Genomic DNA, 144,179 nt, shown 5'->3' with positions numbered 1-144,179 from the left:
TACATTGATTTGAATATCTAGTAATTAATACCAAGGAAAAAAAATTAATTCGCTTGAACACATTTGACATCGAACGACACCAATAGTATTACAACATTATGCATCCCAATTGATCAACTTCATAAGCAACTCTATGTAACAGAATACTTATAAATTAGAATCCAAAATATTTCTTCCATCTCTATAAATTTACAACACGATAGAATGGTACCAATATCAAAAAAGTAACGTGTTACATCCATAAGCAACTTTTCTACTCGATATTTAAGAGTGTTGATTATTGAGTTACATTTTAACTGTACTTATAAGTTAGAATGCAAATATTTCTTCCGTCTCTATAAATTTATAACATGATAGAATGATACCAATATTAAAAAAGTAATGTGTTATATATATATATATATATATATATATATATATATATATATATTGTGAGGATATAGTATTAAAAAAGAAAAAATAATAGAGAAACGAATTAATGAAAATAATAGTAGTGAAAAAGTTAAGAAAAAGAACTAAAATAAAATATTATAAATTTATAGAGGACAACATTAATTAGTATTTAATTAGTGGCTATACGCCTTTAATCAACCTCGCTACAAACAAAAGCATACAAAAAAAAGTCATGCATGTTGCTTTACAAAATCCAATTATAGCTAAAGCAAATTAATAATTTAAGATTGTTGTTTATTGATAGAGACTTTGACGTTGACGTTGGATAAATGTCCCACCAATTTTAATTAGCCTAAAGACCATATGTGGATAAATTAAAAAAATAAAAATAAAATGGTATCTTACAGAAAAATGAAAGAAATATATAAAAGGGATAAAAAATATATAAATGAGATAAAACTATAAGTTAAATATGTATATGAAAATTTAGAAAAAAAATATAAATTATGATAAAAATAAAGTTAGCATTTCTTTCTACGACGATTTATTTTTTTGTTACATTTGGAAGTAAAGAAATATTTTTCTCGCTTTTTTATTTATTTTTATTTATTTTTATCATACTTGTTTTCTTTTAAATAATTATTTACATGTTTTGTGTGTTTAAATGTATAATTGCTAAATTAATTTTGTTAAATTTTTATTTATGGACATAAACTCATAATTTACTCTTTTTCCTTTGTCCCCAAGGTTTTCATCGTGTTATTATTTTCATGAGTCTTATTTTCTTTTTTAGTAATAGTCTGTATATTTCTTTTTATCTAATTTATAAACTCATTATTTGTTTTCATCTCATATATTTATTTATTTTTGTTTTATTAAATAATATCCTACGTTAATATCTAATGCAGTTTCATAAAAATTGATCGAGTAAAAATCAATATGAAAAACTCATCAAAATATAATCATCATAGGCTGTTATTTAAGAAACTTTATTAAATTCACCTCATTAAATTTAAGTGAATTTAATTCTCCTCTTTATTAGACTTGTATGTATGAGCCCAAGGTAGTTATAGGCTAATCCATAAGACCTTACGATGAATTCTCTATTAGAGTTAAATTTCTAGACACCACTCGAGCTCTTGAAAAATAATAGATTCACATATAAGGGGAGATAATAACTAATGTATAAATTTAATAGACTATTGTTATTACCATTACCAAATAATTTTAAAAATAAACTGTATTAAATTTATATGTAGTTAACTATCTTTTTACATGAATACGTACATATCAACATACTAGTTATTGTGAAATTTTCTATACGAAATATATTACGATTTGTAACGATCATGGCGATTGAAATTTAAAATCCAAAGAATTTATACAAGTTGAAAAAAAAAAGAGTAAGAATGAAACTACAAAGTTGAAAATCATGTGGGAGGAGTCTAATCACACTTACCTAACTTAATGTAGTGGTAATATTTAATTGAAGTAACTAATTATGATTAGACAAGATATAGTCAAGAGATGTGACAAGGTGGGGTCAACTATAAAATCTAGGGAGTTTAGTTGCTTGCTTCTATTTTATTTTTTTTGTAAGAGGATGGGTTGGTATATTTTTGGGTAGGATGTACAAAGATCTAGGGACATGTATATATTATTTATTTTTTTTTAAATTATTGTGGGCGACAAAATAAAGGGAATATCGAGTTCGTGGAGTAGATAATTTTGAAGATAACGCAAATTATGCTTTATACTGATACGATGTTGATGGTTTTGATTTGAGTTTAAAAGTCCAAATTTACTTAATATATTTATTTTTAAATATTTAATATTTTATCATTCAATTAAAATGTTAAAATAAACATATGAGTCTTACAAGCAAAATGGTGAAAATCAGAGTCATATCATATAGGTGAAAGAGAAAACTTTCAATTACTAGGCTAACACACATTTTCATCTTTGAATATTAAAATATTCATTTTAGCTGTCTAAAAGAATCACTTTGAATATTTTACTATAGATCAGTTTCATATAAGAGTTTCTCGATAGATAATAGGGTTTTATTTTATTTTGATAGTGCAAATATCAATCTATTAAGGTAGTCTCTCTGTCTCTCTTAATTTACACTACTTTTAATTTTAATTTGTCTCATTGATTTTGCAATATTTTCTTTTTTGGCAATAATTCAACCCTCCATCTTTTAATCTCATCTATAAATTTATATTCGTTTTTCATCTTAACCACTTATTTCTATAATTAAATTATTTTAGTTTCATTTTCCAATTTAATTTTCTTTTTCACTAAATTTTACCGCTTTTATAAGTTATGCTAAATAAAAAGGATGGAGAATAAAAAGTTAGCCTATATTTCAACTAATATGGTGTCTAGCTCCTTGGCATCTAATATAATGTAAAAAATAAATCCTCTTAATGCAACAATTCCATTACTTTGTGGCTTTGTGGCTTTGTGCCTTGTGGTATTGGATAATTAAAGAAATAAACCAATTGCAGTGCGTATGAGTGCGCATGCTAAGTGCGAACCAATGACGACGAAACTAATTTAAGGTTATTTGAGAAATAATTCTCATCATTTTTGCCACTCATTATTCGAGTTTATAGTGGAAGAAATAAATAATCCAATTTTCAATCCCATGCCATGCGAAACAACTCAAACGAGATAAATAAAATTAATTAATATTCACTTTAATTTTGTTTATAATTATATTACCTTTAACATGGTTTATAATTAATATTATATCACACATAAATTTAACATGGATTATTAATAATGTGTTAATTATATCTATGGGCAAAAAGAACGAATTTTATTAATATGTGAGAAGATATTCAAACATTAAATGCAATTAGTAGGTTAAAAAGGGTTTATATGAACACGCGTCTGAACATTTTGCAAAGCAGTTACATGAGGACATAACTCATATAGTCACATATCTCCATACTTTTACCTGCACTTTTATAAGCTTGAATGATTTAATTCAAATGATTTACGTAGTACATTGAAGATATGGGGCAGACGAGTTTGGGACATGTCGTGTGGGTATGGGGCAAAGTGAGTAAGATCTCAAATTCACTGCCTACTTACTACTTATGGTGCGTAAGTCTTTTCAATATACCCATATGCACCATTACTCATCAAATTTATATAAATAATTGCCATATCTGAGGGGAATATGGTGTGAAACTCATATAATTGCTAAATGTGCGTGGGTAAAAACGTACCTTCAGACAATAAAATAAATCTTGGGGCTCAACATCAAGTTAATTTTTTGGTTGAATTGATATCTTGACATGATATCAGAAGCCAAATAAATAAGAGATCTCAAGTTTAAATCTTATTCACCCCTTATTAATTCAATTGGAAAATTTAGTGTCATATAAGCAGAATATGTGCTGCATTCACACTTTGGTTTTTGTACATTTGCCAATACACATATTTAATCCTAAATATTCTAATTTTCTATAATTAAAAGTTATAAAAAATTGATATTAATAAAATTTACGTTGAGACGAATAAAAAAAACCCAATTAGCTATGTTTCAATTTAAAATTAAATACAAATTAAGACAATAATAGAGAATAGGCGTAATTAAAACACGTTCTATGCCCTCAAACAGAACTGTTTCGTTGACTTGACACCTTCCAAATGCCTAATGAAAATAAATTAAAACCCCATTTTAGTAGCCTACGTAAGTGTTGCCCATTGTTTTTCAGAACAAAATAATTTCTATTTTTAATGCATTAATCTCTTAGGTTATTTCAGCAAGCTATATTAATAATTGAGAGTATCTTAAAACATAATCATCAAATTTTCAAATTGATAAAATTGATTAAACTAAAACCCATGCCATTTATTAATACTAATCTGAAATTAATAAATTATGTTTTGGATAATTTGGTTCTATACCCGTCTAATAACGAAAATAAGAATATTTGATGAAAGGTGTCAAATTCTACTTAAGAACAAATAATTGAACGATAGAAGTATTTTTATTTTATTTATCAAACTAAATAATTATTTACTCATCAAAGTAATCGACTCTAAACCGTTCCTCGATCATAAAAAAATTATGCCGTGAATCAACCCTATCTCAAATTTTAAAAATGGTGAATCGGGTTCCCAACCCGTTCAAAGACCTATTAAGGACCTGTTCTCTTCGTCTGATCTGATTGGATCTGATCTGAATTTACTAAGGTCTGATCTGATCTGGTCTGATCTGGTCTAATTTGGTCTAATTCAGTCTGATCTGATCTGGTCTGGTCTGGTCTGATCTGATCTGATCTGGTCTGGTCTGATCTGATCTGATCTGATCTGGTCTGGTCTGATCTGATTTGATTTGGTTTCATTGAGTTTGTTATTAATAATAGTAGTTAAGGTATTATTATTATTATTATTATTATTATTATTATTATTATTATTATTATTATTATTATTATTATTATTATTATTATTTATTATTATTATTATTATTATTATTATTATTATTATTATTATTAATATTATTATTATTACTATTGTTATTGTTGTTATTATTATTATTATTATTATTATTATTATTATTATTATTATTATTATTTATTTTTACTATTATTATTATTATTATTATTATTATTATTATTATTAGATTATTATTATTTATTTTTACTACTATTATTATTATTATTATTATTATTATTATTATTATTATTATTATTATTGTTATTATTATTATTATTATTATTATTATTATTATTATTATTTATGTCTTAACCTCATTAATGTATATGTGTCGATGATTAATAATAATAATTATAATAATAATAATAATAATAATAATAATAATAATAATAATAATAATAATAATAATAATAATGGTATGGTTTCATCTGATCTGATCTGATCTGGTCTGATCTGGTCTGGTCTGGTCTGATCTGATCTGGTCTGATCTGATTTGAAACTTTCGGATCTGATCTGAATATGGTGTGATCTGATCTGATTCTAATAAGAATAAGTAATAAGTCAAAAAAATAAGTTGAAGAGAACACCTTCTAAGTACAATTAATCATTATTGGATACCCTAATTATTTTGTCTCATATTTCTCTTCTAATCAAGTCATAGATATAGAATCGATTATAATTTGTCAGTAATCTTGCGCTTAATGTTCTTGAACTTCTTATCAGATATTATATGAAAATTTCATTAGTATTTGTCAATATATTCTTTCAATGTTACAATTATCAGTCATTTTGAATTTTAAATTCGCGACTAAAAATATGTAATATAATCGATCAACTTCGCTTTCCATCATTATTCCAATAAGGAAACAATCTACATACATGCATGTTGACATGAACCGATTGAGCATTATGTGAGCAAGGTATTATCTGCGGGAGGGCCAGCCTTTGGAGTTCAGCAAGATTCATGTTTTGGGCCCACTCAAATTTTTTTTACATAAACTTCAATCTTTTATATTTCGATCTTCAATTTCAATTGAACATTTATTAATCTTCTATACTTAAGTAAAATTAATCTTCTATATATGAAGATGCTTGCGTATGAGAAATTTATTTTTTTAATTTAATATTATGTAATAATTGATATGTACAATTTCTTTAAGCAGTATAAATATATATTTTTAATCCGTATTTTGGACAAATAAAAGGTATGGTTTTCAACTTGTTGAAAATAATTCAATCTTTTATTTGTTGCGAATAATTTTATATTTAAATTATTAAATCCAACATTTGTGTGCTATATATTTGATCCTAACATACTAACTTCGGCCCTGAATCATTACAATCTCTCCCATCTACGCAGAATATGTTGAAAGAAAATACATATTAAAAATAAAATTATTAAAAAATAATTAATGTGTACAATTTTTCATAATAGATGATGAAAATTTAGCTTATTTTTGATAATTTTTCGTTCCACAGTTATGGCTCTCATCGTTTGAAATGTCCAACCCACCCTGTACCGAGCACTTAAATATTGGAAAGTGATAGCTAGTGGCCATAACTAGACACATTACGGTGATGTGGGGTAACTACCCATTGTTTCATGGGTTTTCAAGGAAGATTGAAATAAACATGTTTTTAAATTAAAAAAAAAGGTTTGGTTTCCAAGATATAATCAAAGAAATTGTTGCAAATTAAGGTCCACCAATATTTCAAAATTAAGAGGTGAAAACGATGATATATTAGAGTTCGAACAATGTGTTTCAAACTCCAATATTGCCAAGATCGAATGTATGAAATTTAATGACAAACAAATTACGTTATCAATGATATTGATGTTTGTAGAAGATTGTAAACCAATAAAACGACACAAAAGTTTAACGAGGTTCACCCAACTTAGGCTACATCCTCCGGTGTGTAGTATCTCTTATATTATCAAAGGAGTTCAAAGAACTCTCAAATATGGAGAATTACAATAGAGAAGAGATATAGGCTAGTGTTTGGCTTGGGGTGTATTTTGTGGATGTTGATTATTACAATGAGAGCTCTCTATTTATAGGAGAGATTACACTAAGTAACATTAAGTATATTAAAGCTATGAATAAATGATAATGAAACATCCCCAAGAACTTGAAGAGTCAAAAACAGCATCCTAGGAGCATCAGAGATATTGCTCGACCAAAGCAGAGGCTCGCTCGGTCGAGCGGGATGTAGGAAGTTTCTGGTTACATTCTGTCTGCTTGCTCGACCGAACGAGCTTCAGAATGGGTCCCATTCTGAAGCTCGTTCGGTCGAGCAAGCTGGTCGAGCGGCACTTCAGAGGGCTTCTGACAGTATTGCTCGACTTGCAAAGTAGAGCATCTTGAATTAAACCTTTGAACTTCTTCATTTAGGTCTCATAACTCCCATGATTAACTCATTAATTCATACTTTAATCGTCATCATAAACCACAAATATTAAGACAAAATTTAATACACCCATTCATGACATACTTATGGGATTCAATCCCAAAAGTCACCACATGAATGCACACACCAAATGTGCACTCAAGTCACACCATTCATAACCAGAGGAAATTTTATTTATAACTTGTTTTATCCAAACACATCAACAACATTATACAAGGGCAGCTTTCGTGTGGATTATATCAAACTATCACTCAATCTTATTTGCAATGTTCATCCTCAACAATGTTGGCATGGGCGCACCTTTCTCACCCAACAAGCAATCTTTCAATCCACCATTCGAAGACCATTTCTAATTTAAGTCTTTATCTAGCTATTAATTTTATTTACTAGCTTTAACTTTGTTTATGTTTGAGTCAAACTTTCTATGTTTAAGTTGGATGTTTGGTTTGAAGTCAAGCACTTTTAATCTTCATTTTACTTCAAGTATTTTAGAAGTCATTAGGAATGCAGTAAAGCACAAGATATCGAAAGCAAACAAAGTCAAAGCTCAAGTAAAGGCGTGCAATCACACGAAGAAATTCAGTCCAAAATGTGATCCATTTATGGCGCCAAAGCAGCTCATCATCTAGGAAGAATTAATTGTTCTAATCATGCACGGAAAAGGGTTGAAAATTCAAGTCAAATATTCAAGCATCTTGGCCTGTGGAATACTTGCTCAAATTGTCATCATCAAAGTCTTATTTTAGTCCAATTTAGCTAAGGTAGTTATTTGTAGTAGTAGTGATAGTTACTAGAAGTAAGAGTTAGTTTCTAGTAGTTATTTTCATTTATTTGTAAGTTTCTCTTAATTATTTTCGGTTTTTGTAAGTAGGAAATCATGGGACGGAAGTTACGTGAGGAGTTACTCATTGTGGGAAGTTATTTCCCACAAATGGAGCACATGGGAGGCGCTTACCAAGTGGTTACCAACCGGCCACTTTTGGTAACCACCAAACGGTTGTGGCCGGCTTCTCCCTTACAGTTTCCTTAGTTATTTTTAGTAGTTATTTTTTGTTTTTTCTTTCCTCTATATATATCTTAGCTTGTACTCCGTTTTAAGTCAGGGAATTAATGATAAAGAAAAACCCGAAACAACTTTGTTTCAAAAACCTCGTTGTTTGTATGATTCTTGGATTAGAGTCGTATTTGCAAAAGTTCTTATTCTTAGTGTAAGTGGCAAATATACTTGTGCCTTAAGAGCCTCCTTACTTGCTATATAGATTTATAGTGAGTATTGAGTTAGTCATTTACCGTTTCCGTTGCTTTTTGTTTCGAAACTAATACAAAAACAACAAAAATCTACTCCTTTCTATACGACATTCCTTCCCATTCACTGACGTCCATTGTTCTTTCCTTTGTTCATTGTTAAGAGCTTGTAAGAACTCCTAAGTTATAGGCGAAATTACAACAAAAATGAGAGAAGGAGATCATATCGTCTCATTGGTTTGGGTAGTTCGCAACTTAAACTATTTAAAATCATTACAATTACAATAAACATATTTAAAATCCAAATAAAGTATCGATTTTCACCAATAAATAGGAATATTGAATAATCAAAATTTATACTTATTGAACAAGAAAAAAAGAAATCTAATAATTGAGAATTGCTCTTCAATCACGAAATTTCTCTTTTGGTTGAGGTGAATTCAAAATTGGTCGAATTGTGTAATCATCAGTTATTGAACATAAGCCAAGGAGATAATATCCCCAAATCATATGTCAATGAGAGAAGGAACTTCAATGACTTATAAAATGTGCACTCGACATAGAATAAACCATTCCAATAATATTAGTTTTTTAAAAAGCGTTCGAACTTTGAACCTAAATGGGTTTGTCCTTGTTATTTAACAATGAACAAGTGAAGACCAAAATTTAGATTTTGTCACTGGTACCTGTTAGTAAAAATGAACAAGTGAAAGACAATATGATATTTTTAAAAAAATATACGATGTTAGCGATAGTGAACAAGTATCAATTACTAATTTTTTCTTCTTGAAAATTGGTGGTGACATATGGCACTTGTTTATTCTTCTTGCAAAATTCAATGCGGCAAATATATAACACACATCCAACATGTTAAGTGAATATTTGTATATTATTCTTACCCACGTTATCATATCACCTTCCTGCTATCTGATTCATTCCCATTATACATTATCTTGTTTCCTTAATTTATAATTAGTGCCTTGTATAGAATATATAGTGATTGTAATAATTGATTCTCTTGTAATCAAAAGCTTTGGTTTAGTCTGTATATATACCATAACATTTGTATTAATAAAATCATTCAATTCTCAAAGCTTTCATATGGTATCACTGTATCAGTAGTCTAACAGATCCCATTTCTTCTTCTTTCTTCTTCTTCTTCCTGTATTACTTTATCATGGCTCAAGGTGCTACTAATACTCATCAAATTCCTATATCCCATTCTGCTTCTTCCATCACTTTGGTCTATTTTCCTACCAACTTGACTCTCACCCCCTCCACATACATTGGTTGGCGAACCCAAATTGAAGCTATCCTCGATGTGTTGTCTCTACGCCCTTACATTGATGGTTCCCAGACTGCTCCACCCACCACTATTACTAACGATTCCGTCACTTCGTCAAAACCCAGCTTATGAACTATGGTTTTGTCAGGACCGTCTTCTTTACGGTGCCCTTGTAGGTACTCTCTCACTTTCTGTTTTACCTTTATTTACTACTGCCAAAACTTCACTAGATGCTTGGACCAATCTCGCATCTACTTTTGCCATCCGGCACGTGGCCATATCAAACAATTACAATATCGCCTTCGCCATACTGTTGAAACTTCTAATCAAACTGTTACTAAGTATATTCACTCCCTTAAATCATTATTTATGAGTTAGCCCTTCTTTGTAAACCCGTTGAATTAGAGGACATCACTGATGTCATTCTAGCAAGTATTGATCCCCTTACTTATAAACATGTTATAGATGGAGTTAATGCTAAAGACTCTCCCATCTCTCTTCCCGAACTTCATGAAACATTGATCCATCATGAATTACTCCTTGCTCAACTAACCCAAATCAACACCCTTCATACCCCTGCTAGTGCCCATGCTGTCACCACATGTCCTCACAACAAACACCAACCCAAATCAAGTCAAGGTCTGCTTCCTACTCCTCAAACTACACAATTGATCTCTACTTTCAAAGGCTTTAGTCAATGGTGTCGGCAAAAGGGTCATTATCTCTCCCAATGCTCTAAGTTAAAAACCCAGTTTCCTGCAGGCAACTTTCCCACAACGGCACGTGGACAGAACGTTTCCACCCGCCCACCTCAAGCCCACACTGCAACTTTTCTACCCGTTGTTTCTCCGGATTGGTTGCTTGATAGTGGTGCCTCTCACCACGTTACGAAGGATCTCAATACTCTTTCTCTTCATACTCCATATGACGGAAACGACGAGCTCCTCATAGGTGATGGTATTACTCTTCCTATCACACATTGGTTCCATGAGTTTAAATATATCTTTCATTTCCTTTAAACTTAATAATGTTCTTTGTGTCCCACACATCTTTCGTAACATCTTATCCCTCTCCCAATTATGTTTAGATAATCCCATTCTAATAAATTTCTTTTCATCTTCTTTTCTTATCAAGGACCTCTCCACACAAGCAATCCTACTCCAAGGGAGCACTAAAAATGGTGTCTACAACTGTTTATTTTCATCTCCTACAACTTTTTCAGTTGGCAAGACTTCTACTGCATCTTGGCATCACAAACTTGGTCACGATTATGAATTTATTATCTTTTTATTTCTCCTTCTTGTCTTAACAATTTTGATTATTGTAACTCTTGCCAAATTAATAAAAGTCACAAGTTACCTTTTTATGATTCCATGCTTATCTCTAATGCTCCTCTTGATTTAATTTTTTTCGGATGAGTAGTTCTCTCCTATTATTTCTTATGATAATATGCACTGCTACATTATTTTCGTGGACCATTATACTAAATATGTATGGCTTTATCTCTTAAAAATAAATCTGACTCTCTTTCAACCTTTCGCCACTTTCAAACCTTGATTGAAAAGTTTTTTAATCGTCCTATCAAACAATTTAACATTGACAATGGAGGTGAATTTATTAAATTAAAACCTCACTTTTCAGCTTGTGGCATTTCTCATTTAACATCACCACCCCATACTCCAGAACATAATGGTTATGTTGAACGTTGTCATCGACATATTGTTGAAATGGGTTTGACCTTACTCTCTCATGCTAACCTTCCTGTCTCATTTTGGCCCCTTGCTTTCACTACTGCAGTTTACTTGATCAATCGCCTTCCCACTCCTACACTTAATAATAATTCACCGTATTTTGTCTTTTTAACTTGTCTCCTAATTATAATAAATTATGGTCTTTTGGTTGTCTATGCTACCTTGGTTACGTCCCTACACAAAACACAAACTATAACCCAAATCCACCCCATACATATTTGTTGGTTATTCTTCTTCTCAAAGTGCATACCATTGTTTGGATCTTCTCACTCTCAAAATTTACACCTCTCGATATGTACGTTTTGTTGAACATGAATTTCCATACTCCTCTCTCACAAAATCTTCAATTGTTTCTGCTTCCCAATATAATATACATAAATGGCTCCCTCTATCGGTCTCCCTCATTCCTATCCCAAATTCAACTGAAGTTCCACAAAATTCAACTACACCTCCTCTCTCATCTATGTCTTCCATGTCCAACTCCCCCCATACTCCTGTTTCACTATCGAAAACATCTCACCCACTTACTCCTTCCTCTCACACTTCTTCCCATTCGCCACACCAACTTGTCTCATGCTTATCCACCATATAGGAGACCCCTTCCTTACCCCCTCGTTCTTGTAAACCCAATACAAAATATTTTAATCCAAATTTTGTTCTCCACACCGCCATTCAAACCCCTAATTCTGATCCAACAAACATCTTAGCAGCTCTCAAACACCCTCAATGGCGCAAGGCTATGTAATCTGAATTTGAAGCACTGACTAATAATTCTACTTGGTCCCTTGTACCACCTTCTCATGCACAAAATATTGTTGGATGCAAATGGGTGTTTCACATCAAATATAACAAGAACAGCTCCATTGAAAGGCTTAAGACCCGTTTAGTCGCAAAGGGATTCCATCAAAGACTAGGGGTTGACTACTTTGAAACATTTACTCCTGTTATCAAACCTGCCACTCTCTGGCTTATTCTTTCTCTTGTCGTCTCCCAAGGATAGAACCTCCGCCAACTTGACATCAACAACGCCTTTCTCCAAGGTTCCTTCACTGAGGAAGTTTTCATGGCACAACCTCCTGGGTTCATTGATCCTGCTTTTTCTAACCACATTTGTAAGCTTCAAAAGGCAATTTATGGTCTTAAACAAGCGAGTAGGGCATGGTATGATGAGTTGCGCCACTACCTTCTATCTCAAGGATTTTCACCAACAGTCTCTGACCCCTCCTTATTTTATCTACGTGTGTCTTCACACCTATTTATATTATTGTCTATGTTGACGATATTATCGTCACTGGTCCTAGTCAACCACATCTCAATAAGTTCATTTCTACATTAGTTACAGGATTCTTTCTTAAAGATCTTGGCTACCTCTCTTACTTTCTTGACATGGAAGTTATCCGACATTCTCAAGGTATAGTTCTCTCTCAGAGCAAGTACATTCATCATATATTGACAAAGGATAATATGCTTAATAGTAAACCATCATCCACTCCAATTACTTCTCAACATCCCTTACAACTCCATTGTGGCCCATCATTATCAAACCCAACTCAATACCGTATACTCATTAGAGCTCTCCAATACTTATCACTAACCAGACCTGATATTTCGTTCACTGTCAACAAGCTTTCATAATTCATGCAACGTGCTGGTGAATATCATTGGTACGCCCTTAAACGTCTCCTTCGATACTTACATGGCACTATGCGTTATGGTATGCTTCTTCATCACTCCACTTCTGTTCACCTTCATGCCTTCACCGACGCCGATTGGGTTGGTGATAAGGACAATTTTCTAAGTACCACTGGTTACATTGTGTTTCTTGGTCCTAATCCAATTGCATGGAACTCCAAATGACAACAAACCATAGCTCGATCATCCACTGAGGCGGAATTTCGAACCGTTGCATCCACCACCATTGAGATTGATTGGATTACTTCACTCATGCTTGAACTTGGTTACTCATCTTCTATCACTCCACTATATTCTGTGATAATCTTAGTGCAACAAATTATTCAGCTAATCCAATTTTTCATTCAAGAATGAAGCATTTGGTTATTGACTTCCACTACGTTCGTGAAAAGGTTAAAAAGGGTTCGCTTCGTGTTACCCGTATTTTCGGTGATGATCAACTTGCTGATGCTCCCACAAAGCCACTGCTCAAGCCCCGTTTTCTTTCTCTAATATCTAAGATTGGACTAATACATGGACCGTCCATCTTGCAGGGGACTGTTAAGTGAATATTAGTATATTATTCTTACCCACGTTATCATATCACCTTGTAAGTATGAACAATAGTTCAATGCTTGAAGAAGAAAGAAGACTACTGCATTATTGATTATTTACGCACTTACCAAGTATTGCACGATGTAAAAGCTGAACTACTGAAAAATAGGGACTAGAGCAGTATATATACAAGGAGTACAAAACAAGAAAATCAAGAAAAGGACTACTGCCTTGTGTAAGACATTTGTTGCAGCTTTATTCTTGGTTGTTGTTAGCTGGCGAGATTAGTAGGAGGACTATTATCATATGTGTGGCAGGTAAAAGACTTATGGTGTTCCTTATCATGAGTATGCTTAACACCCACGTTATCATATCACCTTCCTGCTATAGATTCTGATTCATTCCCATTACATTATCTTGTTTGCTTAATTTATAATTAGTGCCTTGTATAGAATATATATTGATTGTAACAATTGATTCTCTTGTAATCAAAAGCTTTGGTTTAGTCTGTATATATGCCATAGCATTTGTATTAATAAATCATTCAATTCTCAAAACTTCCATACAACACACCAAGATGAGCAAATGAACCCAATAAAGCCATACTACTTAACTGTGATGAACGATGATGAAGCTTACATTTACATTTACGTTCATCGAACAATCATGATGAATTTAAATGTGATGAATGATACTTCCTCCGTTTCAATTTACTTGCAACGTTTGGTTTTTCACGCAATCCAATGCACTAATTCAATCTTTAGTATCTCTAATTATGTATAATAAAAAATTATAAAAATTTGATATTAATAATCTTTGCAATAAGATGAATCGAACATGATCTCACTTAAATATGTTTTAACCTATAAATTAAAAATTAATCACAAATTAAAAGTGATGAATGAATAATACCATTTTTCTAATGTTGCAACTAATTTGAAACGGAGGAAGTATATGATGATGATTGATGAAGCTTACATTTAAATTTACATTCATCTTGAATCATATACATTGATACGTATATTTGATTTACATTCCATTTTTCTCACAAATATAGCACATGATTAGGATGGAGTGAGTAATAGTTAACAGCTGGTATTGGCCGAGACCGTCTCAAATTAAGACCAAGAGTGGACCGACTCAATTCGCGCGTGTATCAACCTCACGTGCTTTCTCTCGTTTTTTCCATTTTCTGGGCATTTTTCAATTTTAATTTTAAAGGTATCAATTTTAACCTTAAAGGTTATCAATTTCAACTTAAAAAATTTCAATTTTGACCTATTTGTGATCAATTTTGATGTTAAACTGATCAATTTCTACCTAAATATGGTTCCATTTCATAATTTGAGAACGAAATTAATAAAATGGTATTATTTATCATTCTATGGATGAATTTTAAACAACAAATGAATGATCAACAACACTATCAATAATAGTGTTAAAACATTTTACAATATCATCATCATCCTACCCAGTGTATCCCGCTCATAGAAAACTATGGATAGGGTCTGGGGATGAAAGTACGGCGGCAACTCATACCCATAAAGGAGAGCGCGACCAAAGGAGTCCCCCAACTCTAGAAAGATATAGAGACATAACTACACGGGAAAGATAAATAAATGCCTATAAATAAAATAAAAAGTAGAACCAACTACAAAATAAAAGAAAACAAAAAAACTAGAAATAAAAGAAACGAGAAAAGTAAGAGGGCAAGAACACCAAAAGGTAATCTAAGAGGACATCATTAGTCTAAAACATGGATATGGCGCCTCCAACTACCCCTATCCCTAGTCAGGCCCTCAGAGAGGTTTAACTCATGCAAGTCAACCTTTATTTGCTCATCCCAAGTTTTCCTGGGTCCTCCTCGACTCCTTTTTACCCTTTAGTATAATGTTTTATACTCCTCACAAGGGCGTTGAAAGTCTTTTTCTGCACATGTCCAACCACCTCAATCTATTTTCGCGTATTTTTCCAGAAATAGGGGCTACCCCTAGTTTGTCCCTAAACTCTTGGTTCCTAATTCGATCCATTAATGTCTGCCCACATATCCACCTCAGCTCACACATTTTTGTAACTTCCATCTTATGTTCAAAAATCTTCTTTACAGGCCAACATTCGGTCCCATATAGCAGAGTAGGTCTGATTGCCGCATGGTAGAATTTTCCTTTTAACTTGCTTGGGAATTTCCTATCACATAGCACTACGGTGGCTGCTCGCCACTTGAGCTAACCCGCATGTATACGATGATTTACATCTCCGTCAATCTCCCTATCCCTTTGAATGATCGACCCCAAATACTTGTACTTGGTTGTACTTTTATTGAAGTACTTTTATTCAATGCAACATGATGGTTCTGATGGAACATAAGAAACTTGTACTCTTTAATTATTGATCAATAATAGTGATATTACTATTCTTTCAACACGTTTATATATATTTGTGAATAGTTCAAATTGAATATGTTAATAGTTAAATTATGACAAATAAACTGAGAATTGATGTTTTATGATCTAACTCAATTTTAAACGTATAAGCTTTAATTATCGTTTTCAAAATAAGTATTTCAAAGTCTATAAAGATATTGTATAGGTTTTAGTTCAAATTGAATATGTTAATAGTTAAATTATGACATATAATTTGACAATGATGTTTTATAATCTAACTCAATTTTGAACTTCTAATCCTCAATTATCATTTTAAAAATAAGTATTCAAATTGTATAGATATATTATATAGCATTTATTTTAAATTTAATATGTTAATAATTTTAACACTATTATTCATAGTTTTGTTGACCATTCATTTGTTGTTTGAAATTCATCCATAGAAAGATAGAATAATACCATGTTATATAATTTCGTTCTAAAATTGTGAAATAGAACTATATTTAGGTAGAAACTGATCAGTTTAACGTCGAAATTGATCACTTATAGGTTCAAATTGAAATTTTCTACTTTAATTGATATGTTTAAGTATTACTTTACGTTGAAATTGATACCTTTAAGGTCAAAATTGATAAATGTCCATAAAATGGAAAAAAAAGGAAAAACGTGTGATGTTGTTACACGCGCGAATTGGGCTGGCCCACTCTTGGTCTCAATTTGAGACGGTCTCGGCCAAGTTTTGGTGAATAGTTAATACTCAAATAAGATGGTTTCAGGTGAAACCTTTTATATTGGGTTGACTCAGTATATATTTACCGTCTTAAAGTGATCATTTTTCACCTTAAATTGATCGTTTATAAAGTTATAATCTTAAAGTGATCAATTATGATCTTAAAGTGATTAATATCACAGTTACAAATTAAAGTGATCAATATGTTATAGTCTTAACATAATCAATTATAATCGTATAGTGATCAATTAAAACACAAACTAATTGTATGGACTGATTTCATATTTAGACGGTCTCATGCAAAATTTCCTGAAAAATTATATGTTATACACATCATACATGTTATGTTCCATCTGCATTAACGTGCCAAGAAAAGTGGGCTGTCAAGGCCTCTCAAGCCTGAAACTTCCAAAATAGGCCCTCATTTTTAAAGTAGAAGGACTTAAGGCTCATATTAATTTGCCCCAATATTTGATATCTTTTTGAGCCTTTCTACGGAGAAAAATTAAATAAAATAAGCTTTTTAGAAAAATAATTTCAGAATAAGCTTTAGAAAATTTCAATTCTTAAAATAATTATCTTTGCATGACCGAGCCTAAGAGCAAGGTTTGTTAGCTGTTACTAACAACAAATAAAAGGAAGACAATGTCATAACGTTGAAAATGACAAAAAAAACAAAAAAAAAAAAAAATACATGTTAGTTTGCTATTATTGACAGCTAATCATCAAATGACTTATATTTATACTTTTAAATGTTATGAGATTGTTTTACTTTTCGTTCACTGTTGGTAAGAACGAAGAAAGAATTTTAATTTTTTTGACTAGTTTTTTTTGTTCGTTGTTAGTAACAGCGAATAAATATCTGACCTCAGCTTTGGCATGGAGACGCTTATTTTGATAATTAAAATTTTTCAAAACTTATTTTGGGAATTTTTTTCCCCCAAAAAGCTTATTTTTTCAATTTTCTTCTTGGGAGATGTAAATAGGCCGGGTTGATTGATGTATGGGCCAATGAAGTAAAGATTTAATAAGTCATAATCCATTAACTTTTAGAACCCAAAATCAATGGTTCCGAACTGCAAAACCGATACCCACATATATCCACGGAAATTGATTTGAATCCGAATGAATATTGACATGTGATCCGATGTTAAATTGATTGCATTATAGGCGAGAAAGATGCATACCCAAATATTAATTGACCAAAAACCAACTTCAACCCAATTTTGGTATATAACTTGACTCAATATCAAACCAATTGACTCGATCTAACATCAACATAACACGCAAATGGCTTGCCCTACTATATACATGATTCACACATTTGCAAACTTTATATCAAACAAATCCACTTAAAAATTGGTATAATATTTCCCCGGAACTTAACTCTAACTACTCACGCTATTTTTACGCATCTCTTTTTTGTTTCCATCATAACCTATGTAGTTTTATTTTTCACATTTAGTGGTACTTGCTCTCTTATCATAAGGTAAGAAAGACCAAGTCAAAAATATAGTGAACCGCGTACATGAGTTTAAAGTTTAAGGTCTCCCCGCCACACTCTTAATTTATTAAGGCATCTAAAATTAGAAAAAGAAAGAGATAAATGTGACCTTGAAGCCATAAGTTTAAGTTTTCTTTAATGTATTTCTTTAATTTACACAAAAAAATAAACATACTTAAGTGTGGTTTACAATAGGTATATAGTTTTCCTTCCATATGTGGTTGCTACTAATGTCTGATAATAATATTTTGTGAGGAAAATGCCATTACCAGTAACAATTTTGAAAAGACGAAAAGATAATTTGCAACTTAAAATTAATGTAAAATTACACAAAAAATAAATGTACTTTAGTATGGTTTACAACATGTACATACTTTTTCGTCATTTTAAAATTACTATTTAAGTCTGATAATGACATATTATGAGGAAAATATCACTATTTCAGAAACAATTTAACAATTTCAAAGAGACAAAAGGGTAATTTAGAACTTAAGATTTATGTATACATACTTATATGGCATACATAATGATATACGATACCTTTTAATCTAACTATGAAGACAATTAAGTATTAGTAAGCTAAAGGGAAAAAGAGAGCATGGAATGATTGAATAAATGTGTGAGGGGACTTCTCTACTCTAACTCCTTCAATAGAAGTGGCTTCTTACAGTATTATGACTTTGTGATAATCTTATTTTTCCATTTTTGTCTAAAGTTAAGATATAAATATATATACTTTATTTAGTGGTATAATAATACTTCTATTAATTTGGGTGTAAACAGAAAAACAGGAAGAAAAGTCATTTATAGCATTTTATCACCTTAGAGTAAACTTTTGGCGGTTGTAAAAATAATCAAGAATTGGGAAAAACCACAAGTAACTATTTGTCTAAATCAAAAATGATGCCGTTACAAGAAATGACTATTCATGAAATGTTTGATTTATCAAAGATTCACATTATCTAGATCTATATATGTCATACATTAACTTTTATGAAAAAGCAAGGGATTTTTCAAAAAGATTTCTTTATTTGAATGTTGAAACTGTTAACATATTATAAGGTCTCAACTATCAACTTAAGTTGATCCTTCAGGTTCTATAATATATTATATACTTAATAGTTAATAATTATGATTTTATTTATATTTTAAGTTTTTTGGTACAGAGTCAAACAGAGAAAAGAGGATGGTTAGGAGATAAGTGGTAAATTTGTTATTGAACTTGTATATAATAACTAATAAGACATACACAAGAGGAGAGTTAACTACACATAAACATGATAAGGTTTCATCCTTATACCAATTGGTAATAAGAGGAGAAGTTCATCAAAATTATATGTTAGTCAACCTTCCTCTGATTCAAACATATTAGATGTTTTTCAACAAGAGGGCCATCTAAATTGAATCTGAATTTGAAAAATATCTCAAACATTTTTTTTATATTCAACCTATTTTATATATATTAGTTAAATTTTTTTTATTTAGGTCGACTCATCGATTTTGCTACTTTTAATTATTAAATTAATATGATTATATATTTTTTTATATTAACCACATATTTTAATTTATTAGTTTTATTATCTCTAAAAATTAAATAAAATAATAAAAATGAAGTATATGTCATTCAAAGATTAAAGGAGTAGTAAGAAATCAACTACATTTCCTGATTTAGCAGTGAGTTAATGCATACTAACATAATTTCTTCAAATTTTTGGTATGCATATTTAATGAGTTCGAGTTTGTAATTCATTCCGGAAAAGTTGAGCATGGGATTATTAAAATAGGAACATGTTATCATATATCATTCATCCCCAACTTAATATAAGTAAAGCAATACTAATTTAATAATTATTAATGCATATGACATATATATTGAGAATTTAATTATCAGATTAAGCATTTGATTGAATATGTTTTATATTCTAACAATAATAGTAAAATATAAAGTTAAATATTCTACAGTTACTGATCAGAGACTTTAATTACACATAGTTTAAGTATATTATTAAATTATTGATATGCTTGTAAACAATACATGTATTTTGATCTATCATCAAATTATTGATATGCTTGTTGACGATTATTATTATTGTTTGAAAGTTTAATTATTTTGTCAACCATATTTCATCAATATTCAAACTAGAATAATGGGATTATATTTTTTTCATAGCTTTTTAACGTTCATATTTAAGATTTTTGCTTAAGACTCTACAACTCTTGTATAAGACTATCTCACTATGACATGAAACCATATAGTTAACCCATTTATCTGTTTGATTACTTTAAGATTATGATTAATTACTTAATCATTTTAAGATAATAAGTGTACAAGGCTAGCCCAATAGAGATGGTCTTTGAGACCGTCTCATTTGATCATTTGTGCAACTACAATACTTTGATCTGCGGTTAAAGTCTACCATCTTCCTAAAATTTAAACAGACATTGCTTCATGTACACACTGGGTGAATTTTCCCTTTTTAGTTAAGACTCCATATGATAAATTCAACACTATTCATATTTTATATCCGATTCTCATCACGTACACAAAAAACAACTAATTTTTTACTTTATCTTTACGAAATTCTCCAATCTTATTACAATCAAATTTTCCGAAAGTAAACATTAAAAGAATGCCAATTGACTATCTATAAGATGCAACTTGACGTTACATATATATTCAAAAAATCACAAGTAGGCATGAAAATGCTATATTGGAGAAAATGAGAAAGGACGTACATCCAATAATAATTAATGTTTGTGAGAACTTACTTCTTCAACACCCAAAACAAGGTCGTCTATAGAGTCAAATTTTGTAATATATTTTCTATTTGTTTAATAAATCAAGTTGCATAAATTAATTAATTTATTTTAAATTATTATATATTTGAATTATATGATATATGCATGTTTATATGGTGTAATCCTATCACTGTCTAGCTAGTATCATTGTCTCCTAAATGAATATGACTACGTTAAAATTACGTGAATATTTAATAAAGGATTAACTTATTGTATAAATATTACTTTGGTAGATATATAATTGACTTCTTTTTTATTACTTAATCCATATTATTCAAACCTTGCCTAATATTTATTTGACTACGGATCTTATTCATCAAAAAGCCAATACAACACCAAGTATAATTAGTGTATTATTAGATTATATAAAATGTTTGTAACAATATAATGACATTCTACAAAATTTTGAAATTAATTTTTAGATTAATCTTTCATTTTTAATGTATTAGAACTAGTATGATAAATCAGATTTAATTTAATCTTAATGTTAGAGTATATAATATATAAGTATTTTGAGGCCTCAACCATAAACTTAAACTCTTGGTTGAGCTGGTTTCTTAACATGATATAAAAACCAGTATGACAAGAGGTCACGAGTTGGAATCTCAACCATCCCTCGTTTAAAGTGGAATATTTAGCGTCAGGTATGAGGAGGACCCGTGCTGCATTCACACTTATAGCCTAAAGGGTTATCGACTGGATATGCTAGAGTATATATTATATTTTGGAGCCTCAACTATGAGTTTAATCTTTTAGTTGAGTTGATTCCTTGACATTTAAAGTTGCAAATTATATGTAATTGCCTAATTGGTAGCAATGTAGCATGCATCTATTGATAGTTTCCTGATAAATAACCTTTGTACATAATTTATTAGAGAAAAAAAATTTATCTTGTGATTTTTTGCTTCATGATTTTCGAGTAAACTATGTATTTAAATTTTTTTTTACAATTATTGACAAATGTAATAATATTAAAAGAATTATTATTTGAAGTCATTTTCGATAATACAATTATAAGTTTAAAATTATTAGACATTATCACTCACCTCAACACGAATAAAAGGTTTTATCAACATTCACAACATATACATTCCCGTTGAACACCTTCGTACTACCACTTAACATTGCAAGTATCATGAAAAAAATGAACGCTAGCTAACTTAAATAATATTTAGTACCATGTATAAGGAAAACATGTGTTATATTTACACTTTTATTTTAAAAGGCTTTTCTATTAAGGCACGTAATAATATATAACATATCTTGAAATCTCAACCATCAGCTTAAAAATTATTTTAGTTACATTTGTTCCCTAATAACACTAACACTGACACTAACACTAACATTAACATTGTTCAAATGTCATTCATCCCTCTTTTAAATGAAATACTTAATATTATATATGAGGAGGGTATTTGTTGCATACTTGCATCTACATTTCTAGTCTAAAGGGATTTCGTATAAGGGACGTAATTCTCGGAAATACTTCACATGTGAAGAAGATCCAGATCACTAAAAATAGTTGGTTGTAGACATGTATATAATGCTTGATGGGTAATCCTTCTAATAGATATGGTTTTAGGAAAGAGTGAAACTCATCAAGTGTTGTATGCAAGTCAATGCTCTTCATTCGTGGATTTGTAGGCTCGAGCCCACAAGTGCCCCGTGGGTGCGTCCATAAAAATGGGCCCACGGAGTGATCATGCGACGAATTATCACGGCCTTATAGTAATAAAGTATATATAAAACATGCTAAATTTTTCTATAATTTTTAAACTTTTGGTAAAATTGATTAATGAACAGTAATATTTATGACAATATGCAAAAAGTCAACTAGGTAGGCTGCGGTTCTCATACCATAAGAGTGCGTGAGTAGCACGACGGAAGAAAGCTTTAGAAATTCTGGTCTTTCCCTTGAAAACCAAACTTTTTGTTGTTGTTTTTCCTTCTTTGCGGTGCAGCTTGAAGAGTAAAACGTGACCAACTTGCAATTTGCAAATGTTTAATAATTTATTATTAGCGAACATAATGCAAATAATAGTAGTATATAATTGGGTCATTGTGTGTGTCTTGACTCTTGTACAATACTACTCCAATACAACAAATTAGACCAACACATTACAGACCCCAGTTCAAGGGAATAGGAAGAGATTTTGAATATTGTAGGGCTAATTACTTAACAATAAATATTAAAAAAAAAACACAATGACAATCACCAATCGAGTTTTGTTTCAGTTGGTGAATAAGTATCACATAGTATAAGATAAAAAATAATGAAAATGACCGAATTTGTCAATTAATTAGAGTAGTTTTTTAAGTAACTTACTTAATTACTACAATGATGATAATCAACTTTAATTTGAAGCTATAGCTCACTCTTGAGGTGATAATTCGAGTCTGACATGGTCTAAAATTCGGTTAAAATGAGACATATCATATAAGATAAAAATTAAGATAAAAGTTGAAAGACAATACCTAAATTAAATTACAAATCTAAATGATTTTATTTTTGTTGCATCTTTATTTCTAGAAATATTTACCATATTTGCTATTTCTCAAGTCGACTTTGTATTGTGAGTTTTTATGTCTTTGTACAAGCCATGAAACATTAATTTTCTTTTATATATTAGAAAAAGAAACAACAATTTAGGATCTAAATTTATCAATGAATTGTTAAATATATATATATATATATATATATATATATATATATATATATATATATATATATATAGTAATAATAATAATAATTTTTTTAGTTAGTACTTCCTTCGTTTCTTAATGTTATTTTCGTTTAGAATATTCTATTTTGGAGAGAGAAATTTGATTAAGATTTTTAAGCCATATATAGATGATAAAAATATATTTATGTGAGATCTCGTTAGTTTCGTCTTAATGTATATAGTTTTCTATAATTTTTAATGATGCGTATTTGGATATATTAAGGCTTAAAATTTACATTGAAAACTGTGCAAAAAGTAAATTGAAAAAACAAATGAAAACAAAGGGAGTAATATCTTTTGGAAGGACAAATAATTATAACGAATTAATGATGCAACAAATGTAGACTCAAAATATAAAAAATGACTAGAGATGTATTGCTTTTCGACTCAAAATGATAACGTGAAATTGAAAATGTTTAAAAACAAGAAGAAAACATATCAAAAGAATCCGGATGCAAATTAATTTTAACTCAATTATCCAATATTTTACGGTGAAGACAATTATAAATTATAAGTCAAAGTATTTGAATTATGATCTACTAATTTTCTTTCACATTCCGAATCAATTCAAAATTTAATAGTTTCTAGGAGTGACAAAAAGCAACCTCCACACCTCCCTCAGTTGGTTTCCTTAGGTAGGCCTTTTATAACAAGAAAAAAAAAGTGATCAATCCATGTGTTAAAATTGTTTGACTAGGTTTATCCTTTAAAGTATATACCAAGGGAAAAGTAAACAAACAAACACCAATAATACACAACAATAACTTTTAAATTTATTTAATAAAAAAATATTTATTAATTTATTTTAAAAAAAAACCAAAGTCATATTAAGTCAAGGGTCACTGTTACATTTATAAAAACCCAAAACCAAACAAGGACTGAAACTCAGCAATTGGATCCTTTAAATTTTGAGTCTCTATTTCTTGATTTGAAGTACTGATCTGTATTTCTGAACCAAATAAAAATCCTATTGTTTTAATAATTAAGGGGTTGTTTGTTAGTGGAATAAAAATGGGAAGAGCACCTTGTTGTGATAAAACAAATGTGAAAAGAGGGCCATGGTCTCCTGAAGAAGATGCTACTTTGAAGAATTATCTTCACAAATATGGAACTGGTGGCAACTGGATTTCTCTCCCTCAAAGAGCTGGTTTCATTTTTCTCCACATTCTTTTTCTTTTCTTTTTTTTTTTTTTATATCTTTACATAACTATTATTTTAAAAACAAATTTCCTTTTCATTTCTCATGCCCATTAATATTTTTTTCATCAAGATTGGATAAATGATATTTTATATGCAATTTAATCTTTGAAAACTTCTTTTTTGTCAAATTTTTATATTTACAAACCCACTTACATCTTCATTTTTAATTTTAATTTGTTAGTTTTCTTTATTTTGATCATCATCTAGATTAGATTGAACTAATCTATAATCTAATCAATGAAATAATAAGTGTAAAACAATCACTATAGTTATAACGTCTTGTCTTGTATGAAACTATCTTATCATGAAAGTGACTTATATAATTAGTTGATTTATTTAAAATGATCACTTTAAAATTATAAGTAATTACTTTATAAATTAACTGTATATAAATTAGCTCAATAGAGATAATCTCACCATAAGATTGTTTTATTTAAAAATTTTTGTAAGAATACGCTCAATAGAATTATTTTTTTTGCCTTTAATATAAGGGTATTAACATTTACTTTAAACATATGTCAAATATAATTTTTTTCATTTATTTGCTATTTTGAATAATTTATTTGTATATTATTAGTTTTTAATTTTGATGATAAAACAAAGGCTTTGTTTACAAAATAGAAAAATCAACGCTTAAAATTGCATGATCGTGGTGGAATTTGCTCGTACTATATTGTTTAGTTGTTCTTTATTTATTATTTTATACAAATATTTGATAAATTATTTTCATTGAATTAAAGGTTTAAAGAGGTGTGGGAAGAGTTGCAGATTAAGGTGGCTTAATTATCTAAGGCCAGACATAAAACATGGAGCTTTTTCCGAGGAAGAAGATAACATCATCATCTCACTCTATTACAAAATGGGTAGTAGGCAAGTTCATTTTCTCTTCTTTTTATTAATTAATAATAATTGTTTACTTTGAGTTTACTAATACAATTATTTTTCAATTTTTAATGATAGTACAATCAAGTTGAACTTTTTAAAACTTTTTTTATGGTTTATTTTATTGTATTAAGATATTAATTAAGATTTAAGAATGACCCTTAAGTTGTTTTCATGGCTATTCACAATTTAAGGGATTAATTAATTTAATAATTTATGACAAGAAAATCTTGGTTGATCAAATTTTCTGTCTGTTTATGGATGTTTTTTTTTTAAAAGATTATTTTTTTTTAATACAGATGGAGTGAAAAATGGCAAATAATTACAATCGTGTGTTGTGCAATTTTTATGTTTGAATCCCCTGTTGAATTATATCAAAACCTTTTACCCAATGTTTTACGATAAGTTTTGTATGAGACTATTTCAATATGAGACGAGTCTGTATAGTTAGCCTATTTTCTCTAATTGATCACCTTTAAATTGTAAGTAATAACTTAAAGGCTATAAAAAGTGGTCAATTTAAAACTGTAAGTGATCACTTTAAGGTTATAAGTGATCACTTTACAACTCGTCCAATAGAGATGGTTTCATCGTAATATTATCTCATTTATTCAAGACCATTTATTTTTTAGATTATGTACGGTCTAACATATTTTGCACATCCACTAAATTTTTTTAATTTTCAATTGTAATTTAGATAAAAATTAATTATTGTTAATTATGTGATTATGAGTAGGTGGTCAGTGATAGCTGCCAATCTACCAGGAAGGACAGATAATGATGTGAAGAATCATTGGAATACTAAGCTGAAGAAGAAGCTTTTTGGTGGAAGCAACAACAATAATAACAATGTTAACAAATTTAATCCTTCTATAATCCCAAAAATTGAAGTCCCTTTCAATTACACCAATATATTTAATCATAATAATTCATCCATTTTCAATGTTAATCCTCAATCTTCAATTCCTACTCCTTCAATTTCACCTAGTTATGTTGACAATAATGGCACTAATCATAACTTTAATCATGATCATGATCATGATCATCATAACCAAATCTATGTTCCTAATTTTCCTAGCTTTTCAAATTTGCTAGCTCAATGTAGTACACCTACTTCTAGTACTTCATTGTTGCCTAATTTTACCACCTTGGATCATTCATATAATGCTAATTATGACTCGAGTCATAGCATAAATTATTCTCGAAACCCGTTTTACCAATTGACTTCTTCTTTCACAGGCCCAGAGAATATAGGACCACCTGAAAAAGTTTCTAGTGTCTCTGATTCTTCGTTAATTGTTAATGAATCAAGTTTGGAGGATGATCCATTTTTGGCGGAGTTAGGATTTGGATCTATTCAAGAAGTTATGATTAACCCTACTTGTGGTTATGGTGATGGAGAAGATATTAAGCCCCAATTGCATGGACTTGGTCAAAGTGTTGCTAATTGATGATTATTATTAATATTATAACTAGCTAGGATTATTAAGTTTAATTTGCTTGTTTTAAATTATTGTTAATGTTAATTATTACTAGTAGTATATTTTAGTAGTGATTAGAATTGCTACATCACCCCTCACTTGGTTGTACTTTGTTCATAGAAAGGGGACAATGAAATGTGAATCAAATTGAAGAAGTAATTTACCAAAAGAAGTACTCTTGTTTGTTTACTACTTCTATCTCTATTATTGCAAAGAAAAGTAGTAGCATGACAAAAGGAACATACAAGCTAGTATACTTTAACATCAAAATTTCTAAGTTGTTTTTATTTATGATTATGATTTATCAGTTCAATGTATTCTATTTAGTTTTACTTTTTGATCTTATTTAAAATCGATTTTGTTTTGTTATCCGTCTTTTCATTCCATCTTTCTTTCATATATTTTGACTTTTTCCTCTTCTTCATTCCATTTTCTCTTTCTTTTCTCATAACTCTAATCAGTATTTCTCGCTCGTCAAATTAAATTACGCCACTAGCAACAAAGCCAATATTTGTTATCATTCTGATTCTAAATTCATTATCTCTGTTTTCTCCAACCAAGTTGTCCAAATAATAGGCGACTTGATTGAAAGAGTAGGTCGTAGAGAGGTGTTAATACAGTGTATGTGAAATTAAATTGAATGATGGGTAAATGAGAAAAAAAGAGTTGGATAAGAATAAAAAAAAATTAGAAAAAAGAAAAATAATAAAACAGAATTAAAATTATTTCTATCGCTTTAAATTTGTAATATTAATATACTTTTAAGATGATCTTTAAACTGATGTAAATTTAAAGAGTCAAATAAAATATAAAAAAAAATTATCGAAAAGAAATTGAAAAAAGAAAGATGTGAAAAGTGGGACCCACAGGAGTTGGGGTTTGTCATTTCATAAGAAGGAAGGGATGAGGAATGAATGAGCATGTCAGTGGTTTTCAAAATGGTGGTCAATGTCACGAAATGTGCATGGGATGTTGAAGGATGGCCAATTCAAAGGTTTCGTTTTGATATTCTCAGATAGGAATGAATTATAGGGAATGAGGAATACCATCTTAAAAGCTGCTTTTTGCTCAGCCATTATGATTATTACTGCACTTTACACAGTATCATTATATCACAATCAACTGTAAGTATCATATAATTCAAAAATATAAATTAATATTATCTAGATAATATTTTATTATATTGCGATGATAATAATAATAATAATAATAATAATAATAATTGTTTAGAATATATACTTCAATTTATTCCTCTATCCTAGTCAAATAGTAGTATTATGAGTTTTTGGCGCTAAATTAAAAAATTATCCATCGTATATTAAATTTAAATAGTAAGGTATTTCAAAATAAGAGAAAATATATAAAGTAAAAATAATTGCGTTATATACAAACATGGAAATACGCAATTTCATTAAAACAAACTAAAAAAAATTATACTTGTTATTGAGACATAGAACTATTGAAGTACTTAATTCTCATCTTCAACGCATGCATCTTGCATGAAGCCATGAACTACTCAAAATTATTCCATGACTGTGGGTATTACATATTGTGGAGGAGCACACTGGGGCATGATATTGGCATCATATAGAACTTGTATTAGGTACACCGTGAATATATATATATATATATATATATATATATATATATATATATATATATATATATATATATATATATATATATATATATATATATATATATATATATATATATATATACATAAATATATATATATACATATATATATATATATATACATAAATATATATATATACATATATATATATATATATATATATATATATACATATATATATATATATATAGGCAAAATGTTAAAAAACTATCTAGTATATACCCCATTTTGCAAAAAACTACCTTAAATAAAAATTTTTGCAAAAAACTATCTTATATAGTACAATTGTTTGCAAAACACTACCTTATAACGGATTGTGTCCTTTGACCGCTATCTTTAACCGTTGACCCGCATGTGAGACGCACGTGATGCATTACTGTATTTAATTTTTATTATTATTATTATTATTATTATTATTATTATTATTATTATTATTATTATTATTATTATTATTATATTTTTTAAAAAAATAAAAATAATAATAACAATAAAAATTTAAAATAAAAGAAAAATAAAAAAAAGTAAAATAATAATAATAATAATAATAATAATAAAATAAACAAAACAAAAATTTTTTAAAAAATTTAAAATAAAATTAATTATTTTTTTTACTTTTGTTTTTATTTTTATTTTAATTAAAATTTTTATTATTATTATTTTTTTTATTTTTAAAAAAATTAATAATAATAATAATAATAATAATAATAATAATAATAATAATAATAATAATAATAATAATAATAATAATAAATAAAAATAAAAACAAAAATTAAAAAAAAATAATAATTAAAATTAAAAAAAAAAAAAATAATAATAATAATAATAATAATAAAATTAAAATTAAAATTAAAAATAAAAATAAAAAAAAAATAATAATAATAATAAAAAAATTAGTTTTTTTAATTTTTTTTATTTTTATATTTATTATTATTTTTTTTATTTTTAATTTTCTTTATATTTTTATTTTATTATTATTATTTCTTTTTATTTTTAAATAAAAATAATAATAATAATAATAATAATAATAATAATAATAATAATAATAATAATAATAATAATAATAATAATAATAATAATAATAATAATAAAAATAAAAAATAATAATAATAATAATAAATATAAAATATAAAAAAAAATAATTTTATTTAAATTTTTTTAAAAATTTTTATTTTATTTATTTTTTATTATTATTATTATTATTATTATTATTATTATTTTGGTTTTATTTTTATTTTATTTTAAATTTTTATTATTATTATTTTTTTATTTTTTTTAAAAAAAATAATAATAATAAAAAAAATAAAAATAAAAATAAAAATAAAAACAAAAATTAAAAATAAAATAAAAATAAAAATTAAATACAGTAATGCATCACGTGCGTCTCACATGCGGGTCAACGGTTAAAGATAGCGGTCAAAGGCCACAATCCGTTATAAGATAGTGTTTTGCAAACAATTGTATTATATAAGGTAGTTTTTTGCAAAAAATTTTATTTAAGATAGTTTTTTGCAAAATGGGGCATATACTAGGTAGTTTTTTAACATTTTGCCATATATATACATATATATATATACATATATATATATATATATATATATATATATATATATATATATATATATATATATATATATATATACATATATATATATATATATATATATATATATATATATATATATATACATATATATATATATACATATATATATATATACATATATATATATATATATATATATATATACATATATATATGTATATATACACATATATATATATATATACATATATATATATATATATATATACATATATATATATATATATATATATATATATATATATATATATATATATATATATATATATATACATATATATATATATATATACATATATATATATATATATATACATATATATATATATATATATATATATATATATATATATATATATATATATATATATATATATATATATATATATATATATTCATACCCAATATCACACTCGAAAGCAGAGTCTAGGTGAGAGAAGGTGACGGACAATCCATACCCGTACTCCCTTCACAGGGAGAAATAGAGGAAAGCGGTCGGTTTTACCCCCAAACAGTTAGAGCCCTACAAAAAGAGGATATGAGTGGCAACGTTGTCTCAAGAATAAAACTATTAGCATAAATAGACAGCACAAGTAGAAACTAGATCTAACCAAAAAACAAAATAAAATAAGAAAAAAAGAAAATAAAAATAAAAATAAAGTCAAACCACGATAATCATACAAAGAAACAAAACAAAGCGTGTAAGAAGCAACAAGACCCTACGGCAGGGAGGTAACTAAAGAAACTATCAGTAGTCTAAAACATGGATCTGACGTCTCCAACTACTCCTATCCCTAGTCAAGTCCGTGGAGACGCGCAACTCATTTAAGTCGTTCTTGATCTGGTCCACCCATATTTTCTTAGATCTTCCTCGACTTCTCTTACCCTTCACTATGATGCTTTCTACTCTTCTAACGGGAGAGTCGAAATCCTTTATTTGCACATGCCCAAACCATCATTATATAGTCTCAGTGGTAGATCTCCCTAGCATGAAACCAAATTGATGTTCTCTAATCCCCGCCTAGGGATGGTCATGGGTCAAGAACCCGGTTGGACCTGCCCCAAAGCCGCCCTTTTTTTTAGGGTCTGGGTCTTTTTTTTGAGACCCACCGGATCCGGGTCGGATATAGATCTAAAAAATAATTAGGGGGTCCGGGTCTGGGTTCGAGTCCGAGTCCGAACCTAGACCCTACCTCTAGACTCGGACTCTAGACTCGCCCCTAGACCCCCACCCGGATCCAGACCCTTGAAATTATTAAATTGTCTTACACTATTTTGTGACTTTTGTCTATTAATTTGACTTCTACCCCACCCTAATATCCCATTTATTTTCCATTTATATCTATAATATATAAATATATGCTAATTAGTACAAAATTAATATTATGTTGTCTTACGTTCTTACTATCTTATGACTTTTCTATTTATATATATTTATATAATTAGTAGAGGTGTTCATTTGGTTGATCGGGTCGGTTTCGGACGGGTGTTATTCGGTTCGGTTATATTTCGGATCGGTTATTTTTCGGCTGTGTGTTACAACGGGTCGCACTCGGGTCGAGTCGGTTAGTCACGGTTCGGTTGGAGATCGGTTATTTAAGCTATCGGGTTTGCATCAGTTCGGTGTCGGTTGAAGTTCGTGTCGAGTGTCAATCGGTCTCGGGTTGTCATCGATTACTAAGTGGTTCGGTTTTTTCGGGTACAAATCGAGTTCGAGCTTTATTTTTCGAGTAGTTATCGGTTACGGACAACTATCGATCGGGTCAATATCGAAATAAGTTAATAGTCGGGTTTTTAATTGATGTATGCTCATTTTATGGCAGATCAATTTATTTCAATTAGTTTATATATAATATATATATATATATATATATATATATATATATATACATATATGTATATATATATATATATATATATATATATATATATATATATATATATATATATATATATATATATATATATATATATATATATATATATGTATATATATATATATGTATATATATATATATATATATATATATATATATATATATATATATATATATATGTATATATATATATATATATATATATATGTATATATATATATACATATATATATATATATATATATATATATATATATATATATATATATATATATGTATATATATATATATATATACATATATATATATATATATATATATGTATATATATATATATATATATATATATATATATATATATATGTATATATATATATATATATGTATATATATATATATATATGTATGTATATATATATATATATATATATATATATATATATATATATATATATATATATGTATATATATATATATATATGTATATATATATATATATATATATATATATATGTATATATATATATATATGTATATATATATATATATATGTATATATATATATATATATATATATATATATATATATATATATATATATATGTATATATATATATATATATGTATATATATATGTATATATATATATATATATGTATATATATATATATATATGTATATATATATATATATATATATATATATATATATATATATATATGTATATATATATGTATATATATATATATATGTATATATATATATATATGTATATATATATATATATATATATGTATATATATATATATATATGTATATATATATATATATGTATATATATATATATATATGTATATATATATATATATATATATATATATATATATGTATATATATATATATATGTATATATATATATATATATGTATATATATATATATATATATGTATATATATATATATATATGTATATATATATATATATATATATGTATATATATATATATATATGTATATATATATATATATATATATATATATATATATATATATATATATATATATATATATATATATATATATATATATATATATATATATATATATATATATATATATATATATATATATATATGACTTTTATTTAATAATGCATCATGTTGCTACTTTTGATAATTGGTTGAATATTAAAACTCAATAATCGAAACTCGATTTGTTTGAATGAATAAGAATAATCTAAACTATCTCGTAGACTATTAGTTGCGTACTTAGACTTATTAGCGTTATTGTCTTATTGAGTACTCTAAAGTATAAACTAATAGTCTCTCCAATTCAGAGTAATTATCTCGATTTCTTTTTAGGCTTGTAATTAACCTATTAGAAATTTAGAATATATTACTAGAGGAGAATTTATGCAAATTCCAAATGAGACATTTGTTTTTTAATTAGAGGGAGTTTAAGCTATTAGAATATACATTACTCTATTACACTAATAATCGATTGTATTTCTAAGTTTGATAATTGAAACTTATTATATATAATAAAGTGAATTAGATTAATCAAGTAATTATAACCATTTTATATGATATTATGTATTTATACTTATTAGTGACCATGAATACTTTAAAATAATAAATCTATTACACTAATAATTGATTGTATATTCGTATTTAATTTAAAGCTTAATAATGTTTGGAACTATATCTATTGGAGTAAATAAAACTAAATAACTAATACAAACTATCTTATAGAGTTATACTTATAGAGTTATAGTTATAGACTTATAGACTATCATTGACATTTGACTGTTAACTCAATGTTATTACTTATTACTATTAGTTATTAGTTATTATTGATCTTGAATACTCTAAACTCTAAAGTAATTTATAGGCTATTATTAATAATCGATCGTAATTCAAAGTTCACTTATCATAATTCGATCTATTATAGATTATAGTAAATGAAACTAGTTTAGTACTCCACCTTTTTTTTTACTTTGAATTAAATAGCCTAAATTATGTAATTTGACCAAATTCAATAATAAAAATATTTAATATTTGATATAAAATATTTATATTACTCAAATAAATTATTTTAGATATAATCATATAATTGTCCAATTTGATGATAAAATGTTATTGGTTATATTGATAGCACACGGATAACGGGTTTAAGCCGTTGGATTTATAATGGTAATATCATATCAGTGGTCAAGATTGTGCCACGTCGCCGGATGAAAAAGGGATTTGATGTATTTTCCTTATCCTGAAAGTGAATTTGATACAATACCTTATTTCCCAATTCCCGCTCGACTAAACCCTAACCCAACTCTCTCTTCTTCATCCTCTCACTGAAACCGGCGGCCCTCTTTCAATCCCATCCGTTCTCCTCCAATCCGGCTGGTAGAACACGTTCACACTTCACCGTTCTCCTCCAATTTACAATACACTTCACACTCTCACGGCCCAAATACCCAACAATCTTAAGGCAGTCGAAGAAACCCTAGTTTCTTCACCTTCACCGTCATAGCCGCACACACTGATTGAGTTTTTCTTTGAGTAAATTGCTTTGAGTAAATTGATGAGGAGGCTGTGAACTTGATTAAATTTGGTGAAGGAAGGTAAGGGCTTATGCTATTGTCTTTGAAAGTTATATTCATTGGGGTCATTTTTTACTTTCTTGGCATGCTTGAAGTCTGTATTTATGAAGATTTAGTTCAATTGTCTTCTGTATGCAACCTTATCTGCTTTGGAAGGAGCCCCATCGTGTAATTGAAGTCTGTATTTATGAAAGTTTAATTTCTGTATGCAATTCTCTTCTGTCATAGAAGTGCCTTTTTGTTTTGCAGTGTGAATTGTAGTTGTTATTCTTAATGGTAAGTACACACTTAGACATAGTTGATAGTTATGTATATCTTTATTGAGAATCATTTGTGTATAATGATGATGATGTTTGAGATTGGTTATATAGTTGGTTAGGTTCACATAAGGATATAAACACTCAAATAAAATCTTAGATAGTAATGGATACTTCTAATAAGGATAACTGTGAATCTGTGATATAAATTCATAGAAAGGGGATTTTAATTTAACCAGCCTTCAAGCTCTCAAGATGCAATAAGGATGCTTGAATTTTATGTTATCTTTGGTTTATCGCTGGATTAATTTCTTATCGTTGGTTTATCGCTAGATTATTTGATGTTGCACTTATTGTTTCGCACATTTCTTCAATTTCAGCGTCATGAAATCCAATCCATCTTATACCAAATGCCATTGATGTATTCAAAACTGACCTAAGGACTTGAAATTTACCCAACCAAATGTGTTCCTAATTATGAATAACATTGCAAGCTTCTTCCATGTACATGAACTTACTTTTTCCATATTATTACTTTTTAGGTTTTAGTCTGAATGTTTGATTAATGCTTATGGGTTTTGAATTTCTTCTGGGTTTCATCTTGATCGTCCCTATGTTTTATCCGTTGTGAAATACTTGCAATTGATATTCTGGTAGTGACTTGTAATTCAACTGTAAATCTCCAAATGATAGTGACTTTTGCATCTGTTTTCTTGTTTGGGTTGAAATTGTAAGTTTTTGTATAGAAAACGGCTGATATTCATGGTTAGCTTTATCAAATGGACCCCTGTAAGTTGTTCATATGTTGTTCCTATGTTGAAATGGTTGCAACTGTCAAGTTTTTGTAAGTTGTTCATCTGTTGAACCCTTGTTTTGGTGTTTTTAGTTAGCTTTATCAAATGGACCAAAATTGGCATCATTTTCTTTGTTATTGGTCATACCACTATGGTTTTTGCTTCAAAATTCACAATCATATATTGGATCTGAATATTCTAACGTAAATGTTTTTGCTTCTATCGGACACAATTTTCACAGTATCACGAAGAAACAAATTTGTTGATGATGGATCAAGGAGAGCTGTGATCTGCTCATTGTACTGAAAAAATATTCAAATATTGTTGGTGTCATTCCTCTATGGGAACTATGCGTAAACTCATCGGACCATACCCAGGATTCGGAGGCTTACTTGCACTCTTAGTTGGTGTAGTCTGAGTTGAAGTAGTCTCAGAATACCCGCTATAAGTCCTCCAAGCAGTTTTTCTTTGCCACTCATTTTTAATAGCTTATTATTCTGAGAAGTATAAGATAGTTTGTAATTGTATTAGTAATCTTGAATACATATTAATGTATAATTTTGTTCAAACAATGTTCAATACTTCTTTTGAAATTAGAAGATGGGATTAAATTTGTTCAATCTCTAATTCTTAATTGTAGGAAGATGAATTTTAATGAGGCAAATGAAGCTAATGGTTTTCAATTTGACAATATTTCGAACACGGGTAATTTGTTAATCTAATGGTTCAAGTACCTTATATGTTGTGTACTTTATCATTCTTTTGCATTGTGTTCAATATTGAGATAAATTACTAGCATGTATATTATTTTTGTTGAAATTAACAGCGTTTGAAGAGTTACAAACTAGTGTATCCACTCCAAGGAATGTGAACCCGAAACCTAGACAAGTTGTCCAACGTCCTATTCGTCCACCAAAGCGTGCAAAAACTAGTAGAGGAAGAGGTGGAATTTCTTTAGCTGGAGGTCGAAGGCGAACTAAAACTAAGTTTCAGGAGGATATTGAAGGACTTGGAAAGCGTACCTCACCAGTTTGGGATCATTTTACCATAGTGGCCGAGAAGGATGATAACAATGTTGTTATTTCATTACATGCTGTTTGTCGCCATTGTAAGAATACTGATTATAGAGCTGAAGGTCACTATGGAACCTCTAATTGTAGAAATCACCTCAAGACTTGTGAACCTTACCAAGAATGGCTTGCTAACAATGGTGATGTCATTGGTGATTTTAATCAGAGAAAATATTGTTCTCTTTTTGCCGAGGCCATTATGTACCATGGATACCCCTTAAGCATGGTTGAGCACAAATTCACAAGGAAATTGCATCGTTACTTGAATCCAAAGGTGAAGAATATATCTAGATCCACAATCACTAGATGGTGCATGAGGAAAAACTCTAAGTTAAGGAAAATGTTATTTGAAACTTTGAAGGATTTAGATAGCAAGGTGTCTTTGACATGTGACATTTGGACAGCTTGCACATCTCGTGGATACTTGACTTTAACGGCTCATTATATTGACAAGGATTGGTGTTTGAAGTCGAAAGTTCTTAATTTTCGTCATTTCCCTCCCCCACACACTGGTCATGCGATTTTTGAGCTTGTTTATGCAATGATCAAGGATTGGGGTCTTGAATCAAAGGTTATGTGCATGACTGTTGACAACGCAACCAATAATGATTCCATGATCCCCTTGTTACAAGAATGTTTAAATGGCCATTCGTCTTTTCCATGTGATGGTGCACATTTTCATATTCGTTGTGCGGCCCACATTTTAAATTTGATTGTTAAAGATGGATTAAAAGCAATTGATCCTGCTGTCAAACTTGTGCGCGATAATGTCAAGTACATTGATTCATCCGAGGCAAGGATGATTAGGTTTAGAGATTTTGTATCTCAATTGGAAAAACCTTCTTCGCTGAAATTGTGGTTGGATGTTGTAACGAGATGGAACTCTACATACTTAATGTTGAAGCGAGCTCTTGACTATAGAGTTGCGGTGAATCGCTTTGGTAGTACTGAGCCTGACTACACCTTAAAGCTCACTGATCGTGAGTGGGAATCTGTTGAAAACATGGCTTCTATTCTTCAACCTTTCTATGAAATGACCAATCTTTTTTCTGGGTCAGATTATCCCACTGCAAATCTGTATTTTGAACAAGTTTGTAAGGCAAAGTACCACCTACGACGTGCTTGTGAAAGTGAGGATACCTGCATTAGAGGGATGGGAAATGAGATGTTTGAGAAGTTAGAGAAATATTGGGGCGAGTCCTCTTTAATTTTGTCTATTGCTGCGGTGTTTGACCCTAGGCATAAGATTCCATTTCTAAAACATCATTTTAGAAAGGTTTATCAATCTGAGGATGAGGTTTATCAACAAATTGTGAGGGTTCGCTCTGGACTTGTCAATCTTTTCAATGATTACAAGTCTACAATTACTTTATCGACTAAAACTCATCAAGCTTCTACTTCTGAAAATGTCGCATCAGTTGGTTCATGCTCTCGTGATTCTGATGGCTATGAGGTATGTATTATTTAATTTTAAACTCCTTTTAACAATATATTTATTATTATTACTATTAATAAGTTTCATATGTTTTATTGTTTGTTTACAGAGTTTTGAAAGTTCTCAAGAACTACTTTTTTCTTCAAATATTTTATCGGAAGTGGAAAAATACCTTGAATCACCTTTGCACATGCATGGTGATTCGAAGTTTGATATTTTGTTGTATTGGAAAGACCAACAAACTACATACCCAATTATGTCTAAAATAGCTAAAGACATATTGGCTATTCCAATAACCACAGTTGCATCCGAATCAACTTTTTCTATGGGAGGAAGAATTTTGAATAGATGGAGAGCATCCCTTTTATCAGGACATGTTGAAGCCTTGATTTTAACTCGTAATTGGTTGTTTGGATATGAAGAAGAATCTGATGAAGTAGGATTAGTTGTTGGCAGTGACTTAGTCCCCGATGCAGAATCGCATGCTAAGGGAGATCAGGGTCCAAGTGGATCCTCATCTTCAGAATCTGGTACGTATTTTACTTTTTAAATAAATTTTAGTTAATTATCATTCTATTATAACTCCTGTTTCGTGTACTTTATGTACTCAGTTATGGTTTATTCACTTGATTGTTGCCATGCAAAAGATGTTGGTTCTTATGGATCTGATTGTGGCTCAAATTGAAACACGGAATCTGGACGCAAGTAATTTAACCTTACAAGTCACATGGAAACTTGATAATCGTTGGGTTGGGTGAATGTTATCCATGAGTCTTAGTCTTATAGGCAACTTTCTAATAGCCTTGTTTACTTGAGATTAGGCAATTAGAAATGTTTCCTTAGCTATGATTCATGTTGGTAGCTTGCTGAACATGCGGTGTTTGTTGACCTTGAGAGGCATTACAATGATCTTACCCGACATGTGATACATATTCTGGTAGCAAAATTTTAGGTGTTTCTTTTTTGTATCTTTCTTATAAGAATGAATTACTTTCTTTTAATACTTTTTTTGTTTGTTTTTTGTTCAAGATTGAAATATGGTACCACAAGCAAAGCAGCAGTACGTGAGAGATTTTATGGTGGATATGTAACTATATATAGTTGCTGATTGAAAATTAATTTTTGGGGTTAAAAACTTGATATTTGTATATTTACATTAGGTGGATTTATAAGTGATGGATGTAAATTTTTGGGGTAAAAAACTTGATATTTGTATATGTTAATTTGGTGGATGTATAAGTGATGGATGTAAATTTTTGGGGTTAAAAACTTAATATTTGTAAATTTATATTTGGTGGATGTATAAGTGATGAATGTAAATTTTTGGGGCTTAAAGCTTGAAGAATTGGTAAAATCTTATTGGTTTATAATTGATTTGCTAAAATATTTATATATAATCTTGTTTACAATCTTTCAATATTAGAAATTAGTTTCAAATATTCAAAAAATCATAATTAGAAAACTGAAATTGGACCTAATTTGCTAAAATTAGGTGAAAAATTGATTCGAATTTGTAACAGTTCGATTAACAATCGGTTCGGGTTGGTATCAGTTCGGGTAAAAAACAGTTCGATTAACAATCGGTTCGGGTTTGTATCAGTTCGGGTTAAAAACAGTTCGATCTTAATCGGTTTTAGTCAGGTTGCATTCGGTTACGTGCATAATTCGGGTCGGATTTGACTCGGGTCGATCACTGTTCAGTTCGGGTAACATCGGTTAAGGTTTATATGTCGGTTATAAAATTCGGTTGCAGTTCGAGTTCAATTTTGTCATTTTCGGTTATTAAACGGTTCGAGTGAAGTATCGGTTCGGGTAATTGCGGCTCGGTAAACCTAAAAAACTTACATTTTTTCGGGTCGGATAATTTTCGGTTCCGGGTCGGGTTTGTTTTGAACAACTCTAATAATTAGTATTTAATATTTGTAAAATAAGCTAATGACTTACAAAAAGTTCAAATGTGACAAATCAAATAGATTTTTTTAGACCCATCAGATTCGAAGGGTCTGGGTTTGGGTTTTAAAATTTTGGACCCTTAGGGTCCGAATCCGGGTTTGGATTTATAAAAAATAAAAGGATCTGGGTCAGGGTCTGTCCAGACCCGCCCCATGACCATCCCTATCCCCGCCTCTTGTCTGATTCTCTTCTCTATCACTCTTTCCCATAATTTCATTGTGTCTGAGGAGTTTTATCCCTTTATAATTCCCACAGACTTGTGCGTTGCCTTTGTTTTTATGTAAAGGGATAAATGTACTGCTCCTCTATTCTTCGGGCATTTTATGTGTCCTCCAGATAACATTGAAGAGGTTAGTTAACCATTAAATGCCTTCTTCTCTTAAACATCTCCATGCCTCAATCGGAATGTTGTCAGGACCGACTGTCTTGAGTCACCCCTTTTCTTTGAGAGCTTTACTAACTTTGTTTGTGGTTATGCCTTGATTTACCTCATATATATATATATATATATATATATATATATATATATATATATATATATATATATATATATATATATATATATATATATATATATATATATATATATATATATATATATATATATATATGTGTGTGTGTGTGTGTGTGTGTGTTAAACTTTGAATTCCGAATGACTAAACGAAAGAAATGATAAGCATACATATTTTGAAATTTACAACATTTCAAAGTAGTGATTTATTTCACTAATTTGTCAAATATCTCAACCTTGAATAATTTAAAGGAAAAATTACCCTGAATAATACGAACTTTCACTGATTTTCCTACAATAATATGAACTTCCAATTAACCATGAATAATACGAACTTTAATACATATTTCCCGCTAGCATACCTGACCGGTTCTTTACCTGGAGAAACGGTAAATTCCCCATTTCTTCATTATGCTAGCGGGAAATATGTATCAAAGTTCGTATTTTATTCATAGTTAATTGAAAGTTTGTATTATTGTAGGAAAATCAGTGAAAGTTCGTATTATTCAAGGTAATTTTTCTTACTTAGTTTTATCAGCCAAAAAATAATTTAAAAGGAAGGAGTAAGTTTACCGGTAACAGGTAAAATGGTATGCCAGCGGGAAATATGTATCAAAGTTCGTATTATTCATGGTTAATTGAAAGTTCGTATTATTGTAGGAAAATCAGTGAAAGTTCGTATTATTCAGGGTAATTTTTCCTAATTTAAATTCTTTATTATGTTTGTCAAAGTTTAAGCTTGTTCAATCAAATTAAATGAGAATAGCTTTGAAAACTAGACATGTTTTGGATCTTGGAACTTTTTGTTCATTATGAAACAAGAGATTTTTAGTGTGGGTATTTCTCTATTTAAGATCAACCAAATTACAATTCAGCCAATAAATAGGTAAATGGTTTTTTGGTTTAATGAAGGAAAAACCAAAACCCTTTTAAAATGATGGTAACTTAGTAAAACGGTTAGTAGGGCGGGTTCACTTTTAGATCGTGTTATTTTTAAGTTGAGTCGGATCGATTTTGATTTGGATCAGTTTTAAATAATTAGTTACCCAACATGTTAATGGTTTATGAAAATCATTAAAATTTCCCACGAAAATTATTTAAATATTTCTATTTTCATAAAAAATACCTCCTTATAAAAAAAAATCTATAATACACTGCCTTTGAGACTTCAATCAAGAAATTTTAACCCAAAAAATACAAAATTTGACGGAAAATATAATGAATTATTCCGACAATATAAAATGGAATGGAAAAATAAATAAAAGTGAACTAAAACTGTTGAGTTTAGGTTAAGGTTGAATTTAATCAGTTTTTACAATTACTTTTGGGACAAGTCATTTGCATATTACGAGTCACAATAACCGAATTTTGACCAAAACTGAATATTTCTTCTAGTTGGCTTTTTTGTTGACTTATAGCTTATTAGACAATTTTTTTTCTATTCAACAAGTAATTTTACTAAATATCTTCATTAACAACTAACTTATATAGTTTGGTAATGCTAAAATTACATTTCACATATTGATACGTATAATAAGGCATTTTGAAACAACTTTTGATGTTAATCCCTTGTATAACTTTGTGACTACGGTTCGTTTGGATTATTAATTGCAAATTGGTAAGTTTTTAGTTATGAATGAAATAATAAGTCGTTAACTTTGACCAATAATTAATGTTACCTGAAAAGAATCATTCTTTTTTTTATACCTTTCTTCCATTTACCACTACTCTAAAGATACTACTCCTCTATTTAGATAATATTGGTTATCTTTGAATATTTTATAGGAAAGAGAATTTTAAATTTTATTTTTTAATAAATTAAAAAAAATAAAATATATACAATTTTTTTGATACAATTTTTTAACTTTTTATCAAGAAATCATATAAATGCTTGAATTTTTCTTAAATAACTAACATAGAAAAGCGAAGAAAATAAAAGTAATTATTTTCTGTTAACAATCGTTCATTGAAGTCACCACACCAGTTAGCCAAACTAAGTGTAACCTTCGGTTGGAGTATGTTAAAAAAATTAAAGTATTATGTATGTGAAAAACCAAATTTTAGACGTAGGATCTATTTAATTCATCTGTTGATTTAATTGATTTTACTGATTAAAATTTATGTTTATTTACTAAATTGATATTTACTGATTAGAACCGATATTAACCGACTAAAACTAATTTTTACTGATGCAACTAATCAAATTTTACTTATTTAAACTAATTTTTAATTATAATTTATAATTGTCTTTTATTGATCAAATTGATTTTTGTTGATTTGAAACATTCATATCTAAGAATTTTATGGAAGAAGTGTTTTCACACCGTGGAAACATTGACTCCCTTGTTTATGTACTCGGCCTCATATTACTAATTCAGTTTCCACTGCTATATAAAAGATTATTTATCTCTTTTTTTTTTTTACCTCTCTGACTTTTACCTGAATAAAAAAGAATATGAAGAAAAATTAATAAAAGATGATAGATTGGTTGTTTGGCGTACTTACAAATCTTAAATTCAGTTTCCACTGCTCAAGGTGAATGCTAAAAGTACAAATCTTGATCCTCAATGAACTAAAATCTAAGTTTTTAAAGTGATGGTAATATTCATTTATGTAATGTAAAACTCATGAGTAAATTAGTTTTTTTTGTTATTATAGTTTTCAAAGTAAATTTTGTGCTTTGACATTTTTAAATACGAATTATAAAAAATTCTAAAAAAATGTATAATAAAAAATATACATTAAGATGAATTTAATGAGATCTCAAATAGATTAACATCTTCAACACATGTCTTAAAAACCTTAATCAAATTCCCCTCTCCTCAAAGTGGAATATTTCAAATGAAAAAAAACATTAGTAAACAGATGATGTATAATATTAAAATATATATTTTTTTGATAAATGAATAATTGTATAATTTGTATTCGTGAAACAAATAAATAAACAAATATTAAATTTAAAGGGACAAATTTGTTAGAAAGGACCTTAGAAACAAGGGGTTCTAACAAGAGTTACAAGATGGATATTCAACATTCCAAACAATTCAAACTAAACAAATCAACGACACAATGTTTAGTCAAACTAATTAATTATCATTCCTAGTTCCTCCTAAGCTTGAATCTTAAAGACATTACTTTCTAAATAATAAAGTCATAGAGACAATTTTCTAAAATAAAATTGTAGTTAAATCATAGTCAAATTATGATTTTGATAATTTAAATATATCATATCTTAAAAAAATACTGCTTATATTTACTTTAAATTTGCACCATATGACTTAAAAAGCTCTCATAAATTTTGATTATATGATGTTTTTCATAGGGACAGATTAAGTAATTATTAATGAATGAATGTTATGTCTATTTTCAGGCATATGACTTCAATTGATCACAAATAGATAATTTGAAAATTGGTGATTAAATCTAAGATTAGATGATATAATTCATAATTATGTACTAGATTCAAGAGGTATTTGTACAAAGCTCCAACAATATGTAGGTGCAACAACTAAAAACTCAATCAAGATCATCAGCAAATTGGTTGTACATTCCCACAAAGATAATGTATGTAATTAAGCTTCATGTTCCACCTAGAACTAGAACAACCACCACCTATATCTTTCACCCTTGCTCACATCACTTGGGAGTAAATGCCTGAAATGGGAACAATTGCACCAAGTAATTAGAGTTTGATAGTAATCAATTATTGAAAAAAAATCAAAGCATATGTCAAGTAACCAACTGAGCTTCGAGTATCAGTCCCATGGTATGTTATATACTTTATCAATGTAATTATTTATCCTTTTGAGTTTGTTGCTTTTTAGATCTTATATAGTAAATTTAAAGAGACGAATGAAATATTATATTCCTAATGAGGGGTGTTTGAGATTCAAATCCCTTTTAACTCTTATCACGCTAGCTCTGATACTACGTTAAAGAATCAACTCAATTAATAACTTAAACTGATAATTGAGGCCCTAAGATATGATATATACTCTAACACGTTATTGCTCAATAGAGAGTTTACTTACAGAAAAAATTGTGGCATGGCCAGGATCAGCAAGGTGGGCAAAGAGGTTATCAATAGGGCCAGTTCCAGTGTAAATGTGTTGGAACCAAGCACCAAAAACAGCCAACATAGCCAACCTTCCATTCTTGATCTCCTTAGTCCTTAACTCCTTAACCTTTTCGGGTGAGCCCGAACCCCAGCCCAACGGGTCAAACCAGAGCCCACCAGGGTAACCCACATCAGTTCCGGTGAGCTTGTTATTGGGGAAGATTGGGTCGGTATTTACACAACCGGGCTTGATGATATCAGCCCATCTTCGGCCCTCAGCCCAACCAATCAAAATCATTTCAATGACAAATAGGGTGGTAGTGTCAGTGAAGTACTCAAGCTCTCCAGCAGTGTACCAAGATGGGGTGTTTAGGATTCCAATTTTGGTTAGAAATTCTGGGATGAAAATACCTGCAGCTCCCAACATTGCCCACCTACAGTGGACTAATTCTGATTGTACCATCCATTTTAATGTCTCTGGGTCAGAACCTGTTCAAACATGTAGTATAATTTAAGCATTACAATTATACTCTAATAACTTTTTTTAGTTGGAAAAATTAACATTAATAATCTAACTTTTTGCTGGTCCGCTGTAAATAATCTCATCTTTAAATTATTTTTTAATAATCCAACCTTTGCTCTTAATTCGCTAAGAATAATCCAACCTTTGTTTTAGTTTGCTGACAGCATACCCTATTATTACCTAATATTAGTAATTTGGTATACTATGGGCAAATACATGACAAAGGTTAGATTATTAAAACATAATTCAAAGGTGGGATTATCACAGCAGATGTAAAAGATTGGATTATTATTGTCAATTTTTCCTGTTTAGTATTACAAGTAATATGTCCATATTTATAACTCTTTCAAATTATAATGGGTTATGGTAAAACAACTCGTTAAATCATAACTTGAACACGGGTTTGAATCATAAGCTTAAGCAATTTAGTATATACACCACATATATTTATGTTAGAGTATATAACATCTTCTCAACCATCAACTTTAGCTTTTGGTTGAGTTAATTCCTAACAGTTTATCCTATTTTTTGACTTTTTTTTGCGTCTACAAATACGTAGTTCAAAACTCCGCCTTTGAGTATTGATTCGGCATACATTGTTGGTTCCAAGCCCGGGTGAAGAAGGTAGGTTTTCATACATATTAGACACATTACATAACTAGCTTTAAATCAAGATTTCTTATCGGATGCCCTAGACACGAGTCTAGGACAAGAATATATCGAATAAAATGAAGAAGATTCGTGAAAATTGATAATATATTGTAGTAAATGTATTGAGTCTTTGGAAGTGTATACCGGCCTGTTTGGTAATTGGTTTAATTAAAGGGTGGAAATGGTAATGAAAAATTAGTGTAATTTGGATAGGAATGTCTCTTGACAAGTTTCATACTCATGTTTATTCTCCTTCAATAATCCTATTTCCATCGCAAAATTCAATCCATGGAAATGACATAATATATAATATGAAAATTTACACTACAAATTATTTTCATTATCACTAATTAGTAACAATAACCAAACGACCAATAATTCTTATTCTTCGTAAGTGTCTTGTTTACTTTATACACTCTATCCAATGCATTTATTCAATTCTAAATATCTCTAATTGTGCATAACAAAAAATTATAAAAAATTGATATGAATAAATCTTGCATTGAAACGAATCAAACAAGATCACTAAACTATATTTTAGCTTATAGATTAACAATAAAATCTAAATTAAGAATAAAAGATGAATAATGTTTAAAAAGCAAATAGGACACTTACGATGAATAAAAGAAAGTATAATTTTTTCAAATGTATAGGATCTGAAAACAAGTAATTAAACTAAAAAAACAAAAAAACATGTAATGTAGTTGAGGCTCTAAATTCAAGCGATTAGACATCTTGCACGCGCTTATAACCACCACGCACCCATGCTCGTTACTTTTAATTATAGTTTTTTAAATCAAAACACGCTACTAAACAGAAAAAATTACGAAGTAAGTGGAAGATCTAAGCTTACCAAATCCAAGAGGATCAAATCCAAAGTCTCCAGGAAGGCTGCAATTATACAAAGAAATGAAAATAAGAAAATGTCACCCAAAAGTAGTCAATAAAAACATTAATATTCATCATGCATAGAAATGAAATGAAGAAAAAAAAGACCTTCCATCAAGCCATGGAGGAGGAGTGCTGCCAGGGAACCAAATAGGTCTGTCAGGCTCAGCTGCTGCTGCTGAGACAGATAATGATTTTGAAGTAACTGGGGCCCTGTATTTTGTGTCTCTTAACTTTTTTCCTCCTAGGAATGATGCTCTTCCTGCCCCCAACACATTTCCTTTCTTCTGTGAACTGTATCATCATTAAGTTTATAGTTTAAGTTTGACATTAATGAGGCGTGTTTGACTATTGGTTGTTTTATTGTTGGTTTTATGCTATGTTACTTGGACTCGGGTATTGATGTCGGATACTGGTACGTGAATAAGTGCTAGATACGTCTAAATATTTAATTTTACGTCTAAAATGAAGTGTCTAAGTGTCATATTAATGTCCGAGTATCAAGGATCGGACACGAGTACGTAAAGCAAAATGAAGAATCCGATTAAGATAGGTTGTATGTCGTGTAAGCTTAAACCAAAAAGTTAGTATGATAAGTTTTTTTATTGACTATTGCCTTTTGACTTGTTTTTCTCTAATAAACAACAAACTCTTATAATATATAATATATATTGAGATTTTCATCATCAACTTAAGCTTTTAATTAAGTTGATTACTTAATATGGTATTAGAGCCCAACAACCAATGAGTTACTTTAACCAAATGTTTTCATACAATCGGTTGAACCAGTAAAAACTCCGACTAACAGCCATTCGCCGAAACGAGTTTAGCTCTACTTTTCTATATGATGAAGAGAGTATAGTATGTTTTTCATCATGATCATGACTAAAAAGTTTCATAGTTTAAAAGCCCACTATTCGCATTAGTAATGTTAATCAATATTTTATTTTTTGTACATATTTCAAAAATATAGAAGCATTTTAGAAAAAAAAAATTATTTTAAAGGATAATAAAGTGTGAAGAACTTGCCTGGCAGAAGAAGCACAAATAGCTGTTGTGGCAGAAGAAGCACACACAGAAGCCATATTGTTTGGTATGAATGCAATGCAATGTGTAATGTTTGGAGAGAAATTGGTTATAATTTGATGGTTGGAAGAAGTGTTTATTGAAAGGAAAAGGATCTGGGCTTATCTTAAAGGATAGATAAGTTTGATATCCAATTGGTTAATGGATTGCCATGTGGCATATAGAATCTTGTACCTTATTTCTTGCTTGTATTAATCATAACTTGTGGCTCTCTGTTCCTTTTGAGTTTTGTACTAATATCTCTGTCTCTGTCATTTTGTATATCTATGACTATTATCACTTAAAATGTTTTATTTATGATTATTTTGGTTCCTTTAATACTCCTTATGTCTCTAAAGAATTGTTTTAACTATAAAATGAGTATTTTTTTAAGAGTTGGGAGGAAAAAGTGTATATTATAGATAAACGAAAGAAATATGTGGATAAAATAAAAAAAGTTAATTTAATGTATGGATGGTAATAAAATATACGGCGAAATAAAATTATAGAAAATTCGGTAAAACGCAAATAATACCAAGGGAATAATAGTACATGCTTTTTCAATTTACTTGCTAATCACAACTATTTTATAAAAAGCTTAATTATAGAAGTAAATATGTTATTCTTCTATCATTTAAATGTTGTTATATGGGTACAATGTTTAAGACAAGAAAAACAAATGGATGAAAAAAATATGTAATAAATTTTCAAGAATAATTAAATAATCAAAACAAAAGTGATAATGTGAAACTACCAACTAAGACTTAGCACAATCAAAAATCAATTTAGTATGCAACAATATATCAAATATAAAATGGAGTAAGAAATTGGTTTTTCAATCTTTAAAAAAATATATCAAACCAAAAAATACACCAATTTGGTTCACTTGAATCTCAACTCTTTTTTCAGATCTACAGAAAAATAATTTAAACATTGACACAAGTAAACCACAATAAAGATACATTATTTTCCTCTATTCAAGTATCTCTACATACAACATTACATGCAGGTGCACTCAAAAACAAAGCTCCTTATCAGCAATATAGCCTCGAATTAATCTCATTTTGAAGATTTAATCACCGCGACGGCATTATATCAGGATAAACCCCAGATGGCCACACTAAAAATTGCTTAAAACTTAAGCCTCTCATTGAACAAACAATATATTGAGATCACCAAAACAATTTGAATAATGGTATTGAATTCAATTAATCATTTCTGGAAGCCTCCATATTGATACTGGCTGCTGCTTGTAAAGCTTGAAAAGAAATCATCTGCACCAGTTGTGGTTGGATTAGAACCGGTTCCACCAAATCCCGTACCCATACCCATGGCTGATCCCATGTAATAAGATGTCGGAGCTGCCTTCTGCTTGTCCTCTGATCCATCACTCAATCCACCGACTATTCCGATCTCTGTTAAATTCACCTTCTTGGCTGCATAGAGTTTGTTCATATGTGGTCATTTCATCAGTACAACTTTTCCAAAGAGAAGTTTGCAGATAGTACAACATGCAGTACTGAACAGCATTTTGATTAATTATGTTCCGGAATCATTTCATATTGTTTACCTCCCTCGTAACTAAAGATATCACACAAATTAAAAAAGACAAAGACGATCGAAGGTAGATGAATCTCACAATTTTCTCATACCCCTACTTTTAAAACTCTTAACAATATTTTGAAGACATTGAATCAGAAACCATTACTATTTTTTGATCATAAATGAAACATAAAATGGGGTGAGGGAAGAAACATAAACGAGAATTACATTACCTCAATACTACTAAGTGACTCTCCAAGGCCAGCTCTAGGAATCAAAATGTGAGCAACCTGGATCAAATATGCACAGCCTTACCCTTGTAAAACAAAGAGGTTGTTACTATTTGACCCTTAATTGCTTACAACATCTATAACTTCACATACATAAGAGTCAAATTAAAAAATTATCCACTAGAAAAGGAACGGAAAACCATCTTTGTTGGATCTTTCATCTAATTAGAGAAAAGAGAAGCTAATGATCAAGCAAAATAAAAAAAAATAAAATAAATAAAAAGAGATGGCAATAACAAAAATATCTTTGTTGTCTTCAACCAAATTTCAAGGTTTTCCCATTTTGTACATGAAACTTGCATAAAGAATAAACAAAGTGCATGTGGAAGAAGCTTTGAAGAAAAAGAAACAAAAGAAAGCAGTAGATCGTGATGGTATTCCTATTGGGATTTTCAAATGTTTGGGGTAGATGGGATTAGATTGGTAAACTAACTAGTATCTATGGAAAGGATAATTAACACTTCTGAGAAGATGCACAATCAATTGGGAAAACCAATTTGGTTCTATGCTTGGACGATCAACCATGGATAATAATTGTTAGAATATGCTATAGAAGTGATTTGATTTAATCGAGATTCATAGGAACATATGACTCGATAGGTTTGAATGAAGGAGGAGAATATATATGGATAATTATTTTATTTTATTTTCTTATTTTATGAATTAGTATTAGATAGAGCCCAGGAAAGTATAATCATTGTTACCGATGATCTCTTGTTTGATAGTCGAAGTCAACACCATATGTTAGGACTTAAATATTAAGGCTTTTGAATGGTTGGCGTTATTGTTGTCTCATTCTGCACACTCAACTACCAAACTAAAATCATCAATAAGAACATTTCTTTTGGTACTCTTGGAACATCTTAGCACTTCTCTGACTGTTATATGCAAAGCTTACATCCACCTTAAGACGTAAAATCACACTTTCGATTTGTACATGCTATCCTTAAATCCAATTTTCAATGCCATAACATACTTCAACTCCCAAGTAGCTAATAGCAGAGACAAAACCAGACTGCTTACTAATACTTTATGAAGGTAGAAGTGCTAGTACAGTGTTTGTATGATGGTGCCAATTCATGGAAGCATTAGTTACAATGACAGAGTGCAAAATGGGCATAGCAAGAACAAAACAGGCAGGTCTTAAAATGAAACCAACCATTCCACTATCAAAACTTAATATTAAAGTTGTCGCTTGTCCAGATTCATCTATATATTAAGCATAAGAAATCCAACCAAATTACATAGGATGCAAGAAAATAAGAAAAATGAATTCAAACGAAAAATAGCCATATTAAAAAGATTCCAAAGAATGAAAAACTTACGAGCAGATATATTAAGATCAATCAGCCCACGGCTTAGTGAATCAGCCCAAATTCCAGACTTGACTTGGAAATTGCCCTTCTGAGGTGCTTTTGATTCTGATAAGGATTTGCCATGTAAGTAAGTTACAGAATTATTCTTAAGCAGATTCTCTGTGGATTCCAAAGATGATTGATCTGTATGAGAGGTGAATGTTCCTAGAAGATTGGATCCTTCAAAGCTGTTCAATGGAATAGCAGCAAAAGGATCTACAAAATTTACATTTGATGACCCAATATTTTCAGTTTTAGTTGCAGTTGGTGCAACTTGATCAGATGCTGCAAAGAAGTCCATTGTTGAAGAAACTGCAGCTGATGGCAATGGCTGTGCATTTGCGGATACAGATTGTGCAGCAAATAGATCAACATTTGGCTGTATGATTATCAACAATTTATTTAGAAGTCACTACTTCAAGAGAAAGAATACAAACAAAAAAAGGCTTAAAAGTTTAAAATTTTAAGTTTTACTCCTTCCATCCAATACAATAGGTTCCTTGAACTTTGGCATAAGTTTTATGTTTCAATGAGTAGGAAGTGAAAAGAAAGTGAACGGTCAGATCGAGAAAAAAGTACAGATAAATCTTACCCAAAAGAGTGACTAACAACTAAAGTTAAAAAGTATATATCAAATAAATTGGATCGAAGGGAGAATGCTTCAAATATGAAAGCCTCCACAAGGCAGGAAAGTCTTCTTATGCCACCAACATCAAAAGCTTTTTTTAATATCTTTTCTCTTCTATACATGAGGCTCTTAAACTTAGAATCACCGATCACCACCATATATGTGATTTCGGAAAAACCTCAGGTAAAAGAGAGAAACAACTGGTGAATGAACTACTATTTTTCATAAGAAAATTAAAACATCCCAATCAAGCTCCAATTTTTCCTCAATGTTCATTTGATATCAATATGTTTACGATTACTAAAAACTATCAAAAAGCATTCAACCTGGGTTTGAAGGCTCCCCCCTGCTTCCACTTGAGGAGCTGCTGATACGAAATCAGCATCTCCAAAAAGATCAACATCAGATGACTTTTCACCCATGGCACTGCTCTGAGACGGAATAGTTGTAGGTGTATCCAAGAGGTCACCAATCAAACTTTCACCGAAGAGATCCATTTGTTGTGAGCTTGCAGCAGCAGGCTCTGCTAAGTAAAAACATACTAGTGAGGTTGGGGTTTTAAGTTTTACATGAGGATGAAAACATGAGATGACTAGTAAAACATTGTTTTATGAAAATGTTATTCATATCATTGATGCAACGAGTAAATGACATTCACTGCACACATGCTCCAAGTGAATTCAATGATATTTAGATGTATGAAAATGTTATCAGGCAAGCACTTTCATATTCAAGCCAGATAATCATTGAGTAAATTCACATTGAAGCCAGTGATCATTTTGAGTACTTTCAGTTGGTTAAAGTAACAGCAACAAAATGAAAGATCAGTTCAAAGATGTGGATGAATCAAATAGTTAGATTGGGACCAGAATCCCAGAACATACTTTTTGCTGCAGTTCCCCGTGGATCAAAATCATCATCATCATCTACCTGAGCAGTGGAAGGTAAATTTGCATTCTGATGTGAAATAGCAGCATACTCGTCAGTTTTTATCCCTGAGGATGATTTTTGACCTGTGGAAGGAAGATCGTGGTTCCTGCTGCACAAAGAACATCTATCAGCCAAAATTGCAACTAAATCCTTTGAGTCATAGGCTCATAGCATATTTCTAATGAGTCCAAAACATGGGTGGATAAAACCAGAAAATCAAGCACATGCCCACCTAAGGCAAACTAGGGCAAGCGAAACAGAAATCTACTCTAGCAAAGTAGCAATACATACAGATACATTACATAGTACATGCTCCCCTTATCTGTTGCACAATTGCACTTAAGAAGAAAATTAGTTATGTATGATTTACCCAGCAAACTGAATTTTCTAAGTACTGATAGAACTCAACACCTTAATTAATCATTAAGAGGGGAAAGAGCGAAAGGGTTAGAAAAAAGGTGTCCTCCAACAGAAAACTAAATAGCTGTAAATGAAGTGACCCCACTTTTACTTCAAACCCAAAAAAGTAGTTTTTAGAAGCTGCACAAGTGTGAACCCTAATAAAAGTATCCAAAATCTCAGGAAAATATTCTCAGGTTTAGACTTGCTAGAAAACATGGCAATTCCAATCAAGGGTCTTATTATAACGCCTTCCTTGAAATTTCAAGGAAAGGACACATCCTACGTATCTTGAGCTAAAAAAACAATTCCATAGGCAGGACGCAGGAGCCTAGTTAAAAACCTGGGCTTGTAATATGGCAGGTAAACTTATAAAATTATCCCAAATTCGGCTACGAATACCAATAGTCCAAATCCATGCTAAAAAGTAACATTCTGGAAGATCAATGTAGGTAGCTCTGCCACTATACCAATAGATACAACTTTATTGAGCATGTGATTTTAGGAAATGATTCAAATTACAAGGAAATATGAAAATTGAAATTTTTTTATATCACAAATATATCAATCAAGTGAAAGGTACAAGGAATAGAGTCCCAAGGGAATCATTAGTGAAATGAAAGCTTTAAGAGGTTCAACAATGGAAAAAAAAGATGAGAATAATAAGGAAAGATGAACACAAGTGTTTATGAGGTATCTTGAATACCTCCCCCTCAAATGTAGTTTTATTCATAAAGATTCAAAAATACAATATAAATAAACCTCCCCTATCTTGAGAACAATCCTCTCAAGATCACAATACTAATTCTATGAAGAACATTCTCAAGTTTCTTACAAAGAAAAAGCCCTCTCACAAGTTTGTGTGTTTTGTGATGTTTTGTTTTATGAATGATGTATCATTTTATAGGCAAGAAGTACATCATTCTAGAACCACACATTTAATCACCATTAAGCCACACAATTAACACCCACAATTAAGTATAGCAATAAACAACAATAAACATAGCAATTAACCAAGGAATACTATGCTCTATCAATGTCATACCGTAGCTCAAACATCCCAAAAAGAATCCTAGGCAAAGTGCTCGAACGAGCACTCAATTCAGAACCCACTGTTTGATGATGCAGCACAATGTGCTCGAACGAGCACTTGAATTGCCTTGAACGAGCACACCTCTTTAACCCACTTCTGACTTCGTTTTCGTGTTGCCTTGTTCGAGCAACCTTCATACCATGCCTTGCCTCATTCAAGACATAGCTTCACCCTTTAGTGAAGCCTCATTTGCCTCAATTAAGCCCCTCATCGATTGTTCCAAACCTCAATTCACTCACATATGACACATCCTCATGGTTCCTCTCCAAAGTACAAGCTAAGACATGTTCGATTAAATGATTAAGGTCAACGTCATTGTTAAGTGTTTTTTGGCACTTGCATCAACAATTAGAAAAATATAGATCCTCATCAGCAGATAAACAGAAAAAACTTCACCTAAATAAACCTATGAATAAAACCCCGTTATAGAATTCAAAACACTGCAGTCATTCAATAAGATCCCTGTCTTGAGGTAAAAACTTTTACATGACCAGTTTCTATTGCTCTACCAAGGTCCAAGCATATCTGCAGAATACAAAGAAATAAAAAGCACTGGTTGCAAGATGGATAGCGACACAATAACATTGCCAAAACCAAAGCCTTGATCCAAAAGATGGATGAACAAAATAGTGATTTTCCTAAGCAGCATCTCATCTTCCTCTCTTTAAAATCAAGGCCTGCCCTCTCTCTCTCCTTCATCCTTTCCACCCACCTTTACTCAAAGCTTCTCCCATCATAAACAAAACAGTTAACATAGAATCAACGACAGAAATATGGACCACATCAGCTTAATTGCAAGTAAATGAAAATTTTCCCACAGAATATAAGGTAAAGATAACAGAAAGAGAAACGAGAAGCAACATTAAGGTATGATAACCCTTAATCAGTTTACCTGCTATGATAAGATGTTTTTCTTTCTGCAGAAGCTCCTTGATGAGACTTAGGAACATATTTATCAAATTTGTCTTCACCAAAATGATCTTCGTCCTTGGTTTTGTAACTATCATCATCATATCTGCCACTAAAGCCTCCATACCTGTTGCTGTTCTGGAAACTGCTACCACTATAAGAAGCTGAACTTGACTTGTAGGAAATACCCGTTGATGAGAGACCAACATACCTTTAAACAAATGCAACAACTTCATTATTAATTAGAATCTACACAATGGGATATACATATAACATTAGAAATTCAAAGACACACTTTTCACGAGTAGAAGCAGCTTTTTTACGAGTTTCTTCTATTTTGTCCTTGTTATTTAGAAGGGTTACAATGTTTTCTGCCTTCTTGCGCACATTGATCCCCGCATCCTTCCCATTAGGTTCGACATATTCAAAGGAGGTGAGTGACTTCACCAATCCACAAAAAAGAAAATAAACATTAGAAAGTGTACTTTATGAACAATCATATTTTCACAACACTGAAAATTTTAGATGATTAAAATCTTACTGAGATCTGAAAAGTATGTTCTATTATCTCATCAACAGCTCGCTCAGATCCATTAGCAATGAGATACTCTATAACAGCCAGTGCCTGGATAAGAAACATTGCATAATAAGTGCGACGAGAAATCAAAATGAATCTATCTTGCGTTACAAAACTTTGCCAGATCAATAAGTTCCAATAATCGCAGAAAGAGATTATTATGTACCTTATAAACATAGCGCCAATCCTTGCCAGTTTCACCCAGTCTTGTCCACAGTACATTCATAATCATCTGACATTCAGTACTAGTGCATGACGAGATAAGAAGCCAGGCACATTAAGAAACCAAACGTCAGAATGCCCCTTTTAACTCAGAAAATTTAGTCAGATTCAGATTACTAGAAGTTACAATTTTTTGGTAGCTTGAGCTATTTCTGCCAGTGCGCTTCCATGAGGACCCCAAGGCTCATTATCAGTTGCATCCAGCACCTATCAATCATTTCATATTGAGAAAACCATCATTAAGTTATTATGAACCCACAAACTTGCCCACAAGTCACAACAGATGCGAAATACTCCGATGTTTTATAATGGGCAGGTCCAACCTACAATATTGTCATGGAAGGACGAATGAATAAACCAGAAATTAAATATACTTGTGTACGATGAGGGAAGAAAAAGGAATAATGCTGCGTTGTAATTAGTATAGCCGGTTATATTGTTTTTATTTTGTTGTCATTTTTTTGGTAGTTTTGGAAATAAAGCCTCAGCATATATAAAGGATTTGGGGGGGGGGGGGGGTCTTGTAATGGGGGGAATTAATATTTGGTGTATGACACTTGGGAGTATTGAGCCACTCTAAGTGCTCAAGAGAGAATTCCTCTCTAATAAACAAGCATTTCCTTCTCTTAAAATCTCTGATCTCATACACTAGATTCTGTCTTGTGTTTCCCATTCACTGAACAGCAAGACACTTTGGTTAGTGACAACCCAGAACAGTGGGGAAGCGTAAGGAGGGTCACGACAAATATCTGCAATTATTATTAATGTGGGTGACAGGATGAGTGAGTTTAGCGTGCCACTTAAGGTTCTGAAAAAAGATTAGAAGAGCTTCACCAAATAAATGGCGCAAAACCATGTAAAATGGGACCTGACTCAGCCATAGGGGCCTTGCATACTCAGCATTGAAAATAAAAAGGTCGTTATTGATTCCACTAAGAAACTAGAAACCTCGATCAAGGAGTTCACAGTTTACAGTACTGGGCCATGTAACAAACCAGATGTTGCTAGTAATGTCTAAAAGCACCAAACCTTGCAGTTCTGAAATTCAGCGGTGCCATCAGCATCTAAGTATTCTACAGCCATAATTTAACAGACTTTCCACGAGAACTCTACTTAAAAAGTAAACTAAGATTTTCATCAATTATTGAAAGATAGTATTCTTTCGGACTTCAAGTTGAGTACCAGATTTCAACTCACACATCAAAAATAAACCACAAATGCAATACTCAGATAAAGTTAAAAAGGAATACTTTTTGCTTCCTATAGAGAATAAGGATATGCAAGGAAAACATCCTGCATCAGAAATTGATGCCTAACAGGCATTGTGTCGATACCATAAATGATCATCTATCCAGTTACTTTGCTCAATGATTTGCGTAAAGCCATCAAGTGCTCAAGAATGCCAAATTTGGACTTTCCCCATATAATTTATCCTTTCACTTCTAGCTTGGCAACATCCAGTAGAAGATAAGCAAGATAACGAATTACAAGCTAAAAAGCCAAACTCACAGACCCATTCTAGTTCCTAAACTAAAATCTTAAACCTTCTTTGTAAATTGTGAAGTTAGATATCTACGAAATCTAGGCTGATTACTACTGTAGAAACAATTCACAAGAAATTACCATCATACAAATTGATTGAACACGGCTTTCTTCTAATCATTGCGTGCATATGGACCTTTCAAATACTTCATAAGATAGATACAACCATTGCAGTCAAGAAAAATTCAGAATGCTAGTGGCATCCACTACTTGGTAAAAATGGGAGGGTGAAATAGATGAGGCAAAAAGAACCAATTGAGATTCCAGCTGACTATCTAAACGGCTTATGCTATTCAACAATTACCTTAATAGCTTATGCAATTCAACAATTACCTGGCTTCACACTTCTTGAATATGTTCCCATTGTAATGATCGCGGGATAAAATAGCTGGCAATCCATACTCCTAGCATTAATATCTCCCCCACGACCAAATGACAGTACTTTTGTAAAAAAAAAATAAAGGATCGTTTTTCTTGAGGTGACATGAAAAGATTGTATGTCTATTCTCGATGGATCTGTCGATTTATAGCTCTTTGATTTCTAAATTATAATAGACTATAGTAAAATTGCTTATTAAAATCATTTGAAGTTACAGATTACATTTGCAATTAGTGATCAACTGGATGCAACCTCTTCGCTATTACAAAGGTAAGGTGGCATACATCTGATCCCTCAAATACTGCTAACGCGGAAGCCCCTTGGCATTGGAGTAATGGCATAAGATGAAAGGAACTAGGGGACCATATTCTATTCTCCATGATTCACCAAATATCTAAAAAACAAGACGTGGCTATTTAACAATCACAGGCCAATCAGAGCAGACCATAACAACTCGATTTAGCACAATAGTTTTAAAGAGCGATTACATATGTACCTTCTCCATAAACTAGCTACTAAAATTTAGAAATTTTATATTTCTTCCAAAAGGATGTAGAGCTATAGATAGTATTCACCAATGTTGAAGTACAGCTCAATTCCTAATGAAAGAAAAAAAAAAAACTAATGTCATCCAAGTTTCTAGTGGACAGAATGTTAAAATTGCGTAATGATTTCTAAAGGAAATTCTAAACTATATTTTAAAACTATTAAGTGAACATTGTTAGATACACAAATTAAGTTGTAAAATAGTTGTAAAATATCCATGGGACACATGAATTAAAACATGTTAGGTACTTAAGCAGGTCTTGACCATCCAAATTCGAAACAAATCGTTTTATGGTTTGCATAAATCCTACTATCAAAAACAATGCCACATAAGCGCATAGAATCAACTACATTCAAGAAATAATGTTTTCTCACTAAACTTACTTATAAATCTTAGTCAAACAAATATTACAAGGCATTGATCACACACTTGAAATAATAAAATCAATATAAAATCACCAATCTTCTAGATCAAACAAGCTACTGCCTAAACTAAGTTTTCCCGTTTTTAATCTAATACATCAAATTTTTTGTTTGATAAATCTCCTAGCATGATACAAACTTGAACAAGAAATAAAAAAAGATAAAAATTAAAAAAAAAAACAGTTGAATAAATCCGCAGATACTAACTGAATCCAAGCTCTTTGATACAAACTAGATAAAAACAACCAATGAGTTTGATTTCAATCCAAAAAAGAACTAACCTTTTGCTCAATCTCAGGTACCTTCAACACTTTCAAGTTCACCTCTCGTTTTCTACAACGAAAGTTTACAATTATACGAAAATTAGACGGGAAAAAATTCAAAACCCTAATGCGTCAAAAAAAATTACAAAATACAAGATTCGGATTCAAAATTATAAATAAACAATGAGAAACTGTTAAGAATTTACATTTCGCGAACAGCTTGATCGACAACCTTCATGAAATCCATCCTGATTAAGATCTGTTAAATACATTGGCCGAAATTCAAATCTGAGTAATATAATTTGCAATGATAGCGCATAGATCTGAGATTAATCGCGAAATTAAAGTTCAATTCAATAATTTCAATTCGATAATAGCAAAGAATGAACAAAACAAAATTAAATGAAGTAGCAATTACCAAATTGAGTAGCGAGAATCGGTGGTCTTGGAGATATGGCGGGAGAGAGAAAATGAAAGGGGATTTAGCTCTTGGAAATATAATGGAAGTATGAACGCTTCGCCACCCTTTTTCTCCTTTTTTTTCTTATTTTCTTTTTCTTAGCCACCAATCTAAAATTTCTCCCGGGACATAGATTGCATAAACAACTAGATTTACACCACCAACCAGAGATGGCACTGGCAAGGTGGGCACGGACCAGACTCGCCTTTGATACAATTGTGCATACACACAACACAACACAATACGACTTATGATAAAATACGACTTAATACTAAAGCACTACAATGTAAGCTAAAAATGTGTCACGTATAATAAATTTATAATTTGACATGAAACACAATGAGTTGAGCACAAAACCACAAAGCAATGCCGCGTGAAGGAAGAAGGCCCACAAATCATGAACTTTTGATTCCGAAAAAGAAGCAATGATAGAATCTGAGGAATAAGCATCGACTAACTATGTGCTAGTAGTCGCAGTAAGACATAAAATGCAAGCGTTATTCAAAATGATTGGGCATAAAGTATCTATAAAATATTTATTATTGTTATAATACAAATGTTCAAAATACATATTTCCAACTTTATTAACATTCACCTTAAAATTTTCAAACAAAAATACATGCTAACATGAGATACGACACGACAAATCAATAGGCCGAGGTCGTGTCATGCAGAATTTTTTAGTGCCCTAGATCTAATACAGACATAAAATTTTCCCAGGCACAACACGATATTGACACGAGCCCCTACCCTTGACATGCTTAAGCATGAGTTGTGCCGCCTCTACCACCAACCCTTTCTAGTCGAGTGAAGTTGAGCGAAACTTATGAAAATTAAACATACAACTCACCATGCCTCGATAGTGCAAGATCCGCACACACAACACTTTTATTCTCCATGACTCGCACTGAAGTTGGCTCATTGATTCATTTGTTTGTCCATGACTTAGGACCTAACTTGTGTCATTTTAAGCTTAGAGTTTTATTTATATGGATGCAATTGCAGAAAAATGAAGGAAAGGAATTTAGAAGAACATAGTTCTTTTATTTGGATACTAATTTTGAAGGACAAAGATTTGAATGAATTAAGTTCCATAATTTTGTTATTAATCAATCTCTTTAAAAGTTGAACGGTTTGAAAATAAAATGTTTATCCTCTCTTTTTTTTCCTCCTAAAAATATAATTCAAACTATCTTTAAATGCATTTCTTAAAAATTATAAAAGGTATATGATAAAATTATATGTAGACAAGTCTAATAAGATTTCATATCATATAGATATATTCACCTTTTAAATATACATGAACAATCATGTATGAATTTCTCTCCTTGAAGATTTCTCATAAAACAACAAATCCGAAAGGGATGTAGAAATTAATTATTTGGTCATAATTCAAATTTCCTTCCATTTTTTTAAGGAAAAGTTGATATTAATAATCTCACATTTACTAATCCGCCCTGTATAATCCCATTTTTTGATTAATTTCTAAGAACGCAACCTTTCGTCGAGAGACTCTTTGGTCACGTCCTCCTTTATGGGCATGAATTGTCGTCTTTCATTCCTCCTCAAACCCTGATCATAGTTCCAATGAGTGGGATACACTAAGTATGATGATGAAGAATATAACCATTCAAATTTATTCGCCCACAGCATACCCTTGAACTTCACAGGTTAACTTAGTTAAAAAAAAATAAAAAAATAAAAAAATCCATTCCCTCAATTCAAACCCTTACACCACCTTCAGCGGCCTCCTTCCCCTTCCCTCACCCCCTTCCACCACCAATGGTCCTCCATCTTCAAATTAAGCCCAGAACCACCACACGCAACACTGCTCACCACCACCTTTGAATTTAGCCAAGAACCCCTGCACACAACTCTAGCCACTACCCTTGAACTTACCCCAGAACCACCACCACCAACTTGGATTTCACCCCCACCCCTAAATTCACCAGAAAAACACCACTTGCAATCCTATAACTCACTACTTCACCCTAGAAACACCACACGCAACCCTAAATGGGAATGGTTGGTTCAGACACCGGTGGAGATAAGGTATGGCAAAAGAGTTAGGGTGGGCAATGCGCAGGGGTGGAGGAGGGGATGCTAAGACGTCGACGGAAGGGGAAGGCAGACAAACAAATGCAGTATCCCACTAATCAGGTTTATACCTTTATCCGTACAAAGCAATATCAGCAACTCAGCTTGTAAACATCTCATCTAAGCTAGAGGTCCCCCTCCAAAAAACCCCAATAGAAAACTAAAACTTACTTCCAAAAATGCACTAGAGTAGAACCCAGACAAACAAATGGTGGATGCATGCTCGGTCACAGCAAGCAAAGACGGTAAATGAACATGGCAAGAAAAGTACAGAACAAACAGTTAACAAACATAGAACATGGCAAGAAAAGCAAGCAACTTTAAGAGTTTTCCGGTAGAAATTGGGGAAATATCCAAGAAGGGCCTAAAAGACGATCTCAAATAAACTATCCCACTTTAAAAAACCGAGCGCAAAATTGTCTTAAAAAGTTTCAATTATTATTGTTGCAATGTATTATCACAAACCAAATTATTTGAGACAATTGTTTCAGTATATATCCATTATTCTTCCCCTTAGCAGTGCCTCCGCTTTCCTCACTTGCTTCACTGGGCCAATAACGAAAACCTACAAGAAATGCCACTGCATAAGTTATAAACTCTTGAAGATAAATGCAGTAATTTCATGATTAAATTGAACTTTGATATAGAACGGAGCATATTGTTATGTGACGGTCTAACATAAGTTGCAGCCCATTTGAGAAAGGACTCAACAGCGAGAGCTTATAAGGAAAATGTTGAGAGATAGTGAAATTCCATAACCATGACAACAAAACGATACCTTGAATTAAAATGTATGTAATTGTAAGGTATGTTAATTAGACTTGGGTACTGAAATGAGATACTGGTATGCGTCCAAGTTTCCAACACGTCTAAATATTCAATTTTACGCTTAAAATGAAGGGTCGAAGTGCCGTACCAATGTCCGAGCATCAAAGATCGGACAGATTGGACACGGGTACGTGAAGCAAAATGAAGAGTCTGAGTAACATAGATTGTATGTATACAACCTTACACAATAAATCATAAAAAGCCTATAGAAGAAAGTAAATGGTTAGTTGGTTACTCATGTCTCTTCGAGGCATGCTTGAAATGGGAGTACATGTTTTAAGAGGAAAAAAAGTCAAACTAAAGGTAGAAACAAGAAATTAAGATCAGTGTAACATGATTCGTCAATCAATTCGCTTTTTGAATCCGCGATACGCTCAAAATGACCTAAAATAGTCCAAAACCAACCATAATTCGTTTTTTCTGATTTGCGATTCGCTAGGAGATTAGTGAATCGTGTGACAGTGATTAAGGTTTGATGTTAGATAATGTCTTTAATGTAAGGAAATAAGGGATAAAGAGGAAAGAAAATATTACCCCAGTTTAGGGGGAAATATTTTGCCGTTGCCCACCTAGGGTGAATATCTCCCGCCCCAAAAAGACAGGGAAATATCTCCCTCCCTTTCCTTTACATCTCACAAAATTAGCAATATTTACGTCTTTGATAAAGATTCAAGGGAAAGATGGACATACTAAGGCCATCTTATCGTCTAATAAATCAAAAATCGAATAATAACAAAGGGGAACGTGAAGATAAATCATCAATGAAATACTACTGAATTAGCAATAAGGTACTTCATAGATCAACGGACTCACCTTATCAGGGGGACCTTTTGAGCCTCCCATGAGAATTTCAGCACTGCAGGTCAATTACATTTACAACTGTATAAGATGATATTCTGGCAACATATGAAGTACGGCAAGTATCTTTCGAATCTAATTAGCAATTCTAAATGTTAGGAAACATGAAAAAAAGTGAAACTTACTGGCATGATTCCTTGATTGACAGAATCGTAGCTCCGCGTTTGCCAATCACAAGCCCCATTTTCCCTGGTGGAATTTCAAGAACAGAAAGGATTTCTTCTTCCACAGCTTCTGTCTCCGGTGGCAGATCATCTGAACATTGAAACAATCCACATTAGCCAGGTTTCGAGGACTCAATGGAAGCCGGATTTTAGAACCAAATGCAAAAACAAGAAAAAATTTATTCACAAGCTTTGTATTCACTTCTGCAGTCTCTTGTGGTCAGTTAAGTAGCAATAGACCACAGGGCCATACCAACAGGACAGACACAGATTAGTACACATGATATCAGAAAACAATGAAGGTCAAGAAGAAAAAATGGACAACAGAAACGACGGAGATGTTAACTATATTTTACACTCAAGGATAGGCGTTCAAGCCCAAGACACACTCATGGACATAAATGCACCGAGGTATTTGTGCCTCACTTCAAAGAGGCACAAGGCACATAGGCTCGAGGACCACTACCACTTTTGTGCATGAACCTTTTCCAACATTATTGCCAGCTTAAAGCGTATAACTTCGGAACTGGATATGGTTATACTTTAAAATTTTATGAAGTTAAGAGTTTAAACTATATAGTTCGAAATCTCAAATTCAGTCGCGGTTAAGTTAACTGTTTCGAAGCCACTCACAGTCGATGTGGATGGTTTCATGGTTGTCGTGGCCTATATTGTGGTTGTGAATTTGCGACAACCTTAAAAACTTTACAATGAGGTTGTGATACGATGATGTGACCAATATGGCTTAGACACATCATAAAATAGATACAAAATTAACATTCACCGGAAAGATTGCTACATGTTATCGACCTTAATCATATATAACAAATTTTGTATTTGTAACAAACCTGGAATAGGAGGCAAAGCAGGCCAATCAGCAAAGTTATTGTCACTTAAGCAGAAACAGCGACAATAAAGTTCACCACGAACGGCAAGGTTCCACATGGATTGGACATTCAGCTTCTCTATCATTTTGTGATAGATGTAAAGCAGAAAACGGACATCATCAGCAGCTGCACGGATCATGAGTTCAGATAGAGGTCTGTACAGCCAGATCTGTCTATCCTAAAAATAAAAATCCAAAATCAAAAAAGTTAATACAGCAAAAACATGCATATAGCAAACCAAGTTACAATGTCATATACTGAAATAAAGGTTATTGTCCGTATTCCATCAAAAAGATAAACGGGTCCAACCTTAGAAATCACATTATAGTCTAGCAATTTCTCTTTACAATCTCAAAATAAAATTCAAGACATACAACTACCTTGCAATATACTTACGCTGCTCTAAGAAGCCCAATAACTTGCATTTGGGCTCATCAGTGACTTGCAAATTTGTGTTTACATCTCACTACTATTAGAGATTTACAGTACTAGAGAAAAGCCAAACTAAACATCACGCTTACAGAAACACAGACAAGTAAATTTTCTAACATAGACAAATAAACATACAAAAATCACTATCCACTAATCGCAAGGGGGGAGGAAGGCACAAAAATAAAGAAATATTTAGAATAAGTTAACGAATTACAGCTTTACAGTTTTGAATTTTTCCGAATTACAACCTTAATATTTATTTTTTGCGAATTACAACCACCAAAATATCAAAGTCTATAGCGTTCAGGCCAAATCACATAATTCCGACCACTTAACTTAAAATTCTGACCACAAAAATGGTCGGAATATTGTGATTTGGCCTGAACGCTGTAGACTTTGATACTTTGGTGGCTATAATTCGCAAAAGATAAACATTGAGGTTGTAATTTACAAAAGTGCTAAACTTTAAGGTTGCAATTCGCAAATTATTCTTTAATTAGTCTCTACCATAAAACATGTGAAATATTTTGATAAGAAAGAGCTGCACTTTGGTAACAACTTTAAACCAAAACTATAAACTATTTGGAACTCACCTTCCTCATGAGTTCGCGAACCTCCTCCTTCTCAAGATAAGATATTCCTGTAAGGAACCAATATGTTAAAACAAGTGTATAGAACAGCTCAGAAACTGGAGCTCGTTGCATCACACACCTCATATATATACACGTACACATGCACAAAGGCACAACACACGACAACAGACATTACACAGGATAATGAATTTCTAAATGATGATCTACATGGCCCTTGTAATGTTAGATACTACAATTGTGTAAAGCGGTTTGCCAATGTGACAAGCACCGTTCTTTATAAAATATTGAACAACCTACTTCAACTGCGTAAAACCCCTGATCTTTCCAGAGACCGCCACAGCAAACTAAATTGGTGATAGGTTAATAGTTGAAAAAAGCAACGCGTTAGCCATCGTGAAAGTACGCATCATATGTCATATGTGCACAGCTGTTTTCATGGTGGAAAAAAGACGATGCTTGATCAAGACAGATGAAGCATCCAAGATTTAAATGTCTAGTAAGTAAGAAGTAAATCACACATTTTCAGTGCTAAAGGTCAGTTTCCTACAGTTCACATGCAATAAACCCTCTACGAACACCCACAATGAGCTCTTCTAGAATGCAAGACGCAATCTTTAGTAACAGAAGGCCACAACAGATTTGAATACCATGACAAGTAAAATACCACAATAGCGTGGATCTGCCAAGAGAGCCACAAATGAGATGTAGTCATCAAGCGATCTATGTCGTCCTTCCTGCTCTTCAATCAAGGAATATGCAATCTGTGAATCATATAAATATTTGTCAATCCATCACGGTTTAAAAAATGCTAAATCCATATACAGAGCAATAAGTGAGTAATATCAAAGCCATAAAAGTTCCTAAACAAAAAGAAATGAATTAAAACAACATGCGTATTCATAGTTCTCGGAATAGATCAAGAGAAGAATGATTGCATCCCTCAAGTTCAAACAAATAGATCCCTCTTTAGCACTAGTTTATTACATACATGTAGCATAGAGAAAAGCGGTTGAGTACAACCATGATTGGCTCAGAGCTAATTGCATCTAGGTGTGCAGTAACTATCTACAATTGAAGAGAGTAAAAATGGAAGAAGTTCATGAAGAGTGTGGGTGGGGAAACCCTTCCTAGAAGGTATGCCCCACTCCCATGCTGATGCAAGTTATGAGTTATGGGTTCTCTTAATCCTATCCATACTTTGTATGTGTTTGTTCTGGATTAATGAAACAACTTTCATTTTACAAAGAAAAAACAGATGAATTTCAAAACAGCTCGTAAAAAAAACTCAGCATAACGATTCATCAGTTAGGTCTAAAGACTCTATAGGTCATAAAATTGATCCTGAACTCCTAATTCTACAAAATCCTATATTTCTGGGTTCTGGAAAATCCTCAATTGAATAAACAAAATTCTTTACTTTCCGGTAAATTTACAAACATCATGATCCAAAAAACCTAAAAATCGTAATCATCCAGCACTAATCATATTGGACTAAGGAAAAAGTCATTGGATACCACCAAGTAGAAAATGGAGAAAATTAATTGGTTTTAAACTTTATATCACTTACACATTAGGCTACAATATCAAATATGACCTAAGGACATTAGCAAAACAAAGGGAATTGAATTAAGCACTATAATAAGTAGAAATAGAGTAATTGACCTGAGTGTCCATCACATTGTGCAACTTGATTCCAAACTGGTAGTACAATGCCTAAAAAATGGCACGTCAACAGATATATTTAGTACAAAGCAAAGCAAAAATTATTATAAACAGTAAATAGACCAATTAGAGACCTCACTGTCACGCTTGCAATCATGTATAACTTTAGTGATATATCCAGATTCAAGACCAGGCTTACACGCTTGTATAAGCACGTCTCCACCTTCTATTGCATCCACCAAATATATGGCATCGGGAAAAGCCAGCTGCAAATACAGAGATAAGTAAGGTGTCCATCTGCTTGAAAACAATCTCAGACATATGACTTTCAAAAGATACGCATCACTCTTCAACTACTTCATAGTAACTCAAATCTACAAGCCCCACGAAAAGATGAACCTAGATGTCAACTACATGTATGGATGTGCCTCGCATAGAACAAAACGCAGGAACGGTCGAAATTGCATAACGGACACATTGAGGCAGTAACGGGAGTGATGTAGTAAATATCAAATTTGAAACTTATTTTTGTGTTATTACCTTAATATTATTAAGGAGTTCCCACCTAGGTAAAATTTGAGGGTCGGATGTATACAACGTTAATATAAATAAAAAGTGCACATGATGTGACAAGTCATACTATAGTCCATTATAATCAGAAATAAAGAAATATAAATCTTTGGCTTTATCGAGAATACAACTAAAGGGCCCAAGAAATTATATAATCAACAAAAAATAACATTCCCCCTTAGAATTGCAATCGTCTTAGAAAGGAAATATTGCCAGTATAATGGCTCATATATCACCAAAGAAGCAAAGCATATCAAGAGCATTCAAGGTTAGAAGAAAATAGCCAACCTGCATGATACAAAGAGTTCCATTACGACAGAGATCAACGCCCTCACAATCAAAACCAATTACCAGCTTTGTTTCTGGGGAAGGTTCCAGGAAATCCACTGGAAGTTGAGAGGCTTCAGTAACAATATGAACCGGAACCAGCGGAGCATCATCTAAACCACCTAAACAAAAAAAAATTCATGTCAACTTACAAAGTGTAAGACCAGTAATTTTGATTTGTATTTCTATGACAACATGGACTACATAAAAATGGTGTAAGGAAAAACTAAATAAATGCAAGAAATTGTACTTTTTTCCCTTGATTCAGGCAATGATTTCTCGAATTGGGTTTCATGTCTAATCCCCTTCAAATCATGGACTACATGGACACAAAAAACACATTACATCATCAATTTCAACCAAAAACACTTGTGTTATGAATCCATTTATCCACATTTAAGTTTTATAATTACAAGTTTTATCAATTTAGAATATCCCAAACTTCAAAAGAGAGCACAAGAAATCTTATACACATTCCTTACTCCTAAACTAGAACAAACATAACAATTGGTCGCAAAACGATCAGCAGTTAATAGTTCAACATAAAAAATTCAATTAGTTCAACATAGCCAAGAACTCATACACTCCATAATGACCACATACAACAAAAACAACATTAAAATCACTCAGTATCCAGTTCTACAGATTGAATCAACAATTTAAGAATCCAAATGAGGAAAACTTCAATTAGGGGATAATCCTGCAAAACACCATGTTCAATTCATGATTGGTTATGGGAAAAACATCCATTCCCAAACAAAAACAAACAGAAATGATATTCCAGGCTTGCATAGAAAAACAAAAATTCCAAGAAACACCAAGAAGAGGTTAACATCTTTGCATCCAAGTTTAATTTTCCTTCACACCATAAACCTTGCAATAACATTCAGTCATTCAGTCAAATATTAAAAACTCAAAACAAGGGGAGAAAACAGACAAAACATTTCGAAAAGGCTAGAAATACAACAATGAGAGGAACAAATTGACAAAATAACAAAATCCCCATTCAAAAAACCTATAAATTTCCATCAAAGAGTGGAGTTTATTGACATGCCCATTAAAATTTTCATGATTATAGAAAAACTTCATTAGTATTACTGGTAACCAAAGTATAATCGAGAAATTTGAAAGAGGATGAAGAAATTCTTTTTGGAATCAATTAAGAAGAAACTTAATTGGAAGAAAATGGTACCTGGGTTTGAAGGTAAAGGGACATGGGCATGGTGAGAAAGGGGATTGTCCGCCATCTGATCAGAGTCAGACCATAACAAGACTGATCGGACTTTTGGCTTAAGCACCAAGGTGTATTTATAGGCTAGTGATTTTGAAATTTCTCTAGTTTTCTCTTATTTCCCTATTTGTTTATATTTTATTTATCTTGGAATTAAAATATTATAAAAAATAAGATGCACAAACAATGACCAATAACATAACATTGTTAGTTGTCGAGAATCTTGGATTAGTTTAGTGATTATAGTTATACGTATCACACGAGATTCTCTCCTACTCTTACATAAAAATGTTTAACTATTTTATTTTATTATGGAGTATTATATTATAAAGTATGATTATCATGTCTTTATAAATATAATGGTTCATAGTTTGAATTTTAAAAGATAATTTTATTGTCAAATTAATATCTTCAGATTGAGTACTTTCTTTGTCCCACTAATTTTTGCTATATACTTCATCTTATTAATAGCTTTTACATTGAAAAATAAAATAAAATGTTACAAAGTCAATAGAAAAGGAGTAATAGTAACTTCTTTTATTGGTCTATTAGAATATCAATCTACGCTGGTATTTAGTTGGATAAATCTTTTCAAGTTGGTAATTGTTGATTCGAATTTTTTGTCTGAGACCAAACCTTATTGATACGTATCTTTAGAGATTTTTTATAACGTAATAGTTATCTTAATTGTTATCAATGATGATCATTTTCCAATTTTTTGTGATTCAGATCTGAAAAGATTTTAAATTATGTAACTGGGTTGGTCACTCTATCTTTTCTACAGAGGATTATTTACCAATTTGCTTTGATACAGATCAGTATATACTCCTATTATCTACCAAATTTTCGTGATTCGAATCTGAAAATATTTCAAATTAAGTATATACATTGGTCAATTTTTTCTTGGGTTGAGCAAATTAAGAACTACTTGAGTGAGTTGCACCTTTTCGCGGACTTGGCTAGGGATAGGAATAGTTGGAGATGCTAAATTCATATTTCACACTATAATAATTTCTTTAGTTGTCTTTCTTACCCTAGTGTCTAGTTGCTTTTTATCTGCTCTTTTTTACTATTTATTTTCTCGTTGTATTTACTATATTGTTTAAGTCCTAGTTTTGTTTATGTTGTTTTTCTACAAGTAGTTTTACTCTTAAGAAAACACAAGGCAGTCTTGGACATATTTGGGGCTATGAGCGAAAGCAAAACAATAAGTTCTTAAAATACTAACGTTATACCTTTTTAAGTGACAATTAATAAACTAATAATTTTATCAATTAGACAAAACACTAATATGCTCAAATAACATCTTAGCCTATAAAATACAAAAAAAATTAAAATATAATTACTTAGTTGCTTAAACACAATGACTATCGATGTAAAAATACACCAAATTATACCCACCAACTAATAAGCCAAAAACAAAGAACTAGTCATAATCAAAGTCTGGAATGAACATTAATTATGGAAAATTATTGTCATTTATCATATTATCACTTTTTTATCTATGAAAAGTATTATAATTCTTTTTCAATATATAAATAATTATTAAATTATCAAATAATTTAGGACCCTTAAAATAATGAAGCCCGTTGCTCATGGTACTCCTGTAAATGAACCGGCTTTGAGAAAACAATGTAACTCTTATTCTTCTTTACGCAGAGCTCTTACTTTTTGGGGATAAATTGACTATATTTGTTTAGTCCACTCTTTAAAGAGAGTAAAGGTATGAAATGTCTTTTATATTCCCTCATCCAGATCTTGTTATCGAGCAGGATATTAAATTGGTGATGATGATCTTATTTGCAGACGATTATTTACCAATCTACTTTGATATATGTTGGCGTATATTATTATTATTTACCAATTTATAGTGCTAACCAACTTCTTAGTTCATCTGAAGGACTTTTTTTTTACCAATATGCACTTATATCAATCCGAGGATATCTAAATTTATAATTTTATAGTAGGTCTTTTGAGTAATCGCCTCTTTAAGACAGCTCTCAAACTCCAACTCAATTCATTTAAACAAAAAGAAAAAAATGTATAACAAACTTTCTTCATGATACGTGCACGCATTTTAAATAACTTTCTTTCTTAATCACGCAAAAATTGATCCCTAAAACTATTCAAACCATTTTTTTCGTCATTCGTCTTAAATCAAATCATCAATCACAGTAGATATGGAAGATATTGATGATTTTATACTCAAACTCGATAATTTTGCATCTTAAAATCAATCCAAAAACAACATTCAAGCAAAAAGCAACATTCAAGTAAGCATATTAATTAGTTGAATTAGGCATTTGAAATGGTTAAGTAGGTGTTTTTGCATATAAAAATAGATGTTTTTGTATATAGAAGTAGATGTTTTCGCATACTAAAGTAAATGTTTTACATACAAAAGTAGGTAGACTTTTAAACACTTTGTATTTGACATTTGAAATAGACAACTAGTTATAGTAGACATTTGAAGTAGTTTTATTAGGTATTGTGCATACTGAAGTAGACATTTAAACAATTTTTAGTGCAAATTTGAAATAGTTATAGTATGCATTTTTTTCATTTTAAAGCAGGTGTTCTACATTTCTTATTAAGCTATGCATTTTGAATAGTTAAGGTATTTGCATTTTAAACTAGTTATCGTAAGTATTTTTGCATATTGAAGTAGACATATTTAATAATTATAATAGGTGTTTTTGTATATTGAAGTATATGTATTTGCATACCAGATCGTAGGTGAATCTGCATACTAAAGTAGGTATTTTTTATATGAAAGTATGCATTTTAAATAGTTCAAGTGAACATTTGAAATGATTATCACTTAAAAAAGTAGGTGCTTATATTATGCAAATTAAGTGTTTTAAGATATGCAAAGTATGATGTTATCTTATAACAACTAGGTGATTAATGTATATGAAGTAGTTGTTTAATGTATGCAAAGTGGGTATTTTATGAAAAATTTTAAAGCCACCTCAAAGTAATACTAAGTATCACCGCAATTTAACATTTAGTTAATAGGAATTCTATAATTTACCAAACTAAGAAGGTAAACAATGATAGTATATTTAACACCAATATCATGAAATCAATTTTGATCATCTTTGATGATACTTACGTGAAAAGCAATAACACCGATGGTAGTTTTCTACTTTATTATCTCAAAACATCTACTTTTTTTGAAAGAATTAAAACATCTACTTTTAGATTTAAAACTTCTACTTTAATTTGATACTATTAAACACCTACTATAAGCAGATAAAATGTTTACTTATTATCTTGCAAAATAAAGAAACTAAATACTTCTACTATATAAATAAATAACACCTATTGCAAACAACTACTTCAAATATCAAAAACATCTACATTACATACTAAAAATCCCCACTTCATATATCACAAACATCTACTACACATACAAAAAATTCCTACTTTATACATTATAAACACATATACTCACATATAAAAACTTCTACTTTACATTAGACATACACCCGCTTCATATTAGTAAAAGTTGAAATACATGCTATACAACTTCACCTTATTGTGAAATCTTCGAAACTTAAGCATATTATCCATCTTAACTTTAGTCAACCTAATCTCAATCTTAATTGAATCATTATTCAGAATTTCTATATAATTTTAATAGTGAAAATTAAATTGGAGGATAGACAAGAATGACTTGATGGAGAAATTGATTTAATGGTGAAAATTAAATTGGAGAAGAGGGAGAGTAGACATAAATAACTTGATGGACAAGAAGGAAAAGAGCTATGGATGAAGAAGAAGGAAGATATCCATGAAAATCAAAAAGGTCGAAATAAGAGGTGCTTCATTTGTATTTTTTATTTTTTCTTTTTTAAAATTAGGTCAATCCAATTAAAAATAGTCTTTTTAAAAGAGTGTTTCCCCACACAATTGGGATAATTTTGTAGCTTATGTAGATGGATGCTTACCTACTCTAACGAAAAGTCGACTAACGAAAAGTTGAAGTGTTTTCCTTTGGGTTATATTTCATATTCGAACAAGAGAAATTTACTTGAAGTAAGTTCTGGACAAGTTTCTTGACCAGGTTATTCAACCATTGCCCAATAGTCGTCAAATGCAAGGCGAATGGTGGATTCAGCGAGATGTCACTGAGATTAATTGACATCACTTAAAAAGTCAAATATTACATGTAAATATACTCTAGATGAGTTGATTAGTATATTATCTTCCACATATGTGACCAAGATCAAAATCTGATAGGAGCATTTTACTTAAATTGACATTTGCTTCTGTGCAATTTCAATCCATATTTATATGAACCAGAATTAAATAAAAGTCATGATGTATGCATTGCACTTGGAAAGATTTGGAGTTGTTTCTACAGCTAGAAGTCACCATGCATCTAGTTGAGTTGCCCAAGATATTGTGGAGTAAACCCTAAGGGCCAACAGTTTAGTCATGGATATTTTTACCTACTTGATTGAGAAGCTCTTTCCATGTTTTGAATATACACTGTGTTTATTATACTCTTTATTCTATTATAGTTTTGTCTTCGCATAAATCTTCTTACTCATTTCAGTACGATGAAAAAAGTAAATATTAAACTAAAATTTGGCATAAATTTACACAAATCCAAAAAATGTAAAGTGAATAATAAAAGTAAATATAGACCCAAATCTAAATTATATTACAATTTTACGAATAAGACCTTAAAAAGGACTCAAAAGTGCAAAAAATAACACTAATCAAATTCTCTACTGCTTAAACCTTACCACACATATAGAAAGACTAAATATGACAATGAAGCAAAGGTTTAAGACATGATACCACAACAAATAAAAATAAGAAACTCTAACGTGAGTTGGTTAGTGGTACTAAATGACTGTAAAGAAAATAATATATAGTGTAAAATTTCATCAAAAGTTTCATATCATTCCCATGGTGATGAAACTTTGATCACAAAAAAGTTTTTTTGTTGACAAATTTCCATTAACACCTAATACCACCTCTATTAATGGTAATGCATTAGAATGAATTTTATAAAGAAAATAAAATGATAAAGTTGGATAAGTATGGCCATCAAGATAACTAGGAGATTTTTCAACTAAAATTATACTAATTTTCATTTCCATTACCGCTCCTTATTACCACCTACCAAATAAACCGTAAGAATCCTCTGGTACTCTTAAACACAACACACTTTTAAGAATGAACAAGGTGAAGATTAAGGGAAGCTGAGATTTTAGGGTTTTAATGAATACTAGTTTGTATTGATTTTCATTATAATTACAATCCTAATATATACAAACTCTTATGAACTAATTAGGGAAATACAAGACTTGGACAATCAGAAATTCCCTAAATATATTAAGCTAATTAAAGTAATCAAATATTTACTGAATAATATCCCCAAATCAAATAATATATTTCCACACTCCCCCTCAAGTTAGGTTATGGGATTCCCAATACCTAACTTGGTTAAAGTAGTTTCGAAGACCTCACCGGAAACGACTTTTGTGAGAATGTCAGCTAACTGATCCTCTGATCTCACGTGTGGAATGCTGATGATTTGCTTCTCCAATTTTTCTTTTATGAAGTGTCTGTCGAACTACACATGCTTTGTTCGATCATGTTGCACCAGATTTTCTGAGATATCAATAGCTGCTTTATTATCACAGAATAACTTGCAAGCTCCTGTTGGTGGAAAGTCAAGTTCGTATAAGAGTTTCCTTAAACATAGGATCTCTGTTATTCCTTTAACTACCCCTCTGAACTCTGCTTCTGCACTTGATAATGCGACTACTTTCTGTTTCTTACTCCTCCAAGTAACCAAGTTACCCCCTACAAGGGTGAAGTATCCAGACGTTGATTTCCTGCTGTCTTGATCACCTGCCCAGTCAGCATCCGTGCAAGCTACAAGGTCAAGATGATGGTTTTTACCGAAGAAGACTCCTCTATCACTTGTGCCTTTCAAGTATCTCAATATTCTTATCACTGCTTCCATATGTGGAGTTTGTGGTAAGTGCATGAATCGACTAACAACCCCAACTGCATATGATATGTCTGGTCTAGTGTGAGATAGATAGATCAATTTGCCCACCAGTTTCCGATACTTCTCCTTGTCAGTTGGTTCTCCTCCAGGTCTCTTCTGCAGTCTATGATTAGCAACAATTGGTGTTTCTGCTGGTTTGCAGTTAAGCATGCCTACTTCTGCTAACAGATCTAAGACATATTTCTTTTGATTGATGAAGATTCTCTTCTTAGATTGCAAAACTTCTATACCAAGGAAGTACTTTAAGTTCCCCAAATCCTTCATCTCGAACTCCATGAATAGTTTTCTTTTGAGCTCTTTTATCTCCCTTTCATTGTTCCCGGTTATTACCATATTATCTACATAAATGATAAGACATGTGATCTGACCACCGCCCTTCTTTAGGAATAGAGTATGGTCGGAATGGCTTTGTTCATACCCAAATTTCTTCATTGCTGAGGTGAACTTCCCAAACCAAGCTCTTAGAGACTGTTTCAAGCCATACAACGCCTTTTTAAGTTTACATTAAAAAACCTGGCGGAGCATGCATATACACTTCCTCTTCGATCTCGCCATGCAGGAAAGCGTTCTTTACATCGAACTGGTAGAGAGGCCAATCTTTATTTGCAACTATGGAGAATATGACCCTGATGGTATCTATTTTGGCAACCGGAGAGAAGGTTTCAGAGTAATCAATCCTGTAAGTTTGTGTATATCCCTTTGCCACAAGACGAGCTTTGTATCTCTCAATGGTTCCATCTGCATGATACTTTATTGTAAAAACCCATTTGCATCCTAGTGGTTTCTTTCCTTTAGGTAGCATACACTTTTTCCATGTGCTATTTTTCTTTAAAGCTGAGATCTCATCTACCATTGCCTCTTTCTACCTCGGATTTTGGAGAGCTTCTTCAGTATTCTTAGGCAGGGAGCTTGAGTATAGTCTGGTCTGGAATGCCACAACTATTTGTGCCAAGTTACTTACCTCTCGGTTGATAGGATACCGAGATCTCTGTGATTCGAACTCTAGATCATACCTTCTTGAAGGAATACCCCTTTTGCTTCTTGGAGGTAATTGATATCTGCAGGGTGAATCAACAATACCAGATCTGTCATCATTAGTTTCATGTTCAGTTAATACCTCTTGAGGCTCACAGACAACCTCTTGATCATGAGATGCTTCAGACAAGGTAGAAAGGGTCTGAGGAGAAAGTAAAACTATGTTTTCCGTAGCAATGTCTGTGGGATTACCTACTTGCTCTTTGGGGTTCAAATCATCAGTTACATAATATGTAAGCCAGCTCAAGTCATCACATGTAGTCTCCCCTGAGGACGAAGCTGGGAGTAAAAATAGGAATGTTCAAAGAAGTCACAATCCATTGTGGTATACATCTTATTCTGAGTTGGATCAAAGCAGCGGTATCCCTTCTGATTAGTACCATAGCCCACAAAGATACACTTAACAGCCCGGGGTTCAAGTTTGGTTCGAGCAAGTTTGGATAGATGGACATACACAACACACCCAAAAACCCGAGGGGGTAAAGAGTGGAAAGATGGGATAGTAGTGTGAGTACGAAGGACTTCCAGGGGGATTCAGAAGTTAAGAATTTTGGAGGGTAGTCGATTGGTGAGATAGGTAGCAGAGGCAATGGCTTCAGGCCAAAAATAAGGTGGGACATGGGCTTCAAACATAAGGGCTCGACTTATTTCAAGAAGAGTACGATTTTTCCTTTCAGCTATGCCATTTTGTTGGGGTGTGTGGGGACAAGAAGTTTGGTGAAGGAGACCATGGGTGGTAAAGAAATTTTTCATGTGTTAGTTCATGTATTCCCCCCATTATCAGATCGAAGTATTTTAGGCTTAGCATTAAATTGTGTGACAATCATATTATAGAACTTGACAAAGACATCAAATACCTCAGATTTGTGTTTCAAGAAATATATCCAACACATTCTAGTACAATCATCAATAAATGAAACAAAATACGAGTAGCTGTGTTTTCTAAACTCAAGAGCAGGTCCCTAAACATCAGAATGTATCAAAACAAACGGTTCACGACTATGATTAAAACTAGGAGAATAAGAATGTTTGTGACTTTTTTGCAAGAACACATGCTTCACAGTCCAAGACTACAGTACTTTTAGCTAATGACGGAAAAAGACGTTTCAGATACCCCAAAGATGGATGACCTAAACGTCGATGCCAGGTCCATAACTGATGATTAGGGAACCCATGAGCAAGCAAAGTGTGACCCGTTTGAATCGCCTCGTCCACATAGTACAAGCCGTCTCGTTCAGTACCACGACCAATAATCCTCCCTGTCTGGGCATCCTGCACAACACAACCAGAATAAGACATAAGCACAGTACAATTTAATTCCCGAGTCAACTGGCAAATTGATAATAATTTATGAGATAGACTAGGAATTAAAAGGCAATTTTTAATTTTGAGAGACGGAGAAATGGTAATGAGCCCAGATTGATCAACACTCACACACTCCCCATTGGCTGTTTGGATATAGGTTCGGGTTTTCGGGTTAGTGAGTAGAAGGTCGCAGGGGTCAAAAGTCATGGTATCAGTGGCCCAATCAAATATCCATTGGGAGGAAGCACTTGGTTTACATAAGAGGCCTAATTTATGTGGGTTACATGGGTTGTTGGGCTTTGTGGGTTTATAAATGGGCCGGGGAGTGTTTGAGATATTAGTGTTTTTGGGTTGTGGTATATATAAGCAGGTTTGGGAGTGTTTTGTTGTGGACTTTGGGTCTTTCTGGGTCCTTTCTAGATCTTTCCCTTCTCCTCTCTCTTCTGGGTCGTTTCCTTTTCTTTGTGCTGTTTCACCTTCGACACCATTGTTGTCTTCTCTTGCTTCTGTACAGTGGGTTGGTGTGCTGGGAATGGGTGGTAAGCCGGTGACCAAGTGAGCCTTGCCGCCGGTCTTGTTCAACTAGGCCTTGGTGATGGCTTTACGTTGTCGGTGCTCCTCCCACCACTCCGGGTAGCCTTTTAACTTGAAACAGCCATCCTTTGTGTGATGGCTTCCTCCATAGTAGCTACACTTAAGGTGAGTTTTGTCTTCCTTGTCACGACGGTATGATGTTTCTGACCGGTATTGTTTAACGGCCAACCCACTCCCAATTTCTGAGGGATGTTTTCCCGATGATGAAGCGTGGATCATAATTCCTCGCCTTGAGATTTCACGTCTGATTGTGGCATATGCAATTTCAACCGTTGGAAGAGGGTCTTGATTTAATAGATCCATCTTTTCTTTGTCAAATGTATCATTGATTCCGGCCAGAAATTGAAACAATCGTTGTTTTTGAATAAAGGTATTGAAGATTGTGATATCTTCAGCATGTATCATGGGATTTGGTTGTCTTCGATCTATCTCCTTCCAAATCGTAGTCAATTTTCCATAAAAAACCTCTAATGGGTCTCTATCTTGCTTTATGCTGCTGGCTTGAGAACTCAGATCAAAGATTTGGAGTTCATCCCTTTCACTGTTCAATAGGGTTTTGATCCCTTTCCATAGATCCCTTGCAATAGTATAATCTAAGAACTAGTTTATGAGGTCTGTGTCATGTTTGAAATAATCCATGATAGAACTATTGAATCCTTCTGCTTCCATGTCTGATAATTAGGGTCTGTGATGTTAGGAGGTTCGTTTATGATGTGGCTGAGACGTCCACTGCATTCTAAGGCTATTAGCATCATTTTGCACCAGGTTATGTAGTTCTGGTAATTTAATTTTTCGGCCAATTTTAATTCTGATGGTATGGTTTCTAGGGTTGTGTTTGGTTTGTTCAGTTGCTGAAACAGTTTAAACATATGTTCCATCTGTTCCATGATTATGAGTTGTCTTGGGTCAGTTTCTGCCATAGTTTGAGGTGAGTTTAAGGTAAATGATGATAACCAAAGATGTTGTCGGTCCCGAAAAACACCTATAGCTCTGATACCATGAAGATTAAGGGAAGCTGAGATTTTGGGGTTTTAATGAATACTAGTTTGTATTGATTTTCATTATAATTACAATGCTAATATATACAAACTCTTATGAACTAATTAGGGAAATACAAGACTTGGACAATCAGAAATTCCCTAAATATATTAAGCTAATTTAAGTAATCAAATATTTACTGAATAATATCCCCAAATCAAATAATATATTTCCACACAAGGATATTCAACAAGCCTTGACATAGATAAATGGGATATTCAACACAAGCCCCGATATAAATAATGAAATAAGGTAATGAGGGTAAATTTTATAGCTCAAATATTTGATGATAATAGACATGTGATGTGTGAGAAATATAAGTGAGGACTTTTAAGTAGGTACAAGTATAGACAAGTATATGTGGAGCTAAAATTTAACGAAAAAAAAGATAAAGATAGAAATCATAACTAAGGGATAGAACAACAAACGATAGGAGTACACTCACTTATATAAATTTCAAAAAATGAATTGTATGGTTGAAATTAAAAGAGAGTTAAAATGAATAAATGAAATTAAAAAAAAGTGGTGAGTCATTATCTATAAATAGAAATGATGCAAAATGAGTGGAACAATCAAAATATCAAATGATGCTAAATGAATGAAACATAGGTAGTAATTTGATAGGTGGGAAAATTCTAAGATCAATTTGATCTTTGACTATAAAATCACACCTATAACAATTGAAGACGAATTTCTTGAAATAGAGTCACTTAGTATGGCAAAATAAGCAAGGAAATAAAAATTTCAAATGAATGCTCTTATATTTCCGTAAACCGAAAAAAAATCATTACCCTTGATAATTGATGGCTTGTTAAAGCACCTCAATAGCACATCATTTTCCCAACCTACTAGATTGTTTCATGTGTAGCAACCTAGTCAAGCAGTCACAATTCTCGTCACTTGCCAACATTCACCATTTGAATCAAAACTAGAGGTGTTCACCAGGTTGGGGTAGCGAGTTTGATTGTGCCTTGTAAAATAAAAATAAATTGAAATTGAATCTTGCTTTAAAATCCAACCCGATCCGACCGAACCATTTTTATTTAGAATTATAGTTAATCTTATAAAATGAGATTGTTTTTGTCAACATTATTTAATTTTCATATCGAGATCCTTAATGTGGACGCTATTAAAGGGGAACTTCTTTCATTGATATAACATGACATCTATAAATATGTGTATTTGCTTGTTGCTTTCATTTTGTTGATTATTTAGGAACAATTTTGTTTTTGGTTGGTTTTCGAATTATCAGATCTTTTATTCGTTAATATAGCATTCACACTAAACACTTTCTAGCAAATATATATTTGAAGTATACTTTGTGTTTGCGAATAAAGCATGAGATCTCACAATGACAGTAACAACTTAGAAAACTTTTTTTAAACCAATATATTAGTAGAGTCACAATTTAGAACATACTTTTTAAACCTTTTTAAACCCAATTTTTTTTGAGCCATTTATAAAACCCCTCTTCAATCCAACTCTCCTTAAAAATACAAAATACATTTTCAACCTAATCCATTTTCAATCAAATCCTTACTAAGCATTTAATATGCCAAATTAAAACTGAAAACAGACCCAAGCCCCAACCATTAAACACCTCTAATCAAAACCCATATAACATCATACCAAATTCACTTAATCATTCACTAGATCAAGGTTTATGAGACACAACATCACAAATTACTGTTTTAGTTTTCTAGATTTATTGCAATAAAAAAATTTACGAATTTAATTTAATTTTAATCATGTTTAGTGGTATAGAAGTAATAGAAGTAATACATTATTCGCACAAATAACCATTTCTAGATTTGCTCTGAAATTTGATGACCCTGCCTCTGTACTGCCGTTGTCCACTCAAACAAAAAGTAGAAGTTTCAACCTAACGTGGCTCTACAATAGCCCAGAATTCTTGATGGTATTTTTTTTAGTGGCTTTTTTTCTTTATTAAAAAAAATTTATATGTATTTCTTTCGCGCAATTTTAGTATGTCTAATCTGAAGAGATATTAAATTAATACTCCTTCTAATTCTTTTAAGTTGTTTCATTTAATTTTGACACACTATCCAATATACTTATTCACTTTTAAATATTTCTAACTGTGCATAATTTTTATAAAAATTTTATATTAATAAAATATATATTGAGACGAATCAAATAAAATTCTACTTGACTATATTTTGACGTCTAAATTAAAAATAAAAATATAAATTAAGAGTAATAATATAAAAAAACAAAATGAAACAAATTACAAGAATTGGAGAGAGCAAGTGTTTTTAGTAGACATGTACAATAATTGAAAAATACTTTATATTAATTTGATGCATGTTAAAATAGTATTGATTAAATCTATACAAAACTTTTACCTTTTTTTGATAGATGACAGTAAGTTGAAGTTGTTGGTTGAAACTATTGACTAGCTTAACTAGTTGAACATATTGATAAGTCAGCTATTTAAGATGTTTATTAAAAGTTATTTGTAGATGGTGGTTTATTTGTTGTTTATTTAAAGGACTCCTATATGTTTGGGGTAAAATTCGACCACTTCTCTCTAGTCCTCCCTGTGAAGAGAATACGGGTATGGATTGTCCGTCAGTCATCTTCCCTCACCCAAACCCTGCATCCAAACAAGACATTGGATATGATGATGATGATGGTAAGATAAGATATAAGACAAAACACCAAAAGACAATAAAAAAAGTTATTTACAAATTAAAAATAAATAAATTTTTATTTTGGCTTACAAATTAACATTTCAATAAACTTAAAAGTTATTTACGTGATAATAATTTTGACTATTTAATTAAACAAAAAGCCAACCGAAAAAATAAATAAATAAAATTTAAATGCCAAGCAACCCAAAATAAATTTAATGTTTTTATTTTTTTTCAATCTTCTCTGTTTGGTTAGATAAGCATATCAAAGGTTGAAAATGTTATTCTATAGTACTCCTATTATATTTGATGGGTGCTTCTAGCTCTATCCAAACAGCAGGACCCACAAAAGCTCAGCACTTTTTCCTCTTTCCTCTTTCCTCTTTCTTTAGGAATTTGGACAAAAGTTTCTATCTTTTTTTTCTATCAGAAGAAATCCCTAAACCAGCAAAAACAGCATCCTTTTATTTCTCTCTCTATAATTTGTTCTGTTTATAGCTCTTTCTGTTGCTCTATTACTATTGATTCCTTGTTTGTTTTCTGCTGATTTCCCCCCAGAAAGTGCCAACTGAGATTAATCTTTTTCCCTGTTGGGGGTTAGTTTCCTTAGGTCGGTTGAGCAGGAAACTTGCTTGTTTCCAAAGAAGATATCATTTTCAAAGAAACTGTCTTTGAATCTGTCAAATAGCTGAGGTACTTCTTGCTTATAAGGTCTTGTTTGGATTGATTCTATTCTAGTCTAATTTCTTCGCAAGTTTAATTCTTTTTCCTTTTTCACTTCAGAGGTGGATTTGAAGTTTGGTGAGCTTAATTTTTAATGGGTTGTTTGTGATTAGTTGATTAGTGGCATATTATAGGGATTTTGGTATTTGGGTATTTTGAAAGTTGTATACTTTGTGCTAGATTTAAGGGTTTTGATTGAAAGGGGGTTTTGTAATTCAATGGGATAATTTGTTTCTTGAGAAAGATTGTGAATTGGATTTGAAGATCATTCAAGAATTGGGTCAAAGAAAATGAAGAGAGTAAAAGATGATGATAAGATTATGGGTCCTATGTTTCCAAGGTTACATGTGAATGATACAGGAAAAGGAGGTCCTAGAGCACCTCCTAGGAATAAGATGGCTCTCTATGAACAACTTAGTATACCATCACAGCGGTACAATTCCGGTTCAAAGCCTCTTAACCATAATAATAGCAATCATAGTGCCACTCCTTCTACCTCAACATTGCAGGTATGGTTCTCAAATTTCAAAGTTATTTAATTGGTGATAGTTTGCTTCAATGTTGGATTGTTGTGTTTGAATTAATTGCTTTTTTGATGTAATACCATTCATTGTTTTATTTAGGATTCATCTAGTTTGAGTCAAGTATTATGCCTAAGATTGGAATGTAATTGTGGGGATTGGGTAGAGGGTTGGGGGGTGGGGTTGGGTGGGGTGATGTCTTCTCTCTCCCTAACTATGTTTCTCCCATGGAGCTGTGGACATAAAATGATAGTAAAGCTGGCAAAGATGGCATGTGTTTCATTTAATTTTTTTAAGGCTAATTAAGGGTTGCATAGAAGATGCTAACAATATATTTGGATGCCATTTTTGGAAGGGAAGGGAAGGGAAGGGAAGGGAAGGGAAGGGGAGGGGAGGGGAGGTGTGTTTCTCCTTCCAAATCTTTCCAAAGTTGGAAGGATTTTGCTTCAAAATGTGGAGTTTGTCTTCCAATTCTCTTTTCTCTATTCCCCTATTGGTATCCAAGTGAGGGAAATGTAATCCTTCATTTTCCTCCGTTTCCTCCTCTTCCTATCCAAATATAGTTTAAAAGTTGGAACTTTGTGCATTAACAGAAGATGTATGATTTTGTCATAACTCCCAATTAGTGCTACATCAGGATATGTATTTAAGGCCTATACTCCGCCTGTAGGAACTCATATCCAAAACCCTATTGATTAATGTCAATGGATCACTTGTAAAAGGCTCTAGTGTCATCTCTAGCTTATCCATCTATGAGGATTTTCCTTTTTTATGAAGTATTCTGGCAATAAAAACTGATCTATAAATAACATTACATACTTAATTGTGGCTAATGTATTGCTGATTTTTGTAGCAATTAGCAATCAGCTTGCTATTTTGATGTTTTCATATGTGGCTAAAAACATTAGTTTGTAAGTAATGGATTATTGTTTTCGGAGGTTGATGTTTCCTGTTCGACAACTCTTCAAGTTATTTTTTCTTTTGACTTTATACAACCTTGTAGGGAATTCACATCAGTCCAGACTCCCGATGTCTTTCAGTCTCCTTTTAGTAGCAAACGAGTCTCAATAAATCATCCAAGTATAACTTGAACTTATTAGCTGTGAGTATCAGTTGTTAACTGAATGCTCCAGCTCCACCGTACTACTGACATACGAGTAAAGTATTGAATATATCTTATAGACTTCAGATCTCATTGTTGTGACCTATGAGTTAAAGCTTTGTTCGTAACTCAAGAAACTTTGGTGAATTGGCTTGTTTAGGAGAGATGGTCGAAGTATTGAGTAGAGAAGATTCATGATGATTTGAAGTAAAGTATTGAAAATTGGCAGTTATATTGTTGAAATAATATTAACCTCCTGTGGTCTTCTCCCAATAGTTGTTCATTACATGGCTGGTTTTTTCGTTTGTTGCCCTTCTCTGTGCATTATTGGTGAAGCAATTTACTTCCAAACTTCATAAATTTACGTACTTTTGCGCCCATCCCTTCCTTTCTAACAAGTAATGAGTGAATCACATCTATTTTACAGCGTTTGTTATTAGGAGAACAATTAAATGAGATTTACAAGTTGTTTGTGTAAGTTATCGAATATGAAATTGCACTGTTTTCAATAGTATTTGTAATTTGATGTCTTCTTCAACTTTATGTTGTGTTTTTGTTCCTTGTTGGTGCATAGACTTCATTGACATTATTTATAAATCGGGTCTTATTGAAAATAAGAAACTGCAGGGTGCAGCCCATGAACGAAATATGTACTTCCCTCTTTATCGACAACCTTCAACCTCGTCTTATGATGAGGTGCAAGTAAGCCGCCCTGAGTCTGCGGATATGAGTAATCAAATGCCACTTGGGGAGAATCAAAAACAGCCACCGGAAGACGATGATTTTATGGTCCCTATTTTTTCTCAACAAGAGACGATGCCATGTAATGGGAAAAATCAGCCTAGTATGCACGAAGAAAGACGCAATGATCTAGGTTCATCAAATTCAGCAGCGCTTCAAAGGGCGGGTGGAAAAGAAACTGGCACGGGCAATACTGGAGACTTCATCTCAAAGCAGCAACTAAAAAATCCGGGGAAAAGAAGTTCAAGAGTGTCCGATGCTTCTACAAGATACTCGTATGATGTATTCATGAGGGAGAAGGATGACAGACCTTGGAGAAAAGATACTTGTACTCAAAGTAGATATCAGGACAAGTACATGATGAGCAGTTTAGAGAACACGGGCGCCATCTTGCGACCGGAGCATGACGACGATTTATCTGCTATGGATGCTACAAATGGTGTAGCTGTTTTAAAGCGACCATTGGATTACTCTCTTGAACAAACCTCTTTGAGGCTGAGTGATAATCCTCGTGTAGGATGTCGCTATGTGGGAGATGATAAAACTGACGATGATCTGCAGAGGTTAGAGAAATATCAATCTCCGGAGAAAGGAAACATGGATCAAATGGATAATGTCTCTGAAACCTCCATGGTGGATACTGTATCTGGATTCGACATAACTCCTGATAATGTTGTTCGGATGATAGGTCGCAAGCATTTCTGGAAAGCTAGAACTGCTATTGCCAAGTAAGTATTTTAGTTGACTAGTGTAAGAATTTTTATAAGCAAGCATAAAATTTATTGTTGGACAAATAACCCACCTATGATCTCTCTTCGAAAAATTAGAGAGGTTAACGAATATATAAACTTGATGAGCTGCTCCTCCTATCACCAATTGGTTTTAGAATGGAACCTCATTAGACTTGTTTGCAGTCAACTCTCATGAAAAATTTAACAGTAATCTTTAATCTGCTTATTATTTTGTAGGATGCCTATATTTAAAATATATTGTGTTAGCTCTTTGGAACCTTAGCACTTCGGTCTTGTTTGATGTATAGGTGTATCAAGACTTTGAAGATCATGTGTATTTATGTATGTGAAGTTGCATATTGTTTTTGCAATCAAGGTTTAGTTGGAAACAACCTCTTCATTTTTACAAGGGTAAGGTTGCATATATTTGGCCCCTTGCCTAGATAGGAGCCAATTGGTGACATTGAGGTCATGGAATGTTTTTGTTGTAGTTTAGCCTGTTGCTATGTTATGGTTTTTTGAGTTCTGTTGTTGATGGATCAAACCTGAGAGACACAAAAAGCTGACTGATGAGCGGTGTCAAATATTCTGTTTACGGATTTATGTTTATGAATTTTCACAATTTATATTCTTCCTGTGGTAAATAGAAATATTTTCAATCAAGGAAGTTTTCTGCCTTAGGTTTTGCTTAATTTTTATTGTTGAAAGTTCTGCTCAGATGTTGGAATTTTCGGATATATGCTAACTTCTGGGACTGTGGTGAATATTGACTATAAGCAGACTTGGGAAATTTGCTTTTAAGGGAGGGAATATTTGACGCTGTGGAGAATATCGGTCCCCCCATTGTATGGTTGACGAATGTCCTTTAATTCCAGCGGTGGAACATAAAACAATTTTCAAATGCATTTGGTGGCAGGCAGGTCTTGAGACTGTGGATCATGCATGATTTATTGTCTTTTGCCTCTGCCTTTGGTGAACGTATTCTGTGTATTTCCTTGATATTGCTTTGTAAATCATTATGCTTAGGTAAGTTCTCTCCATGTAGTTGGTGCTAAAGGGTGTGAAATTAAAAGAAAAAAATAGGCCATAGGGTGGTGATACATATATTTTAATTCACAATCATGATGCTGTAACACCCTGGAATTTGCGGTTTTGGTTTCGTATAAGGGTCGGAAACTCAGGGGTGTTACCGATGCAATTTTTGTTTTTACGTTACCAATGGGGATCATTGTTAGGCCTTACCCACGGGGTACCCGTGGGCTCAGGCCCACGGACTCATGGGTAATGAGCCTTAGACTTGCATACACACTTGATGAGGTTCACTCTTTCCAAAAACCATATGGTATTAAGAGGATTACCCACCAAGCATAATATGCAAGTCACAACCCACTATTGTTGTAGTAATGTGAGATCTTCCTCACATGTGAGTATTTCCAACAATCATATGTTCCCCAACATCCTTTTGTGATGCTATCAGAGAGGATACAGGTAGTGCTAAAAAGTTTAATACTTTCTAATTTACTTCAAAGCGCGTAATTTTGTCACTCTAACCATACAAGATAAGTGTAATATCAGAGTATTGTATTGATATTGATATTTTGGTGAATCTCTGGCTTTATGTTTTCTATTTTTCAAGGTACAAATGTATGAGATTTGTTGAAATACTCCTATTTGTAACAAAGATTCTGAATTTTATTTATGACTGCATAGAAGCTAGTGCATTTATACATTACAAACCATGGGGGTGTTTGGCAAAAAAACTTATAGGCAATTTTAGCTTATTTTGATAAAAATATAGGGGTCAAACCATCAAATGCTAGTGTTTGATAAATTAGCTGGTTGAAATAACTTAATGTTGTGAATAAGATGTTTTTGTACAAGCTGCTCATAGCAGCAGATTCTGAATCAGTTTGTCAAACTGGTTAAATCAACCACTAAATCAGCTATCAGTCCTTTGCCAAACACCCCCTATATTTTTTAAAGTTTGCATTATTTATGAACTTTCACTCTCAAATCTTAACTTAGTGATTTTGTTTTCTTACGCATTACAGCCATCAAAGAGTAATTGCTGTTCAAATGTTCGAATTGCACAGATTAATAAAGGTACTTACAACACATTCTTACCTACGTGTAATGCCACAATTGTTCCGTGTTTAAATCTTGTAACATTTGAAATCTATTGTAGGTGCAAAAACTTATTGCGGAGTCCCCAGAATTGCTACTGGGTAGTGCTTTTGTTGGTAAATCTTCTTTGAATGGGTCGACTTTAGAGAAATATTCTTCCGAGTATGCACCAAAAGCTCTCGGCCATAAGAGTGCGCCGAAGGATGGTTGCCAAAAGATAACTGATAAGGTGGAAGGTACGGCCGAAAATGCAGTGACTAAGTCACCTCCGATTCCACCACAACATGCTATTCAAGCTGCGCTCTACCGGCCTTCCTCAGTCAATACAAATCCGTCTTTTCCGCCTGTCAAAATGGATCCAAAAATGAACCCGTGGGGCTTCCACCAACCAGGTCCACATCAATGGTTGATGCCCGTAATGTCCCCCTCTGAAGGTCTTGTATACAAGCCATATCCTGCACCTCCTGTATATATGGGCCCCATGTGTGGAGATTATGGTCCTGTCGGCCCAACGCCAGTTATGAATCCGGCTTATGGAATGCCAAATCCACACTATCCAGGCATAGTAATGCCACCGGGAATGCATTATGGTGGACAGGGCTATTTTCCTCCATATGGAATGCCTATGCCTATAATGAGCCCAAGTGTATCAGGTTCAACTGTGGAGCAACTGAATCCATTTTCGGCCCCAAATGCATTTGGTCAGACGGGTCAGCCCGCGGGTACTAGTGTCAAATTTGGCAGCATGAAACATCAAGGCTCATTGAATATGCCTAGTCAAAACAACGGAACAAAAGCACCTGCAGCGAGATCTCAGCCCCCAAAAGAACGTGAGCTGCAAGGAAGCACAGCGAGTAGCCCGAGTCAGAGAACTCAGGAAACGGGCACTGCTCAGCTCATGGAAGGGAGAGATACCCTTTCTCTTTTCCCTGCAGCGCCTACCGAACAAATCTCCACGGGCTTTCCAACCGAAAATCCAACTAGGGTTATTAAGGTTGTTCCACATAAGCCCGGATCTACAAGGGAATCAGCAGCCCGTATTTTCCAGTCGATACAAGAAGAAAGAAGGCATTTCGAGTATAATTAACTCACCAAACCGGGATTGATGATTCTCGACTAATTTAATCATCTTAATTTGTGAGTTCGACTTAACTGTTTTTTTTGTATAACAATACATGTAAAATTCTTGTATGTTGTATCCTCTGATCTTGATATGGGATTACTCGTGTAGATATGTATTACTTTGAAATAGTTCCTTGGAAATTCTGTTTCCGTTTCAGATTTCGATGTATTACTCAGTAATTCATGCATAAGATGCGATACAGTTTCTCGAGACATTATGGTTTCGATTTATCGTTGAAGGCTAGAAATCTCTTGAAGCTTAGACCAGGTATGTTATGTGTGTACTTTCCCATTTTCCTTACGGAGTTGCATAAAGCGAAGCTCGTGGTACGATCCATTTGAATTCTGTTTTGTGATAGAAGTTCAGCGACGTTTCATTATACATGTTTCGCGACGCTCGTCTTCCTCCATTGATGGGCAGAATTAAGGCCAAGAAGAAGACATGAACACTTGGGGATTCTTCTTCAAGTCATGGTAAATATGACAAATCTAACCCAATTGTGCAAACTGTATTAGTTGATAACTTTGTAGTAGCTGTTACTCCTGATGGCTGAAGGGCTCTCTTGGATACTTTTTTTTAGATATGGGGCTGGGTTGGACTCAAGTAAAAATGGGCCAATGGGCCGAGTTGGATATGACTTAACGGCCCGTTTGGTAGGTGGTATTAAACGGTGGTAATGGTAATGAAAATTAGTGTAATTTTGGTTGAAAAATCTTTTGGTTACCTTAATGGCCATACTTGTTCAACTTCAAGCATCTCATTTTCTTCATAAAATTTATTCCAATGCATTTCCATTGAGAGAGAGAGGTGATATTAGGAGATAATGGAAATTTATAAATAAAAAACTTTTTTGTGATCAAAGTTTCATCATCATGGGAATAACATGGAACTTTTGATGAAACTTTACACTATAAACATTCCCATTATCACTATTTAATCCCACTATCCAAACGGGCCGTAAAATATATAAATCATATTGTGAGGTCTTATTGGTCTCGACTAGCCGGTGGTGGCTCTTTAAGGTCTGTGTGGGTGAGCAAATATTATATAAACATAATTTAATTTGAAAGGTGAAATGAAACGAGAATTGTTGATTTGGTGTTTCGAAAACCTGGAAACAAAATATGATCCAATAAAAGCTATAGGCTATAATGCTGAAAAAAATGAAATTTTGAAATCTTTAAGTCAAAAGATTAAAAAAATAAATTAAATAATTCAACTTTCAAATTTATTCCAAAAGCAAGCGTGAAATTTTCAAATTTGAGATTTGGGGTTGTTCGCAGTTAGTAACTGCGAACAGGTCAAAAAAGACAAAATAATTGTTCGCAGTTAGTAACTGCAAACAGCTATTTGACCTATTTTGACCTGTTCGCAGTTAGTAACTGTGAACAGCATGCTCCACAAAAACAGGTCATACTAGTTGTTCGCAGTTACTAACTGCGAATAAATATTTTATCTTTTTTGACCTGTTCGCAGTTACTAACTGCAAACAGCCCCAAACCTCAGGTTTGGGAATTTCACGCTTACTTTTGGAATAAGTTTGAAAGTTGGATTATTTGGTTCATTTTTTTGATTTTTTGACTTAAAGATTTCAAATTTTCGAAAAAAATACAATGATCATAGATTAGAAATGTTTAATAGCCCATAACACTAAATAGTAGCATATGGATTTTTTGTTTCGAGGTTATCTCACCAAAAAATACCTCTCACAGGAATAGTTGTACTTATTATTATAATGGGCGAAAGATACTTATCAACCTGTAAAGACATGCACGTTGAGACATGCAAGCTAGGAGTCTCTATGAAGTGGACGTTATAATTTTTAATTTTTTTGTGATTTTATGGATAAAACTAATAACATTGTCAATTATACTCTATATAAATTACTAACATATTCAATAATTTAAAATTACTATCATATAAGTTGTAACCAACATTATCATTTATCGAATGTTGAGTAGATATTTTTGACCGAGAATTATTGGGCATTACTTCGAGAAATTCTTAATAGTGGGCCAACAATTTGAGAAAATTTTCACAAAATTAATGATACATATCAAATTTACGTAGTCATAGTGATGTTTAAATGTGCATGCTCTAACCCTGTTAGGGTAAGACTTTATACTTAGGGGGTACTATCCTAGTTGACAGGGACTATGTATCGTGTGGACAAGTCTATAAGCAATGGGGGTTGTAACTTGCACACTCAATAAATCAATAATCAAGATTCAACATTTATGATCGCTTTGATGGGTATTAATGCTAAATGCAGCGAATTAAGAATTTTTATCAGAAAAAGTCGTATTTACAATTCAATGTAAACAAGACTTGATTTTCGCACTAATTAGTGTTATTACTTATTATCAGCCAATTCTGATTTTAAAGTTGGTCTTAAATCTTAATGCACGCATGCTACAATACACTTTGTTTGGATAGAAGTATTTCGAAGGAAAAAAAAGGAAAAGAAGTGAATTCAAATGAGAAAATTTTATTTTGTTTGGATAAAAAACTTGGAGGGAGAAGAACTTGAAAGGATCACTGCTCTTGGTTCTAGTTACTAAATACAAGTTAAATGTGTTGTTGAACTTTTTTTTTGCGCTTGTGATGATTTTAAAATATACAATGAGATATAATTGATCATTCTGACGCTATTAGCACTAGAATGTAAAATGAATGATCTTGTGTTAAGAGGGATAGAGATATCAGAATACTAAGCTTATTGTTTGCAAAGTTATTTTCCCTTTGGTTGTATATATCATGTGAGAGTAAGAATGTAAAAGTTTCTACAAACCTTTTAACGATCATACATGCCCTCTTTTAAAGATTAATGTATGCAGTCATCCCCTACAAACTGTATAATACGCACATGAAGTTATTTCTCTCCAAAACAAAGCATTAGAACGTGAACAAATGCTCTCTAGATGCACTCGAATGAGCATATCACCTAAGTCATCGTCCAAAACAATATGCCTTATAAAAAAGAACGAGCACCATGTACACTCGAACGAGTGTCACACATGTTGAACAAGCACCCCTAATGGTCAGACAAGCTTTATCTTTTAAAGCTTTGTTACTATTTTTGTCATTTTGCTTGATTGAGCACTCAAGCGCTTATACGAGCGTTCACTACTTTATAGTATACTCTAACCATTCCAACACGATTCAACTCAACGAACTTGATAGATTGGCAACAATTTACATTTCCGGTCCATTTAAAATTCCTTCAAATAAGTTTATAATATTTGAAGCCGTTACAAGTTAAATACCTCATTATCTGCCTATGTTAGTTACAAAACTAAATATTTTTGCATTAAAAAATTGAATGAATCTCTTATTGGAAATACTTCACGTATGAGGAAGATCCCACATCACTACAACAGGGGACTATGGACTGGCATAAAATGATTGGTGAAGAATTTTCATGATACCATATGATTTTGGAAAATAATAAACCTCATCAAGTGTGTTTACAATTCAACACTCATTACCATATATTTACGAGCTGAAGCCTATAAAGACTATATGTATACAAATGAATCCATAAAGTAATTAACTGACGAATTATTTTAGTAATTCATCAATCACTAAGTACATGGTAGTTTCAACTTTCAAACTTTAAATTAGACGGGAATAACATGGAATAAAAAAATTGATCGAGTCCCCGACAACGGCAACTACATGAAACGTACCCCAAGACCTGGAAAATCCCAGAATACTAGGACTTCTATTTATAAATGACTAAATATATTTAAAATAAATTACTCATATAACATGAAGTATGACATAATCTCCTCCTTTCTTAATCATATCGTCACTTTACTCTTCTACGATTTCTCAATTCACATTCTCTTTTCTTTATTTTTGGAGTTGAGGGTATATCGAATAAAAAAAACTAAATAAAATTTGATTTAAATTTACTATTATATAATAAAGGCAATAATTATTTTAAATAAGAGAAGATTTGAATTTTATTTTCCTTTTTTTCATCTCCATTCATCTTATATTTTGTTTAACCCTTTTGTATTTTTTCTTTTCATTTTTTTCACTTTAAAAGTTTCTATTATATTACAACATAATAATTTTTTATTACAGAGTAGACTAATCGGAAAAGATACTGTATCTAACTTAGGTTGTATTTAGAAAAAGTGGTATTTAATGCCTCTAAGACCAGGATTCTCAACCCATCAGCTTCAATTTCTCTTCAATTTTACTCAATAATATATTCTATTAGTCATTTTTCTGATTTTTTTCTTCAATTATGTTTTATTAAAACACAGATTTCCAAAACTGACACGTTTTATTCTCTTACAGATCTGATATCGTTTTTGATACTAAAGAAGTTGCCTTTTTTTGATGGGCTGTGAAATTTGCTCAATGCCTTCTCAAATTTGATCTCTTCAAAATACTTCATATATTTCTGATTTTATGTATAAATAATTTTAGATTATAGTCATATTCAATGATTTTTCTCTTTCGAAAAATATTCAAGGTTTGATCTTGTTAAGGTGAAGAATACCCATATAAGTAATCTGTAATTTCAGTTAATTTTAATGATTTTTCCTTATGAAGGTTTGATCTTGTAAAAGTGAAGACACCCAGAAAAAATTATCATATTTTAGTATAATTAAAGGGTATATAAGCTTTGAAAACAAGATGCAAACAAGGGTTTTGTCATTAGAAGAAGGAAAAGACCCAGGTTCTGTGACTAGAACTAGGGGTTTACCAGTAAGATTACTTTTAGTATTTTTGATGTTTTTGGTTATATGTGTACTATTTTCCTTCATTAGTCTAAGTACATTTAAGAGATTTGGGTTTGATGGTGTTGTGGGAGTAGTTAAACCTGGTTATGAGCCATGTATTGGTGAATCAAATGGTTTAGATCAATGGATTAGACCTCCATCTAATTTGATGCATAAAATGAGTGATGAAGAGCTTTTTTGGAGGGCAACAATGGTGTCTAGAATGAAGAATTACCCTTTTGATAGAAATCCCAAAATCGCATTTATGTTCTTAACTAAAGGGCCTTTGCCATTAGCCCCTCTTTGGGAGAGGTTCTTTAAGGGGTATCAAGGGCGGTTTTCGATCTATGTTCATGCTTTGCCATCTTACAATGAAGAGTTTCCTTCCTCATCTGTGTTTTATAGAAGGCATATTCCTAGCCAGGTATGAATCTCAGTTTTTTTCGGTAATTTACTGTTTTTGTTTGGAAATTTAGGTGATGTTGGTTAGTTTGCTTACCTGATTTCATGTGTTGTTTTTTGATTGATTTTTGTTCTTGGTGTGATGTTTTAGTTATGCTTTTTTCCATTTAATTACTTAATACTCGCTCTGTTTCTCTCATTTTGTACCTGAAGGAAATTCAGTTGGAGAATTAGAAAAAAACAATTGGAGGATAGAATTGAGTGGTTAAAATGGGAGAGAGTATGAGTTTGTGGATGAGCTTAAAAAATGAGCATGACATCATTGTCAAAAAAAAGGGTGCAAAATTAGTGGGACAAATTTAAATGGAATGTGGTGCAAATTGAGAGGGATAGAGAGGGTAAGGATGAAGGTGCATTCTTTTTTCCTTATGCTTTTTTCCATTTAATTGGTTAATCCTCTTTGTAGCTCTCATCTTGCACCTAGTGTAGTGCAAAATGGGTGAAATTTAGTGAAAAAGGAAATTGAGTTGGAGAATTAACCAAAGTAACAATTAGAGGATAATATTGAGTGGTTAAGATGGAGAAAGAGTATAAGTTTGTAGATGAGATCAAAAGAATGAAAATGAGATCATTGTCAAAAAAGAAAAGGGTGTAAAATCAGTGAGATAAATTAAAATGAATAATGGTGCAAATTGAGAGGGACGGAGGTAGTAAGGATGAAGGGGCATTCTTTTTTTCCATAATATATTTCTGTGTAGAATTGTGAATTGATTACACTATGTCCATTATGTGTAAAATTTAATTCATATGGACAACCACTTGAAATTATCCATGGTTCATGTCCCCGACCACAATCTTCTGGGATTAAGTCTTTGGCATTGTTATCGCTGCGAGGCTACTTCAAATGGTTAAAGAAAAACTTCTAGTAAGCAAAACTATAAAGTCATTCCACCGCTTTCGTTTGAAAATTAAAACCTCGCAATCTTTATGTTGCCACATGTGAGGAGTGAAGAGACCAAGAGAGGGAAAGTTGATGTTTAGATGAGTTAATTTTGTACGTATTGTGTATGTTGTCGCCTCCGTGAAGTTTAAATTTAGTGTCTATAATACAGACTACCCAATTGTAGCTTAAGGATGCTATGTCTAATTATCCGTAAGTATTGATTGCAATAAGTATTCCTAGTTGGAGAATCTCGAATGAGGTGGAAATTGAATCATCCATTCTTGTAAAGGTCATTCCTGAAGTTGAGCCTTCTAGGTCATTAGAGTGTACATAGGTTAGATTCAGAACAATGAGGTGGGCATGAAATATTGATAATGATATGCAGAATTTTATGATGGATTAGATCATGCATTTCGGGTTTATATTCCTTGCATAAAATTTTCTTTCTTTAGGTATAAATATAATTCTCTACTCTATGGACTTCCTGGTTCATTAGGTGATATCTAGTGGCTAATATGACTGTATGAGTACTTGAAAGCTTGTGCCTCTAATGTATGTTAGGAAAATGGAGCTGATGACAAAAGGTCCCGTCAACCAATGACTTTGTTTTATGCACATGAATCTATATTCTATTTGAGTATGTAGATAACACTTAGGGCTTAAATGAGTTTTACGGTGTAAAATAATGTATAAAATATCTTATGTATGGAGTGTTGGCTTTAATATGCTAGCTCTATCGATTGGCAAGTTGTGCTTTGATTGATGCTGAAGAACAAGGTTTGAGAAGAGGTCAAGTTAGTTGTGACACAATTGCGAGAGAATTGCTACTTTAGGGTTGTGTGTGAAATACGAACATGTTTGAGTACGGTAAATGGAGTATATAGACAAATTGTTATATTGAATTTGCTAATCAAATTGCTAATTTTGGGGTAACTTATTTTTGAGTTTACACCAAGATGCAAAATATGTGAGTCATTGAGGTTACAGTGGGTGCGTTGTGCATATCAGTGACTCGTGTGCCTCTCAACACTGGATGTCGGAAAGAAAAATTTGTTAGAACAGATCGGGAAAAAAAATTCAGTTGTGCATTGACCTGAGCCTTGTGAGTTGTGATGCCTTGCCTTGACCTATTTGAGGGACACCAGCACCTTGTATAGTCATTGACCTTTTAGAATTAAGTTTATACTGATGTCTGTTATGAAGCTCATACAACTTTGTCGTAATTTCGGATCTAGAACTACCCCTCCCTACTAAACAGCTATCCGGTTTTCTCTTTCAGCTTTGATCAGTGTAAGATAATTCGCTAGCGAATTCACATTTTGAATTCGCGATTCGCTCAAATTTGCCCAAGAATAGCCCAAAAGCGACCACAATTCACTTTTTTCAATTCGTGATTCGCGAGAAAATTAGCGATTCATGTGACAATGGTTTTGATGATAATCATATTACAATTCGGTAATCTGTGATATGGGAGTGCTCTTCCCAGCAGTTTCAGAGTTCTCATAGGTCTGTTATTTGTCCTGGCTTCTTAGAGACTTTAATCATTCATTGTTGTTGGAACTGGGATAAATGAGGAGCCAAAAGTTATTCTTTTGTAAAAGAGATTTCAATTGAAAAAAGATCATGTTTTTTGTGTCGGTTTCTGGGTACGCTGATATGGGTCATCCGTGGTGTACATGTGTGTTTCAATAGCAAGAGTCCTAAGGTTTGTGCTTGAGCATTCTTTTTCTTTTGTTGAAGCTATCTTTCTTTTCCGAAAATGATTTTCGTTTGTCTGTATTCTTTACCCTCATCAGCACGTATACAGTCCTTCAGCTTGTTCACTAGTCTGATTGTCTCCATTCACTCAATACACCATGATTTATGCCCGTCGACTGATAAAAGCCTTGGAGCTTTCAGGGCTTTCATGGGTTCTTTATATGCCAGTATGCTACCTTATGTTTTTATATTGGGAATCAAGTTTGTGATTTGTAGCAGTCGGGGTGATATTTAACTTTAGAGCTGATTTAAATGTCATCATTATCATTATCAACCCAATATTCTGCTCAAAAATAGGATTTGGGTGAAGGAAGGTGATGAACAATCCGTACCCCTTAAATTAGAGGGGTATAGGAATATGGTCAATTTTACTCCAAAAAGTAAGATCCCAATTAAATTTTTTATTACTTTTGAAGCTTTTACAGTTGAGGATATGAATGTCAACATTATGCTTCATTTTCATGTAATTTGATAAGTCCATATTAGAGGTGTTCATTCGGGTCATTGGGTCGATTTCGAATCAGGTGTTTCGGATTGGTTCAAAACCGGGTCTTTGAACTATAAACCATTATAGTATGTAGTAGCCTCAGGTAAATACCACCATGCCCAAAAAACCTGGTTTTGTTCATGTTTGAAGGCATCATTTGGATAGTAGTAGACTTACTGAACCCAAAATACGACTAGTTAACCTTTTTGAATCGTTTCTTTGCAGGCGGCTGAATGGGGGAAGATGAGCATGTGTGATGCGGAAAGAAGGCTCCTCGCAAACGCGTTGCTTGATATCTCAAATGAGTGGTTTATACTCCTTTCAGAATCTTGTATTCCACTCTACAATTTTAGCACAATACACAATTACATAACGAAATCCAAGTATAGCTTTATCGGTGCATTTGATGATACCGGACCATATGGAAGGGGACGATATAACGAGAGTATGGCTCCCGAGGTTAACATTACCGAATGGCGCAAAGGATCTCAATGGTTCGAAATCAATAGAAGACTGGCAGTCACCGTTGTCGAAGACACCATCTTTTACCCTAAGTTCGAAGCGTTCTGTAAGCCACATTGTTATGTAGATGAGCATTATTTTCCTACCATGCTTACTATCGAAGCAGCAAATCTATTGGCCAATAGAAGCATCACTTGGGTGGATTGGTCAAGAGGTGGGGCCCATCCTGCTACCTTCGGGAAAGGTGATATCGCAGTGGAATTCTTCGAAAAGATCAAAAAAAACAAGAGTTGTGATTACAATGGTAGGAACACTACTGTATGTTATCTCTTTGCGAGGAAATTTGCGCCGAGCGCCTTGGAGCCATTGTTGGAAGTAGCACCAAAGGTTTTCGCATTCTGATGACGAACTTTGGCAAATACATCCGACTTTAAGGCTATAGATGCGGTTATTGGAGAGGCCGTGTTCGAGGATCTCGAAAACATAGAAAGTGCAGCTTGCGGTTTTTGGTGTGTAAACAGATGATACTGGACTGGCAGTTTTCGTATAGAATTCTTTAGCCTACTCCAATTACCCAGAAATATTTAGAGAGCTATGTGGGGTTGATATATTATACTTCAATATTTAGTGTAGATTTTAGAATAGTGTTGGAGGTAGTTGAGGCTTAGATTTTTTACTATGGTAGTTATGTATAGCCTATAGTTGGCATTTGAGCGTTGTTTTAACGTACAAGTTGAGAATAGAGTTGTTCATTCGAGTCATCTGATTGATTTCGGGTCGGATTGACGATGATATGTTTATATTTCTTTTTACATCATTGTAAATCTGTTTTGAAGTCGGGTTTGGATATACAAGGTCAGGTAAATGTCTGGTCAAATCTGTTTGAATATTTCTAGCTAGATGAAGGCTTTTTTTAAGAAAATATTAATTTTCATTTTCTCCTTACCTATAAGAATTCTCTAACCTACTTAAAATTTAATAAAAAAATATAAAGATAATTTATCATGTTCACGATTAATGGTCTTATACACTTGCTCTCTGCACTTTTATAAGGACGACGGCTTGTCGGAATATGGTTCAATGGTAAAACTTTGTTTATAAGAAATGAGAGAATCTTTGTATTTGGTGATTAATGTGTCACGCAGAATACCAATGCCTTGAACATGATTTTAGTGTATCTTAACACATTCATCCTCACAACAATATCTACATACAAATTTAAATAATTGTTAGGATATTTTGAATCAATAGTAATAGTTGAGAGTATTCTTAAAAGTAATTATACTAATTAAACAATTGTTGCATTGTTAATTATATTTAATTAGAAAAAAAAAAAAAAAGAAGATTCGCAGTGAAACTTAAATTTGTTGATTGATTATTACTGAGGAGTCTGGAGAAAGAATATCATGCATAAAGAAAATGGACAACACTAAAGATAAGTGGAGAATGGGTAGATGATGAAGCATATATTAAACAATTAAGAAGGCATTACCTTTAATAATTTCTAATCAATAACTAGGATTTGTAAATTATCAAAAAATATAAAAAAGTAATAATAAAATTAAAAAAATTAAAAAAGGTAAATTAAAATTATAAAATTCTCACCTTATCAAATTCTATCATATAAGAGTAATTTATTAATTTAACAAATCACCGTTATTTACTAAGACCTCCTCCATTACCTGTAGGTTCTTACGTAATTAATAGATGTATCATGTTGTGTTGTGTATGTCATGACTCATGAGCCATTATTTTAGGGTGATCTACTTTCTAAGGTTGGTTACTATTTTTTTCATTTTATTTATTGTTCTAGATTTATGTGAAAACTTTTGAAATGAGAGATAGCAAATTCATTAAAATGAAGGAATGCATTCGGTTCAACTTTTATTTTTTTAGTTGATCGGATTTTAAATTGAAAGCTGATTGCTAAATAGTGGTCATAATTTAGAATTTTTAACCAATAAATCCAAAATAAGTTGAACTCAATGAAATAAAGGAAAAATGTTTTGAAATAATTTCAGTAATAATAAACAAATTGTAATCTCTTGGCGATCAGATCGTCCTAAACCTAACCAAATCCAAAATGACATTATCGTTACTAACTTAATTTAAAATTTATTCGATCCAAAATTAAGCCCATTGAAAACGTGAACAAACAATAATGTAGATAAATATCCCAATGTATTTTGATTAATTTATTGAAAAATGTTTTATTTTCTTCCAAAGCTTTATAGCGCCTTTAGTTATGTGATGAATTACTTTGTTTTAGTCTGATTTAATTTAAACCCTTGTGACTTCAACATACATCATCATCTTTCTAATATAATACTTATCCACTTTCTGATTTTTTTTTTACCAAAATAAGCCATTAAAACAATATTATTTAAAATTCTGCATATATTTTTTAAAATTTTATTAAATTATAAAATATAAAATTAGAATCCGAGTAGGGCATGGAAATATACATATGACAATCATTTTGAATTTTGAAAAGAATAAATAAGTGCTCCTTTGATATTTGAATACAATTTTGAATTTACTATTGAGATGGCTATTCATAAATCATTAGGGACACACAACACAAAATAAGAGAAAATGGCTTTCATTTTGTAAACTACCGTCTCCTACAGGGTGGAAGCACAAGGCATCCGCAACATACAATGGGCCCCAATTCCAACCCAACACAACGGCAACATATGCCCCCAACCTCACTCCTTCATTCACTATCATATATTTTGAATTTTTTTAACTTTCTAACTTTTTAAAAAGCAACATAATCAATACTTAGAAAAAATAACATCAGTTCGTCATATAATTAATCTATTCAAATGATCATTTCAATAACATCAGTCATATATTATATCATGAGACCTCAACCATCAGTTTAAGCTTTTGGTTGAGTTGGTTTCTCAACATGGTATCAGAGCCGATGTCAAAAGCTTAAGCTGATGGTTGAAGCTTCATGATATGTTATATGCTATAACAATTACACTTATTTTGTATTATTTAGAATAACGATTTTAGAGTTTTTTTAACAAAAAATGATGCAAAATGACTAATCAACAACAGCAAAATGTCATTTGTTTGATGGCAAGCATGTAAGCTATTAGAACAATTTTAATTTGAAAAGTAATTTAGTTGGCATGTTAAAATATTCAAAAAAATTAAAGTATGACTAATGAAGTACAAATGTCTACTTAGGAGATGATTAGACGTAAACATTACTTATTGAATTTCCAATTAGTAAATTAGAATTTCATTGTTATTAGTTGTATGCAGGATTTACTTAACTATCGGTCATCAACTCAAAGCCAATTCATTATTAGATATGCAGAATTTACTTAACTATAATAATCTAAAATATTTTTTCATATAAAAATTAGTGTATTTTGTGAAGATCAATAAAACTTTGGTTTATTATGAGAAAATTTACTTGAATAGCATGGAATATCTCTAGTCAATTATTAATATTAAGGATAATTTTGAGCGAATCAGTTATAATTGTGATTATTTTTAAAAAGAGTTTCTTTATTTTTATGAGTTTAAATTTTATAATTATTTAATTTTAAATTAAAACATTGATTAAATGATTTGCAATTGTTAACTATACAAAATTGGAATATAAATGACCAATCTGAAAATGGCATTAGAGCAATCAGAATACTATATGCTTTCAGTCAGTCAACTTTTGCTTAGCTAAGCTTTTAAAGTATATCTTTCCCCAATGATAATTTTTTTAAATGAAGGTTTAAATTCAAATTATTTCATGCTTTTATTTTAGAATTAATTTGGTGAACGAGCATACAAGAAAATTTTATAGAATTAATAGGAGTAGAAGTTTAGAGTTTAAATTTAAATAAGTCTTTGCATAGTTTATTTTAATAAACATAAATAAAGTTCAGTTCAAGTTAAGTTCAATAAAAATAAATTTAACAACGACGTAATACGTTCAATAAAGATTACTTATGTTCAATAAAATTAAGTTATATTATAAGAAATATTAAATTAGTGAAATTAAGTTGAATCAAGTGAAAGCAAGGTGAGTTAAAAGAAATAAGGAATTATTCTTTATACTACTAATAATAAAAATAATATTCAATAAGAATAAATTTGGTTAAAAAAAAGTATGTTCATAAAGTATTACGTGATATTCTCATCATTTTGAAAACTTAACATGGAATTATAAGTTTATAAATTCTTGTAAGAGACGGTTTTTTTGAGAGATCATCTTTATTTGGGCCGGCTCATAAAAAATTATAAAGTAATTACTCGGTAGACATTACGGATATTGTAAGTAGGCATTAAAGATATGGTAAGTATTCATTAAGGATGATGTAAGTAGGCATTAAGGAAGATGTAAGTAGGCATTGAGGATATTGTGCCGTTTGTTAGTAGGCATTTAATAATATTGTAAGTAGACATTAAGTTTACGATAAGTAGACATTAAGAATAAAGTAAGTAAACATTAAACTTTAATAGATTAAGCCTTAGAGACGCCTTTCAATGAGACGGTCTCTCAAGAGATCGACTGTTATAAGTTAGGCAGTTAGCCTAGTGATGAATGCTTAATTTTTTCCGTCATTTTAACAAGAGTTCAAATCTCACCACCTAAAAAAAAATTTATTCTCTTTCCTTTTTACTTCTAAAAAATCTCTAGTTTATTTTACAATAAAAAATATTATTCCTTAAAAATAAATTAAGATTAGTAACCATCTAAATTAGTTGAAAAATTCAATTCAATCTTTCTATCAACCTACGTTCTCTCGTAAAAATGAGAGAACTAACTAAAGAAATAGACCCTAAAATATACTTTATATACCAAATATTTAATACAAAACTTTTTTCCTTTCTCTAAAATATTAACAAAGTTTAAAAAAATTATATAAACCATACTTATATACTACCTAATTATGGACTCCATGTGATTACTTATGTTAATTATGCAAGTTCTATCTCACATAGCAAAACCTTAAGTGGCACGGTAGGTCCCACTTTACATAGCTGGCATTTAACTACTAGCCATTTTCACCTGCCCGTTATACCTGCCCGTTCACACTTTTCCTCTGCCCGAATCCAGCCCTTTATAAAGCCCTACACTTTCTTCTCCATTAAAACAAACTCTAATATTCCTCTCTCCTAAAAAAACTAATCTCCTTCACTTTCTCTCTCTTAAAAAAAACCTCGATTGTCAAGACTTCATCAATGGCGAACACAATGCAATCAACTCTTATGGCGGTCATCTTCACCATTTTCTCTCTTCTCAGCGTCGCCATGGCAGCTGATGCTCCTGCTCCAAGCCCTACCTCCGCCGCCGGAACTGTTTCTCCTTTGAACATTGGAGGCTTCGCCATCGCAATTGCCGCATTTTTCTTCGGTTCTCTTCTCAGGATCTAAGATATTTAATGGCGGATTTAGTGAATTTTCTCTATTTTATGGAGTTTATGGTTTATGCGGATGGTTTTTATGATTTCTAGGGTTTAATAATAATGATAGTATATATACACATTTCGTTATATATATTATGATTATCGTGATATGAATTATATTAGAATTTTATGATCTAGTTTTCTACTATTTTGGTTTCGATTGTGGTTTTTAGGTTGTGAGTTGTGATTATGTTGGATGTTTAATGATTATGTGACTACATTCGTTCTTATTTCTCCTTCATTCGACTATTATTTCTCTGTTTTGACTGCTAATTTTACATGCAATTATTAATTTTGTGTTGATTTCATTTTTTTATTAGATGTCAAATTTTGTTGGTGAAAACAGAGTAATATTTGCAGTTTATTTCTGATCTCACCAGAGAATAATTGCATGTTTAGAAAAGTAAATCATTTAGTGAAATTATCTTTAACAAATTACGCGTGATTGGTGTGTGATTTGAAGTAATTATGGTTTTATTTTTGACCAAATTGGTCATAATCTTCCAAAAAATATAACAATCATGATGAATAGGGAGGAAATTGTCGTAAAAAGCGAAATTCCGAAGGAAATATCACAATTTTTCATTTCCTATTTAGATTAATATTATATTATTATTACAGGATTTGATATCGAGTTTAGGATTATCTTGGCATTAGAGCAGAGATTAGGCTGATTAGCATTGAAATAAAAATATTTTTCTGTCTCGAGAAATTTAATTTTTAAATTGACAAGGACGAAGAGAATGAGATACGTTATTGGGGACTTCGTAATATATCATTATCATCAGCATACCCGTTGTATCCCGCTCATAACAACTATGATTAGGGTTTGGGAATAAAGATAGACGACAACTCGTACCCATGTGGGAGAGCGCAGTCAAAGAGTCTCTCGGCTCAAGAAGGATCTTCAAAGAGAAAGGAATCTGCAACTATCCGAAAGCCTGCAACTTACACCCACGTCGTTAACCATAAACCTTAATCAACTAATTAAATCTGCACAACAAATAGATTACTTATAAATAACTAAAAAAACGATAATGGTAAGAAAGGTGGTAAAGAACGATAAGTATAGGCAAAGAACAAATTCAAATGGTGGTTAAGAGGGATATGTCTAGTAATCTGACGTGGATGAGGCGCCATCAACTGGCTCTATTTTTGGTTAGGTCCTTAGAGGTAGAGTTTGTGCAAGTTACTTTTAATCTTTTCCCCCACGTTTTCCTTGGTCGTTCTCGACTTCTCTTGCCTTTCACTATGATGCATTCCATCCTTCTTACTAAGGTGTCAAAGGTCTTTCTCTGCACATGCCTAAACCATCTCAACCTGTTCTCCCGCATTTTAGCAGAGAGAGGTGCAACTCCTAATTTTTCTCTGAACTCCTGATTTCTTATCCGGTCCACTGTAATATATATATATATATATATATATATATATATATATATATATATATATATATATATATAAATTAAATAGTGAGGAATTTGTATGGAATAATGGCATCGTTTTATGCTTTTCCTTAAGTAAGAAGATTTTGCTATGTGGGCGTCCAAATAGGTGGAATTGAAAAAAGTAGCTTTATTTTTATGGGCAATTTGGTGGCGTAGGAGTTTTCCCAAATTAAAACCCCCGTTTTTTTTCCTTACCTAGATGAATAATGCTGATCTTATTTTTTTAGCGGAGGTGGAGGCTCTATTTATTTTTTATAAATTTTTAAAATTGATGTCCTTCATAATTAAAAAAAAATTTAATAAAATAAAAATTCAACACAAATTTTATTTCTTAATCTTAAATTAAGTTGTTAAACTAAACTTTTTTTCTAATGTTAAAATAGAAGAGAAAAATAATAATAAATTGATGACCAATAATAAATAGAGTAAAGAGTTGTTTTAAAAAGTGATAAAAAGGGACATAAAAAAATATAATCAATAGGTTTTGAACATATGACCATTGATACATTAAGTAACTCTTTTACAACTATTTTATTATAATAGTATATTATTTTACAATAATTCCCCTTAAATTGAAGGGCCCAGTGTGATTGGGTACCTCGGCCCAGAACCGCCCTTCTTTTGAAACAAAACATGATGTCAAAGGGAACCTTTCGAGCCATAAATTGCGGTGTAGTTTCTAGAATGAAGGACATGGACAACATATGTTGATATGTATTTTGTAGATCATAGGATACATATTTATTTTCCAATGTTCAAATAATAATTTTTGAATATTTCAATTTTAATTTGTAAAACTTAGGATCTTTTTGACAAAAATAGTTATGAGAGTAGTCTTTGTAAAAAAGGGAGATGATATTCAAGGACAAAGCCGAAAAACAAGAACATACAATACAAACATGAAACATCGCAATTTTTATATGAATAAAGATACCTCTCCCTACTTCAAAATTCAAATGATTTGTATTTATACTATTACTCCTTTAAGATAAAAATTACACAAAGCTTATTTATACTATATACGGCTTTATCAAATTTTCTGACATATTTGTATAATTAAGAAATTAAAATTTAGAAAAAAATTGTACTTATGTCGTTTCACTCTGAGTAGTTGTATACAATATGTATATTATATCATATTTTGCATTATTCGTAATATAACTATATTTATACTTCTATTTTTTATTTTAAATAAAAGAGCAAATAGTTCGTACCCTCAGTACAATACGAAATTATGAATTTTTTTAATAAAAAAAACATATCAATTTTTGCTAACAAAAATAAACATTACATTAATTTATAGAAGTATTAAATATTATTATTATTAGTAACACAATTTAATATAAAATATAAATACATAAAAATATAAATATGCAAAATTATTTTATTAGTTTAAACGACAAAGATAATTTTTTCTCATAAAAATATAAGTTACTTGTATAAAAATAGTTACAACCTAAATCATATTGGACTTAATCATTGCATTTAAGTAAACAAGAGTATAAATAACAAAAACAAATCCTAATAAAAGCATATTTTGCTTTAACCATTTCAAAATATCAAATACACTAAATAATATTCGTTTAATAAATAAAAGTGAAAACATCTTATAAATAATTAAAATAAATGAAATATAATATATAGTTTTCTCATACATAAAATGCGATTTGACCCAAAAAGTAAAACATAATTAATAAGAATAATAATATGCTCAAAATAAGAAAGTAGAAAGTCAAAGATAATCATACTAACAATGACATCATCATTAAATTTTAGACGGAAAAGTTTTAAAGAGAAAACTAACATGTAAGCATTTTTAAAAGGTGATTATGTCGGTCGTAATTTGTTATAGTTATAAATAGTTATAGATGAGTTATGCTATAACTTTTCTCTAAATATAGTAAGTACATTAACATTTTGACTTATTTTGTGTTAATTGTGGGGATAAGGGTTAAATGGTGTGAGTGGACCAAATTATAGAGATTAGTATGAAAAATCACGCAATATAGAAAATTGTTAGTATGTATATATATATATATATATATATATATATATATATATATATATATATATATATATATATATATATATATATATATATATATATATATATATATATATATATATATATATATATATAATATATATATAAATATATATATATATATATATATATATATATATATATATATATATATATATATATATATATATATAAATATATATATATATATATATATTATATATATATATATATATATATATATATATATATATATATATATATATATATATATATATATATATATATATATATATATATATATATATATATATATATATATATATATATATATATATATATATATATATATATATATATATATACACACACATATATATATACATATATAACCTATACAATGAAAATAAAAATTAGTATAAAAAAAACTAAGCACCTCCCTAAACGTACACAATTAATGAAGCTTGAACAATAATGGGTTTGAGAACTAATAAGCTTTAAAAAATTATATCTTGAAGAAGTGCAAGAACTAATTATAAGTCCAAATTTCGTGGGTTTGAAGAGCAACAACAATGTGTATACAGCGCAGTTTAAAGAAGTTTATGATGAAGAAAAGCAATAAGAAGAGCAAGAATGATGATCAAAGAAGAACAAGAACAAAAAGATGATGAAGAAGAAAGATTGAAGACAATAATCGAACAAGAAAACCGGCAGTTTCAGTAATGAGTGAATGAAGAAGTGCAACAGTCGTATAATATGTCAAACAATGAAAGCAGTTTCGTGCGTGGGTTTATGTTTTAACGTTAACATGGCGGGTTTTTGAAACTACAATTGCTGCGGGCAAGGCATTAACCGCAGCATTTAAGTGAAGAAGTGAGTTATTTGCTGCGGGTAATGAAGAACCGGAGCAATTAAAAGGTAATTTTTTGCTGCGGGCATAAACAAAACCGCAGCAATTGAAGCTGCTCATATGTATTTGCTGTGGTTAATGCCCATAACCGCAACAATTAATGTTTTCTTTTTTTTTTTCTAATTCTTTTTCCTACTTATTGCTGCGTATATACATAAACTGCAGCAAATACGTTTTTTTCTACTAGTGTATATATATATACATATACATATATATATATATATACATATATATATATATATATATATATATATATATATATATATATATATATATATATATATATATATATATATATATATATATATATATATATATATATATATATATATATATATATATATATATATATACATATATATATATATATATATATATATACATATATATATATATATATATGTATATATATATATATATATATATATATATATATATATATATATATATATATATATATATATATATATATATATATATATATATATATATATATATATATATATACACACATACATATATATATATATATATATATATATATATATATATATATATATATATATTTTAAATAATAATGTAATTGCATATTTATATAACAAATTACAATTATAATATATCTTATAAAATAAACAAAATTTTAGAATATATAGTGTTTTTTAATGAAAAAATTTGTTGTTAATGTAAGTATTAATTAAAGCTCTTATACTTTTTAAGACAAATCTGGGTAATCTTATAACAACGTTATCATAATTTTTTATTACCATGTATCTTTTTTCTTCTTGATTAACTATTTTGGAAATTAGAATTTTAATGAAGAAACTTTATTACTTTAAAAATATTTCAAAATAAAATAACAATTGTATAATTAAAGAAGCTTTAAATGGAAATCTTATGTAACTTTTAAACTCAAAAATATAATATTTCAAGTGAATTTAAAAGCACATACATATTTAATTGTGATATAGTACTAGCTCATATATTAAGAAATAAGTTGGTGTTAATTTTGGTAAAATTTATTTCATATGGCAAATAAGTTGGTCTTTTTTCCCATGTACCTACGTCATCGTATCTTTCTCGAGTCGGCGGACTCTTTTGGCTGCGCTCTCCTGTATGGGAATGAGTTGGCCCTGTCCTATCCTCCCTAGACTCTGTGCATAATTTTTCTATAAGCGCGATATACTGTGTTGGATGATGATGATAGAATTTTTTTTGTAACTTATTAAAATAATCTCGCAAGTTATATTTACTTGGAGATGGAGTTCATTATTACGAAGATCCATACTTGTTAGGCTTGTTGCACTTGTTGTACGTTCTTGAGTTGACCATAAATTCAAAGTCGTCTCCGATATTTTAATTAGAGCAAAATGTAAATTATGGGCCCCTATAATTTAAAAATTACATTCTAATATATTTTGGTATTAGCGAATTCATTTATTAATACTTTAATTAGTATAATTATTTTTTATTAATATATTAAAATATTGTTAAATTTTACAATTACATGAAACCAACAACTATTACTCATAAATTTCAAATAGCCATTTCTTTTAAATTTAAAATTTAAATCACTATCATCACTTATCTTAATTGAACTAATAATAAAAATAGTAAATTAAAAATTATTAAGAGAGGTTATATAATTAACATAAAATATTAATACTATATTGTTGTCTTAAAATAATTTATACTAATATATTCTAATAATTTTATACAAGCTGATAATAAAATTTATTAATCAATTTATCTAATTATCTTTTAAAAAATATATTTAGTGTGAATTCAAATTAAATTTTAATATTCTCTCTATTTATTTAATTTTGCTATACAATACACAAAAATTCAATTTTGCTACACAATAACAAAAATATGATGCCCCTATAAATTGAGGCCCTGAGCTGCTCCCCAAATAGCCGGCCCTGCATAAAATCAAAGTTGTACAAATTGTCCTACTTTTTAAAGGTACCAGAGAAAGAGACCCAAAAGCACTAGAAAATCCTTACAAGTAAGCAATCTCGCCGATTTGTGTCCTCTCGGGGAAAAGTAGACAAGTACTTAATTATCAAAAATTAATTGCAGAAAAACCTCAATTTATAAAGTGTAAATTGTAAAATATAAACTAATCATTGTTCAATTCTCTGAAAATAAACTTAACTATTGATTATATTTAAATAAATTTAGCTATCTGATGTAATTGTTGAAAATAAATTCAACTATTATTTATTCTTAATTATTTGATCACAAAGAAACTTTGAAAAAGATTATAAAAAATAGATGGGTTTATTTTCAACAATTATATCAAATAGTTGAGTTTATTTAAAAATAATTAATAAATAAATTTATTTTCAGCGGATCGAATAAAAATTAATTTATTTTTCACAATTTACCAATTTATATATTCACTCTAATAAAACTATTAAAAAATCAACATGTGAAGAATGAAGTAATTGTAAAAATCAATTACACGTACAAGCTACTTACCTTGGTCCCGAGACTAAAACTTTGAACCTCTCACTAGCGTTAAAAATTTTACTAGAGCTAATACCGAATTCAGAATACTAATATACAGTAAGTTGAATATTTAAAAACTAGTTAAAGCTAGGAATGGTCATAACTCATAAGTTGGATTTGAGTCTATTCAACCTAACTTGGAAGTTAAAACTATAAATTTTTGTGGACCTATACTTGGACCATAACCCATAGGATTAAAAGATTTTTGATTGGGACCCAAAACCGTCAAACATAATGGGTCTAAGGTGCCAAATGAAGTCTAAAATCTAAATGAGTCTTGATTTAATTATTCAGACTTAAATTTTTTACATTTAAAGGTTTTATTAACATAAAATGAATTTATGGGTTGCATACTTGTATCTAAAATAAAATAAATAGGTTTAAAACAAATTAAAATTAATTTTGGGTTATATAATAAGTTTTGTCTAGAGTAATTATAATGATCTAAGACGGATCTTACAGGTCTGAATCTTAAATCGATAAGAAGATCCTAGACCTAGATTCATGTTTTTTGGAACCATACCCTAAAAATAGAAACGAATCTAATAGGATATTAGATCATGATCATCCCTAGTTAAAGCCCTCATAATACATCCAAACAACAGCCTGAGCGACATCACCTTGCAACAATAATAATACCCACGGTAACATTCACCATCAACCACTTCGTAAGTGGTGAAGAAATTCTTGTTGGAATCATTATTAGGCGTGATCCTTTTCTGAAAGTCTAAGCTCACTAAATCTTTTTAAGGGTAGTTAGGATTGATCTAGAAATTAAAGGTGAAGGAATGTTTGGATTAATAGAGTATAGAGCACGTCAAGCATGGCTCCGACAATCACTTTTAGTTATTCTTTCATTGAACTCAAGGCTCGGTGATGATGAGTATCGATAGAGCACGTCAAGCATGGGCGACTCAAGCTCTTCATACTAGTTTTGAACAAGGGAACACCATATGTTAGCTGAAGAAGGCGTAGACGCTAAGTCAAAGATTAGTATGGCCCTTTACCGTTCATTTGCGAGCTTCATATATAAGCACACAAGGGCATAGTGATTAGTGAGCATGAGGGATAACAAAACTATTTTCTTCATCATTGCTTAGATAGGGTGAAAAAGGTGACAATTTACATTGATTTCTTTCCCTTTTCGTCATACTTTGACGCTGCTAATAAAAACTTATGTCGGGTTAACTACCTAGCTTCTACCCAGTATTATTCTGAGTCGGATTCCATGTAATTGCCCATTGCCTTCAATCCCCTTGGTCTCTGCAATAAAAATACCAAATACAGTTAGTCTGTGTTGTCACTTCAGAACATGATGTGTAGAAAAGTTGGAAAACAATGCATAGAACATGATGTGTTCCCCCATAACATATCGAGTTCTCCGATTATTAGGATCAGAATGGGTTTCAACTTTCATATCATGTATGTTCATCCATGGATGTCAAATTTTCAGATTTATATACTTGAATAAATTTAAATTGGCTAGGAAATGAATGGAAGGGCTACCACTGTAAAAATTTTGAGACTGAGACGAGTTAAAGAAGTTTCGCATTGGTGTTTGGTTATAAATTACCTTCTTAGAGATCTTTTTTTCTCTGACTTCATATCGCTCCAAAGTTAGATCACACAACCATCCGCCAGGGCTCACCAACTGCACAAAAAATATATACACATAAGCTAGGAAGATGCAGTGCCAGAAAATGAATAATGGGTTGACATAACTTGCAAGCTAGTAATGAGCCGAGAAATAAAAGTATAAAACACATTTAAGATAAAAACATAACGAGGTTACCATTTGAATGCTAAGCAGAATTCAAAGATGCTTTGTTCATTTGTGAATTGCATCTATTTGATATTATGACATACAATTGAATCAATGGGTATTACTCATGTTTAGTATATTGCCACATTATTTAGCACATCTCTTTGATTTATAATGACAATATTACTTCTGCTGAAGAGCTCAACTATTATTCTCTTTATTGACCTAACTTCACCTTTATGTGCAAGGGGACGCCAGAAAATAAAAGTTAAGGAGGCCAAGAAAAGCAATTTTAGCAATACATAAACAAAAAAAATTCAAGAACCAACTAAAAAATAAGCCGCAAAAGTAAATTCTAAACGACCCAAATCTCTTTGTTCACCTAACAATAACTTCACCTTTGTGTTTTACACACTAGCATAAGTTTGTTAAAATTACTCAATGTCTCCTACATGACGTATTTTTGTTGATTCAAAAGTTTCTATATCAAATTATATACCCAAATCTCTAAACACTAGCTAAACAAGACTCAGGCCATTCTCTAAATTCTAAAACCTCATCTTTCCTGTAGTATTTTTAATAATCTCAATCATTGATTCAACCCTTTCGAGGTTCAAACTGCATCTTTTGATAGAGAGCATTGATTTACTACTTGAGTCAGCATGTAATACACATCGATTATGCATTAAGATATGATTTAACAAGCAAGGATATTGGAGTATAATAAAATCCTTACTCATCCAAAAATAAGAATTACTCTCTCTTTACTACTTTTATAAGATTGTCCCAACTAATGGCAATATGGCATTGAGATAAATTACAACAATATTTTTATAAAATTGTCCGAAACCAAATTACTCTCTCTTTGTCCGTTTGAATCATCCGAAAACTAAACGCCACTCATTTAAATACTGCATCTTTCTGTTGAATCAACCAAAAATCAAACACCTAAAAAAACTCACTCTGATTTCTATGAGATACTACCTCCGTTTCAAAACGATTAACTTTTCATGCAGTTCAATACACTAATTCAAACATTAATGTTTATGTTATGTATATATAAAATTTATATTAAATCTTTGCATTTAGACGAATTAAACAATATCTCACTTGACTTATCACAAACTAAGAGTGATGAATAAACAGTGTAATATTTCTAATTGCAAGTAATATACTCAACGGAGATCAGAGGAGTACTTTATGCCAATAGCTAAATCAGTATGAAATTTGGTAAACATAAGTATAAGTGTATAACTTATCATATGATTAGGACCTAGACTTTAAATGACAAGATTTATTTTAAAATGTATGATTGTTCTTGATTAATTTTGATATGGTACATTAATTAGACGCAGAAAACAGAATTAAACTCACTCAATATAAAAATATTACCTTTATCTCTAAAATAGAAATGTAATATAATGAAAAGTGTGATAATTTTTAAAGGGACTGAAGGAGTACTAAGCAAGTCAAACATAATAAAAAGGGAGTAATGTACTATTTTATTATTATCAGATATAATACTTAATTTTGCGCATTTGTGATTATTTTAAAGGAAATTCCACATGATAGTATACAATTTTCATGAAACGCCAGTGGTCGCACTTTGTAAGATTTTATTTAACTGTTATAGCATTTTCCATTAAATTCTTGTTAATTCCTGTTTAATTCATTCATCATTTTATAAGATTTTTCTACATGATAGCATTTAGTTTTTGCTCTCAAATGTTTAATTCACTATTTCAACTTTAAATTCACCGATTAATTTGTCTAACGCCTTTAAATGTTATAACAATTTTATTTTCATTCAAATTATTGGCATTATAAAGTTCTAAAAATGTATTACAAACACTAATAAATAATAAGCTCAAAAGGTGCATTCCAAGCACTAATACATAACTACACATTTAAGGGGCGTTGGATAAATTAATTAGTAAATTAAAAGTTAAAATGGTGAATTGAATATTTGAGAGTAAAAACTGAATGTTACCATGGAAAAATCAAATCAACAAATATTTAACGAAAAATGTTACCGCAGTTATAGTTCATAAACTGAATGCTACCGTGTCGAAAAATCTTACAAAAGTACTACAAGTGGCGATTCATAAACGCTGAATGCTACCACGGTGGAATTTCACTAATTTTAATTGGATTTTTAAAAAATTATAAAATCTTGATATAAATTAAATTTACATTGTGATGAATCGATCCAACTACACTTTTGCAAAAAAGAGATGAGGATAAAGGGAGTAATATTTATGAATTTTTTATGCTGACTAAACCCTAAGAAAAGAATTTCTTTTTAAAAAAAAAATGAAGCAGTTGAGAGGAAAAGACGGCTTACATTGAGGTTACGTTGAATGAACTTAGCACGTTTCTTTGGTCTTTGAGGAAGTTTAGAACCCTTTATAGCCATAAAATCCTCCTCTTTTTCCTTATTTGTTAAGGCGATTACAAATTTAGGTGGCCAAACGACGTCGCTTCCACCGCCTGAAGATGACCCGCCACCTTTTGTCTCTGACGACGTCGTTTTACCCCCACCGTTTATCATAGTATTCTCGTGATGATTGTGGGCCCCACCACTTTTCTTTTCTCTCTCCGGTGAGCCCAACCCTTTCATCCCTCCTCCTCCACCACCATTATTCTGATAATTATTATTCTGCGTCTTCATTCCCGATCCACTCTCTGAATTTCTGCATCCAGAAATAAAAAAACAAATAAAGCATTAAATAATTAAAAATATTCCACCTCTGATTATATTATGCGATTATACGAATTTAACTTTTATATTAATATTCAAAACAAAAGATAAAAATTATAAACAATAAAAAAAAAAAAAATAAAGTTGAATTTACAAAAATAACCTTAAGGTAGGTGAAATAACGTTCGGATAAATATGTAAGGGTTGAATGGTCTTTCTCTGATTTTTTAAAATCTGAAAATGTGGAGAGAGAAAGAGAATAATAATTTAGGCGTTGATGAAAATGTATTGATAGTTGGGACAAGTGTGATTCCATGATAATAGTAATAAGTTTATCAGGAAAGCAATGGAAAAAGATGCTATTTCTGGACCGTCTGATTATGGTGATCAATGTTTCTAATTGGAAAAGAAATACTACGTGTTCAAGTATGAGCTTGCTGGTTGTTTTAGTAATCTAACGGTCTGTATATAATGTCAATTTCCACGTGGCATTAGATTTTTAACTTTTTAAAAAATTGTAAATGATGGCGACCTAAAAACAAAAAATTATTGTAAGCACAAATGATCAATAAGTACAAAAAAAGACAATTACAAATTGATATATATATATATATATATATATATATATATATATATATATATATATATATATATATATATGTATTTTATGTATAAATAAAATTATCTAAATATAAATATAATTACAAAAAAGTCCGGACTAGGTGTGTACAAGTAAGGATATTTTTCATTAATGCAAATATAATTAGGAGTATTAAATATGATTTTTTAAGCTAATTTAGATGGTAAAACATCCTTAACCAAATTAGGATATAAGAAATATTGTGGCATTTATGAAAAAGAAGGACAATTATTGATTTCCATGTCATAATAAATAAAATATGAGGCAAATTTCAATTACAACTTTCAACAAAGGCAAAAGGTTTTCCCATTAACGATTGAAAATATATGGTAGATGACAAAATTAATGTAAAGTACACGAACAATAGAAATAATCAAGACAGAACAAAATTCAAAGATGCATCCCATGAAATCAAATTCCGATCATTTGAGTCATAGTCAGATTTAAACAATTCATAATTGAGATCATTTAATCGGGGGTCAAACATTTTTTTTATTTTTACACTCAAAGTAAGTCAATTAAATGCTGAAATTTTTGCATGACTTGAGGAAAATTTAGACTATTGATAAAATCTACATAAATTCTTAAATAAAAGAGTTATAGTTAGATTATTTTTATTGTGTGCTTATCTACTTATAATACTAAAGTTTAGATTATTAGATCAGTATTTTGGCAAAACGGTGCCATACAATACAAGCCGTAAAATCTATAATCATAAGTGATTTTGATCAAAATAACATCTCAACGGTGATCTAACATTTGTCTTGCGTCTTTAAAATGGCTCACAAGATGATGAGGCCAATTGATAAGCTAATTTATTGATTAATTGATAAAGGAGAAATGCCACTATTATTCGGCCTATGTGGGCCGTTAAAAGAAGCCAATTGCAATACTAGACACTAGTTGCCGACAATAAGGGCCCATCCACAAATCATAAACTTTTTCACTCAGTCACGTGTCATCCTTCACCACGTAACAAGATACAGCCGGTCTCCTTAGAGATCGTCTATTTGAAAGACGTTTTTCAGACTAAGTTTATAAAACTTAATGCATACTTTCACTCTACATTTTTTGTTGTGGGCCGACCTAATTTGAGATGATTTCTCCAAAAGATCGTCTTTCACAAGAATTTGTAAACTAGATATTGCACCAATGCATCTCAGCAAATGTATGTAAGAATTCCTAAAACCAAAAATTCAAATTAATAATCTCGCTTTGTCTCAATCCTTCTATTACCTATTAATTGAATGACACAATCCCTATATCCACTTCTCAATTATCTGATTTCAAAAAACCAGATAAATTTAAAATCCAATAATGAATGATTCAGATTGAATATTTACATACACACCTTAATTAAAATATATTATTATTGTAACAAGTACTAGACAACCCAACTTAACCCAAAATTGGTATCTAATAACTAGTTCTTGGATCAAATAATGGCGAGACTTTTCTGTCACTAAAAAATTTGCCTCATTTAACTTTAACTAAAAAGTTTTATAAGATAAATTTAAAGAGACAAAAAAGTGCAAGGTTGTAGAAGCAAGAAAAATCATTTCTCTACAACTTCCTTTGCTACATTACCTTCCCGCAAGACCGGTTTTGAGGGTAAGCAAAAAGAGCAATCGCCTAGGATCCAAGCTTAGAAAATACTCCCTCCATCCCTATAAAATTGCACCTATTTTATTTTGGGTGATATTTAGTAGAAAGTGAAATTTGGTAGAAAAATAAGACAAAAAACAAATAGATGATAAAAATTAATGGTCAAGATGAAGAGAGAAAATAAGCTTGTGAGTGAGATTTAAAGGAAAAAAGTAGGGCATTGCCAAAGAAAAAAGGATGCAAAATGAGTGGGACAAACTAAGATGGAAAGAGGTGCAAATTAAGAGGAACAGAGGGAGTACCAATTAGGTAAATATAGGTACTAGATGGTTTATTTTCATCTTATGGTTATGTATTTTGTTCTTTCCATTCTCAATGGTTCATCTTCCATCCTTGTTTGTATCAAAGCATTCTTTTTAATAATAAAATTTTTCTTCATCTTTATAATAAAAAAATAAAGCACCCAAAATGTGAAGCACCAAACTTGAAAATGTCATTGGATTAACGTGCAGCTAGTTCTAAGGCTGTAACTTCACGATTCCTAAGCAATAGTTAAGTGATTGAGTGATTGACCATATTTTTTTAGGTCACTCACATTGAACCTTCAACTAGATTATAAGATTATGGAACGTTAACTCAATATATAAACTAATCAACAAATTTAGGATACAAAGTCGAACTTTTCCTTTTTACTTCTCTGTCCCATTAAATTTGCTACATTTGCTATGAAAAACTCATATTTAGATGCAAATGTAGCAAATTTAATGAGACAAAGGAGTATTTTTTAATTGATTGTATGATGCTCCTAAATGATCTTGTATACATTTTTTGTTTTTAAAAGTTGGGACTCACCTTTAATTCAATTGTTTTGTTATTTTTCTAAATAAGAAAATAGTATAGTCTAATTTCTTATTTTCAAATATTGTTTTGAAGTAAGTCCAACTTTCAGAGAACAAAAGGTTTTACAAGGCAGAGCATGCATAAATGAATTTAAAAACAAGGCAAGTTCAATTCGCTTATCCAAACTTGGAATTGGTTTATAATTGTTCTTTCTTCTATTTATTACTTACCACTATTAACGGACCACCTTATAAGAGCGCACAATGCTACAAGCTCAAAGTAAAGATTCAATGGCCATCCTTAACCAGAGGCAGATGTCATTTAATGGTTAAGCTTATGATTTTCAAACAAGAGGGTGGGAATAGAATCATGACCCCTACTTACCACTATTGACGTATCACCTTATAAGAGCGCACAATGCTACAAGCTCCAAGTAAAGATTCAATGGACATCCTTAACCCGAGGCAGATATCGTTTAATGGTTAAGAGTATAATTTTTTAACGGGAGGACGAGAAAATGAATCATGGCCCCTAGGTTTTTGTTTCCATGGGTCGTAATTGTGAGTCTAGAACCAATAGAGATCTAATTTTAAACATATTCTTTCCCAATTGATTAATCTATAGATAACTCTTCCTCCCAACATTCCAACCCCTATTTTTAGCTTCACCTAAACATATAGGATTCTCATCCAGAATACTAATTAAACTAGAAGTTTTTTAAGACGAATGATGACAATACCAACAAGGCAACAACCAATATAAAAGCGAAAAAACAATCGGATCATCAAACCTAGGATATTACTGTAAAAGAAGGTACCTGGGTAACTTCAGATTGATGATCCTCAAAATAGCACCTCGGCCTTTTATGAATTAAGAAAAGGGATAAGAATGCATCCTAAGGGTGGGTATCCACTTAAGAAAACCAAAATAAAGCAACAAGTCTGTATCATAGCACTTAGTTGAGGTATGGAAACCACAAACAAACAAATAATGCTTGCGTGTTATCACCCATTTCTGATAGCCATTCCACCACCCACCCCAACTAAAGGAAACTGACAAGAGAAAAAGAAAAAATTGAAATTGATGCCATACACTTGACACAAAAAAACGACTTATTAAAGGACAATTAGGCATACCATCTATGTAACTAAACATCAAATAAGTGTACTTCCACCAAATTCTAATCACCCTTTCCCCTTTTATATCTCCTAAGTTTTTATGATCGTCTACTAACAAGGATATTTTTCTTCACAAGATGTCATTATTATTGGAAAATTCACCTAGAAAGAGTATATATAAAGGTTGATTAAATCTTGTAAATAAATATTTTATGCACTTAAAATTACAGATTTCATGCCTATCTTTTAGGGAATTTACAGTTTGTTATCTTTAGTTTAATTTCATGCATATTCATAATGAATACAAAACCTCCCATTAGATATAGTTTCCGACCACCTCACCTACCCGTTTTTTAACCCAAAAAATTTCAGTCGAATTTCAATCCAATTTTCGGATTAATTTTCAGGTCGGATCAATTTTTTTTAGGTCTACTTTTCTCCAATAAATAGTCTATTACGAGACGAGGTCAATAGTCAATGACAATATTAGTTGAATCAAGCTCATCTTCTCCACACAACAACCTTTGGTTCATACTTTCACACAAAATTGTTAATTAATTAATAAAAAATGATAAATATTTTCCAAGCAACTTCCACACAGAAAGCAAGCAGATTTCCCATAATTCAAGACAATTTAGATTAAAATATATATAATCAAACCCAAATCAAGAATTCAGTAAGGAATATACCTGAGGACCCGTGAAGGAGGATGAGCTGGAGAAGCAGGCCGTTGCCGGAGATTAAACCCGTTGGTGGTATGATTACCAGTACCAACTGTACCATTATTGGTATTATTGTGATCCGATCTAACAACCCGCCGATCCACCCGGGCAGTAATCCGGGTGGTCGGAGAAGACTCATTTTTAACCTGGATCTTCATACACCGGAGACGTTTCCGACTACCCCACCGCAAAACCAAATCGGTGGAATGGGGAGGCTTGATGAAACCGTCCCCAATTATGTGTCTTTCCCTAAGGCTAGTTGTGGTACTAATATTATTATTGTTGGTATTGTTGTGGGGATGCTGATTCTTCTTTACCACTTCCTTTTCCATCTACTACACCTGTCCCCATCATTAACGAAATATAAAGATGTCCATAGATCTTGTTAGACTTCAGCATTATTGACTAGAGTTAATCAATATTATTAGGCTTAATTAACTGGGGTTAGAATATTATTACAATTTACTATAAATGATTAAAAAGAAACTTAAGAAGGTGCTGGAATTTTTCAAATAAAAAATTTAAAATGAAAAATCACTATTAAACGCAAAAGGCTAAAACACTGAATAATATTAATGGTGACGAAAATAAAAGAGGATCAGGACGTCAGAATCCATTGAAACTTAAAGGTCTGTTTCAGCAACTTGCCATATAAATGAAAATGAATTTCATAAAACAAAAAAAAACCATTATGAAAAGAAATAAAAACACAAATATTTTTTTTTAGCTCGTTAAATTAAAAACAACAATACAAAGAAGAAGAGTAAAAAGGAAAACCCGAAGAAAACAATCAAATAGAGAATCTCTATGAGATTAGCTTTGAAGTCTTCAACTTCAATACAAAACAGGGGTGATAAGTTTATACTTCTTTCCAAAAATAAAACATGCTTCACTACGAAATTGGAATTGGAGCAAAATTACAATCGAACATTACTCAGATTTTGCAGCATAATTGCTGGCGAAGAAAAGAACTGAAAGAAGAGAAATTTGACAAAATAAGCTCCATTGAAGAGTAAATTTACCAAAAAAAATTGCCATTGAAAAGGGTGAACTTCTTAGGAGCTTATTATAAGGAAGTTGTAAAAATATTATGCTCAATGTTTACTGTAACTTCTATCCATGTAATCCCATCCTTTATCAAAATAAGATCCAACCCTGTTTTCTATCTTGTTTTATTGAACAAGGAAAATTCTTGAAGAAAATAGACATATAAGAGAAAATTTATGTAGAAAATCGCCATTGACGAGTGAAAACTTCTGCAGAAAGAGTCCTTGAAAAGGGAGAAGTTTTGCAAAAATGGCCATTAAAAAGAGAAATTTTGCAGAAACTCGCCATTTAAGAGAGAATTTTGCAGAAAAACCTTCGTAAAGAGAGATATTTGGCAGAAATCGCCACTGAAGATTGATATTTTGCAGAAAATCGCCATTGAAGATTGATATTTTGCAGAAAATCGCCATTGAAGATTGATATATTGTAGAAAATCGCCATTAAATAAAGATATTTTACAGAAAACCGCCATTATATAGAGATTTTCGCTGAAAATCGCCATTCAATATAGATTTTTACAGAAAATCGCCATCAAAAGAGATTTTTTTTTTTCCTTTGAATCACCACTGAAAAGAGAAAATTTGCAGAAATCGAGGACAAGATAGAGAATTTATCTCTTCATCTCTTCAAATTCAATTACAAAGTTGAAGAAATCAACGAGAGTGAAGATAAAAAACTTTTCTTTTAAGGAAAACATGAAATCCAGAAACTTGAAAGCAGAACTGAATCTTGAAGTATTCAGCCACAAAAAATTAGTGGTGGAAGAATCATGTAGAAGAGGGATAAATGATGATTAAGAAGAATTTTAGTAAATGCCTCACCTGAAAAATAACTTAAAGTCTTTAAAATGGAAAACTTAATCTCAGGTTCAAAATTTGAATCCGAACCGGCAAAAAATGCAGAGGATTTTTCCTCAATCTTCAACCTCCTGCCAAAATTGAAAAAGAAAGTTAAAAGAACTGCAAAATTGAAATTCAATGTTACGTAAACAGTTGAAGAAAATCATGAAATCAAGCTAATTCAAACCAGAAACGGAAGAAAATAGACGTGAAGAAAAGACTTAAAAGATCGGTACCAGTAAATACAGTTAATTCCTCTTTCAATCGAGCTTTTCAATGGCTGCAATACAAATTTTTCAACACAAAGTCAATACTTATCGATGAAGAACAAACCACAAAATGGAACCAAAATCAGTCTTTTCCTTGCTTATCGCCATAATTTATCTCTTCAAATTCAACCAGAAAAATGAAAAAATCAATCCATTGAAAAACAGAAATTGCTGCAAATTTGAAAAAGTTCATCCGTTTTTACAAAAATTTTAAGTTTAGACAACCTTCAAATTTAACCAATTGTTCAATCAACTCAATCTCCAATAACAATATTCCCCCCAAAAATGAACCAATTATTTTACTTTCAACTTTAGTTACTCTATTTACAAAAAACATGTTAAATTTCCATTTCTTGTGATGATTATCAAAAGTTATGAACCTCACCAAAACTAAAATCAAATGTCGATACAAGAAGCGTCAATCGTCAACTACATAGAACATCCACTACTCATTTAAAATCAATTGACTCTGTTCTTGCATTTTCTTCCAGAATACTTTAAACAATAATAACACCAAACAAAATCAAAACTTGAACAAAATTGGAGAAAAATGAATGAAGGGTGTAAAAATGAGAGAGAGAAAAAAAATTAGAGAGAGAAAACAAGAGCTTGAATGATACAGAGATAGGAGAAATGTTCTCTCTCTTCTTACACTACTTATATACACCCATTTCTCACAACAATCTCATCTTTACATCACAGCTGTTGATTATTGTTTTGACGGTCAGGATTTCGTTTTATGATGAACCGTGACGAATTTTGTTACCGTTTAAGAGTTAGGCTGGTGAACAGCTAACGCCGTTTACAGATCTAACAGAATCTTTAATTTTCCCATTAAAAAATAATTGTTTATATCCTTTTATTTAGTATTTTTTTTTTAAAGTATTGAATTTCTCGTTCACCGAAGCAAATTGAGGGCGTTTAGTGGTGTGTGATATTTTAATTCTAATTTTAATTTTTAATTTCATTTTTAATTTTATTAATATTAATTTAAATTTTTGATTTAAATTGGTGTTTAGTTGAAGGTTTGATTATTTGTTAATTGTGGTTAGTTGTGATTATGGTTAATCTTGAGTATGACGAATCATGAATCATGCCCTCTTATTTTTGGATCAATAAAACGTGGTCTATTATATTACTGTATGGCGCATTGCAGACTTCTCTGATTTTACTAGAGGTAGTATTTATTTTATGTTGAGAAAATTAAAATTCAATTTATCCGTTTGAATATTTTCAACAGTAAAAAAAAATTAGAATTATAATAACTGTTCTAATTCAAATTAAATGTCTTTAATTATTTTTTTATATTTGTAGATGCACTGTTTTAATTTTAATTATCTCTTAATGTCTTTGGTAACAAATTATATAAGCAAAATATATTTTAATTTATAAATTAAGAGTAAAATACAAACTAAGACTGATTGATTAATAAGGCCAAAAAACAAATGAGAACTTTGATTTGAATAGGATAGATTATAATCTAAAGGAAAAAATGTGACTTATCTTTTGCTCCTCTGATATGAATAACATCATTTTAGATTTTTTTTAATAATCCAACCTATTATAATCCTTTCCTACCCCTTTGCCTCCTTTTCACAACCTTTTATTACTTCCTTGGAATAACCCACCTTTTCACTTCTACCACGTGTAAACCCAAATTTCTACAACCCATACGATGTCACCTTGAGAAAACTATAATACGGGAATAATCTGTGTGTTGTCCTTTCATTAACTCCAACCAATATCTATATAATACAAGATGGTAACCGTAGAATTAGTAAAAACCGTCACCAAACCGTCACCAAAGATAAAGAAACTGCTGAAAGTGTGATAATGAAACCGTCACCAAATATCTGATGTGTACCGCGGGGCGCGGAGTGCACATATCCTCAATACCCCCCCTCAAGTTGGAGCATGGGGTTCAAAAATGCCCAACTTGGACATAAGTAACTCAAATTGGAACTTTCCGAGAGCCTTAGTGAAAATGTCCGCCAATTGAGAAGAACATGAGATGTTGTAATCAAACTGTCGGAAATAGCATCCCGCACAAAATGACAATCAACCTCAATGTGCTTTGTACGCTCATGGAAAACCGGGTTTTTGGCAATATGCAAAGCAGACTCACTGTCACAAAAAAGGGGAATAACTTTGGGATGATGAACTCCCAAGCTCAACAACAAACCTTTCAACCATTTCAACTCACAAGTAATGGCGGCCATAGCCCTGTACTCTGCTTCAGCAGATGATCTAGAATCCGTATGCTGTTTCTTGGTCTTCCAAGAAATTGGAGAATGCCCAAGAAACACAAACCAACCTGTCAAAGACCGACGAGTGAGAGGGCAAGCCGCCCAGTCAGAGTCACACCACCCCTGTAAAGAAAGCTCACTGTCTGCACTCAACAAAATACCTTGTCCAGGAGTACCTTTCAAATACCGAACTACACGCATGGCAGCCTCCCAATGATCAATGCGAGGCTCCTGCATAAACTGAGACAAAATATGCACCGAGTATGCTAAATCTGGGCGAGTTACTGTAAGATAAATCAGACGACCCACAAGCCGTCTGTAAGGCGCGGGATCCGAAAGGCGATCTCCTGTAGCTAGACCAAGTCTGTGGTTTTGTTCCATAGGAAAGCCACGAGGTTTCGCCCCAAGTAAACCGGCCTCAGAAATAATATCCAACGTATACTTACGTTGACAAAGAAACAAACCCTGTGAACTTCTAGCAACTTCAATACCCAGAAAATATTTCAAACAACCCAGATCTTTCATTTTAAAACAGTCACTAAGATATGCTTTGAAAATACCAGTGGCAGCGGAATTATTACCAGAAATTATGAGATCATCAACATATACTGAGACATTTATTTGAACTGTGCCTTTAGTATAAGTGAAAAGAGAGTAATCAGAGTAAGATTGTAAGAAATCATACCCTTTCAAAGCATAGACCAACTTAGCAAACCAACAACGAGGGGCTTGTTTCAAACCATACAAAGACTTGCGAAGACGACACACCAAGGACGGATCAGAACTCTCAAAACCAGGAGGGAGTTTCATGTAAATCTCCTCGTCAAGATCACCATGAAGAAAAGCATTGTGAACATCCATTTGATGAAGTTCCCAATTCTTAGAAGCCGCAATATCAAGGAAAGCGCGAACTGTAATCATCTTAGCAACGGGAGCAAAAGTCTCATGATAGTCAATTTCGACCTGCTGATGATTGCCCAAAACAACCAAACGAGACTTCAAACGTTCAACTTCGCCATTAGACTTGAACTTGATTTTGTAGACCCACTGGCTACCAAGCGCACGCTTACCCGCGGGTAGATGTTCCAAAGTCCAAGTTCCATTGTCCTCCAAAGCATGTATTTCATTCTGCATAGATTTTTGCCAATCCAAGGATTTCATATCCTCTTTAAAAGATTTTGGTTCCTTGTCAATCACAAGGGCTGCAATAAACTTCCTATAATTCACAGAATACTTATGACAATGTATGTAATGTGCCAGAGGATAAGGATTACCTGAAGAAGCATGATTAGACCGAGAGTTTGAAAGAGACGGATTATGAGCAATGACGGAATGAGTAACAAATGGTTTCCCAAAAGGATCAACAAAATCACGGAGCAAAATCGAGGGATACTTATCCCGAAAACCACGACCCAAAGGCTCCGGAGAAGAGAAGTCAGTGGTAGGCTCAGGGGACAATGAAGTAGTGTTGTCTGGCTGCTGTGGCTGCTGATCAGCAGCTGAAGGAGAGGAAGACCCGCGCTCCTGCAGTAGTCCATTACCTACGCTCGGGGAATCTGTAGCGTATGGAGCTGGCTGCTGCAAAGGAGAAATAGCTGGCTGCAGACTGTCCGCATCTAAAGTTTCTAAAGTCTCAAAATCCAAAAAATCATCATGAACAGGAATAGGTCCATCAAAAGTATTAGGAGCAATATGGACATCTTCCGGGGATCCAAAAGGGAACACATCCTCAACAAACTTCACATCTCGGGAAACAAAAAACACCTTTGAATCAAGATCATACACTCTCCAACCTTTCATACCGTAAGGATAACCCACAAACACACATTTTCTACTACGGCTAGCAAATTTATCGCCATGAGTTTGCTGATTATGCGCAAAACCCAAACACCCAAAAGTACGTATGGCATCAAAGGAGGGGGGTTTGTTAAAGAGGATTTCAAATGGTGTTTTGTTATGTAAAAGTGGAGTTGGTGTGCGATTAATCAAATGAGCAGCGGCAAGGACACATTCCCCCCAAAAGTAAATAGGTAATTTGGCCTGAAATCTCAAAGCTCGGGCAACAAATAAAATATGTTTGTGTTTACGTTCCACTCTCCCATTTTGTTGAGGCGTACCCACACAAGAATGTTGAAAAATTATTCCAGTCGCATTGAAAAACTCAAACAAACAATTAAATTCATTACCATTATCACTTTGCACGATTTTAATTTTTTGATTAAACTGACGATCAACCATTGCAACAAACATCATAAACATTTTAAAGACCTCCATTTTATCAAGAAGTAAATAAATCCAAACTGCTCTAGAATAATCATCAACAATTGTCAGAAAATAACGAGCCTTACAAGAAGAAACATGACTATACGGCCCCCACAAATCACAATGCACTTTTTCAAAAATTCTAGAAGCTCTATTAGTACTCAAAGGAAAACGAACTCTAGAGTGTTTAGCACGCGTACATACTTCACACCCCTTATCTAAAACATCTCTATTATTACGAAGTTGAGGAAGCAACTTTACTACTTTCTCGGAAGGATGACCCAAACGACGATGCCATAAATCCAGGGACGAAGCTTCAATCGCACCCACTTGAGGAACCAATTCCGTATTGCTAAAATAGTATAATCCGTCTCTCCTAGTTCCCGTCCCAATCAGATCCTTCGTTGGGTCCTGTATGACAGAAATGTGTTGAGTAAATTGAACAGTACAATTAAGATTGTCATTAAGCTGTGAAATAGAAAGCAAATTGCAACGCAAATTAGGAACAAATAAAACGCCTGTGAGAGTGAGTTTATCTGACAAGCGAACAAAGCCAATTAAAGAAGCATTAACAATGTCACCATTGGGCAATCCAACAGGACAATTAAAACTCTCAGTGTCGAACAACCAAGAAATATCTCCTGTAACATGATGTGTAGCGCCGGTGTCAATGATCCAAGAGGTGGAATCAAACTTAGGTGGCGGCGGTGGTGGTGTTTCACCGTCCACCATTTTACTGAAAAGATCCTTGAGAAAAAAAAATAGTGTTTAACGTGGCTCTGATACCATGAGAAAACTATAATACGGGAATAATCTGTGTGTTGTCCTTTCATTAACTCCAACCAATATCTATATAATACAAGATGGTAACCGTAGAATTAGTAAAAACCGTCACCAAAGATAATGAAACTGCTGAAAGTGTGATAATGAAACCGTCACCAAATATCTGATGTATACCGCGGGGCGCTGAGTGCACATATCCTCAATACACCTTCCATGCCAACTCTACCATCAGCATCTATCGTGAGTCCTGACCCCACAAATCCACAATCACTTTGCGACTTCTTTACCTGGCCACTTCAAACCAGCGCCACCCCATTGACAAAAGAAATAGGGTGTTTGGCGAAGGGAAAAAGAAAGGGTAAGAGTGTATCGTAGGGTTAGGTTTATGACTTTAGGTTCTAAGGTGGTGGAAAAGGAAAGAATTGAGGAGGGTTACGTGATTGGGGCTAGAGGCTTAGTTGCACAAAGGTGGCACAATGAGAAAGGTAGTTGTGATAAGATGTAGCTTGGTGGGAGGGTTAGGTGGCACAGGAAATGGTGGAAGAGATGAGGGACATGTTTTTAAATTTTATTTATTTATTTTTTGTTAACAATAGGTAAAAGGGTTTAAGGGTACACCGCGAGCAAATATTTTGTAAAGGTTGAATTATTAAAAGAAAAAAATATGCAAATGAGGGATTGTTAAATGCAAATGAACTAAATGTGGGAATAATGGGATAAACTTTTCCTATTTTAAAAAGTACATACTAAAATAAAATAATATATTTGTATATCACTATATGTAATTTAATGATAAATTTTAAATCACAAGTTGTTCTATATCACTATGATTCGTCTCATTGTAAGATGGGATATATTAGACTACAGTGATCTAATAATAGTCCGAATAAAAAAATTCAATCAAATTTTAATAGTATAATTAAAGTCGTTGATTATCTACTAAAAACAAATCAATCTGAATGAAAAAGGTTACGGACAAAACTGCTAAACTAGTGATGCAGCTAAATTACTGAAAGTGATAAAAATTGATTGTCATAAATCCTAATTTGTTACTAATGAAGTTGAAAAAGAGGAGAAAATTAAGAATGAGAGAATGAAAATGATACAAACTGATCACAAAAAATCCTAACTTGGTTTTGTTATACATGAATGAAAGTATGGAAATCGTCCCATATTTAAAGAATTTTTTAGGGTTACATAAAATGTTTACCTAGTTTGTTAAAGCACATTTTGCTTCTTAAAGCATCTAAATTGTTAGCCATTAGAAAATATTTGCATAGAGTGGCCTAAAAATCCCTAACAATGATCTATGATGCCATCAATTTTTTACACTTGTATTAAATTGACTCTTAAAGTACAATAGAAATATATATATGTCCCTTTTATTACAATAGACATAGACATTACTCTTCTCCCACTTCAACATACAAGTATACAATTTGTATAAGTGAGAGAAAAGTAATATGTATTGTATGTTAAAATAGAAGTGTCCACTTGTTCAAATAAAGAGTTGCTCAATCTAGTTCTTCGAGATTAGATGCTATTGAAGATGGTTGAAGGAATTAAAGATCTTTAAATAAGCCTATAAAACAAAATTACTAACCTAGAGGAGAAATCCCAAAATATTTCTCTAACACTTAAGTCAGATAAGAATTGAATATAAATATAAAAAAATTATTGCTTAGAGAGAATTTGGAGAAACTTAAAAATGACCTTTTATAATTTGTAAAGCTTACCTTATATGGATTTTTGAAGGTATTTATATAATAATTGGATTTATACAGGATTTATATAGACAAATGATAAAAATTTAAAACAAATAAGTAATTTTAACAAAAAAAATAAAATAAAAAAGAGCTTTGGGTAAACTTAATTTAAAAAATAAGCGTCTCCATGTCTGAGCCTAAGTTCAAGTATGTTCGCAGTTACTAACAGTAAACAAAAAAATTGGTCAAAAAAAGTTAAAATTATCTGTTCGCAATTAATAACTGCAAACAAAAGGGAGACAATTTCATCACGTTAGAAAGAACAATTTCTTTTTGTTATAACTGCTAACAAATAATTTTTTTTTTGTCTTTTCTAACGTTATGACATTGTCTCCCTTTTGTTCGCAGTTATAACTGCAAACAAACAATTTTGACTTTTTTTGACCAACTTTTTTGTTCGTTATTAGTTATTACGATCATATCTGATCTATATGATCTTAGGCTCAAACATAAATATATTTTTGAAATTAAATTTACTCAAAACTCATTTTTTTTAAAAAAACTTTACTTATTTATTTCAATCTTTCGACAAATGATGCAACATACAGATTTTTTTATCAATAATTGAGTTTGACTATCTCATAGAGTCATAGACTATCTTTAACTTGGACTTGACCAAGTTGTATTTTCTTTGACTTATATAATGAGGTATAAATTAGACCTTGGACTCAAAACATTAATATTATTTACTTTTTTTATTATAATATTCTAGAATCTCACTAAAAGAAACACAAGCTTGAAGCATATACTCATGGAAATTGTTTTCACGGAAATTGTTTTATAATCAAATCAAACACTGTAAATAAAGTTTAATACAAATTCATTTATAAAGTTTCCTATTTACAGGTAATGTAGTTACAAGGAATATGTATCCATGAGAGAGACTGAAATCTTCAACCAACGAGAAAGAACACCAACAACATAAGACAACATGTTAATTGAAAGTTTTCCCTTCGAGCCTTTTATCAAATTAGTTTCTTTGAACGGTATACACATCAAGCGCTAAATCCTTTGATTAGAGAACTCCACGGGCCAGAAGGAACACTTGGACATGCCTGTGAAGATGCTTCGGCCATCTGATCAGTCGTGATTCCAGCATTACATATGTTTGCGAGGGAACGCATGTGCTTCATTCCGTACTGAGATAGAGAACCGCAATACATCTCAAAAGTTTTAACCTAAGTATAAGAGGTGAAAGTATCAATCAAGTTTGTAAATCTCGAACATTTACCTAGACGACATCTAGGAGGTTATTCAAGTAAAATGAAAGGAATTTAAAACGAACGTTGAATTTAGGAGGTCTTACCAGCGTTCTAAGGCATCTCCAATCATCAACGAGGGATTGTCCAGAGGGGCGGACAGTCTGAAGGACTGCCGGACCCTTTTCTATCCCAAACAAAAGCTTCCCGACAAGTGTAATGCTTTGATCTAAGTGAACTCTATGCGACATTGCCTCCATAAACAGTTTCTGAGCTTCTGCCTTCCTTTGCGATCCTTCAGGAGCCTTGCGGAACTATAGACAGAAACACAAACGTATAAATGTAAGCAAAGATTTCAAGAAGAAAATTGACGTATTTTTAATAGAGTTGAGAATTGCAAATTAGTACTTCAGGCCTGCTATACTTTTACGCTTAATCCATAACACTCATACACCTCTCATTCGCCGCATTTGATATTTGTTGCTACTATTACCACTTAAGGTTAAGAATGGAAGAGTCTGTTAGGTTTCTAAGCTGCTTCCTGTCTCTATGATATATGTTGTACAGAAAGAATCAAACCCAGCATTATTTGTAGGAATAAAAGGAGATTCATTTCCCTTGTTAGGATAACACCTCGACTGGATATGAAAGTGAAGGAATAAAACAAATTTAAAGAAAGCAATTCAAAAATTTGTAAGGATTTATGAAGTATATAACGCGAACTTGGAGTGAAAGTGAGGCAGGTATACCTATGACAGGTATATCCAGTTGGCCATAGTGGGTGAGGACGAGTTTAAATGCATATTTAGGTGGGCAGGCGTGGGTATGAAAATTTCACCTGCAATAGGTGGTGAGTAGGTGGCGGGTATGGAAATTTTAGGTGGGTATGAAAAGAGCATACCGCATTTACATGCCCTTTTTGCCATCCCCAACTACAAAGTTCAAATATTGGAGTCGTCAAATGTTGCATTCCTTGCTGCTTTCAAAGTAAAAATGTCTCTTTCCAATTTTAAGAAGATTTTGCATAGAAATACATGAAGAAAACTAAACTATATAACTTCCAAGTTACAACTTTTTCCCTCCGTTCCCATTGCCAATCATATTGCTTTACAAACTACGGAAATTGAACTCCTTTTTCTCTCTGTCCTATTTATACTCTATCCATCTACATTCTACAAAACTACTTCTAACATAGGTTTTCCCTTTTCCCTCTCATTCTCCAACCCTCCCATTCTTTCCTACTTTCCTATCAAAACAAGCTGTGAATGGAAATGGAAAAGGAATTGGAATAGTGAAACAATACAACTGCAATGCCTTCACTACAGTTCTTTCGTACTTTCCAATCCAAACAAGCTGCAAATGCCTATAGAATTGCAAAACTTTACAAGGACACTTGCACTACCATTGACTAGCAAGAAATAGATACAGCAGTGAAGTATACTAAACCATATGATACAGCTGCAGATTATTATATGCCTTACAAATGACCAAAGCGACTAATGGGGTCAAAGTTATCAATGCCTAAGAAGATATCAAGTTAGTTGACCAGTATGTAAAGGGGTTTTAGAGTACCAATGCATAGGAAAAAAATAAGCTAGCAGATAATCATTAGAATTAAAAAGATTGGGGATATTTAAGGTTAGAGTACAAGAACCTTTTCCCAAAAGTGGACAAGATCAGCATCCCGTTGGTTAACAGCTTTTGAAGACACCGGGCGCAATGCGTTATCATCAACAAACGTAAAATTATCATTAGCAGGATTTGTACCCATGTATAAGTAGACTTTATCTTTGCTAAGTTCTCTATCACCGAACTCCAAAACATGTGAGCCATAATAGGAGCCTCCATTGGCTGTCCTCTTCTTAACCTGTAGTAACCAAGATAATGTCACCACACATGAAAATTTGTCTATGGTACTCAAATCTACTTGTATCGACACCTAAAACAGAGCATAACTCAAAAGCTTATATCCGTTTAGAAAGCACAATCATAAAAGCTTAAGTTCTCACCAGTTCATATTGACGCTTCAAGGTTTCAGTCCGCAAGTTGTGACTCTCACTGTTCACAAAAAAGTTATACGGAATCTGAAAAGTCATAAAAGAAAGGGAAAAAGAAGGGCATGGGCCAAGAACAAACATTCAAATAAACATTTCTGTTTACAAATCGAACTTTAAAAGGTCCAGTACATAAAGCTGATTAGTGATTGAGCACAACACCAAACCCAAAAAGACCCAACCCGTTATCCCCCAACCTGAGAACCTGATTTGACATATCTGTTTACAAACACAGACAGATAACAAAATTTTAAGGTTGAAATATTATATATTCACAGGCAACACAAACTAATATGCACTCTATTACATATAGCACCATCTAATAAAAAAAATCAAGATTACTGATCTAATAATACGCAAAAAATGAGCATTTTTCCTCTAAAAACAAAACAAATTCCAGCTATGCAAGGGGGGATATCTTCACCAAGCATTTGAATCTATACAATGCACCCTCCATCCATCTCACTTTACCCTACCTCTCATTGTAGGATGTTCATCTCATTTTGCCCATTTCTGTGTTTAGAAACTTTACCTCACTTTCTCCATCTCTCTTCTCCTTTTACTTTTTTCCCAGGCCCCCACCATTTTCCCACACCCAATAAAAAGCAAACCAATCCAACCCATATGGGTAAGATGAGTGCATAAAAAAACTTGGTTTCAAGGGTCATCCAATTGGACCACTATGGAAAAAAATTCCGAAAGACACATAAAAGTAAGCTTTCACAATGTTTTAGAGCCCATCAAGATGGCCCAAGAGAACAATGTACCCTAATCCTCTTGCACCAACCACAATGAAAGGGTGCTTGGTCCATATATGTGTGAAATTATGAACCAACATCTTACTGCAAGAGAAAGATTCATTCTTGTCATGAATCAATTCACTTTTGACTTTGTTAGACATATACTCACTTGAATGATCAAAATATGTCAACTTGCACATAGTTATTGGCCCAAAAACCCAAAACTATAAATCAAAGCAATCACAAGTGGTTAGCTTTATTACAAACATTAGCTAATTTGTTGTATTAATATTTTTAATCTGTAGCAATGTCCACAAAAGTCTATCTATTGATCACTACGTATTGTGTATTTCTGTACAACAACATAGTGTTCACATTCTTAGACCTATGAACTTTGCACACACGACCAATTCCAGCCATAGAATCATAACTCAAAATCAAGGGCTCTGAAGGGGGAACAACTACTATACCGTGAGGAGAAAAAACTAAGAGAAATTAGAATGGTTGGATTTTACATTGAAGGTGTACTTTATACCTGTCTTCCATCCAAGCCGCACTATACATATCACCCAGACATGTATCATACTCAGGAGGAGGACTAGGATCATCTCCAGGACAGTAGGTCCCCCAACTACTCTCTACAGCATTGGCAGCAGTGGTAGCATATATATTCAGCCCTTCAGGAAGAAGACCCTCAAACATGCTTCCAGACTCACAGGCCTCAAGATAAAATACCTAGCCATTTCGAAAATAGAAATTAATAAGAATCGAAAAAAACTAGGGGGATATGTCAGGCACCAACAAAACCATAATAGAAGAGGATTCTACAAAAGGGGAAACATGTTTTGGAGAGGAGAGGTCTCACCAAGCTCTTATAAGTCCTAGATGCATGCTTTTTCTTCAATGTTTTAATCAGATCATCAGCATAAAGGTAAGGAACGGTTGGCATACCTGAGCAAAGTACAAAACATTAAAAGTCTATTTCTTAAGAAAATAGGATATTTTATTGAGCACTATTGAGAGTAGCCGGCACTAAAAGTGAATAGAATATCAAAAGTGAACTTAACACAACCATATGGTTCATCTCTTAAAGGAAAAACAATAAAAAAAGAGAACATCGACAAAGTATCATTGTGTGGTCACGTAACGTTGCTTAATTAATTACTTGTGATAAGTCCATGAGGAGCTTAATAATTAGCAAGTATAACTACAAAATCACTAAAACATAAAATCCTTGCCATAAAAGATGTGTTTGATCGGTCGACTTGAAGGAAAAGAACAAGAACAACATAAGTCCAACTCAAACGTGTTTTAGAATCCATCAATACAAATTTATAGATGGTTTCTAAAAGAGATTAAGGAATTGACAACAAAAAAAACAATTTTCTCGAGGCAAGATGACCAATGTCCAGGAATAGAGTTCAATAAGAGTATTACAGCTGTGACAAAAGAAAGTCTTAAACAAAACGGAACTCAAAATAGCTTGATGAGTTGTAACAATATGTTTCCTGATATGCTGCTATACTCGAAGAAATTTACAGCAGTCAAGTGCTATCATACAATAACAATTTTTATGATATTAATGAAAAAACGAGAAAAGCAAACTGGCTTCCACCAATGAAAAATGTATCAGTTGCAAGAGAGCGATGAGCTCAAAATACTAACCAAGCACGCCAGCACCACCATGGTCTGAGTAGTAGATGAATATATGATCATTTGGGCCGCTCTCCACCACCTTTCCACTACCACCTGTGATAGCTTTTTTGTCGCCAAGTAAAGCAGCAAAAAAGTTGTGGACAGTGACATTATCTCCAGTATAATCCTGCAAAACGTCCAGCAAATGAGATTCTTTACAAACTATATTCATCTACAAGCCATAGAATGATTAGGCTTACAAACTACCTTTGGGACTCCTGCATAGACATCAGCTCCATATGGGTTATTGATGATGGTCCCAGGTCTAGGATTCTCGTCGTTGTAGGCAATGTCATCATACATGAAAACAATAATGTTTTCTTCTTTCAAACCACCTTTCTTCAATACTTGGTAAGCATGACAAACATCAGCCTGTACAAAAATATGCAAATCATCAAAATCCACCAAACAAGGAAAAAGTATCAGAAAAGTCAATTTTTAGAACATCACTATTGTACCAGCAAGCTTTAGATTATAGCACTTAGACAATTTAATAGACACGAGACAAAAACAAAACAGTCCTTAAAGATCGAAGTATCAAATTATATTTAAAATCACAACAACAAAAACCAAAGCCTTAATCCCAACATACGAGATAATTTGAAATCAACGGTAGCAAATTGGTGATCCTATATCCCTATCCCCAGATCCCCATAGCACAAAACCCCTTAAGGCTTAACCCAACCCACCAAACCCAACCACATGAAGAAGACATCTATCAAATGCATTTGCTTCGGGAAACATACAATAAATAGAGTCAAGATCATGGAATAAAAACTCGCTAGTTACGTTTTGTAATGGCATTATGTAACATGTTTGAGTGTTGCCACAACGTTAAATCCTATTATATAACGTTGTATGAATCTTCATGGTTAGAATGCAGCACTGGGGTCTGGGTGTTATATAAGTATATAACGTGTTACGTCAATATTTCACCGTTACAAAATTATTTGTCAAGAAGAGGTTGTAGAAAAAATTCTTCTAACATCTTCCTAATTTGTTTAAACAGTTCTTATAACATCTCCCGTTAAAATTTCATTTACAACAACAATGTACAACATTCCATAACCGTGGGGTTTGGGGGATCGGATGGCAACCTTGCCCATGTTAATGATAACACTAAATTAACACTCATTAACTTTAGTTATTAGATATCACTTAAATTATTATTACTAATAAATTTAATAGTTATACAAAATAATTATCAAATAAGTTAATTAGTTATCTGCAAATATAATATAGCTATATGGGCATAGTATTGCATAGTAATACTAGTTAAACAATAAAATGCAATTATAAGTTCAAAACTGTCCTACGTGATTTTTTTACAAATTCACACAGCTATCTGCCACAATTTGCATTGTTACTCTCGTTATAGCTGTTTTCCACAACACCCCCGACCGTCTCCGTAAACGCATCCGCACCGATACAATTTCTTTAAACACAAAAAAATCATGAAACTTACCCTGCCCTTTTCTAGTAAAAGCATCTTTTTCATGGTCAAATTGATCATAAACAAGGATGGTCTAAATGAACATAAAGAACAATACCCACTTTGCTGAACAAGATGCAACGCATACTTAATTCAAATCACAATTTCAGTAAGAAATTACCACTTATGTTAATGAATAGTATTCATTGGATTCTATTTTCCTTGCATGGTTATGAACATATGATTGCTCTATTCTACATTGGATTAAACCGGAGTAACCATTTGACTAACATTAGCAGGCAAAGAAACTTTAATTTGATCTTCATAACAGGTATAAGCAAAATTTTATAACATAAACTAAAAACTCAACCGAAAAAATCAAATCATCACACAATTAATCAAGTAAAGATAAAAAAATCAGTTTTAATCAACAACAAAAAAAATATTTGCACCCAAAAAATTCCAATAAATAAAAAGTCAAATTAACACTCAAGTAAAATATATAAAATGCAGATTGCATAAAATTAAAAAAATACCTGATGTCGGTAATTCCAGAATCCATTAGAGCCAGCAACCAAAATCGCCCATCTAGTCCCTATAGAATCATCATCATCAACATTTTTGAAAGCATGATCAAGTATCTTAGATCGATCAGACGGTAATAGAATGAAATCATCGGCAATCTGACGGCTTTCAACGAGTGAACTCAGTAGAAGGAGTAGGAATAACGGTGCGCCGGCAGCACAGCGGATCATTTTCTCCGGTAACAAAAAAAGGAAGGGGGATAAAGAGAATATTGAGACTTTTGATAGATTTTATTTTATAGTGACAAGAATTTGTGGTCTTTTGTGGTGGGATTACGTGGAAAATTAAACGCCGTTGATATATTATTAATGATGTTTGGTGATGAAAATCAATGGCTGTGATGCTTGCGGTGTTGTTGGAGCCTGGTTGGAACTGGAAAGGGAAATTCAGGATTCGTTGAGAATTGACAATTGAGATAGCTTACGGGGGAAATTTCTACTTTTTCTGATCGTTACTAGTAGTTGATTTTTTTTTTAATTGTTTAAATTTAGAATATTGCTAACAAATGGACCCACTTAGCTATTTATAATAATAATAAATAAACTATTCTCTAATAATATTTATTTTGTTATGAATGGTATCACATGTGTGACTTGAGTGCACAATTGAAGTGTGTATTCATGTGTGTGACTTTTGAGTTGTGGAAACCAAAAGGGTATAATTATGTGGGAGAGTATTCACGGGAATTATTGGTGTTACTGAAGATTAATGAAAAAGTAGAAAGGATTTGATTTATGTTTGTTCGATCAGAATTCTGACAGAGGAAGCAGAATGGTCGCTCGACCTACCCGCTCGACCGAGCGAGCCTTATTGGTAGGTCGAGCGGTCAGACAGAATGATCCAAAATGCATCTGATGCTCGCTCGACCGAGCGAGCTCCTTGTTCCGGTCGAGCGGATCCTCTGATGTGCATAGGATGCTGTTTTTCGACCTTTCAAGTTCTTTGAATTATTTCATATTATTCATTACTCTATACTAATACTATATTCAAGTGAGCTATTGACATTCATGTACCTAGTACTATATATAGAGCTCTCATACTCACACATCAAACACATAAAACACAACCCCTAAGCCAAACACATAGCCTTTTGTTTTTATCTCTTACTCAATTGTAATTCTTCATTTGTAAGTGTTGTTTATACATTCTTGATATAATATAAACAGAAACTACACACCACGGAGGACGTAGCCATCATTGGGTGAACCTCCTTAAATCTTTGTGTCTCTTTTGCTTAGTTTACATTGTCAAACATTGTTTTGTTCATTGTTGTTTGTATCGTTCTTAACATCGTAACGGTTTTAGCAAACATTTTCATATTTTATTATAAATCAAATGAATTGCAAACGCTAACAGACTGTCCCTAAAATCATTAAATAAAACACAAGGGAGTTTGTTGGTAAAAATGTTGGTATCTTGAAGAAACATAACAAACAAAAACTTCGTTACGTTTAATTTTCTCATAAAGAAAGTGAATATCAAGCTCAATATGTTTAGTGCACTGATTTTGAATACCAAACAAGTATATAGCACTAATATAATCACAATAGACAATTTTTACTAATAGGGCAACCTAACTCATGCCATATGTTATGAACCCAACATAGATTATGAGATAAGATTGTCACTGAAAATAAACAATAACCGCAGTAGAACATCGAGTGTTTGGACATCCACCTTGCCTCTCATTCACTCAATGTCTCGTTTCATGTACTCCATACAATTGCAACTTGTTACAAATATACTAGTAGATTTAATTTTATTTAAACCATACAATGTAATAGGATACAATTATATCCTTAATTTTTTTATCAATAGTTTTTAATAAAATATACAAAATTAATATAAACTAATATATACCTTGTAGCTATAAGGTGGATTGGTATGGGGTGGGTATAATATTACACCTATCATATACCCACTACTCAAAATAATTAAGACTTTTCATACCAATACCACCCAATACCCGTCAAATTTATACTCATACCCCTCACTGTAACAACCCGACTTACCGCTGACTAAGTAAACAGGGTCATCACGGGGTTTATTTCCTAAGAAACTGAAATCATACTCCCAAAACTTGAGTAAAGGGGTCACAAGCTCTTTAACGTGACCAATTCAGCTAAATCTCAAAACAAACATCTACTAATACACAAGATAAACATACAATTCTCTACAAGTCAAATATAACCAACTCAACCAAATCTAATGTACATTTATCTAAAATCTTATTACAAATCTACGAATTCCTACGTGTTCAGCACAATATACAACCTTGGAACGCTATCCAACACCGCTAACCCATCGTTCCCGACCAGTTCCGATCTGTAATCAAACTAAAAGATGGAAACAATAGTAGGTCAGATTAAACTGAATGAGAAGTAACAATCCAAAACAACAAACACAATAATTTCCAAATAAGGGTTTAAAAGCAACATCAGTTTCCTAGGTCTATGTGCGTACAGGGAGTCTAGTTGAGAGGAACATCCATAGCTCTAAGGCTATGTCACTTTCGGGTGAAACTAGTCAATATCTGAATGACAATTCGCTTCAAAACAGGGAGCAGGGAACAATGTTCCTCAACTCCGTCAATGACCAGCTCGCAAGCCCGATCCATTGACCATATCATAATATTAGCATAAACATTCACAACAACATTTGTCTCAACAATTTCCAATTCAAAAGAACTTTGATAAAACTGTTTTACACCAAAAAGTAGTCTGGCCAGACCCTTTAAGGGAATGTTACTACTCACCAACAAGACGCTTTAAAGAGCCGTGATCGATTCGCAACTATCAACTAGAAAGCTTCCTCAATGACGTCGCCTCCTGAAGCATAACATACATAACATCACAACCAAGTGTTCGATACTACAAATTAGGTTCATATAGCTCATTACATCTCCTCCTAAGACCGTAACTTACTCATGGATTATATTCTAACATTTCTAATCATACAAGGATTGTGCACTCCAAGCTTAAACACTCAACATGTCATCAAAATATTATAATCGCTATCTAACTTGTTTACATATTTTGTAAAGATTACTCACCTTCAGCATTCTTTATAATTTTTAATTAAACTTAACATGTACATTCAAAACCAACCCTCAAAAGTCCTCAAAGAATCTGATAATCTCTTCAAGAATATCAAACTATTCAATAACACAACCAATATTTATCCCACTATTAATGATTTTCACAAGAAGCTCCTAATTCAATCATGAACATCAAAATACTTAATATTTCACCAATATACTACATTTTTCAACAAAAACACATATCTCAATGTCATGTATCCTATCTCTTCAAATTAAATCTACCATCTTTATTCTCAAATAGAGATTTTCATTTGCCTCAAAGATAGGTACTCTAACTTACAATCCACAATACTCCAAGAATCTAGCAATAATCAACACAAAACAAAATAAATAAGATAATAGAAACCAAAACAGTGTAATATAGCTACGATATGGCTATAAACATTCGGCCATAGAAGATACAGACATGGCTATTGCTCGAAAATCAGAGGAGAGAATAGGAGGAGCCTTGTTCTTCGAAAATCCTAAGCAAAAAAAGAAAGAACATAGAAAAGAATTATACCTGCTCCTTTTTCGCCAGAATCGAAGGCTTGGAGGGAAGACTTGCCGTGTCTCTTGCGAAAATTCGAGGTAGAAGATGTGATTCATCAAGAGAAGGAAGTAGTCGGCTGCTTTGGGTTTCGAAACTTAGAAATTGAAAGGGTATTTAGATTTGCAGAGAGAAAAACAAGGAGCGAAATTAGATGAATAAGGACATTGTTGTTTCGAAATTAGATGTAGGAAATGGTGTTAGGGTTGTGGCTTCCTTCGAAGGTCGAAGACAAAGAAGACGACGGCCATTGTTGTTCTTCTTGCGAAAAAATCAGAATCAAGGACTCAGAGGAAGAAAATAAGTCAGAGAAAGAAGGAATTCAAGGAAGAAGAAATCTGAGAAAGAGGATGAAGGTTCTGCTTCATCGAAAATCAATCGAGAATTGAGGATGAATCTTGCTTCTGGCATTCAAAGTCTCAAAGGAATGAGCAAGGATGAAGGTTGGCTGGTTTGAGGGTTTAACAAGGTGAGAGAGGGAGAAAGGGTTTAGGATTTGAGAAAAGAGGAGAAATGAAGAAGATGATGAATAGTTAAATGCGTGAAACTGGTTTCTAATTTCATAATTTTTTTTATTTTTTATTTTTTTTAAGAAAAGGAAAAGAAATGAAGAAGTCAAATTAAGAATATTTTATGTCATGCGTATTTAGAATCATTCTCACATTGATAATTCTTTTAAATTTACTTGTCTTAAAATATTAATTTTCCCAAATGTTACACTCACTCTCCAAAGAAAATTTTCTTACATAAAAATGCATCATAATTTCCATTAATTGTTTGGAGCAAGTAAGGCTTACTTACATGAAAATGCATTATAAAATATGAAAACTATTGCAAAGACATTTCAATATCTGCATCTTACATACATGGGAGCCATATCTACAACTACTAATTAACCTCGTAAATAATATGAAAGTATAAATATTATGTACAAAATAGTATCATATCAAGCACTAAATCCTCTATGAAGTGAGCTCCATGGGCTAGAAGGAAAGCTCGGACAAGCCTGTTCTGAGGCCTCGACCATCTGATCAATTGTGATCCTAGCATTGCAAATGTTTGCAATGGAGCGCATATGCTTCATTCCGTATTGAGATAGAGATCCACAATGCTTCTCGAATGTCCTTACCATTGTCCTAAGACAGATCCAGTCATCGACAAGAGGTTGTCCTGTAGGTCGGACAGTCCTTAAAACTTGTGCACCCTTCTCGATTCCAAAAATCAGCTTTGCAACACGTTTAATGCTGTCATCTAAGTGACTTCTGTGTGACATCGCTTCCATAAGTTGTTGCTGTGCAGCTTTCTTTCTTGACGATCCTTCAGGAGCTCTTTCGAACTACATTCAAAGCCGAAAACAAAGTATAATTCATGAGAATATAATGATAAGAAGTTTTAAGTAGAGAGCTTTTGAGAATTAAGGAAAGAAACCTTGGTCCAAAAATGGATCAGATCAGCATCACGTTGATTAACAGCATACGAAGACATAGATTTTAACGAGTTACCAACTGAAAATGTATAGTTTTCATTAGCAGGATTTGTACCCATGTACGCGTACAGTAAGTTTAACCCAAGGTCTATATCACCAAACTGCATTACATGTGAACCATAAAATGGGTCTGCTCCTGTCCTGTGCTTAACCTGTAAAACCATAAGTCTTATAACATTCTATTTCGAATAATCTATCGGATTATAAACAACCAGTATGCACAAAATCTCACCAATTCGTACTGCTGCTTCAGATTTTCCGTCATCAAGTTGTGTCTCTCGCTGTCCATAATATCAAAGTGCCCCAAAGAGTTAAAAAATCCTTAACGGCCCGTTATTTGGTTAGTAGTACTAAATGGTGGTAATGAAAATGATTTTGTAAAATTTCATCAAAATTTCCATGTTATTCTCACGGTAATGAAACTTTGATCGTAAAAAAGTTTATCTGTATACAGATTTGTATTACCACTTAATACCAGTTCTCTCAGTGGTAATGTATTGGAATATAATTTATAAAGAAAATGAAATGATTGAAGTTGGACAAGCATGATCATCGAGGTAGCAAGAGATTTTTAAACCAAAATTACACTAGTTTTTATTCGCATTACTACCGTTTAATATCACCTACCAAACGGGCTATAAATTCTTTCGTAAGCAAGAGCATGTTGAAGGAATATCGATGTAAAGATACATATGTTAGTGATGGACTAATCGTACCTGTCTTCGATCCAAGACACACTGTATAAATCACCAAGACACGTGTCATACTCAACAGGAAGAGTAGGTTCGCGTCCAGGACAGTAAGTTCCCCAACTGCTCTCTACAGCATTAGAAGCAGTGGTAGCATATATGTTAAGTCCTTTTGGAAGAAGTCCTTCAAAGATGCTTCCTGATTCACATGCTTCAATATAGAATACCAAGCTTTTATAAGTTCCAGAGGCATGTTTTTTCTTCAATGTTTCGATGAGTTGATCAGCGTAAATGTTTGGATAGGTAGGCATACCTAGTTACAACATCATGAGATCATATCCGTATTAGCAAATTAAAATCGTTACATGTACTATCTTACAACATGATGGAAGAATTTTTGTAAGTGCAATAGCGCGTAAAAATAGATCAATTTGTGAACTTAAAAGACGTATATTAGGTACATATTAGAAAAGGTAATCAGAAAAATCTAAAAGATGATTATCTAGAATTATCTGGTGTTAAGTAAGAAGTAATAGTTAGAACATACTAGAATATAGTGTGAAAAACGACGATGTATTAGAGTTCGAACAATGTGTTTCAAACTCCAATATTACCAAGATCGAGTGTATGAAGTTTTAGTGACAAACAAATTACGCTATCAATGATATCAATGTTTGTAGGAGAAAATAAAGCAATAAAACAACACAAAGATTTAACGAGGTTCACCCAACTAAGGCTACGTCCTCCGGTGTGTAGTATCTCTTATATTATCAAAAGGAGTTCAAAGAACTCTCAAATATGGAGAATTACAATAGAGAAGAGATATAGGCTAGTGTTTGGTTTGGGGTGTATTTGTGGATGATTTCACCACTTACAAAGTGAATAAGAGCTCTCTATTTATAGGAGAGATCATACTAAGTAACATTAAGTACATTAAAGCTATGATTAAATGATAATGAAACATCCCTGAGTATATGAAGAGTCAAAAACAGCATCCTAGGAGCCCTTTGCACTTCTCCATTAAATCCCATAACTCTTCACACTTCATTACCTTATTAATCCATACTTAATCACCGTCATAAACCACAATCATCAAGACTCAACTTAATACACCAATTCATGACAAACTTATGGGATTCCAACCCAAGAGTCACTACATGAATGCACACATCAAATGTGCACTCAAGTCACACCAATCACAACATAGTGGAAAGAAGGTGTAAAGTAAGAAAAGAAATATTTAGATAAAATCCTAACTTAACTACTAGAATGTAACATAGCAAGTATAAATAGAGTATTATGACACTTGCATTATGTAGAGAAAGAAGGTCCCATAAAAATAAAAGATTATGTCATAAACTCAAATCACAAAATATATACACAAAAATAGAAAGATTGATAAGTGAGACATGAGCTCACATAAAAATAGCAGTGAAAAGTGTATAGGTGCAGAACAAGTGTCCCACAAAAAATATTGTTGCATAATTTATGATGTAATCAAATATTTGTATTCAATAAATGTAACACAATATTTATTTGGGTCCAATTACAAATTTCGTATGCGCCCCAAAACTTGTATCAGTACAGTCCAAGAGAAAATGATGTAATGCACAAATAAACAGAGTAGTAACAGAAGC

The 144,179-nt window shown here is 31.8% G+C and overlaps 9 protein-coding genes across 19 annotated transcripts in view; 3 read left to right on the top strand and 6 right to left on the bottom strand.

Moving 5' to 3' along the window:
* Window positions 1–24,762: 24,762 nt before the first annotated feature.
* On the top strand, window positions 24,763–27,769 carry LOC130803972 (transcription factor MYB36-like). Its single transcript, XM_057668229.1, has 3 exons — window positions 24,763–25,054; window positions 25,848–25,977; window positions 26,726–27,769. The coding sequence occupies exons 1-3, from the start codon at window positions 24,919–24,921 to the stop codon at window positions 27,438–27,440; spliced, it is 981 nt and encodes a 326-aa protein (XP_057524212.1). The 5' UTR covers window positions 24,763–24,918; the 3' UTR covers window positions 27,441–27,769.
* A 16,856-nt stretch (window positions 27,770–44,625) lies between these two features.
* Window positions 44,626–48,659, bottom strand: LOC130803971 (chlorophyll a-b binding protein, chloroplastic). The gene is made up of 5 exons (XM_057668228.1): window positions 48,357–48,659; window positions 47,436–47,621; window positions 47,293–47,330; window positions 45,240–45,754; window positions 44,626–44,862 (listed from the first exon to the last, which is right to left on the bottom strand). The coding sequence occupies exons 1-5, from the start codon at window positions 48,410–48,412 to the stop codon at window positions 44,845–44,847; spliced, it is 813 nt and encodes a 270-aa protein (XP_057524211.1). The 5' UTR covers window positions 48,413–48,659; the 3' UTR covers window positions 44,626–44,844.
* A 548-nt stretch (window positions 48,660–49,207) lies between these two features.
* LOC130803970 (clathrin interactor EPSIN 1) lies at window positions 49,208–60,215 on the bottom strand. 6 transcript variants are annotated; one of them, XM_057668222.1, is made up of 12 exons: window positions 59,909–60,215; window positions 59,697–59,813; window positions 59,509–59,560; window positions 56,465–56,544; window positions 56,282–56,360; window positions 56,080–56,163; window positions 55,834–55,979; window positions 55,522–55,749; window positions 53,092–53,246; window positions 52,534–52,733; window positions 51,550–51,958; window positions 49,208–49,828 (listed from the first exon to the last, which is right to left on the bottom strand). In XM_057668222.1, exons 2-12 carry the CDS (start codon window positions 59,735–59,737, stop codon window positions 49,605–49,607), a joined length of 1,698 nt encoding a protein of 565 aa, XP_057524205.1. In that variant the 5' UTR covers window positions 59,738–59,813; window positions 59,909–60,215; the 3' UTR covers window positions 49,208–49,604. The 6 variants fall into 6 exon arrangements, with proteins under 6 accessions (XP_057524205.1, XP_057524210.1, XP_057524204.1 ...); XM_057668227.1 differs by having other exon boundaries at window positions 52,534–52,730; window positions 53,092–53,243; XM_057668221.1 differs by having other exon boundaries at window positions 59,697–59,749.
* A 2,184-nt stretch (window positions 60,216–62,399) lies between these two features.
* Window positions 62,400–69,697, bottom strand: LOC130803969 (uncharacterized). Of its 2 annotated transcripts, XM_057668219.1 has the most exons (11): window positions 69,561–69,697; window positions 68,619–68,687; window positions 68,330–68,490; window positions 67,606–67,737; window positions 67,472–67,522; window positions 66,474–66,570; window positions 65,810–65,856; window positions 64,746–64,962; window positions 63,859–63,988; window positions 63,689–63,731; window positions 62,400–62,612 (listed from the first exon to the last, which is right to left on the bottom strand). In XM_057668219.1, exons 1-11 carry the CDS (start codon window positions 69,613–69,615, stop codon window positions 62,535–62,537), a joined length of 1,080 nt encoding a protein of 359 aa, XP_057524202.1. In that variant the 5' UTR covers window positions 69,616–69,697; the 3' UTR covers window positions 62,400–62,534. The 2 variants fall into 2 exon arrangements, with proteins under 2 accessions (XP_057524202.1, XP_057524203.1); XM_057668220.1 differs by lacking the exon at window positions 68,619–68,687.
* A 12,891-nt stretch (window positions 69,698–82,588) lies between these two features.
* On the top strand, window positions 82,589–89,483 carry LOC130803968 (protein EARLY FLOWERING 3). Of its 3 annotated transcripts, none has more exons than XM_057668218.1 (5): window positions 82,589–82,955; window positions 83,046–83,494; window positions 85,236–86,077; window positions 88,132–88,183; window positions 88,266–89,483. In XM_057668218.1, the coding sequence occupies exons 2-5, from the start codon at window positions 83,276–83,278 to the stop codon at window positions 89,289–89,291; spliced, it is 2,139 nt and encodes a 712-aa protein (XP_057524201.1). In that variant the 5' UTR covers window positions 82,589–82,955; window positions 83,046–83,275; the 3' UTR covers window positions 89,292–89,483. The 3 variants fall into 3 exon arrangements, with proteins under 3 accessions (XP_057524201.1, XP_057524200.1, XP_057524199.1); XM_057668217.1 differs by having other exon boundaries at window positions 85,227–86,077; XM_057668216.1 differs by having other exon boundaries at window positions 82,589–83,494; window positions 85,227–86,077.
* Window positions 89,484–93,444: 3,961 nt separating this feature from the next.
* Window positions 93,445–99,138, top strand: LOC130803967 (glycosyltransferase BC10). The gene is made up of 2 exons (XM_057668214.1): window positions 93,445–94,490; window positions 97,882–99,138. Exons 1-2 carry the CDS (start codon window positions 93,981–93,983, stop codon window positions 98,518–98,520), a joined length of 1,149 nt encoding a protein of 382 aa, XP_057524197.1. The 5' UTR covers window positions 93,445–93,980; the 3' UTR covers window positions 98,521–99,138.
* An 11,672-nt stretch (window positions 99,139–110,810) lies between these two features.
* On the bottom strand, window positions 110,811–122,601 carry LOC130803965 (uncharacterized). Of its 3 annotated transcripts, XM_057668211.1 has the most exons (9): window positions 122,362–122,601; window positions 121,944–121,987; window positions 121,690–121,796; window positions 119,789–120,162; window positions 118,799–118,841; window positions 117,124–117,203; window positions 114,540–114,888; window positions 112,007–112,084; window positions 110,811–111,696 (listed from the first exon to the last, which is right to left on the bottom strand). In XM_057668211.1, the coding sequence occupies exons 4-9, from the start codon at window positions 120,151–120,153 to the stop codon at window positions 111,643–111,645; spliced, it is 969 nt and encodes a 322-aa protein (XP_057524194.1). In that variant the 5' UTR covers window positions 120,154–120,162; window positions 121,690–121,796; window positions 121,944–121,987; window positions 122,362–122,601; the 3' UTR covers window positions 110,811–111,642. The 3 variants fall into 3 exon arrangements, with proteins under 3 accessions (XP_057524194.1, XP_057524196.1, XP_057524195.1); XM_057668213.1 differs by lacking the exon at window positions 117,124–117,203; XM_057668212.1 differs by lacking the exons at window positions 117,124–117,203; window positions 118,799–118,841.
* Window positions 122,602–129,779: 7,178 nt separating this feature from the next.
* On the bottom strand, window positions 129,780–137,179 carry LOC130803964 (vacuolar-processing enzyme-like). The gene is made up of 9 exons (XM_057668210.1): window positions 136,690–137,179; window positions 134,929–135,093; window positions 134,692–134,848; window positions 133,892–133,977; window positions 133,562–133,761; window positions 132,242–132,290; window positions 131,887–132,099; window positions 130,340–130,546; window positions 129,780–130,211 (listed from the first exon to the last, which is right to left on the bottom strand). The coding sequence occupies exons 1-9, from the start codon at window positions 136,906–136,908 to the stop codon at window positions 130,029–130,031; spliced, it is 1,479 nt and encodes a 492-aa protein (XP_057524193.1). The 5' UTR covers window positions 136,909–137,179; the 3' UTR covers window positions 129,780–130,028.
* Window positions 137,180–141,104: 3,925 nt separating this feature from the next.
* Window positions 141,105–144,179, bottom strand: part of LOC130803963 (vacuolar-processing enzyme-like) — an 8,191-nt gene continuing 5,116 nt past the window's right edge. The window contains exons 4-7 of the mRNA XM_057668209.1: window positions 142,570–142,855; window positions 142,086–142,134; window positions 141,796–142,005; window positions 141,105–141,703 (exon numbers count right to left, since the gene is read on the bottom strand). Of these exons, the coding sequence (XP_057524192.1) occupies window positions 141,314–141,703; window positions 141,796–142,005; window positions 142,086–142,134; window positions 142,570–142,855 (935 nt within the window). The 3' untranslated portion in view covers window positions 141,105–141,313. The remainder of the gene's footprint in view (window positions 141,704–141,795; window positions 142,006–142,085; window positions 142,135–142,569; window positions 142,856–144,179) is intronic.

The sequence above is a fragment of the Amaranthus tricolor genome, chromosome 17 (assembly GCF_026212465.1).
Source record: "Amaranthus tricolor cultivar Red isolate AtriRed21 chromosome 17, ASM2621246v1, whole genome shotgun sequence".
NCBI classification, from domain to species: domain Eukaryota; kingdom Viridiplantae; phylum Streptophyta; class Magnoliopsida; order Caryophyllales; family Amaranthaceae; genus Amaranthus; species Amaranthus tricolor.
This window is presented reverse-complemented; position numbering and strand designations above follow the sequence as displayed.

What these genes read in the sequence shown, in the direction of transcription:
- LOC130803972 (XM_057668229.1), top strand. Translation starts at nt 24,919, where the DNA reads ATGGGAAGAGCACCTTGTTGTGATAAAACAAATGTGAAAAGAGGGCCA. An exon ending in TTCTCTCCCTCAAAGAGCTG is followed by an intron (nt 25,055 to 25,847) that starts GTTTCATTTTTC and finishes ATTGAATTAAAG; the next exon opens with GTTTAAAGAGGTGTGGGAAG. An exon ending in TATTACAAAATGGGTAGTAG is followed by an intron (nt 25,978 to 26,725) that starts GCAAGTTCATTT and finishes GATTATGAGTAG; the next exon opens with GTGGTCAGTGATAGCTGCCA.
- LOC130803971 (XM_057668228.1), bottom strand. Translation starts at nt 48,412, where the DNA reads ATGGCTTCTGTGTGTGCTTCTTCTGCCACAACAGCTATTTGTGCTTCT. An exon ending in ATTTGTGCTTCTTCTGCCAG is followed by an intron (nt 47,622 to 48,356) that starts GCAAGTTCTTCA and finishes ATGATGATACAG; the next exon opens with TTCACAGAAGAAAGGAAATG. An exon ending in ATTTGATCCTCTTGGATTTG is followed by an intron (nt 45,755 to 47,292) that starts GTAAGCTTAGAT and finishes ATGTTTGAACAG; the next exon opens with GTTCTGACCCAGAGACATTA.
- LOC130803970 (XM_057668222.1), bottom strand. Translation starts at nt 59,737, where the DNA reads ATGGATTTCATGAAGGTTGTCGATCAAGCTGTTCGCGAAAT. An exon ending in ACGGGGAACTGCAGCAAAAA is followed by an intron (nt 52,734 to 53,091) that starts GTATGTTCTGGG and finishes GTTTTTACTTAG; the next exon opens with CAGAGCCTGCTGCTGCAAGC. An exon ending in TGATCTTAATATATCTGCTC is followed by an intron (nt 49,829 to 51,549) that starts GTAAGTTTTTCA and finishes AACTCTATGCAG; the next exon opens with CCAAGAAGGTGAATTTAACA.
- LOC130803969 (XM_057668219.1), bottom strand. Translation starts at nt 69,615, where the DNA reads ATGGCGGACAATCCCCTTTCTCACCATGCCCATGTCCCTTTACCTTCA. An exon ending in GCCTGAATCAAGGGAAAAAA is followed by an intron (nt 68,491 to 68,618) that starts GTACAATTTCTT and finishes TTTTTTGTTTAG; the next exon opens with GTGGTTTAGATGATGCTCCG. An exon ending in GGCAGATCCACGCTATTGTG is followed by an intron (nt 65,857 to 66,473) that starts GTATTTTACTTG and finishes GGTTCCTTACAG; the next exon opens with GAATATCTTATCTTGAGAAG.
- LOC130803968 (XM_057668217.1), top strand. Translation starts at nt 83,276, where the DNA reads ATGAAGAGAGTAAAAGATGATGATAAGATTATGGGTCCTATGTTTCCA. An exon ending in CTTCTACCTCAACATTGCAG is followed by an intron (nt 83,495 to 85,226) that starts GTATGGTTCTCA and finishes ATTGAAAATAAG; the next exon opens with AAACTGCAGGGTGCAGCCCA. An exon ending in GCTAGAACTGCTATTGCCAA is followed by an intron (nt 86,078 to 88,131) that starts GTAAGTATTTTA and finishes TACGCATTACAG; the next exon opens with CCATCAAAGAGTAATTGCTG.
- LOC130803967 (XM_057668214.1), top strand. Translation starts at nt 93,981, where the DNA reads ATGCAAACAAGGGTTTTGTCATTAGAAGAAGGAAAAGACCCAGGTTCT. An exon ending in GAAGGCATATTCCTAGCCAG is followed by an intron (nt 94,491 to 97,881) that starts GTATGAATCTCA and finishes GTTTCTTTGCAG; the next exon opens with GCGGCTGAATGGGGGAAGAT.
- LOC130803965 (XM_057668211.1), bottom strand. Translation starts at nt 120,153, where the DNA reads ATGGAAAAGGAAGTGGTAAAGAAGAATCAGCATCCCCACAACAATACC. An exon ending in AAAACCGGTCTTGCGGGAAG is followed by an intron (nt 114,889 to 117,123) that starts GTAATGTAGCAA and finishes TTCTGGATGCAG; the next exon opens with AAATTCAGAGAGTGGATCGG. An exon ending in AAAAAAAGATCTCTAAGAAG is followed by an intron (nt 111,697 to 112,006) that starts GTAATTTATAAC and finishes TTTTTATTGCAG; the next exon opens with AGACCAAGGGGATTGAAGGC.
- LOC130803964 (XM_057668210.1), bottom strand. Translation starts at nt 136,908, where the DNA reads ATGATCCGCTGTGCTGCCGGCGCACCGTTATTCCTACTCCTTCTACTG. An exon ending in TCTGGAATTACCGACATCAG is followed by an intron (nt 135,094 to 136,689) that starts GTATTTTTTTAA and finishes ATTTTTGTACAG; the next exon opens with GCTGATGTTTGTCATGCTTA. An exon ending in GCGGCTTGGATGGAAGACAG is followed by an intron (nt 132,291 to 133,561) that starts GTATAAAGTACA and finishes TTTTGTGAACAG; the next exon opens with TGAGAGTCACAACTTGCGGA.